Below are 144179 nucleotides of genomic sequence, written 5' to 3' on the forward strand. Positions count from 1 at the left end.
CCCAGTAATGTTTGATTATTTAGTACCCATCTCACTTCCAGTAAAAGGAGCTGGTGAAACCCAGTAATGTTTGCTTATTTAATACCCGTCTCACTTCCTGTAAAAACAGCTGTGGAATCCCAGTAATGTTTGATTATTTAATACCCATCTCACTTCCAGTAAAAGGAGCAGTAGAATCCCAGTAATGTTTGATTATTTAGTACCCATCTCACTTCCAGTAAAAGCAGCAGGAGAAACCCAGTAATGTTTGATTATTTAATACCCATCTCACTTCCAGTAAAATGAGTTGGTTAAACACAGTAATGTTTGATTATTTGATACCCATCTCACTTCCAGTGAAATGAGCAGGTGAATCCCAGCAATGTTTGTTTATTTAATACCCGTCTCACTTTCAGTAAAAGGAGCAGTAGAATCCCAGTAATGTTTGATTATTTAGTACCCATCTCACTTCCAGTAAAAGGAGCTGGTGAAACCCAGTAATGTTTGCTTATTTAATACCCGTCTCACTTCCTGTAAAAACAGCTGTGGAATCCCAGTAATGTTTGATTATTTAATACCCATCTCACTTCCAGTAAAAGGAGCAGTAGAATCCCAGTAATGTTTGATTATTTAATACCCATCTCACTTCCAGTAAAAGGAGTTGGTTAAACACAGTAATGTTTGATTATTTGATACCCATCTCACTTCCAGTGAAATGAGCAGGTGAATCCCAGCAATGTTTGTTTATTTAATACCCGTCTCACTTTCAGTAAAAGGAGCAGTAGAATCCCAGTAATGTTTGATTATTTAATACCCATCTCACTTCCAGTAAAAAGTGCAGGTGAATCCCAGTAATGTTTGATTATTTAATCCCCAATTCGCTCTCAGTAAAATTTGTAGGAGAAACCCCGTAATGTTTGATTATTTAATACCCATCTCACTTCCTGTAAAAGGAGCAGTTGAATCCCAGTAATATTAGATTATTTAAACCGATCTCAATTCCAGTAAAAGGAGCAGTCGAATCCCAGTAATGTTTGATTATTTAATACCCATCTCACTTCCAGTAAAAGGAGCAGGTGAATCCAAACAATATTTGATGATTTAATACCCACCTCACTTCCATTAAAAAGGATCAAGAGAAACCCAGTAATGTTTCATTATTTAATACCAATCTCACTTCCAGTAGAATGAGCAGTAGTATCCCAGCCATGTTTAATTATTTAATACCCATCTCTCTTCAAGTAAATGCAGCAATAGAAACGCTGCAATGTTTTATTATTTATTACGCATATCACTTCCAGTAAAAGGAGCAGGTGAATCCAGGTAAGGTTTGATTATTTAATACCCATCTCACCTCCAGTAAAATGAGTAGTAGAATCCCAGCAATGTTTGATTATTAAATACCCATCACACTTCCAGTGAAAGGAGCAGGAGATTCCCAGCAATGTTTGATTATTTAATACCCGTCTCACTTCCAGTAAAAGCAGCTTTCGAATCCCAGTGATGTTTGATTATTTAATACCAATCTCACTTCCAGTAACAGGAGTGGTAGAATCCCAGTAATGTTTGATTATTTAATACCCATCTCACTTCCAGTAAGAGGAGCAGTAGAATCCCAGTAATGTTTGATTATTTAATACCCATCTCACTTCCAGTAAAAAGTGCAGGTGAATCCCAGTAATGTTTGATTATTTAATACCCAACTCACTTCCAGTAAAAAGTGCAGGTGAATCCCAGTAATGTTTGATTATATAATAACCATCTCACTTCCAGTAAAAGGAGCTGTTCAATCCCAGCAATGTTTGATTAATTTGTTGTATTTAATACCCACCTCACTTCTAAAAAAGGAACTGTAGAAACGCAGCATTGTTTGATTATTTTATCGTGTTTAATATCCATCTCACTTCCAGTAAAAGGAGACATAGAATCCCAGCTTTATTTTAATATTTTATATCCATTCAACTTCCAGTAAAAGATGTAGAAAACCAGCAATATTTGATTATTTTATTATGTTTAATACTCATCTCACTTCCAGTAAAAGGATCAGTAGAAATCCAGCAATGTTTGATTCCTCGATCATATTTAATACACATCTCACTTCAGTAAAAGGGACAGTCGAAACGCCGCAGTGTTTAATTATTTTATGATATTCAGCTCCCGCCTCACTTCCAGTAAAAAGAGCAGTGGATAGAAAGCTGTGTTTTATTATTTTATTACATGTATTACATGTAATACCCATATCGCTTCCAGTAAAAGAGCAATAGAAACCCAGCGTTATTTTATTATTTAATATTTAATAGATATCTCACTTAAAATGAACTGTAGAATTTCACCAGTGTTTGCTTATTTCATTATATTTATTGCACATCTCGCTTCCAGTGAAAGGATCTGCAGAAAGCCAGCAATGTGCGATTATTTTATGATATTTAATACTCAACTCACTTCCATTAAAAGAAGCAGTAGAAAACCCAGCCGTGTTTGAATATTTTAAAATATTTAATACACATTTTAGTTTCAGTAAATGGAATTGTAAAAACCCAGCAATGTTTGATTATTTTATTTCATTTAGTCTCCTTCACTGATTCCAGTAATGGAGGAGTATTAAACTCTCATGTTTGATATTTTTTCTCCTGTGTAACATTCAATGTATTACCCTGTAGATGAGCACGAAGCCCTTCAATTGATTGATTTTCAACTTTATTTAATCATCTTGTCATAATATGTTAATAGAGCACTGCGAAACTTGTAGCGTTTGCTTATTATATCGAGTTTAAACCCGGAGTCATACCCAAGTTAAGGGGCAGCATGAATAGTTGTAATGAGTTGTACACAACCTCTCCTCTCAATACATGAGCAGAATTGAACGGACCGTCCTTTTTATTCCTCGGCCGATTTTCTCTTTTCCATTGCCTTCAATAAAAGGGAAAATCCGTGAGGCGAATATTTGTCGGCGAGTTCCATGTCGCCTATTTTACACCATGTCCCAAAGTTAAAATTCGCTGCATGGTGACTTCCTCGGTTTAATGTTGAGCACATGTTTCATTAACTGGAGAACATGTTCTGTCGGACAGAAACAAACTGAATCAGTTGTGATAAATTAATTCCATTATGACAGATCCTTAGTCTTTGGGCCATTTAACGTGTAGACATTGATAGGAGGTGAAATTAGCGAATGTAGCGGAAGTGGGTCCCTTCAGAGGTGGAAAGAGTCAACTACTGTGGTTTAACGTGAAATGGGTCCTCTCGACCAGGATCCAATGCAAGTCCCGATGTAAGAGCGGGGCAGACGTTGGATAGCGAATATGCCCCCGTTTTCTCTCTCTCCAAATGTTTGTCAATTGCATTCAACGGAAATAAAAATCATGAGAGATGTAAAACGAGCTGCCGATTTCCTATTGCCCATTTTAAACCATCGCACAAAGTCAATACTCCGCCCAAATCAGTGAGAATAAGAATGTTATTTTAACTGGGTTTCAGCAAACTGAATACAAACGAGCAATACCCCAGTAGTGGGGAGTTGGATTTGGTAAACATACGGCCCAATGCTTCAGGGAAGCCAGAAGAGTGGACGCACAGCTTGACTCGGTAATTCTCAGAGACTCCGCCAGCGGGCACGCAGAGGGAGTCAGGTCCGCCTTTGGGAGAGCGCCACAATATCATCAAGTTCAATATTACCTGGGATTTTGAACGACCCAAGTTCATCGACCAGAGATCGTGTTTAAAATGATTCCAAATTGTTCTAAGGGAGCGGAGTTGGTCAACAACATTAGGTTAAAGGGCAAATGTAACATCTTTAGTTAAATGATCATACAAAGTAAACACATACCTGAGATCAGAAGAAATATAACCCTGAAAAATCATGATGCTAAGCACAACAACCAATTATTTAGAAGTGAAATAGAGAGAAAGAATGGGTGTAATTGGTCTCGGGCAGTAGCCCAACACGGGCGATATCGAATCGGGGGCCTGTTTTGCACTCCGCCCGATTTTCTTTACCATTGATGTCAACCGAAAAGTAAATGGAATAGGGTGTAAAGTGGATCCCCGATTCTCACCGCCCGTTTTGCAGTGTAAATTGGGCGACCGATTCCCATCACCTGGTTTGAGAATCGAGCAGGGTGTAAAATGGGCCATCGATTTCAAGCGCCCATTTTTCCCGATTCGTATCGCCCATTTTGCCCAATTCGCATCACTCGGGTTGCGGTATAAATGGGCCGCCGATTCGCATCCCCTGATTTGCCCGATTGTCCAAGATCAATTTCACCTCCAACAATTCTGGAAAGAGAAATCTAAAGTAATTTCAAAAAATGGTAAATTGGTGCTCACAGATATTCACAGGAACATGGGATGAAGCAGAGCAGAACAACAAAACCTAACACTGTGAACTGAGTCAAGAACTTTAACATGAAGAGGGCAGAGAAGACGCTACTACATCAAAATAATTGGTGATTAAAAAACAGACGATTCACTAAATGCTGACGTCCAAAACACCATAGTACTTTTTCAGTAACATAAATATAATTTATCAAGGAACAAGGACGTCTCGGAGCGGCTACAGAACATTTTGGAGGGGGAGGGCGAACAGCCAGCTGTCGTGGTGCACATAGGCACCAACGATATAGGTAAAAAAGGGGATGAGGTCCTAAAAGCAGAATATAGGGAGTTAGGAGGTAAATTAAAAAATAGGACCTCAAAGGTAGTAATCTCAGGATTGCTGCCAGTGCCACGTGCTAGTCAGAGTAGAAATAGGAGGATATTTCAAATGAATACGTGGCTAGAGGAATGGTGCAAGGGGGAGGGATTCAAATTCCTGGGACACTGGAAACGGTTCTGGGGGAGGTGGGACCAGTACAAACCGGACGGTCTGCACCTGGGCAGGGCCGGGACCGCTGTCCTAGGAGGAGTGTTTGCTAGTGCTGTTGGGGAGGGTTTAAACTAAAGTGGCAGGGGGTTGGGAACCTGAGCAGGGAGAGAGAGGAAAGCGTAACAGGAAGGGACAGAAGGTATGGAGTAATCGGTAAAGTGTTAAAAAAGGAAAAAGCAGGAACTCAGCGTCACAAAACAGATTTGAAAGTTCTTTATCTGAATGCACGCAGCATTCGTAACAAAATGGACGAGTTAACGGCACAAATAACTACGTATGGGTATGATCTTGTGGCCATGACAGACACATGGCTGCAGGGTGACAACGACTGGGAATTAAATATGCCAGGGTATTTAACAATCAGGAAGGACAGGGAGGAAGGAAGGGGAGGTGGGGTGGCTATGTTAATAAAGGAAGGAATCACTGTAATACAGAGAAATGATATTGGGACAAAGCATCAAGATAATGAAACAGTTTGGGTGGAGATAAGGAATAATAAGGGGAAAAAAACATTAGTGGGCGTAGTATATAGGCCTCCTAATAGTTGCAACTCTGCTGGAAGAAGTATTAATCAGGAAATAGTCGGGGCATGTAATAAGGGAACAGCTATAATTATGGGGGATTTTAATTATCATATTAACTGGACAAATCAAATTGGGCAGAGCAGCCTTGAGGACGAGTTCATTGAGTGCATCAGGGATGGATTTCTTGAGCAGTATGTAACTGATCCTACGAGGGGGCAGGCAACCTTGGACCTGGTCCTGTGTAATGAGTCAGGATTAATTAATAATGTCCTAGTTAAGGATCCCCTTGGAACGAGCGACCACAACATGGTTGAATTCCATATCCAATTAGAGGGTGAGAAGGTTGATTCTCAAACAAGCGGACTGAGCTTGAATAAAGGAGACTATGATGGTATGAGAGCGGAATTGGTTAAAGTGGACTGGGAAAATAGATTAAAGGGTAAGACGGTACATGAGCAGTGGTGTTCATTTAGGTAGTTATTTTACAACTTTCAAAATAAATATATTCCACTGCCATCCGTGGCTAAGTAAAAAATCAAGGACAGTATCCGACTAAAAACAAGGACATATAAGGTAGCCAAACTTAGTGGGAGGATAGAAGATTGGGAATTCTTCAAAAGACAGCAAAAAGTAACTAAAGGATTGATTAAGAAAGGGAAGTTAGATTATGAAAAGAAATTAGCAAAAAATATAAAAACAGATAGCAAGAGTTTCTACAGTTATATAAAAAGAAAAAGGGTGGCTAAGGCAAACATAGGTCCCTTAGAGGATGAGACCGGGAAATTAATGGTGGGAAACATGGAGATGGCAAAAATGCTGAACAAATATTTTGTTTCAGTCTTTACAGTAGAGGACACTAAGAATATCCCAACACTGGACAAACAGGGGACTCTACGGGGGGAGGAGCTAAATACGATTAAAATCACTCAGGAGATGGTACTCAGTAAAATAATGGGACTCAAAGCGGATAAATCCCCTGGACCTGATGGCTTCCATCCTAGGGTCTTGAGGGAAGTGGCAGTAGGGATTGTGGATGCTTTGGTGATAGTTTTCCAAAATTCCCTGGACTCAGGAGAGGTCCCGGCAGATTAGAAAACTGCTAATGTAACACCGTTATTTAAAAAGGGTCGTAGGCAGAAGGCTGGAAATTATAGGCCAGTTAGCTTAACATCTGTGGTGGGTAAAATTTTGGAGTCTATTATTAAGGAGACAGTAACGGAACATTTAGATAAGCATAATTTAATAGGACAAAGTCAGCATGGCTTTATGAAGGGGAAGTCATGTCTGACAAATTTGCTTGAGTTCTTTGAGGATATAACGTACAGGGTGGATAAAGGGGAACCAGTGGACATAGTGTATTTAGACTTCCAGAAGGCATTCGACAAGGTGCCACATAAAAGATTATTACTTCAGATAAAAAATCACGGGATTGGGGTAACATTCTGGCATGGGTGGAGGATTGGTTATCGAACAGGAAGCAGAGAGTTGGGATAAATGGTTCATTTTAGGACTGGCAACCAGTAACCAGTGGTGTTCCACAGGGGTCGGTGCTGGGTCCCCAACTCTTTACAATCTATATTAACGATTTGGAGGAGGGGACCGAGTGCAACATATCAAAATTTGCAGATGATACAAAGATGGGAGGGAAAGTAGAGAGTGAGGAGGACATAAAAAACATGCAGGGGATATAGACAAGCTGGCTGAGTGGGCGGAGATTTGGCAGATGCAATATAATGTTGGAAAGTGTGAGGTTATGCACTTTGGCAGGAAAAATCTGAGAGCAGGTTATTTTCTTAATGGCGAGAGACTGGAAAGTACTGCCGTACAAAGGGATCTGGGGGTCCTAGTGCAAGAAAATCAAAAAGTTGGTATGCAGGTGCAGCAGGTGATCAAGAAAGCCAACGGAATGTTGGCTTTTATTGCTAGGGGGATAGAATATAAAAACAGGGAGGTATTGCTGAAATATATAGGGTATTGGTGAGACCGCACCTGGAATACTGCATACAGTTTTGGTGTCCATACTTAAGAAAATACATACTTGCTCTCGAGGCAGTACAAAGAAGGTTCACTCGGTTAATCCCGGGGATGAGGGGGCGGACATATGATGAGAGGTTGAGTAGATTGGGACTCTACTCATTGGAGTTCAGAAGAATGAGAGGCGATCTTATTGAAACATATAAGATTGTTTAGGTGCTTGATCGGGTGGATGCAGTAAGGATGTTCCCAAAGATGGGTGAAACTAGAACTAGGGGGCATAATCTTAGAATAAGGGGCTGCTCTTTCAAAACTGAGATGAGGAGAAACTTCTTCACTCAGAGGGTGGTAGGTCTGTGGAATTTGCTGCCCCAGGAAGCTGTGGAAGCTACATCATTAGATAAATTTAAAACAGAAATAGACAGTTTTCTAGAAGTAAAGGGAATTAGGGGTTATGGGGAGCGGGCAGGAAATTGGACATGAAGCTGAGTTCGGATCGGTCAATGCCCTGTGGGTGGCGGAGAGGGCCCAGGGGCTGTGTGGCCGGGTCGTGCTCCTACTTCTTGTGTTCTTTATATTTGTGGTTGGGATTAGATCAGCCATGATCTTATTGAATGGCGGAGCAGGCTCGAGGGGCCGATTGGCCTACTCCTGCTCCAATTTCTTATGTTCTTATGTTCTTATAATTACAATTAACCATTTCATCAAAAATAACTAAGCTTCTGGAAAAGCGAATGAACAAAAATAAAAGTGCACGGGATTGAAGGTGACCCTGTAACATGGGTTGGTAATTGGTTTGTGGGAGGAAAGACACAGGGAGTACGGATAAACAGAATAACTCTGATTGGCAGGATGTGACAAGGGGTATTCAACACGGGTCTGTACTGGGGCCTGAGCTTTTCACCATATTTAGTACTGACTTGGATGAAGGAACAGGGAATTGTATGACCTAGTTTGCAGATTACACTAAGTTAGGAGGCACAGTAAGTTGTGTAGATGGAATAAGACATTTACAACGGGGCACAAACCGATCAAGTGAATGGGCGAGTCTGTGGCAGGTGGAGTTCAATGTGAGCTGGTGGGAGGGCATTTACTTCAGATCCAAGAACGGCAGATCAGAATATTGCCTTAATGCTGAGAGATTAAGAGCTGGGGAGTGGCAAGTGGGTTTGGGAGCCCAGGCACACACATCACGAAAAGTTAGTGCACAGTTACAAAAAGAAATCAAAAAGGCCAGTGAAATGTCAATCTTTATATCAAGGAGGCTGGAATAGAAAGTTGTGCTTCATTGTACAGAGTCTTCGTCAGACCCCAAGATTAGATTTGTCCTGCTTTTTGTGGACGGGACAACCCTGAACAATATTCCACATTGTCAGCTAGCTGACAGTATTGTAGCTGTACTGGAAGTGTTTGACCAGAGGCGCGGCGAGTTCTGGAGCACAAGTCTTCAGCACGGCACTGGGGTTTTGACGGGGCCCATAGCCTTTGCTGTATCCAGTTCTCTCAGCCGTTTCTTGATATCACGTGGAGTGATTCGAATTGGCTCAAAACTGACTTCTGTGATGGCGGAGATATCGGGAGGAGACCGAGATGGATCATCCACTCTGCGCTTCTGGCTGAAGACATAAACCGTAACCCTTGACTTTTGTACTCACGTGCTGGACTCCGCCATCAGTGAGGATGGGGACGTTTACAACGTCTCCTCCTCCCGTTAGTTGTTCAATTGCCCACCCCATTCACGACTGGATGTGGCAGGACTGCAGAGCTTTGATCTGATCCATTAGATGTGGACGCGCTTAGATCTGTCCACAGCATGTTGCTTCCGCTGTTTAGCATGCATGTAGTCATGTGTTGTAGCTTCACCAGATTGGTACCTCGTTTTTAGGTACGCCTGGCGCTGCTCCTGGCATGCTCTTCTACACTCCTCATTGAACCAGGGTTGATCTCCTGGCTTGTTGGTAATGGTAGAGTGAGGAAAATGCCGGGCCATGAGGTTACAGATTGTGCTGGAATACAATTCTGCTGCTGCTGATGGCCCACAGCGCCTCATGGATGCTCAGTTTTGAGCTACTCGATCTGTTCTGAATCTGTCCCATTTTGCACGGTTGTGGTGCCACACAACACGTTGGATGGTTTCCTCAGTGCCAAGACGGGACTTCATCTCCACGAGGACTGTGCGGTGGTCACTCCTACCAATACTGTCATGGACAGATGCATTTGCGACAGGTAGATTGGTGAGGACGAGGTCAAGTAAGTTTTTCCCTCGTGTTGGTTCGCTCACCACCTGCCGCAGGCCCAGTCTAGCAGCTATGCCCTTCAGCACTGCGGTCAGTGGTGGTGCTACCGAGCCACTCTTGGTGATGGACATTGAAGACCCCCACCCAGCGTACATTTTGTGCCCTTGCTACCCTCAGTGCTTCCTCCAAGTGGTGCTCAAACATGGAGGAGGACTGATTCATCAGCTGAGGGAGGACGGTAGGTGGTAATCAGCAGGAGGTTTCCTTGCCCATGTATGACCTGATGCCATGAGATTTCATGGCGTCCAGAGTCAATGTTGAGGACCCACACGGCCACTCCCTCCTGACTGTATATCACTGTACCGCCACCTCTGGTGGGTCTGTCCTGCCGGTGGGACAGGACATACCCAGGGATGGTGACGGAATAGTCTGGGACGTTGGCTGAAAAGTATGATTCTTTGAGTATGGCTATGTCCAGGCTGTTGCTTGACCAGTCTGTGGGACACCTCTCCCAATTTTGGCACATTCCCCAAATGTTGGTAAGGAGGACCTTGCACGGTCGACTGGGCTTGGTTTGCCGTTGCCGTCTCCGATGCCGGTTGGTCCGTCCGGTTTTATTCTTGTTATGACTTTTCGCAGCGAGATTTTACAACTGAGTGGCTTGTTCGGCCATTTCAGAGGGCATTTTCTTTCCCCGTGGCAGAGGGCAATTAAGATTCAACCACATTGCTGTGGGTCTGGAGTCACATGTAGGCCAGATCAGGTCAGGACGGTAGGTTTTCTTCCCGAAAGGACATTAGTGAACCAGATGGGTTTTTACGACAATCCAGTAGTTTCATGGCCATCATTACTGATACTAGTATTCTAATTCCAGATTTTTATTTAATTAATTGAATTTAAATTCGCCAGCTATCGTGGCGGGATTTGAATTCATGACTCTGGATTTTAGTCCAGGCCTACTGGATTACGAGTCCAGTAACATTACCACTATGCTACCGTACCCTGAGACAGGATGCCCCAGCTCTTCGCCTTTAAAGGGACAAGGAAAGCACAGATTGGCTGAGTGGCACTGTTTATGACATTACAGTAGTGGCTAGAAACCCTGCTCAGTATTGTCTGTGAGTGCTAGATTGCTTGGTGTAAATGTAGTTTTATTCTGTACCTAACCCGTGCTGTACCTGCGCTGGGAGTGTTTGATGGAAATTTGCAGAGGGAGCTTTTCTCTATATCTAACGCTTGCTGTACCTGACTGGAGAGTGTTTCAAGCAGATACTAGGTGCTCAGAATGCCAAATTCTCCGACGCTGACATCCATCACCTCGACGAGAACATTTAACCCGAAGATATAATCATAGAATCATGGAATCATGACAGCACAGAAAGAGGCCCGTCGGCCCATCGAGCCTGTGCTGGCTCTTTGTAAGAGCAATCCTGTTAGTCCCAGTCCCCCGTCATTTCCCTGTAGCTTCCGTAGTTAAGAGAAAACCATCAGTTTCTCCGCTGACACAGATCTGGAAGGACAGTGAGTGTCCCTTACATTTTTGTACAGTGTGCTCGATATTTTATCCCTGGAGCTGAGTCTTCTGGTGAAGATTTGAAATTGATTCCCTCCAGTTACTGACTCACCGACCAATGGGAATAGTTTTTCTTGATTTACCTGATCAATTTTTGAACACCACGAACCCTTCTTTGTTCTAATGAAAAGAGCCCCAGTTTCTCCAGTCTCTCCTCATAATTAAAGTCTCTGGTATCATCTCCGTCAATCTCTTCTCTGCCCTCTCCATGGCCTTGACATCTTTCCGAGTGTAAGATGCCCAAAACTTTACAACATATTCTAACTGCAGATTAACCACTGATTTGTACAGTTTTACATGACCTCCGTCCTTTTGTACTCTATACCAATATTTGTGAAACCTCGGGTTCCATTTGTTTTTTCAAACACTTTATCAACTTGCCCTCCCACTTTTAAAGATTTGTGTATCTGAACCCCTTGTAGATTTTAGAGATATTAACATAACATGTTTAAAACACATTGACATAAATCTGATCTAATGTGTATTATGGGAAAGAGAAATTTAAGTCTGAGTTAGAAAATCAAACAAGCGTTTCACAACAGACAGGTCGCCATGGCAACATTGATCAGACATTCCATTCCACAGAATCGGTTAGTTGGAAACTCTAATCAGATAAGGCGAAACAACAGGAGTTTGTCTTTTATTAACCACGCAAAAACTTAAACCAGAGTGAGCAAAATAATTGACTGGATTATAACGTGTGATGTTTCTACCTACAATTGTAAAAGTATAAGAAATAACATAATTAACAGTAGTCACGGTATTTTAGGGACAATGAGAAAATCACTGAACAAAAGTAATCTCTGGGAACCAAGGAATGTGTCCTTGTAAATCACAGATTAGAGAAGCTCCAGCTGTCATTTCCTCGCTTCCTGCCTAAACCCAGCAGAGAAGGCAAAGAAAAGTCAGGTGACAGAGATGGATCACTACAGGGTATCAAAGTGAGGGGATGCTGATGGAAGGGGGCAGAGGGGACTGGAGACACCAGAGAGCAAGCTCAGGTCATCCGAGGTTCCGTCCAATGGGCTGACCTCGTTTAAGTTACTGTGGATACCAGGGTCTTGCATGTTTACTCTGATTGATGGATCAATATAAGATACTTTAGAAGACAGAGAATCTGCTCATCTTGTATCTCTTAATAAAGTATTAAAGTTGCTAACGCTGGACTCTCGAATCTGCTAATTAATAAGACAAGGCTTTAGTTAGAATCTTACACCCCGCTAGTATTCTGCTCCTGTACTCCTTTTAAACTTTTATCATTTCGTCCCGATTTTTTTTTTTAAATCACAAAATGTATCACCTCATATTGCCCTGCTTTAAATTTCATCTGACACCCACCTGCCCCATTTACTAACCTATGTATATCACACTAAAGTCACTTACCGTCCTTTTCACAGTTTGCACTGGTTCCTTTTTTGGCATCAACTGATGATTTTTATCTTGTGCCCCATATACCCAAACCCAGATCATTTCTTTATATTGAGAAGAGCAATGGTCCCAACACTGACCCTGGGGGAATACGATTGTTTACATTCCTCCAATCTGGAGAACATCCATTCACCACGACTGTCTGTTTTTTGCCCTTTAACCAACTACCTATCCGCGCTGTCCCACTCCCTTTAATTAATTCAGCCTTAATGTTATCAACAAGGCTCCTGTACGGCACCTTATCAAACACCTTTTCACAATCCATCTACGCAACATCCGCTTCATTTCCATTGTCATGGTGTCCTCAATTAATCCATTTTACCAACAAATGTTGAAACGTTTGATCCGCTTCACAGGGTTTCATCTGTTTAAAGCCACAATATCAAGGTCCGATTTTCTCCTGGTGTTTAAGATAAATTAAGTTTTAAAAATGATGCAGAGTTTCAGACAATTCAGGTCATCTTGGCTCAGATCCGCCCACTCCGTGCCGTAAGTCCCTCTCCTCACACACTCCGACTGGTTGGAGGACCAGCCGCCCGCTCGGTCCTCCAGTCCATCTCCGCTCTTCCTATTGGTTCGGAACTCTACTTAGTCACCAGGGCGGGTCAATGGTGACAGTGACGTCCTGAGTAACAGTTGGGCAATAAACATTAATTGAACCCGTCAGTTGCAACATTTAATAAAACGAAGTTAATGGTCACGGGAAAAAAATCATATGTGCTGTTCACCAAAGTAGCGGGTCGCGGCTGCACTGAGTGTTTGTTGCGGTTTTAATAGCACCAAGCGTTGGGGTTTCAGTTTATTTTATGACCCTTGCTCCAAACGCGTTCTCCCTGATTCTAATCTCTTTGCTTTCAGTCCGGAGATTAAGCGCATCGATGGCGGCTGCAGCCCCCAGCAAGCAGCGCGGAATAGAATGTCACCTATCTGAATCAGAGGAGTCCAGTGCGCAGGCGCAATAGAGGTTCTTTGTTTGGCTTTGTGTTCTGAGCATGAGCGGTCGTGGAGGCTGCGGGAGTCGAAGCGGTCGGTGCAGGTAAGAGGATCGGAGGGAACAGGTTAATAAAACCATGGGGTGAGCGGGCCCCAGGCCAGAATATAAAGCAGTGAACTTTATCCCCCCAACGCGACTCAACCCGACGGATTCCGGTTTCTCCCCTTTCGCTTTGGTCCAACTCTCAACCAAAGGCTCGTGGCCCCGCGCATGCGCCAAACTCCGGGACAGCCTGGAGGTGCTCGGAATTCTCAGGGAGCGTCTGTAAATGAAGTACGAATAGTGATGCGTCAGGTCGTGGCTTTAAATGAACGTTAATTCGTGACTGGACAGGGTGCGTCTGAAAAGGGAAGTGAAATGGTGACTGGTCAGTAAGTGTCTATGAAGAGAAGTGAAATGGTGACAGGTCAGAGCATCGGTAAATGAAGGAGAAATTGTGATGGTTCAGGGAGATCCCTTCACCAGAGTTGGGTGATATTGCAGATGGACAGCTCACATGGAGGGAGAGGGTGTTGGGACATGGGGAGAGAGACAGAGAGAAATCATATTGATGGAGAGAGATAATTGAATATGAGAGTAAACTCGCAAGAAATATAAAAAAAAACAGATTGTAAGAGCTTCCCACGGGAAGTAAAAATGAAGAGATTAGCGAAAGTAAACGTGTGTCCCTTACAGGCTGAGACAGGAGACGTTGTAATGGTGAATAAGGAAATTGCAGAGAAGTTAAACAAATGTTTTTTTTTTAATCTGTCTTCACAGTGGAAGACACAATAACAGAAATAGTGGGGAACCAAGGAAAAAATCCTCTACGTCTCTACTCTATCGAATCCTATTATCAGTTTAAACACCTCAATCAGATCACTCCTCAACTTTCTAAACTCAAGGGAAGACAACTCAGGTTCATGCAACCTGTCTCCGTAATTTAACTCTTTCAGCCCCGGTTTATTTTAGTCAATTTTCACGGTTCCCCTTCTCAGGCCAATCCACCCTTCCTGAAGAGTGGTTCCCAAAACTGAACACCGTTCTCCAGATGGGGTCTGATCAAGGCTCCAAACAACTGAAGCATCACTTCCACCCCTCTGTGTTCCAGCCCCCTCGAGATAAAGCCAACATTCCATTCGCCATCTCGATTCCGTGTTATACCTGTTTAGTAGTTTTTAATGAATTGTGTCCTTGAACTTAAATTATATATTTGGCAATTGTTTGCCTGTTTAAAATAATTGGCAAAATTAGGAGATTCTCTATCAATGGGGCACAAGCATAACATTAGGGCAAGGACATTCAGAAGTAAAATCTCGAAGCATTTTTTCACCAAAAGTTTCGTGGAAATCAGGAATTCTCTTCCCAAAATGGAGTGGAGGCTGGGTGAATAGATATTTTCAAAAACGATACATCATTTTGATGAGCTCAATGTCTGAATATTATTGATCAAAATGGCTATATTGAGTTGAGTTACAGATCAGCCACGACCAAATGAAATGACGGAACAGGCACGAAGGGCTGAATGGCGACGTCCTTTTCCGGAGTTCCCTCTGCTGGTGAATACTGGACGGTGCAGCAGTTAGTCTGAAAACGCCCCCTGTTGGTGAGCAACTGCATTTAAAATGAAAATCCAAAAACATTGGCCCTGAAATTGTGATCAGATTCTCCTGATCTCCTGCCACACTCCGGATTCCCCAGGGAAACGTGTAGGGCAGTGAAACAACATTGTGGTGCGTCTGGGAACCAGTTGTAGGGGAGTGTACAGTGGTGTTCCCCAGAGGTCAGTGTTGGGACCAGTGCTCTTTTTAATATATATTAATGACTGGACTTGGGAAGAGAGGATTTAAATTCAAAGTTTGCAACTCGGAAATGTAGTAAACTTTGTGCAGGATAGAAACAGACTTCAGGAGGCCATAGACAGGCTGGTGAAAGGGGCAGACACATGGAGGATGAAATTTAACACAGAGAAGTGTGAAGTGATACATTTCAGTAGGAAGAACGAGGAGAGGCAATATAAACTAAATGGTACTATTTTAAAGGGGGAGTGCAGGAACAGAGAGACCTGGGGATCTATGTGCACAAATCTTTGAAGGTGACAGGACAAGTTGAGAAGGCTGTTAATAAATCTAAGGATCCCATATGCTTTTTCAATCTCTGTTTAAAAAAGCATATGGGATCCTTAGATTCATTAACAGAGGCTTACAGTACAAAAGCAAGGACTATTTGTTAACCTTCATAAAACACTGATTCGGCCTCAGCATAATTGTGTTCAATTCTGGGCACCACACTTTAGAAAGACAAGACCTTTGAGAGGGCGCAGAAGGGATTTATTAGGTTTGTACCAGGGATGAGGGACTTCAGTTATGTGGAGAGACTGGAGGAGTTGGGGTTGTTCTCCTTAGAGCAGAGAAGTTTAAGGGGAGATTTGATAGAGGTGTTCAAATTCATGAAAGTTTTTGATGGAGTAAATAGAAACATAGAAACTAGGAGCAGGAGGAGGCCATTGGGCCCTTCGAGCCTGCTCCGCAAATCAATATTATCATGGCTGATCCTTTATCTCAATACCATATTCCCGCTCTCTCCTCATACCCCTTGATGCCTTTTGTGTCTAGAAATCTATCCATCTCCTTCCTAAATATATTCCGTGACTTGGCCTCCTCTGCCTTCTGTGGTAGAGAATTGCACAGGTTCACCATCCTTTGAGTGAAGGAATTTCTCCTCATCTCAGTCCTAAATGTCCTATCCCATAACCTGAGATTGCGACTCCCGAGGTCTCGAGCCCATAGCCAGGGGAAACACCATCCCTGCATCCAGTCCATCTAGCCCTGTCAGAATTGTTTACGTATCAATGAGATCCCCTCTCATTCTTCTAAACTCGAGTGAATACATGCCTAGTCGACCCCATCTCTCCTCATACGACATTCCTGCCATCTCAGGAATCAGTCTGTTGAACCTTCGCTGCAGTCCCTCTATGGCAATTATATCCTTTCTTAAGTAAGGAGACAAAAACTGCACACAATACTCCAGGTGTGGTCTCACCTATGCCATGTATAACCGCAGTATGGCAACGTTGCTCCTGTACTCAAATCCTCTTGTAATGAAGGCCAACATATCATTTGCCTTCCCAACTGCTTGCTGCACCTGCATGTTTGCTTTCAGTGACTGGTGTACAAGAACACACACGTCCCTTTGCAGATCAGCATATCCCAATCTATTACCATTTAAATAATACCCTGCCATTCTGTTTTTCCTTCCGAAGTGGATAACTTCACATTTATCCACGTTGTACTGCATCTGCCATGTATTTGCCAACTGACTCAACTTGTCTAAATCGCCTTGAAACCTCTTTGCATCCTCCTCGCAACTCGTGACCCACGTAGTTTTGTGTCGTCAGCAAACTTGGAAACACAACATTTGGTTCCCTCATACAAATAATTGATATATATTGAGAATAGCTCGTGCCAAGCACGGACCCCAGCGATACCCCACTAGTCACCGCGTGCCACCCCGATAAAGTCCCATTCATTCCTACCCTATGTTTCCTGTCTGTTAACCAATTTTCAATCCATGCCAGTATATTACCTCCAATCCCATGTGTTTTAATTTTGGACACTAACGTCTTACGTCGGACTGTATCAAAGGCCTGCTGAAGATCCAAATGCACCACATCCACTGATCCTCCATAATCTATTCTAACTGTTACATCCTCAGAAAACTCCAGTAGGTTTGTCCAACACGATTTCCCTTTTATAAATCCATGTTTACTTTGTCTAATCTCGTTAATATTTTTAAGTGTCATGTTATCATATCCTTTATAATAGACTCAAGCATTTTCCGAACAAATTTTGTTAGGCTAACCGGTCTGTCATTCCCTGTTTTCTCTCTCCCTCCTTTTTTAAATAGTGGAGTTACATTTGCCACCCTCCAATCTGCAGGAACTGTTCCATAATCTATAGAATTTTGGAAGATGACAACCAATGCATCCATCATTTCCTCTTTAATACTCTGGGATGCAGATTATCAGGCGCTGGGGATTTATCGGCTTTCAGTCTCATTAATTTCTCCAGCACTATTTTTTTTTACTAAAACTAATTTCCTTTAATTCCTCCTTTTCACTGAACCCTTGGCTCCTTAGCATTTCTGGGAAGTTGTTTGTGTCCTCTTCCGTGAAGACAGATTTTGTTTAATTGCTCTGCCATTTCCTTGTTCCCCATTACAAATTCTCTCATTTCTGACTGTAAGGGGCCTACATTTGTCTTCACTAATCTTTTTCTCTTCAGATACTTGTAGGAGCTTTTCCAGTCCGCTTTTATGTTCCTTGCAAGTTTACTCGCGTAATTAATTTTTCCCCTCTTAATCAATCTCTTGGTCATTTGTTGCTGAATTCTAAACTGCTCCCAATGATCAGGCTGGCTACTTTTTCTGGCAACTTTACTTTGCTCCTCTTTGGATCTAATGCTGTCCTTAAATAAGGAGAAACTGTATCCAGTGGCAGAAGGGTCGGTAACCAGAGGACACAGTTTTAAGGTGATGAGCAAAACAACCAGAGAAATATGAGGAAACAGTGGTGTGGAACGAACTGGATCGCTCCTTCATAGGCATGATAGGCCAAATGCCCTCTGTCTGTGCTGTCCATGCCGTGAGACTACGATACTATGTTAATAACTTGAACATCGTAAACAGAATTACACCAATAAAGGCACACATTCCAACAAAAATAGTGAACAAACGTATTTTTTTATTATAATTGAACGCTATTTAAGCTGTACATCACCACTTACATTATGAGACTGCAGCAGTCTCTGCACATCGAGCATAAGGTGAGAAATCATCTGTTGTTTCAGCTTCTGTGGCTCTCGAGGGATCAGTTACAATAAAGGGAGGTAAAACAGACAGACCATTCATTGGACCCCCTGCGGGTTCTAAAACTCATTTACTGATGAGATATGAAAAAGTGAAGCGATCACATAATGAAGTTCCTGTAAACCCACTGTTAATAAACACAGGTTCTCTGTTGCAAAGTCGGTCCATCGATGCAGAACAGCGTATATACAGTATTAACACAAACTGAGCACTGATCAGAAATACATTGTTTCTGTTTTACATTTGTCAATTAAACAGAACACAGATACTTTCAGACAGAATATAGAGAAAAGCCAAATCCAGTTATTTCAACACAACGTAACATGGTGATCGATTAAAATAAAGTGATGTTTATATCGTGAAGAAAATCACATTCCGCATGTTCACACTGATGCAAAAGTTAATGATTATTCTCTCAGAATTAACACAGAAAGTTTCCCGCCAGTCTGTGACACATCTCAGAACATCACATTCTGGATTTTACGTTGACTTTTACCTGGAAGGCAAACAAACGATATGATAGAGAGAGAGAGAGAGAGCGGGCAAGCAATTCCCCCCAGCACACCCTAGAATCAAATATAGCCTTTCTTCATCACTAAATATTCAGAATATTCTCTCTGATAGTTTCTGTATAATTAACTGTAATAACTATATCCCCACTATCACACAATAGAATAACATGTGGTTAGTATAAAGGGAAATTGTATTTAATTATAAAGCTGCAGCAGGTTCTCTTTTATAGTTTATGAATCATAAATTGTAGAAAACACACTCCCCACAATCAGACAATATAATTAAATACAGCCAGTATTAAAGGGGATTTATATTTAAACAATAAAGACACAGAATGTTCTCTCTGATACTTCCCATCACTCACCATTGTACGACAGTAGATATCACCCGGGTCTCAACGCTTAACCAACATTGGGATATCAGGGAGACAAACAACAGCAGCCGTTGGTTAACACTTGTATCATTATATCGTAGTAGATACAGCACAGATTGAGGCCATTTGGCCCATCCTGCCTGTCCCGGCTCTTTGGAAGAAGTCCTACTACCCCGGCTCTTTCCGCATAGCCCTGTAAATGTTTTCCCTTCCACTATTTATCCAATTCCCTTTTGAAAGTTACTATTGAATCTGCTTCCACCACCCTTTCAGGCAGTGCATTCCAGAACATAACAACTCGCTGCGTTAAAATATGTTTCCTCATTTCGCCTCTGGTTCTTTTGCCAATCACCTTAATTCTGCATCCTTTTTTTACCGACCATTCTGCCACAGTTTCTCCTCATTTACAACATCAAAACCGTTCATGATTTTGAACACCTCTAACAAATCTGCATTTAACCTTCTCTGCTCTAAGGAGAACAATCCCAGCTTCTCCAGTCTCTCCACATAACTGAAGTCCCTCATTCCTGGTAGCATTCAGGTAATTCTCTTTTGTACCCGCTCAAAGGCCTTGATATCATTCCTAAATGGTGGGGCCCAGAATTGAACACAATACACCAGCTGCGGCCTATTTAGGGTTTAAAAAGGTTTACCATAAGTTCTTTGCTTTTATACACCATACCTCTATTGATAAAGCCCTGGATCCTGTATGCGTTTTTTTAACGGCCTTTTCAACTTGTCAACGGCCCGGAAACTGGCTGGAGGAAGGGGAGGCGGTCATGTTGTTGGGCGAGTTGGTGTGGGGCCTCCTGTCAAGTTGCCAGGAAGTAAGCTGCCTGTCCCATCCCGTTGGACATGAGTGTCCAAACCACAGCTCGTGGACACACGTCAACCCTCACCAAGCGCTGGCAATTGGGCCCTCAAAGCCCAGACAACTCGGTCCTCTTTGCGCTTACATTTCTCATTTGCTTTTTTCCAGCTTGAATTTTGTGGATCTGGAGGTTTGCACAGGGCTGCTCTTGGCACTGTTGGTGGATAAACCCCCAATCAGACACCAGGATGGTTCGGATTCACGGCTTGAGACTGAACGCAGATTAACAGGAACAGGGATTTAAACTTACATGTGGCGCAGGGGGCTCAATGTTAATTAGCTATGTCGCCCTTAAGGACGAAAAGCTTGTAAATTTCTGCTTTAGATACATGAAGTCCATGACTCTGAAGTGACCAGTAAGGGGGATGGAGGATGAATGGGAACAGATGAATATTAGGAACAGGAGGAGACCGTTGAGTCTCTCGAGCCTGTCCCGCCATTCAACTCGATCATTGCCTTTCTATACCTCAACTGCATTTACCCATCTTTGCTCCATATCTCTTCATACCTTTGTCGAACATTTATCCATCAATCTTAGCATTGAAAGCTCCAATTATCCCGCAACATCCACAGCCTTATGAATATAAATAGCACCCGGGACTTGGTACTCCCCCGGCACTGGGATATCAGGGATAGAAACAACTGCAGCCCTTGGTTAATGTGTAATATTCAATATCACTCGGGACTGGACACTCCACCAGCACTGGGATATCAGGGATAGAAACAACTGCAGCCCTTGGTTAATATGTGTAATAATCACTATCACCCGGGACTGGACACTGATTCAGAAATCTGCCGAAACTTCTCCTGGATTCTTCTCCTTCACTTTAAGACCACGTGAAGAATTGCTGCTCCGGCCCTACCTGAATTTCCTGATTGATTTAGACACAGAAATATTCTACTTATCCGGACCTATAGATATTTGTTATTGTACATTTGGGAAAGTTTACACAGATTACGGTCCTCTTGTACTGGGATTCAGTCTTTGCGATAATGGTTAAGTTTGTTTGCAGACACTAAGCTGTCATGTGTTTTCAGTGAATTAATGATATTACCCAGATATACTTCCCTCTGATATATTGACCTGCTGGATGTTATGCCGCCTATTTTCAAATCACAAGGTGAAAGTTCCAGCAGCATTATATCAATATTTCATGTGCAGACAACAAAACTCGAGCACAGAAATCCCCACAACGCCAGGTGCTTCCCGTCAGTTCAACAGAACAGCAAAACACACAGCGACTGGTGTGAGACACTGCAGACTGAGAGCGGCTTTTCACACACTGGGGTTATGGGAAGTCATCCTCGATTCCAAGTGATCACCTTCTATAAATCACTTTCCTTTTTGTTTACAGGGAACACACCGTGTCTTTCCCTCGTACATTTCATCGATGGTAATAATGTGCAACTTCTGATTCCCAGTAAACGTGTCCGTGGGCTCTGCTTCTCTGTGCGAGTCTCACTGAGGGATCACAACACATTTCCTCTAATCTTTGGCAAGTTGCCATAAAAAGTTAAAAGCTCATTTATAGATTGTGACTGTTAAACTGTTCTGAATGGCACAGTTCAGACACGGTCTGTCCCTGGACAGTGGGTAAATACAACAAAACTGGACGATAAATAATCGGCATCCATGCACAGTGGATAAATGCAACATCACTACAGTCAGTGATAATATGAGTCAGTGATAATAGTCAGAGCAGGGTCAGTTGATAAGAACATAAGAAATAGGAGCAGGAGTAGGCCAATCGGCCCCTCGAGCCTGCTCCGCCATTCAATAAGATCATGGCTGATCTGGTCCTAGCCTCAAATCTAAAATCATGTCCAATTTCTTGCCCGGTCCCCGTAACCCCTAATTCCCTTTTCTTCTACGAAACTGTCTATTTCTGTTTTAAATTTATTTAATGATGTAGCTTCCACAGCTTCCTGGGGCAACAAATTCCACAGACCTACTACCCTCTGAGTGAAGAAGTTTCTCCTCATCTCAGTTTTGAAAGAGCAGCCCCTTATTCTAAGATTATGCCCCCTCGTTCTAGTTTCACCCATCTTTGGGAACATCCTTACCGCATCCACCCGATCAAGCCCCTTCACAATCTTATATGTTTCAATAAGATCGCCTCTCATTCTTCTGAACTCCAATGAGTAGAGTCCCAATCTACTCAACCTCTCCTCATATGTCCGCCCCCTCATCCCCGGGATTAACCGAGTGAACCTTCTTTGTACTGCCTCGAGAGCAAGTATGTCTTTTCTTAAGTATGGACACCAAAACTGTATGCCGTATTCCAGGTGCGGTCTCACTGCAGCAATACCTCCCTGTTTTTATATTCTATCCCCCTAGCAATAAAAGCCAACATTCCGTTGTCCTTCTTGATCACTTGCTGCACCTGCATACTAACCTTTTGATTTTCTTGCACTAGGACCCCCAGATCCCTTTGTACTGTAGTACTTTCCAGTTTCTCGCCATTGAGATAATAACTTGCTCTCTAATTTTTCCTGCCAACGTGCATAACCTCACATTTTCCAACATTGTATTGCATCTGCCAAATCTCCGCCCAGCCTGTCTATATCCCCTTGTAGGTTTTTTATGTCCTCCTGAATCTCTACTTTCCCTCCCATCTTTGTATGATCTGCAAACTTTGATATATTACACTTGGTCCCCTCCTCCAAATCGTTAATATCGATTGTAAAGGGTTGGGGACCCAGCACCGACCAACGTTTCCAATACTAAACTGTTCAATAAACAATGGAGGTCCCTGTACAGTGGGTAAATGCATCATCACTGTAGTCAGTGAAAAGACTCAGAGCAGGTTCAGCTCCAAAACAAAACCCTTCAATAAACAATGGGGTCCACATATCCAACCACATACGCACTGCATCTCCAAGACCGCCTATTTCGATCTCTGAAATCTGGCCGGTCACCGCCCCTGCCTCACCTCATCTGCTGCTGAAACTCTCATCCATGCCTTTGTTACCTCTAGACTTGAAGATTCCAATGCTCTCGTGGCTGGCGTCCCATCCTCCATAATCTATAAACTTTTGCATATCCAAAACTCTGCTGCCTGTATCCTAACTCACACCAAGTCCCGTTCTCCGATGGCCCCTGTGCTCGCGGTCCAACATTGGCTCCCGGTCCGGGAACGCCTCTATTTTAAAATTCTCATACTTGTTTTCAACCTCTCCATGTCCTCGCCTCTCCCTATCTCTCTAACCTTCTCCAGCCCTACAAACCTCAGAGATCTCTGCGCTCCTCCAATTAATGCCTCTTGTTCTTCCCCAATTTTAATCTCTCCACCATTTGCCTTCAGCTGCCGAGGCCCTAAGCTCTGGAATCCCCTCGCTAAACCCTTCCGCCTCTCTACCTATTTCTCCTCCTTTAAGACATTCCTTAAATCCTAACTGTTTGATCAAGCTTTTAGTCACCTGCCCTGATACCTCCTTAACTGGTTAGTGTCAAATTTAGTTTGAAAATCGCTCCTGTGAAGCGTCTTGGGACGTTTTACTACGTTAAAAGCGACGTTAAATGCAAGTTATTGTTGTTGTTGGTCCATGTACAGTGGGTAAATGCAGCATCGCTACAGTCAGTGATAATTACATAAAATTGCATTGAATTACGTAGAATTTAGAGCACAGCTACTGGCCATGGTCCATTTGATCTATGCCAGTGTTTATTCTCCACACGAGACTTCTCCCACGCTTCTTCATCTGATCCTATCAACATATCCTTTTATCCCTTTCTCCCTCATGTACTAATCTAGCTTCCCCTTAAATGCATCAAAGCTATTCGCCTCAACCACGCTATGTGGCAGTGAGCTCCATATTCTCTCCACTCTCTGAGTAAATACGTTTCTCCTGATTTCCTTATTGGATTAATTAGTGACCATCTTTTATTTATGCCTACTAGTTTTGCATTCCAACACAAGTGGAAACATCTGCTCTACGTCTACCCTACGAAACTCCAACATTATTTTGAAGACCTTTATTGTCTCATGCCTCAGCCTTCTCGTTGCAAGAGAAATGAGCCCCATCATGTTCAGTCTTTCCTGATAGATATCAACTCTCAGTTCAGGTGTCGGCCTTATGAATTGTAATTGGACCGTCTTCAGTGCCTCTCTGTCTTATTTATGATATGGAAGCCAGAGCGCTGCACAGTGCACTTTAGGTGTGGTCTAAACAAGGTTCTATATAAGTTTAACATAATTTCTCTGCTGTTCAGTTCGATTCCTCTAGACATGAACCCCATGGCTTTGTTACAATTTGTATGGCCTTGTTAACCTGCGTTTCTAATTTTAATGAATTGTGAATCTGTTCCCCGAGGTCCCTTTGATCCTCTACCCATTTTAGAATCTTATTTTCCAGGGTGTATGTGGCCTCCTTATTTCTCCTGCTAAAATGTACCATCTGCCATAATGAGAGCAGGGTCAGCTCCAATATAAAACTGTACAATAAAAAATAGGGGTCCCAGTAGAGTGGATAAATCCAGTATCACTACAGCTAGTGATAATAGTCAGAGCAGATTCAGCAACAATATAAAACTGTTCAATAAACAGCCATAAATCTGTGCCCTCTGGTTACCGATCCGTCTGCACTGGAAACAGTTTCTCCTTATTTACTCTGTCAAAACCGTTCATGATTTTGAACACCTCTATCAAATCTTCCGTTAACCTTCTCTGCTCTAAGGAGAACAACCCCAGATTCTCCAGTCTCTCCACATAACTGAAGTCCTTCATCCCTGGCACCATTCTCGGCCATCTCTTCTGTAAGGCCTTCACATCCATCCTAAAGTGTGGCACGCAGAATTGAACTGAGGCCTAACCAGTAATTTTAATGGTTCAACGGAACTTCCCTGCTTTTGCTTTGTATGCCTCTGTTAATAAAGCCCTGGATCCCATATGATTTTTTTTAGCAGCCTTCTCAACTTGCCCTGCCACCTTCAAAGACTTCTGTATGTGCAACTCCAGGTCTCTCTGTTCCTGCACCCCCTTTACAATTGTACTGTTTGGTTTATATTGCCACTCCTCATTCTTGCTACCAAAATGTATCACTTCACATTTCTTTGCGTTAAATTTCATCTGCCATCTGCGAATTGACCAGTCCGTCTATGTCTTGCTGAAGTCTGCAACTATCTTACACATTGTTTACTTCATTTCCGAGTTTAGTGTAATCTGCAAACTTTGCAATTATACCCTCTATGCCCAAGTCCAGTTCATTAATATATATCAGAAAGAGCAGTAGTCCTACAAAACCACTACAATATTCGCTCCAGTCTGAAAAACAACCATTCACCACTGCTCTCTGCTTTCTGTCCCTTAGCCGATTTTATATCCACGCTCCCAATGTCCCTTTAAGCCCGTGGGCTTTAATTTTGCTAACCAGTCTATTATGTGTTTTTTATCAAAGGCTTTTTGAAAGTCCATATATTCAACATCAACCGCACTACCCTCATCAATCCTCTCCGTTACATCATCAAAAAACTCAATCAAGTTAGTCAAACATGATTTTCCTTTAACAAATCCGTGCTGACTTTCATTTATTAGCCCAGACTTTTCCAAGTGCTGATTTATTTTGTCCCGGATTATTGTCTCTAAAAGTTTCCCCACCACCGACGTAAGGCTGACTGGCTTATAATTGCCGTTTTAACCCTCTCCCCTTTTTTGAACAGGGGTGTTACATTTACAATCCTCCAGTCCTCTGGCTTCATCCCCATATCGAAGGAGGATTGTAAGATTGTGGCCAGAGCTTCCGCAATTTCCACCCTTACTTCGCTCAGTAATATGGGATGCATCCCATCTGGACCGGGTGTCTTTTCTAAATTGAGTATTGCCAATCTTTTAAGTATCTCCCCTTTATCTATTTTTATCAATTCCAGTATCACCACTACCTCCTCCTTTATTGGTATACTGGCAGCATCCTCTTCCCTGATGAAGACAGATGCAAAGTATTCATTTTGTACCTCAGCCTTGTCCTCGGCCTCCACAAGATCTCCCCTTTTATCCCTAATCGCTCCCATCTTTCCTTTGACTACCCTTTTATTATTCATATGTTTATAACAGACTTATGGGTTCCCTTTTATGTTAGCCACTAATCTATTCTCATACTCTCTCGTTGCTCGTCTTATTCCCTTTTTAGATTTTCCCTGTACTTTCTTTATTCAGCCTATTCTCTACTGTATTATGAAACTTAAATTCATCATAAATCTCCTTTTTCTGTTTCATTTTAACCTCTTTAACTTTCGTCATTCAGGGAGCTCTAGCTTTGGATACCCTTCCTTTCTCCCCCGTAGAGATCTGTCTACTCTGTACCTGAATCAACTCCTCATTGAAGGCCTTCCATTGTTCAATTACGATTTTGCCTAACAATTTTTGATTCCAACCCACCTGCGCAAGATCCCTTTTAAACTCACTGAAATTTACCCTCATTTTCACATTTGATTGTTCCTTGTCCTTTTCCGTAACTTTTCTAAACCTTATGATATTATGATCACTGTTCCCCAAATGCTGCCCCACTGAAACATGCTCCACCTGCCCGACTTCATTCCTCAGAACTAGATCCAGTACTGTTTCCCTCCTGGTTGGGCCAGAAAAACACTGTTCCAGAAAGTTTTCTTGAACACATTTCAGGAATTCTTCTTCCTTTTTGCCCTTTACTCTGTTACTGTCACAGTCCATATTGGGATAATTGAAGTCCCCCATTATCAGAGCTCCTCTATTGTTCCTTAATTCTAACCAGATTCTGTCTTTGACCCCTCAACTACATCATCCCTTGTCAGTGGTATAATAGTTCATTTGCTCGATACTGCAATGCCCCCTGTTTTCTTTCCTTCCCTATCTTTTCTGAATACCTTGTAGCCGGAATATTAAGTTCCCAATCCACCCATTCTTTAAACCATGTCTCCATTATTGCCACTCCATCATAGTTCCACGTGGCGACTTGAGCCTGCAGATCATCAACCTTATTTACCACACAACTTTCATTTAAGCTCATGCACTCCAATCATAGACTGCCTCGCATTTGACACCTTTTTGATCCCGCTTCTTTCTGAACTATTCGTTACTCTAGTGCTATTTGTCCCTCCCAGTCCTCTGTGCACCTTGATTCTCCTCTCTAATGTGTCATCCTAGTGCCCATTTCCCAGCCAAATTAGTGGAAACCATCTCTCACGGCACAAGTTAACCTCCCCGTGAGGACATTGGTCCCAGCTCTGTTTAGGTGCAACCAGTCCATCTTGAACAGATCCCTCCTGCCCCAGAACTGGTCCCAATGCTCCAGGTATATGAAGCCATCCCTCCTGCACCATTCCTCTGGACACGCATTAACCTGTCTTATTCTACTATTCCTGTACTCACGAGCACATGGCACTGAGTGTAATCTAGAGATTACTACCATTGAGGTCCTGCTTTTTAACTTCCGCCCTAGCTCCTGAATCTCTGACTGGTGGACTTCGACCCTTTTCCTTCCTATGTCATTGGTTCCCACATGGACAACAAATTCTGGCTGTTCCCCTTTCCCGCTCAAGATGCTCTGCACCCGTTCAGTGATATCCTTTACCCTGGCACCAATGATGTAACACACCATGCGAGACTTAGTTCGGCGGTTGCAGAAACGCCTGTCTATCCCCTGACAATCGAATCCCCTGCAACAACTGAATTTCTTTTGCCCCCCTGTGCAGCTGTGTCCCCCAAGGTGCCGTGGATTTGTTCCTGACTGTACTCCCCCGAGGTGTCAACACCCTCACAGGTATTCAACACTCAACATTGGTTGTGAGTGCCACACTGCCAGGGGACTCCTGCATTGCCTGCCTGTTACTCTAGTCTGTCTGGTGGACACCCACTCCCTCTCAGCCTGAACTCTCTGTAGCTGCGGGGTGACCACCTCCTGAAACGTGCTATCCACAAAACTCTCTGCTCCCGTATTTACTGTAGTGACGCCAGCCACCCCTCCAGCTCAGAAACCCTGAGCTCGAGTTCGAGCAATTGGCGACACTTCCTGCACATGTGGTTCTCCAGGACAGACAAAATGTTCTGGAGTTCACACATGACATAGGATGTGCATACGACGGGCCCCAGCTGCCGCGCCATTTTGGCTACAGTCTTTTAAACTTTGTTTAGCTTTTAGGCAATTTACTGTTTGTCTGTCAGTAAAACACTAACCACTAAAAAAAAACACCCAATGAACTAAATACTAACTTGCCCTCGGCGCTGCTCCTTGTCTTTTTTAGATTCCTCGTGCAGCTCCCTTTATGCTCGGCTCAGTCTTAGTCTGCAGTGTTTTGGTCCAAATCACTTAGCACCTCCTTCCCAAGTGCACCTAATTCCACACTCACCAAATTCCCACATTTACCAAATTCCCACATTCACCTAATTCCCAGTTGAAAGTCATCACTCTGTTCACATTTCAGTCTATGAGAGTTTCACTCTCTGTCTTTCCCAACCTCTGTGCTAAAGCCTTTTATCATCATAAAATCTCATCATATTCAGTTTTGTCATTCGCTCCTTCATTGTATTGGGTGAATGCCTTTTTCTTTCGATTCAATTTCATCCTCACCTCTTTCTTTACACATGTTATCTCATTTGTTGCTCCAATATTCTTATTGCGTCATAAAAACATAAGAACATAAGAATTAGCAGCAGGAGTAGGACCGACAGCCCCTTGAGCCTCCTCCACCTTTCAATAAGATCATGGCTGATCTTCTACCTCAACTCCATTTTCTCCGAGAGTCTAAAAATCTACCTATCTCTGCCTTGTATATAATTAACGACACAGCATCCAAAGCCCTTTGGGGTACAGAATCCCAAAGGTTGCAACCCTCTGCGTGAAGAAATTCCTCCACATCTGCCTTGAAAGGCAGACCCCGTATCCTGTGACTATGCCCTCTAGTTCTAGACTCTCTAGCCAGGGGAAACAATCTCACTGCATCAAGCCTGTCTAGCCCCCTCATAATCTTACATGTTTCAATGATATCACCTCTCATTCTTCTAACCTCCAGAGAGTATAGGCCCATTCTACTCAAACTCGTGGGACGTATTTCTCCTGAACTCTATTGCTCTCCCCTTTAAATCTTGCCCACTGTTGTTCTACCTCTTTGTCTCTCAATATGTTTCTCCAGTTTACATTCCTTAGATCCATCCTCGTTCCCTCATAATTGACCCCACCCCCACACTTTTATGTCTCTCAATCATTATCTTAAACCTCCTTTTGCTGTGATCACTAACACGGAGATCTTCTCTCACACTTCGTCCTCTTATCTGCTTCAGCTGATTCCCCATTATTGGTCACCAGTGCTTCTCCCCTTGGTCGCGTTCTTACACATTGGGTCAGAAAGGAGTCGAGTACACACTGTAAAAAGGTCACTCCCTCTTCCTGCCAGTTTATTTGGGGGCAGTTGAAATCTCCAATGATTCCGATTCTGTGTTATTTACTCTTGCCATAGATGTGCCGACATATTTCTCTCTCCACTTCCTTGCCACAATTTGGTGGGTTGGAGTATATCACCAATAGTGTGAAAGATTCATTCCTATCCTTCATCTCAATCCTATGGATTGTGTTTTTAACTCTTTGTTAGTTATATCCTCTCCTGCTGCAGCCATTATGTTATTTCTGATTAATTCCTCCATCCAACCGTCCCTTTCTCCTTTTCTCTTATATCTAAATACATTATATCTGCAATGTTTATCGACATGACGAAATCCAGCGTCATTCTTCCGCAGTGAATGAAAGATGCAATCTCAGAGCAGGTGTTCAACATCACACGGATGAGATAACGATCCAGAGGAAGCGAGAAAAAGCATTCATTGGACACCCGCTCTCTAAAGGGTGACACGATTTGTGGTTCGAACCTCTATTGAAAGTAAAGTTATAAACAATGGAAACTGGTCCGAGTATTGAGTGAGGCGAGGTGATTGAAATTGTCGTTGGAGCTTAATTGAACCGATGCAAAAAAAAAACGAGAGAGTAAAGGAGACCTTATCGCTGTACTGAACGGTCACTCACAATCTAACAACAAGAACTAAATGCTCGGAGAACAGACACACGGTGATCTGAGCACCAAAAACAAACAGTCTGAGCTTCAGATAACATTGAGACTAAAGGTCATCTCAATCCCATCAGTTTGCTAAAGATCCCCTGTTCGAGCGGTTGTTCTCTCTACAATGGAAATCAATTCTTTTGAGTATCTCTGTGGGACTTCACTGTGAAATTCTCCACTCTCATCGCTTTGGTTCACTCATAAAGCGTGGATTTGGGATTCTGGAGAATCCACCGAATTGTATAATAAACAGACACAAAAATCCCACTCCAAACTCTTAATATTATAAATAGCCGCACAATTGTTATAAATGTTTCTATGAGCACTTTGAAACTGGCCCCATTTGGGGAGTTTTGGCCATCGAGGGTAGAATGAAAAACTGTAAGCAGATATTTCAGATGAATATTTTCAAACATGATCTAAAGGCCAATGTAGAACAGGGCTGAATAGTTCAAGTCAGTTTCTGTCTGTGTGTTTAACGGCGTGTTTAACATTTGGTTAAATATTTTGCAGTCTGTGGCTGACAGTAAACGCTGTAAACCACAAGCTCTCTCAGTTCGTACACTGATTATAATCAGGATGAAGAAAGGGCAACACAATAGTTTAAAACTGTAAAACAATTATGGTGGTCACACATAAATGAAGAACTTTCTCTGAGTCCAACTAATGAGTTATCCACATATAGTATGATCTTTGTATCAAGGATTAAAGGATGATATCAAGCGATTACATTTAAAGATTGAACAGTTTCATTTTGCTCTGTTGCCAGCAGACAGGTTCCCTCTCATTCCTAAACTGCATTTCTAGCTAGAGAAGAATAATCTCTTTTCACTTACAATGTCCTTTACATTTCAGGTGAGATTTCTATCTGATCCCAGGGCCCCCCTCTAACATTATATTGTCTGTCCATTACATTTCAGGGGAGATATCTGCCTGATCACAGGGCCCCCTTCATCTCTATAGTGTCTGTCCATTACATTTCAGGTGAGATTTCAAACTGATCCCAGGGTCCCCCTCTAACTCTATATTGTCCCTCCATTACACTTCAGGGGAGATTTCTGAACGACCCAGTGCCCTCTCTATTTCTACAGTGTCTGTCCGTTACATTTCAGGGGAGATTTCTGCTTGATCTCAGGGCCCTCGAAATCGAGGCAAATCTATGGCAGATGGAATTCAACATCGGTAAGTGTGAGGTCATCTATTTTGCACCATTTTTCAAATGGTGAAAAGGTAGGAACAATGGAGGCCCAAATAACTTTATTGGCCCCTGTACACAGATCACCAAAAAACAGTTGGCTGATACAAAAATATTCACAACGGCTAATAGAATGTGAGCCTTTATATCCATCTTTATATCCCCTGAACCTGATGGCCTACATCCTAGGGTTCTTAAAGAGGTGGCTGCAGAGGTGTGGATGTATTGGTTATGATCTTCCTAAATTCTCTAGATCCCAGAAAGGTCCCAGATTGGAAAGTTGCAAATGTAACACCGATGTTCATCAAAAGAAGGGAGAGAGAAAACAGGGAACTACAAGCCAGTTAACCTGACATCAGTCGTCGGGAAAATGCTGGAATCCATTATGAAGGAAGTGGTAACAACGCACTTCGAAAATCACATTATGATCAGGCAGATTCAGCATGGTTTATGAAAGAGAAATCGTGTTTAATAAATTTATTAGAGTTCTTTGAGGATGTAACCAGCAGGGTAGATAAAGGGGAACTAGTGCGAAAGTAAACTGTGAGGAGGACACAACGAGTCTGCAAAGGGATATGGACAGGTTAGGTGAGTGGGCAAGAAGTTGGCAGATGGAGTATAATATGGGGAAATGTGAAGTTATTCACTGTGGTTAGAAAATAGACAAACAGAATATTTTTTTAAATAGTGAGAAAATATTAAATGTTGGTGTTCAGAGAGATTTGGATGTCCTCGTACAAGAAACACAAAATGTTAGCATGCTGGTACAGCAAGGAAAAGGAAGGCAAATTGCATGTTGGCCTTTATTGCAAGCGGTTTGGAGTAAAAGAGTAAGGAAGTCTTACTACAATTGTACAGGGCCTTGGTGCGCCCTCACCTGTAGTACTGTGTACAGTTCTCGTCTCCTTATCTAAGGAAGGGTATACTTGCCTTAGAGGCAGTCCATCGAAGGTTCACTAGATTGATTCCTGTGACGAAAGGGTTGCCCAGTGAAGAGAAATTGACTGGAATGGGCCTATACTGTCTGGAGTTGAGAAGAATGAGAGGTGATCTCATTAAATCATACAAGATTCTGAGAGGGCTTAAGAGCGTAGATGCTTAGAGGTTGTTTCCCATGGCAGGAGAGTCCAGAACCATGGTCGGCCATTTAAGACTGAGATGAGGAGGAATCTCTTCACACAGAGGGCTGTGAATCTTTGGAATTCTCTACCCCAGAGCTCTGTGGATGCTGAGTCGTTGATATGTTTAAGGCTGAGATAGATAGATTTTGGACTCAAGGAGAATCAGAAGATATGAGGATTGGGCAGGAAAGTAGATTTGAGGTCGAAGATCAGCCATGATCTTATTGAATGGTGGAGCAAGGTCGAGGGGCCGCATGGCCTACTCCTGCTCCTATTTTTTATTGTCTTATGTTCTAAAGGACTAGAACATTAAAAAGGATGTATTGGCCTTGGAAGAAGTGCAGTGGAGTTTCACCAGATTGATACCAGGGCTCCAAGGGTTAGATTATGATGAGAAATTACATGAACTCGGCTTGCATTCCCTGGAATATAAAAGGTTCAGGTGATTTGATTGTTGGTTTTAGGATTTTGAAAGGAATTGAAAGGGTAGATGGAGAGAATTTTTTTCTACTGATGGGGAATCTAGAACAAGGGGATTTAACCTTATAATCAGAGCCGGGCCATTCAGGAGAGAAGGAAGGTTGGTAGAAATGTGGAACTCTCTCACAAAAAGCAGCAAAAAACATCGCAATTCGTAATTTTAAATCTGAGATCGATAGATTTTCGCTAACAAAGTGTATTAAGGGTTATAGAGTCATAGTATCATTGTTGGTACATCGCAGGAGGAAGCCATTCGGCCCGTCATGCTTTTGCCGTCTCTTTGAAAGAGCTGTCCAACTAGTCCCACTCCCCTCCTCTTTCCCAATAGCCCTGTAATGTTTTCCCTTCAAGTATTTATCCAATTCCTTTTTCAAAGTTACCATTGAATCTGCTTCCTGCGCCCTTTCATGCAGTGCGTTCCAGATCATTACAACTTGCTGCATAAAAACATGCTACTTCAAGGCCGCCTCTGGCTCTTTTGTCGCACACCTTAAATCTGTGTCCTCTGGTTACCGACCCTTCTGCCACTGGAAAGAGTTTCTCCTTATTTACTCTATCAAAACCGTTCATGATTTTGAACGCCTTGATCTAATCTCCTCTTAACCTTCTCTGTTCTAAGGAGAACAACCCAAGCTTCTCCAATCTCTCCACATAACTTAGGTCCCTCATCCCTGGTAGCATTCATGTAAATCTCTTCTGCACCCTCTCTCAGGTCTTGACATCTTAAAGTGTGGTGCTGAGAATTGAACGCAATACTCCAGCTGAGGCCTAACCAATGTTTTATAAAGTCAAGGCAGGTGAATGGAGTTAGGAAACAGATCATCCATGATCTCATTGAATGATGGAACAGACTCGAGGGGCAGAATAGCACACCCCTGTTCCATGTCCTATGTCCTTATGCTATAGTGCCTGTCCGTTACATTTCAGGTGAGATTTCTGTCTGATCCCAGGTCCCCCTCTAATGCAATAGCTTCTGCCCATCACATTTCTGGGGAGATTCCTGCTGATCCCAGTGTTGCCTTTAACTCTATAATTTCTGTCCATTACATTCCAGGTGAGAGTTCTGTCTGAGCCCAGAACTCCGTTCCCGGGGCAGGGACTGAAACTCTGCTCAGTGTGAGAAATATACAGCTGCAGTTCCCGGGGCAGGGACTGGAACTCTGCTCAGTGTGATATATGTATAGCTGCAGTTCCTGGGGCAGGGACTGAAATTCTGCCCATTGTGAGATATGTAGAGCTGCAGTTCTTAGGGCAGCCACTGAGTGAAAGCACCATACTGAGTCCGGTCACTGAGACAAGCTCCAGCTTCAGTTAGTGTGATGGAGGGAGGGAACTCCACGGGGTGAATAACAATCAGGGTATTTGTTCGGAATGGGGAATAATTTCAAAATAACGTGTTACGTAGAATGATCTCAATATGTTAGAATTTAAATCAACTCCTGCAGTAATGTGCGAAGTGGCCTGTTGCTGCTCCGGGCGTGTCCCAATTGGATTATCGGTCCAGTTGTATCCCGGCTGGTGCCGACTATCAGTGGGATGGTGACCAAACGGACTCGGGAATCTCCCGGCTCGGGGTATTCATGGATCTCACATTCTCCTCTCTGTACCGGGAAAGGCAATTTAAAAAGGTCAGTGAAATGATGATCACTGAAATGATTATCAATGAAATGACAATCGGTGCAATGATGATCAGTGAAATGATGATCAGTGAAATGATGATCAATGAAATGATAATCGGTGAAATGATGATCGGTGAAATGATGATCAATGAAATGATGATCAATGAAATGATGATCGGTGAAATGATGATCAATGAAACGATGATCAATGAAATGATGATCGGTGAAATGACGATCGGTGAATTGATGATCAATGAAATGATGATCAATGAAATGATGATCGGTGAAATGATGATCGGTGAAGTGATGATCAATGAAATGATGATCAATGAAATGATGATCGGTGAAATGATGATCGGTGAAACGATGATCAATGAAATGATGATCAGTGAATTTGGTTTGAGTCCAAAAAACTCCTTCCTCGGTTTTACATCAGTTTCCACCACCCATCCTCTGGTTATTCCGATATTTTGCATCATACCAATGCCCGGTCCGTGACTGGTTTCCTTTTCAGACTCACACAGGCGGTGGGTGGAACCTGGGCTCACTGTATCTAGAAACAGGCAGTTTACTTCTCATTGGGGGAATTTACCGGACTGCCATTCACGCTTCACACCTGATTAAAATCTATTGGTTATTTGGAAGGAAACATTGGTTTCTGTACAAACCGTTGTGAACGAATTAACTCCCAGATCAGTTGGGAGGTGCTGGAGGGACCGCTCGGTATCTGCGAACAGTTCGGTTAATGTTCGGGTCCCATCGGTGTAAGCGGCTCCCGGGACGATGCTGCTGCCCTTCCTCACCCTATTTCTGCTACAGGTCCTGAACTGTGAGTTATTGATCATTGAAAGTATTCGGTTATCTGTTGATACGGTGATTATTATTAAAATATCAGCCTCATTAATATAATTATTGATCTTTACTGCAGAACACATTGAGGTGATGTGGAAAGGAAATATTGTTTTCTTGAATTGTAATAGTGTCATGTGGAGTTTAATGAGAAATCGGGGCTTGTTTCTCAATCGCCTTTCACGCGCGGCTCTTGTACAGACGGAGCAGACTGGAGTCGAAATTGTAATCGGACTATTTAAACTGAGCCTGTCAGAAGTCGAGCGCGGTCACACTGTTAGAATAGAGAGTATCGGAGTCTGGGGTGTATGTTAACTCACTGAGTGTAGAACACCAGTCAAAGCTGCACCAACTGCCGACTGATCCACACAGACATTTCTGTCCCCGGTATTTCACAGCAGAAGCGCTGTCTGACCCCCGTGTAATACAGAGAATTGAAATAATCATCTTTTGAAATAGTTTGTTCAGCATTAGATTGTTGGACAAGGTTTATAAATATTGTAAAATTAAATATTAACCTGAGGTAGAACCATTTTTTTTTCAATTGGTATCAATTATTAGTGTAAATATTATTAAGGACAGTTTCCAAAAATGATGTTAATGAAATTTCCTAAATGTCTGTGGGATTTGGTGTGTGAGGATTGTTGATCTGTTTCTGATGATCTTCAAAATGATGACCCTTTTATATTAAATTACGTTTTCTCTTTCATACGTTTTCATGTACAGCATCAAAGAATAAACTTTTCTCAAGCTCCTTCCACATGCTCCGTGCATATTATAAAGTGTTATGTGGTGTTTCATGATAGATCGATACTTGTTTTTCAGTCGCCTTCCACCTGCGTTTCTTGTGCAGACAGACAGACTGGAGTTGAAATTCTAACCGGACTATTTAAACTGAGCCTGTTAGAAGTGTAGCGCGGTCACTGTTAGAATAGAGAGTATCACAGTCTGGGTTGTAAGTTAACTCACTGAGTGTAGAACACCAGTCAAAGCTGCACCTACTGCCGACTGATCCCACACAGACATTTCTGTCCGCGATATTTCTCAGTAGAAGCGCTGTCTGACCATCGTGTGATGCAGAGAATTGAAATAAACATATTTCAAATAGTTTTTTCAAAATTAGAGTTGGACGAGGTCCGTATTATACTGTATAATTAAATATTAACTAGAGATGGAACCAATACTGATTCAATTAGTATTAATTATGAGTCCAATCATTATAAAATTCACTCTCTAAAAAATAATGTTATTAATAGGTCCTAAAAATCCAAGTATATGCTGTGGGAGTATTCTTGTTTAGTTAGCGAGTGTCTTCAAAATTTTAAACCTTTTATATCAAATTAAGATTTTTATTTGAGGCATTTGGTTGTACAGTGTCTTCTTGTAAGTAATGTTTCTTGATCTGTATATTTATTCATCTCCACCAACAAGAAATGCTGGTTTACAAACAGGGAAACGTTCTCGCACTGCTACCAGATAGATTGTGCGTTTACTTTAAGTATTAAGTTAAATCTAATTTCATTTTATAAAACTGATTGGATGCAAAAATACTATATTTGTCGGTGATTTAAAGGGCGTTGCTTGCAAAGCAAAAAACTGAGAAAAAAGTGACATTTATTTTACTCCCTGAATCATTTACACAAATCTTTTGCTAATAACCAATTTATAGGAAAGGTACATATTTTATTCAATATTTATCATTGAATGAGATCGTGTAATGTGAAAATTGAAAAGTATAATTTAAATTGTAGAATTATTGTTCAATGCACACTTTTGTTTGTCTGATTTTATGTTCCATCAACTTCAAATAGAGAACAGTCCTTCATTCTATCGGTGTCAGTGAACACGTTGAGAATATTTTAGATCTGATTAACACCTAGATTAAATTACCAGAGGGCATTTGCGTCAAACTTCGATTTAAAACCGAAATTGAATAAAAATAACGCGGCAGTTTGTTTCATTTTGTCCCCTGCGGCTCTTGCAGAGACAGAGCAGACTGGAGTTGAAATTCTAATCGGACTATTTAAACTGAGCCTGTTAGAAGTAGAGCGCGGTCACTGTTAGAATAGAGAGTATCGGAGTCTGGGGTTTAAGTTAACTCACTGAGTGTAGACCACCAGTCAAAGCTGCACCTACTGCCGACTGATCCCACACAGACAGTTCTGTCCCCGATATTTCTCCGTCGAAGCGCTGTCTGACCTCTGTGTGTTACGAGAATTGAACTGAAATTATTTTAAACAGTTTGTTCAACATTAGAGTGTTGGACAAGGTCTATAATATTGCATAATTATATATGAACTGGAGATGCAACCAATATTATTTCAATTAATATTCATTATAAGTTTAAATATTGTAAAGTACACTCTCCGGAAAATAATAACAATGTTTCTAAATCTCCGGGGCATTTGCTGTGTGAGTATTTTTGTTTAGTTAGCGATTATCTTCAAATTTATAAACTTTTTTACATCAAATCATTCTTTCCATCTGTGAATTTGGATGCACAGTGTCTTGTAATTACTGTTTCTTGATCACCTTCCACATGCCCCATTCTTTTTATGCAGTGTCCTGTCGAGTTTAATGAGACACCAGGGCTTGTTTGTCAATCACCTGCCACACGCTCGATATTTTTGTTAAGTTTGTCGGTCGATGACTTAGTTCAGTTTCTCCCTGTTTCCAGTGTGTGTTGATTATATTTATTAATCTCCATCAGTAAGATCAGCTGGTTTACAGACTGGGAAACGTTCTAGCACTGTTATCAGATGGATTTTGCGTTTACATTAAGTATTTGGGTAAATCTCATTTCATGTTATAAAACTGATTGAATACTAAAATACCGTTTCTGCAGATGATTTAAATAGGGTTCATTGCAAAGCATAAAACAGGGAAAGAAAATGAAATATATTTTACTCCCTGAATCATTTTCACAATCTCATGCTCATGAAAACCAATTTATAAAACGCGTGCATATTTTATTCAAATTTGTCTCTGAATGCGATCGTGTGATGCGAAAATTAAAAATAATTAAATTTGTCCAATTTTTGTTCAATGCACATTTTTGGTTGTCTGATGTTATGTTCCATCTGCTTCAAATAGACAACAATCCTCCATTTCTGTCGGTGTCAGTGAACATATTGAGAATATTTTAGATCTGATTAACACCGAGTTTAAATTGCCGGAGGACATTTGTGTCAAACTTAGATTTTAAACCGAAATTGAATAAAAATACCGCGGCAGTTTGTTTTCATTTGTCCCCTGCGGCTCTTGGACAGACAGAGCAGACTGGAGTTGAAATTATAATCGGACTATTTAAACTGAGCCTGTTAGGAGTAGAGCGCGGTCACTGTTCGAATAGAGAGTATCGGAGTCTGGGGTACAAGTTAACTCACTGAGTGTAGACCACCAGTCAAAGCTGCACCTACTGCCAACTGATCCCACACAGACATTTCTGTCCCCGATATTTCTCAGTGGAAGCGCTATCTGAACCCCGTGTGATACAGAGAATTGAAATAAACATTTTCAAATAATTTCTTCAGCATTAGATTGTTGGACAAGTTTTGTAAATATTGCAAAGTTTAATATGAACTAGAGGTGGACCAATAATGTTTCAATTAATATTATTTGTTGGAATTAATATTACTAAGGACAGTCTTCAAAAATTATGTTACTAAAATTTCCTAAATGTCTGTGGGATTTGCTGTGTGAGGATTGTTGTTCAGTTAGTGATGATCTTCAAAATGATCACCCTTTTATATTAAATTAAGCTTTCTGTTTCATACATTTATATGTATAATATTATATAATTATCTTTTCTCATGCTCCTCCCACATGCTCCATACTTATTATCCAGATTCATTTGGTGTTTAATGATAAATCGGGAATTCTTTCTCAATCGCCTTCAACCTGATGTTCTTGTACAGACAGAGCAGACTGGAGTTGAAATTCTAATCGGACTATTTAAACTTAGCCTGTTAGAAGTAGAGCGCGGTCACTGTTAGAATAGAGAGTATCGGAGTCTGGGGTGCAAGTTAACTCGCTGAGTGTAGAACACCAGTCAAAGCTGCACCTGCTGCTGACAGATCCCACACATACATTTCTGTACCCGATATTTCTCAGTAGATGCGCTGTCTGACCCCCGTGCGATAAAAAGAATTGAACCAAAATATTCTGACTTGTTTGTTCAGCATTCGATTGTGGGACAAGGACCATAAACATTGTATAATTAAATATTAACCAGAGAAGGAACCAGTATTGTTTCAATTAATAATAATTATACTAACGATTAATACTCAGTAGATTCTCCAAAAATGATGTTACTGAAGATCCCAAAACTGTGGTGGATTTGCATTATCAGAATTTTTGTTTAGTTAGTGATATCTACAAATTCTATTGTTCAATTAATAATTATTGGAATTATTATTAAGTGCATTCTCTAAATTACTGAAAATTCCTAAATCTCCGGGAGCTTTGCTGTGTGCGTATTTTTCTTTGGTTGGAGATAATATTCAAAATTATGACCTTTTTAAATTCAATTTCTTTTTCATCTATTTATATGGACAATGTGATGTAGCAATTAATGTTTCTTAAGCTCCTTCCACATGCCCCATACTTTTTATACACTATCATGTAGTGTTTAATGAGATATCGGGACCTGTTTCTCAATCTCCTTCCTTTATGTAACAAATACTAAACTCATTTGTATATTTTTCTTCGACAGATAGCGACCAGTGCAATTTTCCCTGGTCTTGTAAATATTCGCTGCATGTTTGGTTATTTTCTAAGCGTGGTATCGTTTATTCAGGGATTAGTTAAGGTTTATATAGTTATTGTGCTGGAAATTACTGTTTGCGCTATTGAGCACAGAGTCTGGATTGTTTGGTGTGACCTCCCTCCGTCCGGTGTTTTAATAGAGATTTTAAACGGTTCTACTCAGACTGACGCATCTCAAACCAAGGCCTTAACAGTTACTTCGCTGATAGCGGATATCTCTCGGCGATAATCTTACATTTCAAATAAAGTTAAATGTTCAGTAATAATAATACTACGAATAATTGGTGGATCGCGACGTGTTAACGGTCAAGTTCCATTACTGGAACCAGCTACAATTAATGTTTGAACAAAATTTGCTTCGTAAATCCAACAGGAACTCCTTTAATTGTGAAAGTTGTCAAATTGAACCTGGAATATGATACTTTTTAATTATTGCTTAGATTATTGACATGGGAGGAATGTTTTTATAAGCACTCTGTATTGACTGTATTTTATAATCGATAAATCACCCTGCAGTAAATTTCAACGAACTGAAAAAGAGCGCAGCTTTGTGTCTCATTCAGGAAGTTAAATTCCCGAACAAAAATATCCCCAACTTCTGCCTTTTTAGTTCATGTCCTTCGAGTTTCTTTATAATTATATGAATAATTTTATTTTACTGTTTGTTGTGATACAAGAGCAAACCAACTGAAATATAACGTTGACAATTAACTAAACAATTTCGCACCAAGCTCATTGCTCTAAACATCAGGAGGACATTGGAGGGGTTTTGTTCGACCATTGAAATTTGAGGCGTTGTGGAACCGGGAGCCAATGTAGGTCAGTGAGGGCAGGGGTGAAGGGTGAGCGGGACTTGGTGCGAGATGGGATACCAGCAGCAGAGTTTTGGATCAGCTGAAGTTTACAGAGAGTGGAGAATATCAGGCCGATCAGGAGAGCATTGCGATAGTCGATATACTCTCTGTATAGATCAAAGATTTGGACATGGGTTTACAGAGAATTAGATTCAACATTTGTTGAAAAAAGCAAATGAGAGCGGATTGGAAACTGTGAGGAAGGATACAGGAGATATTGGAGGAATCAGCAGGTTAGGAGAGTTGTGTACATGAATGGGAAATAGTACCGTCTGAGAAAAGGTAAAGACTGAACATTTATCCAATGTATCTTAGATCATAGGATCACAGTAGGTACCGCACAGGAGGAGGCCATTCGGCCGATCAACTAATGGACGGATTTGGGAGTCTCGGCTGTCCTCCAATTCTTGCCTCTTGTGCATCCCCTGATTTTAATCACTCCACCATTGGCGGCCGTGTCTTCAGTTACCTGGACCTTAACCTCTGGAATTTCCTCCCTAAACCTCTCCACCTCTCTTTCCTTCTTTATGGCGCTCCTTAAAAGCTACCTTTTTGACCAATCTTTTGGTCTCCTCTCCTAATATCTCCTTATGTCGCTCGGTGTCAGATTTTGTTTGATTACACTCATGTGAAGCGCCTTGGGACATTTTACTGTGTTAAAGGTCCTATATAAATGCCAGTTGTTGTTCTAGATTGTTTTTATTGATTTGGTGTGGGGGCATCATTGCCCGGGGTGGAATTTATTGTCCATCTGTCCGGAGAAGGTGGTGACGGGCGTTCTTCTTGAACCCTCCAGTCCATGTGGTGATTATGTTCTGGGGTAATTTATTGTCCATCTGGCCTGAGAAGGTGGTGACGGGCGTTCTTCTTGAACCCTCCAGTTCCTGTGGTGATGGTGTTCAGTGGTAATTTATTGTCCATCTGTCCTGAGAAGGTGGTGACGGGCGTTTTTCTTGAACCCTCCAGTTCCTGTCGTGATGGTGTTCTGGGGTCATTTGCTGCCCATCCCTAGCTGCCCTGTGAAGGTGGTGCTGGGAATTCTTCTTGAATCACTGTAACATAAGACTTTTCCAACTGGTGATCGTTTTTAAGAGAATAAAGAACAACAACAGCTTGCATTTATATAGCACCTTTAATGTAGTAAAACGTCCCAAGGTGCTTCACATGAGCATTATCAAACAAAATTTCACACCGAGCCAGATAAGGACTTCGTAGGACAGGTGACCAAAAGCTTGTTCAAAGAGATGGGTTTTAAGGAGCATTTTAAAGGAGGAGAAAGATTTAGAGGGATGGGCAGGTTTAGGGAGGTAATTCCAGAGCTTAATGTCCATGAAACTGAAGGCACGTCCTCCAAAGGTGGAGCGATTAAAATCGGGGGTGCGCAAGAGACAAGAGTTGGAGGAGCGCAGAGATCTCTGAGGGTTGAAGGGCTGGAGGAGGATACAGAGATAGGGAGGGGCGAAGCCATGGAGGGATTTGAAAACAAGGATGAGAATTTTAAAACTGAGGCATTCTTTGATCATCAGCTCATGTCGGTCGGCGAGCACAGGGGTGATGAGAGAAGGGGACTTGGTGTGAGTTGGGTGCGGGCAGCAGAGGTTTGGATGAGCTCAATTTTATGGAGGGTGGAAGATGGGAAGCCGATCAGGAGAGCATTGGAATAGTCCAGGCTGGCGGTAACAACGGCATTGACAAGGGTTTTAGTAGCGGATCAGCTGAGGCAGGGGTGGGAATAGTGAAAGATTACTCCCACTAGTCTGTCAATGGGTAAGGAAAGGAGAATTTGCGGGGCACTGACCATTATCAGGGGAGTGTTGGTAAGGACTGCTGAGATACTACAGGAGTGGAGGAAAGTCACGCACAGTCTACATTACTGAACCGTGTACAGAAAGACAACAGTGAGATTATGTTTGAGAAGCTGGCTATTATTCAACAATTCTCGGCAAGCACAGCTGAGGACAGGAATCGGTGTCACACTGTCATAAGAACATAAGAAATAGGAGTAGGAGCCGCTCATACCGCCCCTCGAGCCTTCTCCACCATTCAGTAAGATCATGGCTGATCTACTACCTCAACCCTGGCGAGTTGCTGCAGTGTGTACCATCCACAGGATGCACTGCAGCAACTCGCCAAGGGTTCTTCGACAGCACCTCCCAAACCCGCGACCTCTACCACCTATAAGGACAAGAACAGCAGGCACATGGGAACAACACCACCTGCACGTTCCCCTCCAAGTCACACACCATCCCGACTTGGAAATATATCGCCGTTCCTTCATCGTCGCTGGGTCAAAATCCTGGAACTCCCTACCTAACAGCACTGTGGGAGAACCTTCACCACATGGACTGCAGTGGTTCAAGAAGACTGCTCACCACCACCTTCTCAAGGGCAATTACGGATGGGCATTAAATGCTGGCCTTGCCAGCGACGTCCACATCCCATGAACGAATATAAAAAACTGCACTTACCCGCACCTATCCCTATATCCCTTGATTCCCTTAGTGCCGAAGTATCCATCGATCTCAGTCTTGAATATAATCAATGACTGAGCATTCACAGCCCTCTGGGGTGGAGAATTCCAAAGATTACCAACCCTCAGAGTGAAGATTTTTTCCCTCATCTCGCTCCTAAATGGATGAGCCCTTATCTTGAGACTATAATACATAACCTCGAGAATAGACAGAGACCAGGAAATCTGTGCAACACAATATCATCAGGGAGATGGGAACAGGTCAACACCATGTCGTTAATATATATAACCTGGAGAATAGTAAGAGACCGAGAATTCTGGAGGGCACAATATCATCAGGGGGATTGGGAGCAGGTCAACACAACGTTTATAATATATAACCTAGAGAATAGAAAGAGACCAGGAATTCTGGAGGGTACATTATGATCAGGGGGATTGGGAGCAGGTCATCGCAATGTTTATAATATATAACCTAGAGAATAGTAAGAGACCGGGAATTATGGAGGGCACAATTTCATCAAGGGGATTGGGAGCAGTTCAATATACTGGCTGCATTTTAAAGAGCAGCAAAGCTTAACCAGTAAACTAGAGGCACATTAACAGGACATCATTAATGATGGCACAAATCGGAGAGGGCAGGTTACAAGAGAACCCATAGAGCAGGAAATTAATGAGGAAGAGCTCACACGGAGTTAGGAGGCGAGACCCTGCCTGATCAACTCTTTTTAAAAAATTTTCTTTTGTTTGAGGAAGTGAGGAATTTAATGAGTAAGGCACCGAAATTCATCACACAATAAAATAATCTTTCATGGACTTTGGATCAAAATCCTGGAAATCGTGACTTACCATCACTGTGAAAGGGCCATCACTGTGAGCACTGCAGCGGTTCAAAGAGCGGGCCCATCACCGCCACCTTCTCAGGGCATATATACACGTGTAATAAATGGTCAGAGCACCGTCACCACAAGGAGCGGGCCCATCACCAGAGCATTCTCAGGGTATCTACACACGGGTAATAAATGGTCAGAGCACTGTCAAAAGACTAATGAAATGCTGGCCCTTATATCTAGAGTATTAGAATACAAGGGGGTAGAATTTATTCTACCGCTGTATAAAGCTCTGTTTAGACCACACCTTGATTACTGTGTTCAGTTTTGAGCATTGCACCTTAGGAAGGATATATTGGCCTTGGAGGGAGTGCAGTGTAGATTTACTAGAATGATACCTGGACTCTAATGGTTAAATTACCAGGAGAAATTTCACAAACTTGGGTTGTATTCCCTAGAATTCAGGAGATTAAGGGTGATTTGATCGAAGTTTTCAAGATATTAAGGTGAACTGATAGGGTCGATAGAGAGAAACTATTTCCACTAGTTGGGGATTCTAGGACGAGGGGACATAGCCTATAAATTAGAGCCAAGACTTTCAGGAGTGAAGTTAAGAAACGCTCCCAGACGCAAAGGGAGATAGAAGTTTGGAACTATCTTCCACAAACGGCAGTTGATGCTCGCTCAATTGTTAATTTCAAATCTGAGATTGATATGTTTTTGTTAACCAAAGGTATTAATGAATATGAGGCTAAGGCGGGCATATGGAGTTAGGTCACAGATCAGCCATGATCTCATTGAATGGCGGAACAGGATCGAGGGGCTAAATGGCCTACTCCTGTTCCTACATTTCTGTGCTCCCATGTCAACACAAGGAGCGGGCCCATCACCACAACCTTCTCGGGGCATCTACACACGGGTAATAAATGTTCAGAGCACCGACACCACAAGGAGCGGGCCAACCACCACCACCTTCTCAGGGCATCTACACACGGCTAATAAATGGTCAGAGCACCATCACCACAAGGAGCGGGCCAACCACCACCACCTTCTCAGAACATCTACACACGGCTAATAAATGGTCAGAGCACCATCACCACAAGGAGCGGGCCCATCACCTCCACCTTCTCAGGGCATCTACACACCGGTAATAAATGGGGCAGAACCCGCATTGTGCACATCCTGAGAACAATGAATGATCTCGGTACACATAATGATAAGCGAAATTATTCTCCACGTGTTACACATCGACCAGAGAAATTATTGTACAGTGTTAAATAACGCATAATATTTCTGACCCTATTCCCTCCCGCTATGGTAATTCGAGTTGAAATCGGTGACCAATGAGAGATACACGAGATAATCAAATTGTCCACAAGTGGGTTACTAAAGGCAGATATTTTTTAGCAAATTAAATGGAGGCTTTCGGAGATATCGCTAATTGTACAGATTATATAAGACAATGAAATTGAAGTACATCCAGTGTTTGTGGAGTTCAAGAAGGAATGTAAAAGAGGCGTGTGGTACAGGAGGAGACGGAGCAGAATGGACAGAACATTGGGTGTCAGACACGACACATAGGAGTCGGGTTAATGGGTGTTGTTCAGTTTGAAGATGGGTCTGAAATATTGTTCCACGTTGTCAGTGCTGGGGTTATATATAGGTATGTATGTGAGTGTGTATGTGTATGTGTCTTTGTGTATGAATCTGTGTATGTGTGTATCTTCGTATATTGTCCTTGTGAGTGTATCTGTGTGTGGTTATATATGTGTGTGTCTGTGTGTGCATGTCTCTGTGTCTTTGTGTTTTTGTGTGTGTGCGTGTGTGTACTAATTTTCTGCATAAATTGTTGGCACGTTAAAAATGTTGCAATGTTGTCGCGACTGTATTTGTGGTTTTATAAGGAATGAAGAACAGATGAAATCTCAGACCCCGGTATCATTTCTTACACAAAGTGAGGGGAATATTTACTTACATTTTGTTATATTTGTAACTTTTCTTTCTGATATTTTCATTCATTTCTTGCCCGAGCGAACTCTAATTCTCAGTGTCTCATTTCAGGCAGACCCGGGAACAGTCAGGCTGACCGGTCAGGTAATCGCCCTTTATTTCAGATTCTCTGTTGAGGTGAATAGAATAGATGCATTTAAGGGGAATCTTGATAAGCAGATGAGGGAGGAAGGAATGGAAGGTTATGCTGATAGGGTAAGATGAAGTAGGGGGGAGGAGGCTCGTGTGGAGCTTAAACACTGGCAGAGACACGTTGGGCCGAATGGCCTGTGTCTGTGCTGCAGTTTCAATGTTACTCGATGTAACCAAGCCCATGGCGATCACATGACCATCCAGCCCCGCCTCTTTCTCGATTGGCTCCGGGGGCAAAACGTCTTCCAATCCTGACTGGAGCTGGGCTCTCATTACGCTTGGCCAATCAGTTCTGAGCATAAAGGATAGCTGACCATTGAAGCCGCGCCCTTCTGCTGACCTCTTCAGACTGAAATACATTCTGAGCCCATCACCCATCCATCCCGTGGGAGCCGCTCTGGTGCTGGGAATCTCCCGGTGACTGGGGTTTAATACACTGTAACCGCTTGGTGCTGACAGACTGTGGGACTGGTGAATGGGGACAGTCCGTGCGCTGGGAGAGTGGGAGTTTAGTACAGTATAACCGCTTGATGTTATTTCTGATATTTTGCACACTGTGGGACTGGTGAATGAGGACAGTTCGAGCATTTGGAGACCGGGAGTTTAATAAACTGTAACCGCTTGATGTTATTTCTGATATTTTACAGACTGTGGGACTGGTGAATGGGGGCAGTCCGTGCTCTGGGAGACTGGGGGTTTAATACACTGTAACCGCTTGATACTATTTCTGATATTTTACAGACTGTGGGACTGGTGAATGGGGGCAGTCCGGACTCTGGGAGACTGGGAGTTTAATACACTGTAACCGCTTGATGTTATTTCTGATATTTTACAGACACCGTGAAGCTGAGACTGGTGAATGGTGGCAGTCCGTGCTCTGGCAGAGTGGAGATTCACTACAGAGGACAGTGGGGGACTGTGTGGGACTCTCTCTGGGACCTGCCGGACGCCGCTGTCGTGTGTCGGGAGCTGGGCTGCCGGGCCGCGCTGTCCGCACCGGGAGGGGCTCATTTTGGGGAAGGGTCCGGACCCATTGTGACGTGGAATGTTCGGTGCGGCGGGACCGAGGCCGCTCTGCGGGACTGTGAATCAGTTCAATGGGGTCACATTGACGTCTCACACTCCAGAGATGCCGGCGTCATCTGCTCAGGTAAAAATCTTCCATCTGTCTCTCATCTCCCGCCGGGTCTGACGGTTTCCGGGAAAAGCGAAAGGAAAATAATCCGGGACTGTCAGTACCCGGAAAGTGAGATGATTATTCCAGTATTCTCGGATTATTATTAATGTTGTATTATTCTTATTAGGATCACTGTTTGTGTTATAATATCACTATTATTATTTTTTAATAAACAACCCCCACCGGGAGCAGTAAATACCTGATACTCGGCACATTTCCAAATCAGGCAGAACAAGTTCCCATTGAGATTTGACCCAGAGCCGCGGTGAATGATCCGAACCGCTGGAAATGTCCCAATTTCAATCCAACTCTCCATTCTAAACCCATCAGCCGCTACCGGGCTTGCGCCGTGAGCCCAGCTGTGCCCCTGCGCTCATCGCCTGATATAAGATGTGTGATTTTACTCTTACTATGCCTCTGAAGCTGAGACTGGGAGGGAGGTTTCTCAGCCTCGGGGGAGGCTGTGCATTGGGTCCGCAGTTACTGCGGGCAGCACGGATGGAAACTGCACAGTAAGATCCCTCAGCGTCCTGCATTTCCTATTTTTGATACTTTAATCAATATCGAATAAGCCAACAAAAAAGGCAAAATTTCAGACAAAGGAGTTTAAAAGAGCAGGAAAACAGTTCCAAAGATAAACACACTCCCGCGGATCTACTTGAAAATGAATTGGGAGTTCTCCTGGAATTGTGGCCCTTAGTTTTGGGACGGCCACGATCAAGACAGATTAATTGATAATTTACACCATTTGCTAGTTGTGGGATCTTGCTGAGCGCAAAATAACCGTCCCTGAAAAATACTGATAGAGCCTTGTGAATTGTCTGTGAATGGATTATTAATGGTCTCGACAGACTATTTTAGTATAACTCTCTCCCGACAATTAAGTACACAGGGATGCACAGGACTGGAAAGAACACCATGACGGATCTGGATATCGCATACCTCTCTGTCCATTTTTCTCCAGGTCTTTATCCATCTCTCTCTTGAATTTTTCCGAATCTGATTACTTCATATCTCACGATTCAGTTTGACTCTTCTCACTTATCGATATTCTGAAAGATCCATCAGTGTGAGTGAGTTAAACGCCTAACCTGCCCACAATAATGATACAGATCTTCTCGTTTGTGACAGAAACATTTTAGAATCATAGAATCATAGAAGTTTACAACATGGAAACAGGCCCTTCGGCCCAACATATCCATGTCGCCCAGTTTATAACACTAAGCTAGTCCCAATTGGCTGCACTTGGCCCATATCCCTCTATACCCATCTTACCCATGTGACTGTCCAAATGCTTTTTAAAAGACAAAATAGTACCCCCCTCTACTACTGCCTCTGGCAGCTCGTTCAAGACACTCACCACCCTTTGAGTGAACAAATTATCCCTCTGGACCCTTTTGTATCTCTCCCCTCTCACCTTAAATCTATGGCCCCTCGTTATAGACTCCCCTACCTTTGGGAAAAGATTTTGACTATCTACCTTATCTATGCCGCTCATTATTTTATAGACTTCTATAAGATCAGCCCTAAACCTCCTACTCTCCAGGGAAAAAAGTCTCAGTCTATCCAACCTCTCCCTATAAGTCAAACCATCAAGTCCCGGTAGCATCCTAGTAAATCTTTTCTGCACTCTTTCTAGTTTAATAATATCCTTTCTGTAATAGGGTGACCAAAACTGTACACAGTATTCCAAGTGTGGCCTTACTAATGTCTTGTACAACTTCAACAAGACATCCCAACTTCTGTATTCAATGTTCTGACCAATGAAACAAAGCATGCTGAATGCCTTCTTCACCACCCTATCCACCTGTGACTCCACTTTCAAGGAGCTATGAACCTGTACTCCGAGATCTATTTGTTCTATAACTCTCCCCAACGCCCTACCATTAACGGAGTAGGTCCTGGCCCGATTCGATCTACCAAAATGCATCACCTCACATTTATCTAAATTAAACTCCATCTGCCATTCATCGGCCCACTGGCCCAATTTATCAAGATCCCGTTGCAATCCTAGATAACCTTCTTCACTGTCCACAATGCCACCAATCTTGGTGTCATTTGCAAACTTACTAACCATGCCTCCTAAATTCTCATCCAAATCATTAATATAAATAACAAATAACAGCGGACCCAGCACCGACCCCTGAGGCACACCGCTGGTCACAGGCCTCCAGTTTGAAAAACAACCCTCTACAACCACGCTCTGTCTTCTGTCGTCAATCCAATTTTAGTATTGATTCCCTAAACCTTTGACCGTCTCAATGCCGATTATGCTGTGGCCCTTGGACTAAATTTTACAAGGTCCAGATGACAATTTCAAAATAGATGGGATTCTTTTTAAATAAAAACGTTCACAAGATACACGGCGATAAGATGATAAGATAGAAATTGATAACATGAACACTTCCCCTCAAACTATCTCCACATTTTAATATAAAGCCTTAAAATGCTCTCTGTATAATTCCCAGGAAGTTCCAAGCCCAGACTGGTGAATGGAGACAGTCCCTGTGCGGGGAGATTGGAGATTAACTGGAGTGGAACCTGGAGGACAGTTTGTGGTGACCGGTCCTGGGACTTACAGAATGCCGAAGCCGTTTGTGAAGAGCTGGGCTGTGGCTCTGGGATAGCAGCGCCGCTTGATGCTCACTTTGGAGAAGGGTCAGGACCAGTTATTGGTTCGCCTGGCTGCGGACACAAGCGAGATGTTGGAGTAATCTGTTCAGGTACAAACTCCGATAACTTTGTGTAGGATAATGTAAAACATAATATGTTAACAGCTTGGCAAAGTTAAAGACAATCACGGATAGTTAGTGGAAAGGGCTACAGTGAAGGAGGAAGTGTAGAAATGACAGGGGCACATGGGCGTGATTCGCCAGAAGGCTCCGAACATCTAGTGGGAAGTGGGGAACGATAGCTTAAAATACAGAAGTTACTACTGGTATCTGTGTATTGTGAATTGATTCTGTGTGATGGAGTCTAACATAGTTTAGAATAGGCCAAAGCTAAGTAATTAAGATGTGTCAGTCTAACGCAATTTAAACAAAAAATGGGAGAATTCATTTAAAGGATCCTTGTGAAGAAATGTGACTTAGTTTGAAGACAGCATGACTGGGTTTTAAATTGCGAATATAGTGAGAAAAGGTTGTACGGTAACAGCCTTGCAAGACTGTCTTATCTCCAGTGATAAGAGATGGAGCCATTCACATTCCAGCTGGAGTCACCTACATTCCAGCCAGGATGGAGTGTATGTGGCGCAACGTTGCCATTTAATAGTGCCGTTGGATATGACACACAATAATCACAGGATAATAGTCTTAGAGTTAATAGGTGCAAAGCAAGTGGCATTGCTTAGAAACTAACCATCCAGATGTATAAATATGACTGCACGTTAGAGTAAGTTACACTAAAGACTGCAAACTGCCTGATGAGCAGTAAGTTCGGACCACCCCGATGGATCACAAGTTTGGGTACAAAGACACATTACTAGCATGTACTACTCAGTGTTCTGTCATTAAGTAATAAACAGCTGACAGATGTACCAGGTCTCATATCTATTAATTAAATAAAGAATAAGAAATCGAGACTGAAGTTCTTGTCTCCCACTCTCAACATCCAACATTGTGCAACCAAACTGGTAACAAACAGTGTGGGCGCATCTCGACAGATAGTGACGGATTGGAAACATTCACAGTTTGATAAAAGGGAGAGTTTTAAACAGTATTTAGTATTAAATTTCTTCACCTTTTTGGTGAAAATACAGAATTTTGCATGAATGGCCGTCATAATTCACTGCTCACATTGGCTGACACAACCAATCAGAAGTTAGTTGTTATTTTTCAATTCTATAACGTTGACAGGACATTTCAGATAGGTCAGTGCAATGGGCCCGAGAGACAGAATGTTCCATTTCCTGCCACGTGCAAAGAAAAATGGCTTGATCCGTGAAGTGAGAATTGGGCATTTTCGCAGAGCAGACAACGGTGAGGCATTCACTTCCGCTGCTTCGGCGCGGTCTCACTGTACCTCCCGTTTACTGGGCTTTCAGTGCCCCTCCTGTTTACTGGGCTTTCAGTGCCCCTCCTGTTTGCTGGGCTTTCAGTGCCCCTCCTGTTTACTGGGCTTTCAGTGCCCCTCCCGTTTGCTGGGCTTTCAGTGCCCCTCCCGTTTGCTGGGCTTTCAGTGCCCCTCCTGTTTGCTGGGCTTTCAGTGCCCCTCCTGTTTACTGGGCTTTCAGTGCCCCTCCCGTTTGCTGGGCTTTCAGTGCCCCTCCCGTTTGCTGGGCTTTCAGTGCCCCTCCTGTTTACTGGGCTTTCAGTGCCCCTCCTGTTTACTGGGCTTTCAGTGCCACTCCTGTTTACTGGGCTTTCGGTGCCCCTCCCGTTTACTGGGCTTTCAGTGCCCCTCCTGTTAACTGTGCTTATTTTTTGATCTTTAACATCCATCACACTTACATCAAATGGAGCAGTAGAAACCCGGCAGTGCTTAATTATAAAATGTATTGCCCATCTCACTTCCATTAAATGGAGCAGTAGGAACCCACCAATATTTGTTTATTTTATTTTATTTAATACCCATCTCACTTCCAGCAAATGGAGCAGTAGAATCCCAGCAATATTTTTTCATCCTTTACATCCAACCAACTTCCAGGAAAAGGAGCTGTAGGAAGCCAGCAATCTTTGATTATTTTCATATATTTAATACACATCTCACTTCAAGTGTTGAGTGCTTTTAAATTTTAATTTATTTTTGATAAGGTTAATAAACAATCTAATAAATCACGACATGACAGGGCAGTTCACACCCGTGGAATGCACATCCTGTGTCATGTGGCAATTCCAGGATGCTTCCCGTGTCCTGGACAACCACAGGTGCAGGAAGTGTCATCCTAGAGCTCGAGCTCCGGATTCCGGAACTTGAGCACCAACTGGCGTCATTACACTGTATCCGCGAGGTTGAGAACTACGTGGATAGCACGTTTCAGGAGGTGGTCACCCCGCAGCTTAAGAGAGTGTAGGCAGAGAGAGACTGGGTGAGCGCAAAACAGATGAGTAGGACCAGGCAGGACGTGCAGGAGTCCCCTGAGTGCATCTCACTCTCCCAACGAGTATTCAGTTCTGAATACTTGTGTGGGAGAGAGTTCTTCTGCGGAGTACAGCCGGAGCCAAGTCTACAGCATCATGAATGGCTCAGTTGTACTGGGGTGGGGGGACGGGGAGGAGAAATGTCAGGAGAGCAATAGTGATAGGGGAGCCCATAGTTTGGGAAGCAGACAGGCGTTTCTGCGGCGGCACACGTGATTCCAGAATGATATGTTGCCTCCCTGGTGCCAGGGTCAAGGCTGTCACTGAGTGGCTGCAGAACATTCTGGGGGGAGAGTGTGAACAGCTAGAGGTCGTGGTCCGTATTTGTACCAACGACATCGGGAGAAAGAGGGATGAGGTCGTGCAGGCATATTTTAAGGAGTTAGGAAAGAGATTAAGAATCACGACCTCAAAGGTGGTAATCTCCGGATTACTCCCGGTGCCATGCTAATGTGCATTGAAATAGGAGGATAGAGCAGATGAATGAATGGCTGGAGATGGTGCAGGAGGGAAGTCTTGAGATTCCTGGGACATTGGGACCAGTTCTGGGGACGGTGGGACCTGGACAGACCGGACGGGTTGCACCTGAACGGAGTTGGGACCAATGTCCTCGCCGGGAGGTTCGCTCGTGCTGTGGGAAGGGTTTAAACTAATTTGGCAGGGGGATAGGCACCAGGATTTAGCAATGGAAATGAGAAACAAGGGCCACAAAGGATTAGGGGAGAAAAATAGCACTACAGCAAATAATAGTACAGCATTAGGTGGGATCAGACTAAGAGAGAGTAAAATAAATGCATAAGACTGGTTTGCAGTTCATGTGTGTAAACGCACGAAGCTTGGGAAACAATGTTGGTGAGCTGCAGGCGCAAACAGCCACATGGCAATACGATGTCGTGGCTATAAGAGAGACCTGGCTCAAAAAAGGGCAGGATTGAATACTAAATATTCCTGGATACAAGGGAGGGAAAGAAAGGTGGCAGTTTTGATTAAGGAGAATATTGCAGTGCTGGAGAGAGAGGATGTCCTGGAACAATCAAGGACAGAATCCATTTGGTTCGAAATAAACAAGATGCCATTACACTACTCGGTGTATTCTATAGGCTTGTGGGAAGGATGCATAGGAACAAATTTTCAGTGAAATTATAGAAGTGTAAAAGCGATGGAGTAGTGATAACTGGGGACTTCAACTATCCGAATAAAAATACTCAATTGGAGGAGGGCCAATTTCAATGGGATGAGAACCGATCTGGCCCGTGTAAATTGGAATCAAAGATTAACAAACAAAACTGTAATTGAGCAGTGGGCGGTCTTTCAGGAGGAGATGGTTCTGGTACAGTCGAGGTACATTCCCATCAGGCAGAAATGAAGGGCAACAAAAGTCAGAGCTCCCTGGATGACAAAAGAGATAGTGAGTAAGATGAAACCGAATAAAGGGGCGTATGACAGATGTCAGGTTGATAACACAAGTCAGAACCAGGCAGAATATAGAAAGTTGAGAGGGGAAGTGAAAAAGGAAATAAGAGGGGCAAAGAGTGAGTATGAGAATAGACTGGTGGCCAACATAAAAGGGAATCCAAAAGTCTTCTACACGCACAAAAACAGTAAACAGGTGGTCAGAGCAGGGTTGGAGCCTATTAGGGACCATAAAGGAGATCTACTCGTGGAGGCAGAGGGGAAGGCTGAGGTATTAAATAAGTACTTTGCATCTGTCTTTACCAAGGAAGAAGATGCTGCCACAGTCTCAGTAAAGGAAGGTATAATTGAGATGCTGGTTTGGCTAAAATTGATAAAGAGCAGGTACTTTGAAGACTGGCTGTAATTAAAGTAGATATGTCACCCGGTCTGGATGGAATGCATCCGAGGTTGCTGAGGGAAGTAAGGGTGGAAGTTGCGGAGCTACTGGCCATAATCTTCCAAACATCTGTACATACGGGGGTTGTACCAGAGGACTGGAGAAGTGCAAATGTTACACCCTTCTTCAAAAAAGGGTGTAAGGATAAACCCAGAACCATAGGCCATTCAGTTTAACCTCAGTGGTGGGGGAACATTTAGAAACTATAATCCAGGATAGAAGTAACAGTCACTTGGATGAGGGCGGATTGATTAGGGTAAGCCAGCACGGATTTGTGCAAAGCAATTCGTAGATAATTAAACTGATAGAGGTTTTTGATGAGGTATCAGAGAGGGTAGATGAAGGCAATGCAGTTGATGTGGTGTATATGGACTTTGAAAAAAGCGTTTGATAAAGAGCTGTACTGTAGGCTTATCAGTAAGATTGCGGCCCATGGAATAAAGGGGGCAGTAGCAACATGAATACAGAATTGGCGAAGGAGCAGGAGACAGAGTAGTGGTGAATGGTTGTTTTTCGGATTGGAGGGAGGTGTTCCCCAGGGGTCAGTGCTGGGACGATTGCTTTCCTTGATATATGTTAATGACTTGGTCTTGGGTGTACAGGGCACAATTTCAAAATTTGCAGATGACACAAAACTTGAAAGGGACGTAAACAGTGTGGAGGATAGTGATAGACTTCAAGAGGATATAGACAGGCTGGTGGCATGGGCGGCCACGTGGCAGATACAATTTAACGCATGCTAAGTGATACATTTCGGTAGGAAGAACAATGATAGGCAATATAAACTAGAGGGCACAACTCTAAATGGGTTAGAGGAACAGATAGATCTGAGGGTATATGTGCACAAATCGTTAAAGGTGGAAGGGCAGGTTGAGAAAGTGGTTTAAAAAGCATACGGGACGGTGGGCTTTATACGTAGAGGCAACGAGTACAAAAGTGTGGAAGTCATGATGAACCTTTATAAAACACTGGTTCGGCCACAACTGGAGTACTGTGTCCAGTTCTGGGCACCGCACTTCAGGAAAGATGTGAAGGCCTTGGAAAGGGTGCAGAAGAGATTTAGAGATTTACAAGAATGAATCCAGGAATGAGGGACTTTAGTTATGTGGATAGACTGGAGAAGCTGGGGTTATTCTCATTGGAACAGAGACGGTTGCAAGGAGATTTGATAGGTGTTCAAAATCATGAAGGATCAAGAAAGAGCAGATAGAAAGAAAAGGTTCCCATTGGCAGACGTGTCCTGGACCAGAGGACATAGGTTTAAGGTGATTGGCAAAAGAACCAAAGGTAACATGAGGAAAAACTTTTTACACGGCGAGTGGTTAGGTTTTGGAATTCACTGCACGAGGGAGTGTTGGAGGCAGATTCAATCATGGCCTTCAAAAGGGAACTGGATTAGTACTTGAAAGGAAAAAAAATGCAGGGCGAGCGGAAAGGGTGGGAGTGTGACTAACTGGATTGAGCTTGCATCAAACCGGCGCGGACGTGATGGGCAGAATATCCCCCTTCCTGAATGTGACTTTCAATGATTCTAAAAAAAAGGAGCCGCAGAAACCTAGAGTGTCTTTAATATTTTGTTATATTTAACACCATATGATTTCCAATCAAAGGTAAAGCGGAAACACAGCAATGTTTGTTATTTAATTATATTAAATAGATATCTCATTTACAGTAAAAGGAGCAGGTAAATCCCAGCAATGTTTGATTATTTAATACCTATCTCACTTACAGTAAAAGGAGCAGGTGAATCCCAGCAATGTTTGATTATTTAATACCCATCTCACTTCCAGTAAAAGAAGCAGGTGAATCCAGGTAATATTTGATTATTTAATACCCATATGACTTCCAGCAAAAAGGAGCAGTAGAATACAAGTAATGTTTGATTATTTAATACCCATCTCACCTCCAGTAAAAGGAGCAGTAGAATCCCAGTAATGTTTGATTATTTAAAACCCATCTCACTTCCAGTAAAAGGAGCAGGAGAATCCCAGTGATGTTTGATTATGTAATACACATCACACGCCCAGTAAAAGGACTAGTCGAATCCAAGTAATGTTCGATTATTTAATACGCATCTCACTTCCTGGAAAAGGAGCAGACGAAACCCAGTAACGTTTGATTATTTAATACCCATCTCACTTCCAGTCAAAGGAGCAGGAGAATCCCAGCAATGTTTGATTATATAATACTCATCTCACTTCCAGTAAAAGGAGCAGGAGAATCCCAGCAATGTTTGATTATATAATACTCATCTCACTTCCAGTAAAAGGGGCAGGAGAAACCCAGCAATGTTGGATTATTTAATACCCATCTCACTTCCAGTAAAAGGAGCAGGAGAATCCAAGCAAGGTTTCATGATTTAATTCCCATCTCATTTCCAGTAAAAGGAGCAGTAGAATCCCAGTAATGTTTGATTATTTAATACGCATCTCCCTTCCTGTAAAAGGAGCAGTAGAATCACAGTAATGTTTGATCATTTAATACCAATCTCACTTCCAGCGAAATGAGCAGTCGTAAACATGTAATGTTTGATTATTTAAAACCCATCTCACTTCCAGGAAAATGAGCAGGAGAAACCAAGCAATGTTTGATTTTTCGTACCCATTTCACTTCCTGTAAAAGGAGCTGTGGAAACCCAGTAGTGTTTGATTATTTGTTTGATTCAGAACGGATCTAGCAGGTCAAAATTGGGCATCCATGAGGCGCTGCGGGCCATCCGCAGCAGCAGAATTGTATTCCAGCACAATCTGTAACCTTATGGCCCGGCTTATTCCTCACTCTACCATTACCAACAAGCAAGGGGATCAACCCTGGTTCAATGAGGAGTGTAGAAGAGCATGCCAGGAGCAGCGCCAGGCGTACCTAAAAATGAGGTGCCAACCTGGTGAAGCTACAACTCAGGACGACATGCATGCTAAACAGCTGAAGCAACATGCTATCGACAGAGCTAAGCGATTCCACAACCAACGGATCAGATCAAAGCTCTGCAGTCCTGCCACATCCAGTCATGAATTGTGGTGGACAATTAAACAACGAACGGGAGGAAGAGGCTCTGAAAACATCCCTATTCTCAATGATGGCGGAGTCCAGCACGTGAGTGCAAAAGACAAGGCTGAAGCGTTTGCAAACATCTTCAGCCAGAAGTGCCGAGTGGTTGATCCATCTCGGCCTCCTCCCGATATCCCCACCATCACGGAAGGCAGCCTTCGGCCAATTCGATTCACTCCACGTGATATCAAGAAACGGCTGAGTGCACTGGATACAGCAAAGGCTATGGGCCCCGACAACATCCCAGCTGTAGTGCTGAAGACTTGTGCTCCAGAACTAGCTGCGCCTCTAGCCAAGCTGTTCCAGTACAGCTACAACACTGGCATCTATCCGACAATGTGGAAAATTGCCCAGGTATGTCCTGTCCACAAAAAGCAGGACAAATCCAATCAGGCCAATTACCGCCCCATCAGTCTACTCTCAATCATCAGCAAAGTGATGGAAGGTGTCATCGACAGTGCTATCTAGCGGCACTTACTCACCAATAACCTGCTCACCGATGATAAGTTTGGGTTCCGCCAGGACCACTCGGCTCCAGACCTCATTACAGCCTTGGTCCAAACATGGACAAAAGAGCTGAATTCCAGAGGTGAGGTGAGAGTGACTGCCCTTGACATCAAGGCAGCATTTGACCGAGTGTGGCACCAAGGAGCCCTACTAAAATTGAAGTCCATGGGAATCAGGGGGAAAACTCTCCAGTGGCTGGAGTCATACCTAGCACAAAGGAAGATGGTAGTGGTTGTTGGAAGCCAATCACCTCAGCCCCAGGGCATTGCTGCAGGAGTTCCTCAGGGCAGTGTCCTCGGCCCAACCATCTTCAGCTGGTTCATAAATGACCTTCCCTCCATCATAAGATCAGAAATGGGGATGTTCGCTGATGACTGCACAGTGTTCAGTTCCATTCGCAACCTCTCACATAATGAAGCAGTCCGAGCCCGCATGCCGCAAGACCTGGACAACATCCAGGCTTGGGCTCATAAGTGGCAAATAACATTCGCGCCAGATAAGTGCCAGGCAATGACCATCTCCAACAAGAGAGAGTCTAACCACCTCCCCTTGACATTCAACGGCATTACCATCGCCGAATCCCCCACCATCAACATCCTGGGGGTCACCATTGACCAGAAACTGAACTGGACCAGCCATATAAATACTGTGACTACGAGAGCAGGTCAGAGGCTGGGTATTCTGCGGCGATTGACTCACCTCCTGACTCCCCAAAGCCTTTCCACCATCTACAAGGCACAAGTCAGGATCGTGATGGAATACTCTCCACTTGCCTGGATGAGTGCAGCTCCAACAACGCTCAAGAAGCTCGACACCATCCAAGATAAAGCAGCCCGCTTGATTGGCACCCCATCCACCACCCTAAACATTCACTCCCTTCACCACCGGCGCACTGTGGCTGCAGTATGCACCATCCACAGGATTGACTGCAGCAACTCGCCAAGGCTTCTTCGACAGCACCACCCAACCCGCGACCTCTTCCACCTAGAAGGACAAGAGCAGCAGGCGCATCGCAACAACACCACCTGCACGTTCCCCTCCAAGTCACACACCATCCCGACTTGGAAATATATCGCCGTTCCTTCATTGTCGCTGGGTCAAAATCCTGGAACTCCCTTCCTAACAGCACTGTGGGACAACCGTCACCACACGGACTGCAGCGGTTCAAGAAGGCGGCTCACCACCACCTTCTCGAGGGCAATTAGGGATGGGCAATAAATGCTGGCCTCGCCAGCGACGCCCACATCCCGTGAACGAATTTTTAAAAAAATTCATACCCATCTTACTTTCAGTGAAAGGAGCAGTAGAATCCTAGCAATGTTTGATTATTTAATACGCATCTCACTTAGAGTATAAGTAGCAGGTGATCCACAGCAATGTTTGAAGATTTAATACCCATCTCACTTCCAGTAAATGGAGCACGATAAACCCAGTAATGTTTGATTATTTAATATTCATCTCACTTCCAATAAAATGAGCAGTAGAATGCCAGTATTGTTTGATTATTTAAAACCCAACTCAAATCCTGTAAAAGCAGCAGGAGAAACCCAGTAATGTTTGATTATTTAATACGCATCTGACTTCCAGTGAAAAGAGCCAGTTGAATCGAGGTAATGTTTGATTATTTAATAACCATCTCACTTCCAGTAAAAGGAGCAGGAGAAACCCAGTAATGTTGGATAATTTAATATGCATCTCATTTCCAGTGAAAGAAGCAGGAGAATCCCAGCAATGTTTGATTATTTAATACGCATCTGACTTCCAGTGAAAAGAGCCAATTGAATCGAGGTAATGTTTGATTATTTAATAACCATCTCACTTCCAGTAAAAGGAGCAGGAGAAACCCAGTAATGTTGGATAATTTAATATGCATCTAATTTCCAGTGAAAGAAGCAGGAGAATCCCAGCAATGTTTGATTATTTAATACCCATCTGAATTCCAGTAAAATGAGCACGAGAAACCCAGTAATGATGGACAATTTAATACCCATCTCACTTCCAGTAAATGGAGCAGTATGAAACCAACAATGTATGATTATTTAATTCTCTTCTCACTTCCAGTAACATGAGCAGGTAAATCCCAGTAATGTTTGATTATTTAATACTCATCTCACTTCCAGTAAAAGGAGCAGTAGAATCCCAGTGATGTTTGAATATTAAATATCCATATCACCTCTAGAAAAAGGAGCAGTGGTAAACAAGCAATGTTTGATCATTTAAAAGCCATCTCACTTCCAGTAACAGGATCAGGAGAAACCCAGTAATGTTTGATTATTTAATACCCATCTCACTTCCAGTAAACGGTGATGCAGAGTCCCACCAATGTTTGATTGTTTAATACCCAACTCACTTCCAGTAAATGGAGCAGTTGGAATCGAGCAGTGTTTGATCATTTAATACTTATCTCACTTCCAGTAAAAGGAGCAGATGAAACCCTGTAATGTTTGATTATTTAATACCCATCTCACTTCCACTAAAAAGAGCCAGTTGAATCCAGGTAATGTTTGATTATTTAATACCCATCTCAAATCCAGTAAATTAGCAGGAGGAACCCAGTTATTTTTGATTATTTAATACCCATCTCACTTCCAGTAAAAGTAGCAGGAGAAACCAAGCAATGTTTAATTATTTCATACGCATTTCACTTCCTGTAAAAGGAGCTGATGAAACCCAGTCATGTGTGATTATTTAATACCCATCTCACTTCCAGTGAAAGGAGCAGTAGGATCCCAGCAATGTTTGATTATTTAATACGCATCTCACTTCCAGTAAAAGGACCAGGTGAACCACAGCAATGTTTGATGATTGAATACCTATCTCACTTCCAGTAAAAGGAGCAGTCGTAAACATACAATGTGTGATTCTTTAATACGCATCTCACTTCCAGTAAAAGGAGCAGTAGAAACCCAGTAATGTATGATTATTTAATACCCATCTCACATCCAGTAAAAGGAGCACGAGAAACCAAGCAATGTTTGATTATTTCTTACACATTTCACTTCCTGTAAAAGGAGCTGTGGAAACCCAGTAATGTTTGATTATTTAATACCCATCTCACTTCCAGTGAAAGGAGCAGCAGAATCCAAGCAATGTTTGATTATTTAATGCGCATTTCACTTACAGTAAAAGTAGCAGGTGAACCACAGCAATGTTTGATTATTTAATATTCATCTCACTTCCAGTAAAATGAGCAGTAGAATGCCAGTATTGTTTGATTGTTTAAAACCCATCTCACTTCCAGTAAAAGCAGCAGGAGAAACCCAGTAATGTTGGATTATTTAATACGCACCTCACTTAAAGTAAAAGGAGCAGGAGAAACCAAGCAATGTTTGATGATTTAATACCGATCTCACTTCCAGTAAAAGGAGCAGGAGAATCCCAGCAATGTTTGATTATTTAATACCCATCTCACTTCCAGTAAATGGAGCAGTATGAAACCAACAATGTTTGATTATTTAATACTCATCTCACTTCCAGTAAAATGAGCAGATGGATCCCAGTAATGTTTGATTATTTAATACCCATATCACCTCCAGAAAAAGAGCAGCAGTAAACAAGCAATGTTTGATCATTTAATACCCATCTCACTTCCAGTAGAAGGATCAGGAGAAACCCAGTAATGTTTGATTATTTAATACCCATCTCACTTCCAGTAAACGGAGATGCAGAGTCCCACCAATGTTTGATTGTTTAATTCCCAACTCACCAAGAAAAATGGAGCAGTAGGAACCCAGCAGTGTTTGATCATTTAATACTCATCTCACTTCCAGTAAAAGGAGCAGATGAAACCCAGTAATGTTTGATTATTTATTACCGATCTCACTTCCAGTAAGAGGAGCAGGAGAATCCCAGTAATGTTTAATTATTTAATACCCATCTCACTTCCAGTAAGAGGAGCAGGAGAATCCCAGTAATGTTTGATTATTTAATACCCATCTCACTTCCAGTAAAAAGAGCCAGTTGAATCCAGGTAATGTTTGATTATTTAATACACATCTCACTTCCAGTAAAAAGAGCCAGTTGAATCCAGGTAATGTTTGATTATTTAATACACATCTCACTTCCAGTAAAAAGAGCCAGTTGAATCCAGGTAATGTTTGATTATTTAATACCCATCTCACTTCCAGTAAAAGTAGCAGGAAAAACCAAGCAATGTTTGATTATTTCATACGCATTTCACTTCCTGTAAAAGTAGCTGATGAAACCAAGTATTGTTTGATTATTTAAAACCCATCTCACTTCCAGTAAAAGCAGCAGGAGAAACCCAGTATTTTTTTCATTCGTTCATGGGATTTGGGCGTCGCTGGCCAGGCCAGCATTTATTGCCCATCACTAATTGCCCTTGAGAAGGTGGTGGTGAGTCGCCTTCTAAAACCGCTGCAGTCCGTGTGGTGACGGTTCTCCCACAGTGCTGTTAGGAAGGGAGTTCCAGGATTTTGACCCAGCGACGATGATGGAACGGCGATATATTTCCAAGTCGGGATGGTGTGTGACTTGGAGGGGAACGTGCAGGTGGTGTTGTTCCTATGTGCCTGCTGCTCTTGTCCTTCTAGGTGGTAGAGGTCGCGGGTTTGGCAGGTGCTTTCAAAGAAGGCTTGGTGAGTTGCTGCAGTGCATCCTGTGGATGGTACACACTGCAGCCACAGTGCGCCGGTGGTGAAGGGAGTGGATTTTAAGTGTGGTGGATGGGGTGGCAATCAAGCGGGCTGCTTTATCTTGGATGGTGTCGAGCTTCTTGAGTGTTGTTGGAGCTGGACTCATCCAAGCAAGTGCAGAGTATTCCATAACACTCCTGACTTGTGCCTTGTAGATGGTGGAAAGGCTTTGGGGATTCAGGAGGTGAGTCACTCGCCATAGCATACCCACCTCTGACCTGCTCTTGTAGCCACAGTATTTGTATGGCTCGACCAGTTAACTTTCTGTCAATGGTGACCCCCAGGATGTTGATGGTGGGAGATTCGGCGATGGTAATGCCGTTGAATGTAAAGGGGCGGTGATTAGACTCTCTCTTGTTGGAGATGATCATTGCCTGGCACTTGTCTGGCGCGAATGTTACTTGCCACTTATGAGCCCAAGACTGGATGTTGTCCAGGTCTTGCGGCATGCGGGCTCGGACTGCATCATTATTTTAGGCGTTTCGAATGGAACTGAACACAGTGCAATCATCAGCGAACATCCCCGTTTCTGACATTATGATGGAGGGAAGGTAACTAATGAAGCAGCTGAAGATGGTTGGGCCCAAGACACTGCCATGAGGAACTCCTGCAGCAATGTCCTGGGGCTGAGATGATTGGCATCAAACAATCACTACAATCTTGCTTTGCGCTCGGTATGACTCCAGCCACTGGAGAGTTTTCCCCCTGATTCCCATTGACTTCAATTTTACTTGGGCTCCTTGGTGCCACACTCGGTCAAATGCTGCTTACCTCACCATGTTTGATTATTTAATACCCATCTCACTTCCTGGAAAACGAGCTGATGAAACCCAGTATTGTTTGATTATTTAATATCCATCTCACTTCCAGTAAAAGGAGCAGGAGAAACCCAGTAATGTTTGATTATTGAATACCCATTTCACTTCCAGTGAAAGAAGCAGGAGAAACCCAGTGATGTTTAATTATTTAATACCCATCTCACTTCCTGAAAAAGGAGCAGATGAAACCCAGTATTGTTTGATTATTTAATAACCATCTCACTTCCAATAAAAGGAGCAGTCGAATCCCATTAATGTTTGATTATTTAATAAGCATCTCACTTCCAGTAAAAGGAGCACGACAAACCCAGTCATGTTTGACAATTTAATACCCATCTCACTTCCATTAAAAGGAGCAGATGAAACCCAGCAATGTTTGATTATTTAATACGCATCTCACTTCCAGTAAAAGGAGCAGTATAATCCAGGAAATGTTTGATTATTTAATACCCATCTCACTTCCAGTAAAAGAAGCACGAGGAACCCAGTAATGTTTGACAATTTAATAAACGTCTCACTTCCAGTAAAAGGAGCTGTAGAATCCCAGTAATTTTTGACAATTTAATACCCATCTCACTTCCAGTAAATGGAGCAGGAGAAACCCAGCAATGCTTGATTATTTAATACCCATCTTCCTTCCAGTAAAAATAGTCGTAGACTCCCAGCAATGTTTGAACATTTAATACTCATCTCACTTGCAGTAAAATGAGCAGATGTAACCCAGTAATGTTTGATTATTTAACACCCATCTCACTTCCTGTAAAAGGAGCACTTGAATCCCAGTAATGTTTGGTTATTTAATACCCATCTCACTTCCAGTAAAAGGAGCAGGTGAATCCAAGCAATATTTGATTATTTAATACCCATCTCACTTCCATTAAAAAGATCAAGAGAAACCAGTAATATTTGATTATTTAATACCAATCTCACTTCCAATAGAATGAGCAGTGGTATCCCAGCCATGTTTAATTATTTAATACCCATCTCTCTTCAAGTAAGTGTAGCAATAGAAACGCTGCAATGTTTGATTATTTAAAACGCATATCAGTTCCAGTAAAAGGGGCAGGTGAATCCCAGTAAGGTTTGATTATTTAATACCCATCTCACTTCCAGTAAAAGGAGCAGTAGAATCCCAGTAATGTTTGATTATTTAGTACCCATCTCACTTCCAGTAAAAGGAGCTGGTGAAACCCAGTAATGTTTGCTTATTTAATACCCGTCTCACTTCCTGTAAAAACAGCTGTGGAATCCCAGTAATGTTTGATTATTTAATACCCATCTCACTTCCAGTAAAAGGAGCAGTAGAATCCCAGTAATGTTTGATTATTTAGTACCCATCTCACTTCCAGTAAAAGCAGCAGGAGAAACCCAGTAATGTTTGATTATTTAATACCCATCTCACTTCCAGTAAAAGGAGTTGGTTAAACACAGTAATGTTTGATTATTTGATACCCATCTCACTTCCAGTGAAATGAGCAGGTGAATCCCAGCAATGTTTGTTTATTTAATACCCGTCTCACTTTCAGTAAAAGGAGCAGTAGAATCCCAGTAATGTTTGATTATTTAGTACCCATCTCACTTCCAGTAAAAGGAGCTGGTGAAACCCAGTAATGTTTGCTTATTTAATACCCGTCTCACTTCCTGTAAAAACAGCTGTGGAATCCCAGTAATGTTTGATTATTTAATACCCATCTCACTTCCAGTAAAAGGAGCAGTAGAATCCCAGTAATGTTTGATTATTTAATACCCATCTCACTTCCAGTAAAAGGAGTTGGTTAAACACAGTAATGTTTGATTATTTGATACCCATCTCACTTCCAGTGAAATGAGCAGGTGAATCCCAGCAATGTTTGTTTATTTAATACCCGTCTCACTTTCAGTAAAAGGAGCAGTAGAATCCCAGTAATGTTTGATTATTTAATACCCATCTCACTTCCAGTAAAAAGTGCAGGTGAATCCCAGTAATGTTTGATTATTTAATCCCCAATTCGCTCTCAGTAAAATTTGTAGGAGAAACCCCGTAATGTTTGATTATTTAATACCCATCTCACTTCCTGTAAAAGGAGCAGTTGAATCCCAGTAATATTAGATTATTTAAACCGATCTCAATTCCAGTAAAAGGAGCAGTCGAATCCCAGTAATGTTTGATTATTTAATACCCATCTCACTTCCAGTAAAAGGAGCAGGTGAATCCAAACAATATTTGATGATTTAATACCCACCTCACTTCCATTAAAAAGGATCAAGAGAAACCCAGTAATGTTTCATTATTTAATACCAATCTCACTTCCAGTAGAATGAGCAGTAGTATCCCAGCCATGTTTAATTATTTAATACCCATCTCTCTTCCAGTAAATGCAGCAATAGAAACGCTGCAATGTTTTATTATTTATTACGCATATCACTTCCAGTAAAAGGAGCAGGTGAATCCAGGTAAGGTTTGATTATTTAATACCCATCTCACCTCCAGTAAAATGAGTAGTAGAATCCCAGCAATGTTTGATTATTAAATACCCATCACACTTCCAGTGAAAGGAGCAGGAGATTCCCAGCAATGTTTGATTATTTAATACCCGTCTCACTTCCAGTAAAAGCAGCTTTCGAATCCCAGTGATGTTTGATTATTTAATACCAATCTCACTTCCAGTAACAGGAGTGGTAGAATCCCAGTAATGTTTGATTATTTAATACCCATCTCACTTCCAGTAAGAGGAGCAGTAGAATCCCAGTAATGTTTGATTATTTAATACCCATCTCACTTCCAGTAAAAAGTGCAGGTGAATCCCAGTAATGTTTGATTATTTAATACCCAACTCACTTCCAGTAAAAAGTGCAGGTGAATCCCAGTAATGTTTGATTATATAATAACCATCTCACTTCCAGTAAAAGGAGCTGTTCAATCCCAGCAATGTTTGATTAATTTGTTGTATTTAATACCCACCTCACTTCTAAAAAAGGAACTGTAGAAACGCAGCATTGTTTGATTATTTTATCGTGTTTAATATCCATCTCACTTCCAGTAAAAGGAGACATAGAATCCCAGCTTTATTTTAATATTTTATATCCATTCAACTTCCAGTAAAAGATGTAGAAAACCAGCAATATTTGATTATTTTATTATGTTTAATACTCATCTCACTTCCAGTAAAAGGATCAGTAGAAATCCAGCAATGTTTGATTCCTCGATCATATTTAATACACATCTCACTTCAGTAAAAGGGACAGTCGAAACGCCGCAGTGTTTAATTATTTTATGATATTCAGCTCCCGCCTCACTTCCAGTAAAAAGAGCAGTGGATAGAAAGCTGTGTTTTATTATTTTATTCCATGTATTACATGTAATACCCATATCGCTTCCAGTAAAAGAGCAATAGAAACCCAGCGTTATTTTATTATTTAATATTTAATAGATATCTCACTTAAAATGAACTGTAGAATTTCACCAGTGTTTGCTTATTTCATTATATTTATTGCACATCTCGCTTCCAGTGAAAGGATCTGCAGAAAGCCAGCAATGTGCGATTATTTTATGATATTTAATACTCAACTCACTTCCATTAAAAGAAGCAGTAGAAAACCCAGCCGTGTTTGAATATTTTAAAATATTTAATACACATTTTAGTTTCAGTAAATGGAATTGTAAAAACCCAGCAATGTTTGATTATTTTATTTCATTTAGTCTCCTTCACTGATTCCAGTAATGGAGGAGTATTAAACTCTCATGTTTGATATTTTTTCTCCTGTGTAACATTCAATGTATTACCCTGTAGATGAGCACGAAGCCCTTCAATTGATTGATTTTCAACTTTATTTAATCATCTTGTCATAATATGTTAATAGAGCACTGCGAAACTTGTAGCGTTTGCTTATTATATCGAGTTTAAACCCGGAGTCATACCCAAGTTAAGGGGCAGCATGAATAGTTGTAATGAGTTGTACACAACCTCTCCTCTCAATACATGAGCAGAATTGAACGGACCGTCCTTTTTATTCCTCGGCCGATTTTGTCTTTTCCATTGCCTTCAATAAAAGGGAAAATCCGTGAGGCGAATATTTGTCGGCGAGTTCCATGTCGCCTATTTTACACCATGTCCCAAAGTTAAAATTCCCTGCATGGTGACTTCCTCGGTTTAATTTTGAGCACATGTTTCATTAACTGGAGAACATGTTCTGTCGGACAGAAACAAACTGAATCAGTTGTGATAAATTAATTCCATTATTACAGATCCTTAGTCTTTGGGCCATTTAACGTGTGGACATTGATAGGAGGTGAAATTAGCGAATGTAGCGGAAGTGGGTCCCTTCAGAGGTGGAAAGAGTCAACTACTGTGGTTTAACGTGAAATGGGTCCTCTCGACCAGGATCCAATGCAAGTCCCGATGTAAGAGCGGGGCAGACGTTGGATAGAGAATATGCCCCCGTTTTCTCTCTCTCCAAATGTTTGTCAATTGCATTCAATGGAAATAAAAACATGAGAGATGTAAAACGAGCTGCCGATTTCCTATTGCCCATTTTAAACCATCGCACAAAGTCAATACTCCGCCCAAATCAGTGAGAATATGAATGTTATTTTAACTGGGTTTCAGCAAACTGAATACAAACGAGCAATACCCCAGTAGTGGGGAGTTGGATTTGGTAAACATACGGCCCAATGCTTCAGGGAAGCCAGAAGAGTGGACGCACAGCTTGACTCGGTAATTCTCAGAGACTCCGCCAGCGGGCACGCAGAGGGAGTCAGGTCCGCCTTTGGGAGAGCGCCACAATATCATCAAGTTCAATATTACCTGGATTTTGAACGACCCAAGGTCATCGACCAGAGATCGTGTTTAAAATGATTCCAAATTGTTCTAAGGGAGCGGAGTTGGTCAACAACACTAGGTTAAAGGGCAATTGTAACATCTTTAGTTAAATGATCATACAAAGCAAACACATACCTGAGATCAGAAGAAATATAACCCTAAAAAATCATGATGCTAAGCACAACAACCAATTATTTAGAAGTGAAATAGAGAGAAAGAATGGGTGTAATTGGTCTCGGGCAGTAGCCCAACAGGGGCGATATCGAATCGGGGGCCTGTTTTGCACTCCGCCCGATTTTCTTTACCATTGATGTCAACCGAAAAGTAAATGGAATAGGGTGTAAAGTGGATCCCCGATTCTCACCGCCCGTTTTGCAGTGTAAATTGGGCGACCGATTCCCATCACCTGGTTTGAGAATCGAGCAGGGTGTAAAATTGGCCACCGATTTCCAGCACCCATTTTTCCCGATTCGTATCGCCCATTTTGCCCAATTCGCATCACTCGGGTTGCGGTATAAATGGGCCACCGATTCGCATCCCCTGATTTGCCCGATTGTCCAAGATCAATTTCACCTCCAACAATTCTGGAAAGAGAAATCTAAAGTAATTTCAAAAAATGGTAAATTGGTGCTCACAGATATTCACAGGAACATGGGATGAAGCAGAGCAGAACAACAAAACCTAACACTGTGAACTGAGTCAAGAACTTTAATATGAAGAGGGCAGAGAAGACGCTACTACATCAAAATAATTGGTGATTAAAAAACAGACGATTCACTAAATGCTGACGTCCAAAACACCATAGTACTTTTTCAGTAACATAAATATAATTTATCAAGGATCAAGGACGTCTCGGAGCGGCTACAGAACATTTTGGAGGGGGAGGGCGAACAGCCAGCTGTCGTGGTGCACATAGGCACCAACGATATAGGTAAAAAAGGGGATGAGGTCCTAAAAGCAGAATATAGGGAGTTAGGAGGTAAATTAAAAAATAGGACCTCAAAGGTAGTAATCTCAGGATTGCTGCCAGTGCCACGTGCTAGTCAGAGTAGAAATAGGAGGATATTTCAAATGAATACGTGGCTAGAGGAATGGTGCAAGGGGGAGGGATTCAAATTCCTGGGACACTGGAAACGGTTCTGGGGGAGGTGGGACCAGTACAAACCGGACGGTCTGCACCTGGGCAGGGTCGGGACCGCTGTCCTAGGAGGAGTGTTTGCTCGTGCTGTTGGGGAGGGTTTAAACTAAAGTGGCAGGGGGTTGGGAACCTGAGCAGGGAGAGAGAGGAAAGCGTAACAGGAAGGGACAGAAGGTATGGAGTAATAGGTAAAGTGTTAAAAAAGGAAAAAAGCAGGAACTAAGCGTCACAACACAGATTTGAAAGTTCTTTATCTGAATGCACGCAGCATTCGTAACAAAATGGACGAGTTAACGGCACAAATAACTACGTATGGGTATGATCTTGTGGCCATGACAGACACATGGCTGCAGGGTGACAACGACTGGGAATTAAATATGCCAGGGTATTTAACAATCAGGAAGGACAAGCAGGAAGGAAGGGGAGGTGGGGTGGCTATGTTAATAAAGGAAGGAATCACTGTAATACAGATAAATGATATTGGGACAAAGCATCAAGATAATGAAACAGTTTGGGTGGAGATAAGGAATAATAAGGGGAAAAAAAACATTAGTGGGCGTAGTATATAGGCCTCCTAATAGTTGCAACTCTGCTGGAAGAAGTATTAATCAGGAAATAGTCGGGGCATGTAATAAGGGAACAGCTATAATTATGGGGGATTTTAATTATCATATTAACTGGACAAATCAAATTGGGCAGAGCAGCCTTGAGGACGAGTTCATTGAGTGCATCAGGGATGGATTTCTTGAGCAGTATGTAACTGATCCTACTAGGGGGCAGGCAACCTTGGACCTGGTCCTGTGTAATGAGTCAGGATTAATTAATAATGTCCTAGTTAAGGATCCCCTTGGAACGAGCGACCACAACATGGTTGAATTCCATATCCAATTAGAGGGTGAGAAGGTTGATTCTCAAACAAGCGAACTGAGCTTGAATAAAGGAGACTATGATGGTATGAGAGCGGAATTGGTTAACGTGGACTGGGAAAATAGATTAAAGGGTAAGACGGTACATGAGCAGTGGTGTTCATTTAGGTAGTTATTTTACATCTTTCAAAATAAATATATTCCACTGAGGAAAAAAGGGTGTAAAAGAAATGACAGCCATCCGTGCCTAAGTAAAAAATCAAGGATAGTATCCGACTAAAAACAAGGACATATAAGGTAGCCAAACTTAGTGGGAGGATAGAAGATTGGGAATTCTTCAAAAGACAACAAAAAGTAACTAAAGGATTGATTAAGAAAGGGAAGTTAGATTATGAAAAGAAATTAGCAAAAAATATAAAAACAGATAGCAAGAGTTTCTATAGTTATATGAAAAGAAAAAGGGTGGCTAAGGCAAACGTAGGTCCCTTAGAGGATGAGACCGGGAAATTAATGGTGGGAAACATGGAGATGGCAAAAATGCTGAACAAATATTTTGTTTCAGTCTTTACAGTAGAGGACACTAAGAATATCCCAACACTGGACAAACAGGGGACTCTACGGGGGGAGGAGCTAAATACGATTAAAATCACTCAGGAGATGGTACTCAGTAAAATAATGGGACTCAAAGCGGATAAATCCCCTGGACCTGATGGCTTCCATCCTAGGGGCTTGAGGGAAGTGGCAGTAGGGATTGTGGATGCTTTGGTGATAGTTTTCCAAAATTCCCTGGACTCAGGAGAGGTCCCGGCAGATTAGAAAACTGCTAATGTAACACCGTTATTTAAAAAGGGTCGTAGGCAGAAGGCTGGAAATTATAGGCCAGTTAGCTTAACATCTGTGGTGGGTAACATTTTGGAGTCTATTATTAAGGAGACAGTAACGGAACATTTAGATAAGCATAATTTAATAGGACAAAGTCAGCATGGCTTTATGAAGGGGAAGTCATGTCTGACAAATTTGCTTGAGTTCTTTGAGGATATAACGTACAGGGTGGATAAAGGGGAACCAGTGGACATAGTGTATTTAGACTTCCAGAAGGCATTCGACAAGGTGCCACATAAAAGATTATTACTTAAGATAAAAAATCACGGGATTGGGGTAACATTCTGGCATGGGTGGAGGATTGGTTATCGAACAGGAAGCAGAGAGTTGGGATAAATGGTTCATTTTCGGACTGGCAACCAGTAACCAGTGGTGTTCCACAGGGGTCGGTGCTGGGTCCCCAACTCTTTACAATCTATATTAACGATTTGGAGGAGGGGACCGAGTGCAACATATCAAAATTTGCAGATGATACAAAGATGGGAGGGAAAGTAGAGAGTGAGGAGGACATAAAAAAACATGCAGGGGATATAGACAAGCTGGCTGAGTGGGCGGAGATTTGGCAGATGCAATATAATGTTGGAAAGTGTGAGGTTATGCACTTTGGCAGGAAAAATCAGAGAGCAGGTTATCTTCTTAATGGCGAGAGACTGGAAAGTATGCCGTACAAAGGGATCTGGGGGTCCTAGTGCAAGAAAATCAAAAAATTGGTATGCAGGTGCAGCAGGTGATCAAGAAAGCCAACGGAATGTTGGCTTTTATTGCTAGGGGGATAGAATATAAAAACAAGGAGGTATTGCTGCAGTTATATAGGGTATTGGTGAGACCGCACCTGGAATACTGCATACAGTTTTGGTCTCCATACTTAAGAAAATACATACTTGCTCTCGAGGCAGTACAAAGAAGGTTCACTCGGTTAATCCCGGGGATGAGGGGGCGGACATATGAGGAGAGGTTGAGTAGATTGGGACTCTACTCATTGGAGTTCAGAAGAATGAGAGGCGATCTTATTGAAACATATAAGATTGTGAAGGGGCTTGATCGGGTGGATGCAGTAAGGATGTTCCCAAAGATGGGTGAAACTAGAACTAGGGGGCATAATCTTAGAATAAGGGGCTGCTCTTTCAAAACTGAGATGAGGAGAAACTTCTTCACTCAGAGGGTGGTAGTTCTGTGGAATTTGCTGCCCCAGGAAGCTGTGGAAGCTACATCATTAGATAAATTTAAAACAGAAATAGACAGTTTTCTAGAAGTAATGGGAATTAGGGGTTATGGGGAGCGGGCAGGAAATTGGACATGAAGCTGAGTTCGGATCGGTCAATGCCCTGTGGGTGGCGGAGAGGGCCCAGGGGCTGTGTGGCCGGGTCCTGCTCCTACTTCTTGTGTTCTTTATATTTGTGGTTGGGATCAGATCAGCCATGATCTTATTGAATGGCGGAGCAGGCTCGAGGGGCCGATTGGCCGACTCCTGCTCCAATTTCTTATGTTCTTATGTTCTTATAATTACAATTAACCATTTCATCAAAAATAACTAAGCTTCTGGAAAAGCGAATGAACAAAAATAAAAGTGCACGGGATTGAAGGTGACCCTGTAACATGGGTTGGTAATTGGCTTGTGGGAGGAAAGACACAGGGAGTACGGATAAACAGAATAACTCTGATTGGCAGGATGTGACAAGGGGTATTCAACACGGGTCTGCACTGAGGCCTGAGCTTTTCACCATATTTAGTACTGACTTGGATGAAGGAACAGGGAATTGTATGACCTAGTTTGCAGATTACACTAAGTTAGGAGGCACAGTAAGTTGTATAGATGGAATAAGAAATTTACAACGGGGCAAAAACCGATCAAGTGAATGGGCGAGTCTGTGGCAGGTGGAGTTCAATGTGGGCTGGTGGGAGGGCATTTACTTCGGATCCAAGAACGGCAGATCAGAATATTGCCTTAATGCTGAGAGATTAAGAGCTGGGGAGTGTCAAATGGGTTTGGGAGTCCAGGCACACACATCACGAAAAGTTAGTGCACAGTTACAAAAAGAAATCAAAAAGGCCAGTGAAATGTCAATCTTTATATCAAGGAGGCTGGAATAGAAAGTTGTGCTTCATTGTACAGAGTCTTCGTCAGACCCCATCTGGAGAACTGCGATCAGTCATGGGCACTACACATCAGGAATGATAGATTTTCCTTGAAGAGGGTGCAGCGCAGATTCACCAACAAGGTACTGGGGCTAAAAGGGTTAAATTATGAGGACAGGTTCCAAAAATTTGGTTTGTATTTCTTTGAGCTTAGAATGTTGAGTAGTTATGTAATCGAGGTGTTTAAAATGATAAAATGATTTGATGAGTAGATAGAGTGAAACACTTTCCCCTGATGTGGGAATCCAGAACAAGGGGCACAATCTTAAAGTTGGAGCGAGGGCATCGAGAAGTGAAATCAGGAAGCACGTTTACATACATATAGGGTCGTGGAAATAGTAATAGTAGCAGTAGTAGGTGCCGTAGTAACAATAGGAGGAGTTGTAGTGGTAGTCGCAGTAGCAGTATTAATAGTAGGAACACCAGTCGTACTAATACTAGTGCTAGCATGTGTAATAATGGCAGTATTAATATTAGTAATGGTAGCAGTAGCAGCAGTATTAGTATAATATTAGTACTAGCAGTAGTAGTGGTAGTAGCAATGGTAGTAGCAGTCATGGAAGTACTAATAGTAATGGTAGCTCTAATGGCGATACTAGTAATAACATTTGTTTTTTTTGACCTGTAACCAGATGGAATGTGAATCTAACTTAAAGTATTTTCATGGTAACTATGATCATAGTTATTAATATGTATTTATATGATAATAATTATTATTACTACTATTTATGTCACAGAGAGCTCAGACTGGTATCTGGGAGCAGCCGATGCTCTGGCCGGGTGGAAGTGCTGCACGGAGACCAGTGGGGGACGGTGTGTGATATTTACTTTGGTTTAGAAGACGCCAGTGTGGTCTGTGAGCACCTTCAGTGCGGAGCAGTGATCACAACCCCGGGAGGAGCTCACTTTGGGGAGGGAACCGGCCCAGTGTGGAAGGAGAACTACAAGTGCAGAGGGAACGAGTCCCGATTGTGGGATTGTCCGGTTTCATCCTGGGAACAGTTCAACTGCTCACATGGAAATGACGCCAGTGTCATCTGCTCGGGTGAGTCCTCACAGTCTATTGAACTGAAATACACCAACTGTTCTACTGTCGAGTAGAGTCTCACATCAGTGAATATATTTCTACCATTCACTGATCCACCAGTTTTACTGATGAAGTTCTCATATTTTCATTCAGCAATGGACGTGTCCCCGATGGTTGGTCAGTAGATTGCTTCATTACTAAGCTATATCAGACCAAAGGGTTTCACTCCAGCACATGTTTCATTAAAAAGTGGCTCGTCTTACTGTTTATTCTACCCGTGCGAATCCACCGCATTATTCAGAATCCACTGCGGATGACACAAAATTGGAGGGTATAGTTAATACTGAGGAAGAATACAACAAAATACAAGACATTAACAAACTTGCAGAATGAGTGTTTAAATGTCAAATTAATTTCAATATAGTTAAGTGTGAGGTGGTGCATGTTGGCAGAAGGAATAAGTAGGCCACCGTACTCCTTGGAAAATAACACTCTTTGTGGGGTGGGGGCGCAAAGGGAACTGTGGGTACAGATTGCCAAATCATTAAAAGTAGAAACGCAGGCCAACAAAACCATATAAAGTGCAAACAAAGCGCTGCGTTTCATTTCTAGAGGAATAGAATTCAAAATCAGAGATGTTATGTGAAACTTAATTGTGACCTGGCTTAGACCACACTCATAGTCCTGTGCACAGTTCTTGTCTCCATATTACAAAAAGGCTCTAGAAGCACTGGAGAAAATGCTAAAAAAGATTCACAAGGATGGTATCAGAACTGAGTGGGTACAAGGATCAGGAAAGACTGAACAGGCTGGGGCTCTTTTCCCTGGAGAAGATTGAGAGGTGACCTGATGGAGGACTTTAAAATTATGAAGCGGTTCGATCAGGTCGACGTAAAGAAGTTGTTTCCACTTGCGGGGAGTATAAAACTAGGGGCCATAAAAATCAGATATTCACTAATAAATCCATTATGGAATTCGGGAGAAACGTCGTTACCCAGAGTGTGGTTAGAATGTGGAATTCGCTACCACAAGGAGTGGTTGAGGCGAAAGGCACAGATGCATTTAAGGGGAAGCTAGATAAATAAATGAGGGAGAAAGGAATAGAAGGATATGTTCGTAGGGTGATGTGAAGTAAGGTGAGGGGAAGCTCGTGCGAAGCATAAATATCAGCATAGATCCGGTGGGCCGAATGGCCTGTTTCTATGCTGTTAAATTTTAAGTAACTCTATGTAAATTCCGACAAACATCTCACGGGAACTATTGACATCGAACGCAAATGCTGTTATATTATTTAGACCATTACAAATGTTACCGGCTTAAATATATCAATCATCATAATATTCATTGCAAAGATGGGATGTGCTTTTTCCTGGAAACCCTTGGATTTAATTCGGCAGCAGATAAATGTTTCTAGATGAGTTTTTACCTGGTGTGCACGTTTCAGTATGTGTTATATCGAGAACAATGTAATGTTGAGTGAATGGAACCTCTCGTCCTCTCCTTATGTTTATCACAGCCCGCCATTTCCGATCATGACTTGAATACGTTGGTAAAATCAATAATTAGTTTGCTGGTCCCTTTGTTTGAAAAGATTAATGTCCCTCGATGCGACACTAAAATTGTTTTTCAGCTTTGTTGAAGTTACCGTTGAAATTGTAAAAATGTGACTGGGAGGAACTTTTGCATTTGACCCGGTGAAATTCGTGTCTTTCTGGTCATTGGGGATCTCGGTCAGAAATACACCAGTGACCAAGTGACGGATTGACACAATGCGCCTGTTGTGCTCCAAATCACACAGGGCCATGAATTTTACAGAGTAGTGATCCAGGCAGCGCTGAAACCGCCCGTTTCCCTGTGTCTGGATTGTGTGTCTACTTCCTGTAATATAGTATCACTATCTTCAACCATAGGTCCCAGTGATCACCACCCAATCTCCTCATATGGTGAGGTCCTGATTGTGGCAGCTCTGCCCCCTGACACCGTGATCCACTTTACTAAGGGCCTTTATACTGTCCTCAATGTCAAAGGATCAAATCATGTCACTAACTCGGGACCCGCTCTCTTTAAAAGGGAACCTGAGGGCAATTAATAGCTGTTGTGACCATGTGAACACTCTCTGAACCAGTCCTCTATATATTGGATGAGGCAAAGTGCGAGTGGCCAGGAGTCATTTTCTTACCGAGTTCCTGCCATCGATCGCAGCACTTCAACCACCGCCGGCCTCGACCTGTCGCCCTCTGATATATCTCCGAATCTCCGGATTACCGGCTGGTATGTGCCCGGTATTTCTCTCGAATCTCTTCACCCGAGATCAGGCGACGGGAGAAAGGATGTGCGCACAGCCCGCCTGTCGAACTGGAAGTTTCAGGTTATCCGCTGTTATTAATTTATTCTTCTTCAGATGAAGGTTGGCTGCCGAGACTGACCAATGGGGGAAGCCGCTGTGATGGGCGAGTGGAGATTTACTACAACGGCAGCTGGGGACGAGTGCGGGATAATCACTGGGATTTAAATGATGCCAACGTGGTCTGCAGACAGCTGGGCTGTGGCTGTGCGATATCCGCTTATAACTCTTCAAAGTACGGAGAGGGTGACGGGCCCGTGCGGGTGAATGATGTCCAGTGTGATGGAAACGAGTCGCAGCTCCGGAACTGCAGCTTATTCACATTGAATCAGAGTCTGACTGACAGCGAGGATGTAGGCGTACTCTGTTCAGGTGAGTGGTGACATTTCAGGAGACATAAACCACCGTTATTCGTGATCTGAGAAATAGAGAATGTGGATCCAGTGTTCATTCGTTTCCATGCAAACTGGTTATTTAGCACAGAATGTGAGCCGACGTGGGAGAAAATTAACAAATATTAAGCTAGAATAGGAGAGATTTTCCCGCTAAATGTGTAGCAGACTTTCGACTGCAGCAGGCATCACAAAAGGCATTGTACCACTTGTTTGCAAAATGTTTGAGCGTTTTAAGGATAATGAGAACGGTTAGGGTTAAGGAAAGATTACACAAAGAAAACAGTTTCCATGAGTTTTATTATCCGGTGCAAGGAAATCTCCCCTGGCGTTGATCTCGGTTAGTGGGTGGAACAGTTTTTTCTTCAGCTGCCTTTTCACTAACAGTATGAACGAGGTTGAACCATCACCCCACGGCCAACAAGGATCACCAGCTTTCCAGACACATTGCCTGTTAGGTAACAGCGCCATCCATTGAAGTAACAAAAGCAGATGGGGTCTTTCGAGAGCCACCCATTATTTTCAATAGACTGGTATCTCAGTGGTAATCAGGTAAATAAATCTCAAAAGCGTTCATTTAGATACATCTATTCTGTATTTGTGCTTGATTTACCTTCGTAGATTTCTGGAACACGATAGACGAGACAGGAAAAGAGGAGGATGTAGATTGAGTCGAACTTCACTTCTCTGGTAGTTCGGTGCTGGAGTGAGTTCAGTCAAACTCTCGGCACATGTTTTAATTTAGTCAGTCAGACACCGCAGGATGACAGTGCAGAGAGCCCGGGTGAGTTTCATGGAGTGAGCTTAGTCGGTGGTCATGTATTACTATGATGGGAGGAGGAAGTTACAAGGGGACATAGGCAGAATGAAGGAGTGGGCAAAACAATGGAAGATGACGTTTAATGAAGGGGAGTGGGAGATCATCCGCTTTGAACCCCAAAGACTAATTGTAATATTGTCTAAATGGGAAGAGATCAGCAACTGTGGAGAAGCAAAGAGCTTTAGGTCTCCAGGCACACATATCACTAAAAGCTAGTGCACAGGTACAAGTGGTAGTGAAAAGGCTAATGGAATGTTGATCTTTATTTCAAGGAGGATGAAATACAAAGGGGAGGAAGTGATGCTTCAGTTGCATCGAGCATTGGTTAGACCCCATCTGGAGCAATGTGTTCAGTTTTTTGCACCGCAGTTCAGGAAGGATACATTGGACTTCAGATTTGTGCAGGGCAAATGGTTAAATTATGAGGACAGATTGCATAGATTAGGATTGTCTTGTCTTCCGTATAGATGGTTGAGGGTGATTGTAAATTAAAATAAGGAAATGGCTGAAATGATAAATAATTACTGTAGAGGAAGAGGATAGCATGCCAGACACCCCATATAATCTAATTTTGACTGGATGGGACTTATCATAATTAGTGTAGCAATTTAACAGTAATCATGAAAATAATGGCACCAAAGAGTGACAAATGTCCAGAACCACGTGGTTTCCATCCCAGGATTTTGAAGGAAGTAGCTGAGAAGATTGCAGAAGCCCTAACTATAATCTTCCAAAGTTCTCTCGATTTAGGAATCGTTCCTTTCGATTAGAAAATTGCACATATCACTCCGCTCTTTAAGAAAGGTGAGAGAAGGAAACCAGAGAATTATAGGCCAGTTAGCCTAACATCAGTTGTCCGGAAATTACTGGAATCTAACATAAGGGATAGAGTGAATGAAATCCTTGAAAATTTTCAGCTGATCAGAGAGAGCCAGCATGGATTTGTAAAGCGTAGGTCATGCCTGATGAACCTGATTGAATTTTTTGAAGAGGTGATTAACGGAATCGACAAGGGAATGTCGACTGATGATGTCGACATGGACTTCAAGAAGGCATTCGATACAATCCCCCATAAAAGACTGTTAGCTAAAGTTGAAGCACATGGAATTGAGGGCAAATTATTGACTTGGTTAGGAAATTGACTGAGCAGCAGAAGACAGAGAGCAGAGATAATGGGCACGTACACAAATTGGCAGGATGTGACTATTGGTGTCACACAGGGATCTGTGTTGGGGCCTGAACTATTCACCATTTATTAACGATTTAGATGACGGGATAGAGAGCCACATATACAAGTTTGCCGATGACACGAAGATAGGCAGCATTGTAAGCAGTGTAGATGGAAGCTTAAAATTTCACAGATATTAATAGGTTAAGTGAATGTGCAAAACTGTGGCAAATGGATTACAATGTAGACAAGTGTGAGGCCATCCAAATTGGACCTACAAAAGGATAGATCAGAGTACTTTCTAAATGGTGAGAAGCTTGAAATAATGAAGGTCCAAAGAGTCTTAGGAGACCATGTACATAGATCATTAAAATGTCATGGATAGGTACAGAAAATAATCAAAAAGTCTAATGTAATGCTGGCCTTTATATCTAGAGGACTAGATTACAGGGGGTAGAATTTATGCTACAGCTATACAAAGCCCTGGTTAGACTACAACTGGAGCACGGTGTTCAGTTCTGGGCATCGCACATTAGGAAGGAATAATTGGCCTTGGAGGGAGTGCAGTGTAGATTTACTAGAATGATACCTGGAACCCAACCAAGGGTTAAATTACGAGGAGAGGTTACACAAACTAGGGTTGTACTCCCTGGAATTTAGAAAATTGAGGCGTGATTTGATCGAACTTTTAAAAATATTAAGGTGAACTGATGGGGCAGCTGGAGAGAAACTATTTCTGCTGGTTGGGGAGTCCAGGACTAGGGGACATAGCCTAAAAATTAGAGCCAGGACTTTCAGGAGTGAAGTTAGGAAACATTCTGCATGCAAAAGGTGGTAGAAGTTTACAACTCTCTTCCGCAAACGGCAGTTTATGCCAGCTCAATTTTTAATTTTAAATCTGAGATTGATAGATTTTTGTTAACCAAAAATATTAAGGGGTACGGGGCTAACGCGGGAATATGGAGTTAGGTCACATATCTGCCAGGATCTTACTGAATGGTGGAACAAGCTCGAGGGGCTAAATGGTCTGCTTATGTTCCGATGATCGAGGTATTTCAAATGATAAGAGATTCCATAGGGTTGATAAAGACACTATTTCCTCTGTTGGGCGAATCCAGAACAAGTGGGCATAATCTTAAAATGAGTGCCAAGCCGTTTAGGAGCGAAATCAGGAAAGCTATTTTCACCCAGAGGGTACTACAAACCTGGAAGTCTCTTCCCGCAGACGGCTGTGGATGCTGGGTCACTTGACAATTTCAAGACTGAGATAGATAGACTTTTGTTGGTAAGTGTTCAAGTGATATGGCCCAATGCCGGTATATGGGGTTAAGGTAAAATACAGCCATGATCTAATTGAATGGCAGAACAGGTTCCAGTGGGGGTTGGTGGTGAATGTCCTCCTCGTCTTCCTCCATTCCTCACCCTTCTCTCCAGCACCACTTGCAGTAAGTGACGAATATCTGGAGCAGAGGCGCCTACTGCTGGAGCAGAACCTGGTCACGTCCCACAGTATCAGAGGCTGAGTGGATTCTGGATGCGGTTGACGGGTTGATTCCACAGTTACAGCCTGGATGCATAGAAACGTACAGCACAGAAGGAGGTCATTCCGCCCATCGTGCCTGTGCCAGTTCGTTGGAAGAGCTATCCAATTAGTTCCACTCTCCTCCTACTTCCCCATAGCCCTGCAACGTTATCCATATCAAGTATTTATCCAATTCCCTTACGAACGTTACTATTGAATCTGCTCTCTCCACACTTTCAGGCAGTGAAATGCGGATCATAGCAACTCGCTGCGTTAAAAAAAATCTCCTCATCTCCTCTGATTCTTTTGCCAATTATATTCAATCTGAATCCTGTGGTTGCCGACCTTCCTGCCAATGGAAACAGTTTCTCATTACTTACTCTATCAAAATCCATCCAACACCTCCATTAACTCTCCCTCTTAACCTTCTCTGGTCTGGACTGGTAATTCCAGATGTGAACAGGGGCAGTACAGCTGTAAGTCGTGGTTTTGAGATGTCCCAGAGAGAGTTTCAACAGTTAGTCAATGGTCTGTGATTGTAATATTTTGACTGCTTCCGTGCCACACGCTGGCCAAGTAAGCCGAGGATGGCTGGACAGATTAGCGAGTGGTTAAAGGGCTGGGGTAGGGTGTTCACATTCTTGGGCCATTGGAAGTAACTCTGGAACAAGAAAAAATGATCTACTGAAGATACAGCCTGCAGTTGACCAAATGGCGCAATGCCCTTGTGGTGACGTTAACAGGAACATTTGGAGATGCTAAACTAGTATGTCCACGGTTTGCGGAACGTGTAGGCTTGCGACCAGGGGTAAAACGTGATTAGTAACACAGTTTGAACAGAATTAGAATTGACTGCAATAAATAACAAGAAACATCACGAGAGGAGGAAGGGAAATAAAGGGGTTTCCAGGAAGTGAGAGATGCACAAACTGTATTTAAGTGGACAAGAGTCTGCGAGATTTAGGAGAGAGCTGCATCGAATAGGACAGGAGCAATTGAAGGTTCTGCCCCCAGAGGTGCGGCAGAGGGAGGCGGAGGGACAGGTGGCCAGAATCAGAGGGACAAGGAGTGCAGGGCATGGTGGGCTGGGGGAAGTTGAGAGATGGGGTGTGGAGACACTATGGGGTAAGGGGATTGTAAACTGACGGTGTGGAAGGCGTGATGGGGAAGGTTGTGAGATGGAGTGGGGTGACACCATGAGGAGAAGGGACTGCAAAATCTCGGTGTGGGGTGATGTGGGGCTGGAGATGGTTGAGCGATGGGGTGGGGTGAGGCCTTGTGGGGAAGGGGGGCGGTGGCAGGGCCGGGGATTTTAAACTGACACTTTCGAGAGAAAGTTAAATAAGGAAATTAGAAATGGGAATGTGTCGACCTTCTCAAAAACAAGGTCAGGATAGCGGATTATTTAGGTGCATACATAAGGCATTGGAAAGATATTTGAAGAGTTACAAAAGTTATGAATTATAGCTGGACATGACCAAATCGCTAGAACAAAGAGATACCTTATTTTTGGCAGGATGAGGACCTTTATATTCCTGGTCACCATAGTTAAAATGTGGTGAGGAGTTAAACGAACGATTGTAATTGTTCCCCTACACCTCATTAATATTTACCCCCTTGGGCCCTTCCTAAGTCACTCCATCTCCGAAACATTTATGCATGACTTTATCACCTCATGAATTGACCAACTTGCTGCCCTCCTGTACTCTGCCCTCCAGAAACTCGATATTGTCCAAATCTCGCCTGCACATTCCCTGTCCCACAACAATTCCTCACCTTTCATCATCCCTGTCCCACAACAATTCTGCACCATTCATCATCCCTGTCCCACAACATTTCCGCACCATTCATCATCCCTGTCCCACAACAATTCCTCACCGTTCGTCATCCCTGTCCCACAACAATTCCTCACCGTTCATCATCCCTGTCCCAAAACAATTCCTCACCGTTCATCATCCCTGTCCCGCAACAATTCCTCACCTTTCATCATCCCTGTACCACAACAATTCCTCACCATTCATCATCCCTGTCCCACAACAATTCCTCACTGTTCATCATCCCTGTCCCACCACAATTCCTCACCTTTCATCATCCCCGTCCCACAACAATTCCGCACCATTCATCATCCCTGTCCCACAACAATTCCTCACCGTTCATCATCCCTGTCCCACAACAATTCCTCACTGTTTATCATCCCTGTCCCACAACAATTCCGCACCATTCATCATCCCTGTCCCACAACAATTCCTCACCGTTCATCATCCCTGTCCCACAACAATTCCTCACTTTTCATCATCCCTGTCCCACAGCAATTCCTCACTGTTCATCATCCCTGTCCCGCAACAATTCCGCACCATTCATCATCCCTGTCCCACAACAATTCCTCAATGTTCATCATCCCTGTCCCACAACAATTCCTCACTGTTCATCATCCCTGTCCCGCAACAATTCCGCACCATTCATCATCCCTGTCCCACAACAATTCCTCACTGTTCATCATCCCTGTCCCGCAACAATTCCTCACCTTTCATCATCCCTGTCCCACAACAATTCCTCACCGTTCGTCATCCCTGTCCCACAACAATTCCTCACCGTTCATCATCCCTGTCCCACAACAATTCCTCACCGTTCATCATCCCTGTCCCACAACAATTCCTCACCCCATCATCCCTGTCCCACAACAATTCCTCACCGTTCATCATCCCTGTCCCACAACAATTCCGCACCATTCATCATCCCTGTCCCACAACAATTCCTCACCGTTCATCATCCCTGTCCCACAACAATTCCTCACCCCATCATCCCTGTCCCACAACAATTCCTCACCGTTCATCATCCCTGTCCCACAACAATTCCTCACCGTTCATCATCCCTGTCCCACAACAATTCCTCACCCCATCATCCCTGTCCCACAACAATTCCTCACCGTTCATCATCCCTGTCCCACAACAATTCCGCACCATTCATCATCCCTGTCCCACAACAATTCCTCACCCCATCATCCCTGTCCCACAACAATTCCTCACCTTTCCTCATCCCTATCCCACAACAATTCCTCACCTTTCGTCATACCTGTCCTACAAGAATCCCTCACCGTTCATTATCCCTGTCCCACAACATTTCCTCACCCCCATCATCCCTTTCCCAGAACAATTCCTTTCCACCCATCATACCTGTCCCCGCTGATATACAATTCCTTCCCACCATTATCCCTGTCCCCGAAGATATACATTTCTTTAGCACCCATTATCCCTGTCCCCGCTGATAGTCTTCTACAGGTATGCAAACAGTAAACGGGTAGTTAGAGGAGGGTTGAAGCCGATTAGGGACCATAATGCAGATCTACTCATGGAAACAGAGGAGATGGCCGAGGTACTAAATAAGTACTTTGCCTCTGTCTTTACCAAGAAAGTAGATGCTGCCAGAGGCTCACTAAAGGAAGATATAGTTGAAATACTGGGTGGGCTAAAAATTAATAAAGATGAGCTCTTGGGATGGCTGACTGTACTTAAAGTAGGTAAGTCTCCCGGACTGGATGGGCTGCATCCTAGGTTTGAGAGTGAATTAAGGGTGGAAATTACGGAGGTACTGGCCACAATCTTCCAAACATCGTAGATCCGGGTATTGTGCCAGAGGACCCGATCACTGCAAATGTTACATCCTTGTTCCAAAAAGGGTGTAAGGATAAACCCAGCAACTATCGGTCAGTCAGTTTAAACTCAGTGGTGGGGAAACTTTTAGGAATTATAATCCGGGACAGAAATAACAGTCACTTGTGGAGTGGGGATTGATTAGGGAAAGCCAGCACGGATTTGTTAAAGGCAAATCGTGTTTAACTGACTGGATTGAGGTTTTGTTGATGTTACAGACCGGGTAGATGAAGGCAATGCAGTAGATATGTTGTATATATGGACTTTCAAAAGGCGTTTGATAAAGTGCCACATGGTAGGTTAATCATCAATATTGCGGTCCATGGAATAAAGGGGGCAGCAGCAACATGGGTACAGAATTGGCTCAGTGACAGGAAACAGAGAGTATTGGTGAACGGTTGTTTTTCGCATTGGAGGGAGGTGTACAGTGGTGTTCACCAGGGGTCTGTGCTGGGACCACTGCTTTTCTTGAAATATATTAATGACTTGGACTTGGGTGTATTAGGCACAATTTCAAAATTTGCAGATAACCCAAAACTTGGAAGGGTGGTAAACAGTGAGGAGGATAGTGATGAACCTCGAAAGGATATAAACAGGCTGGTGGCGTGGGCCGACACGTGATAGATGAAATGTAACGCAGAAAAATGCGAAATGATAAATTTCGGTCGGAAGAACGAGGAGAGGCAATATAAACTAGAGGGCACAAATCTAAAAGGGGTACAGGAACAGAGAGATCTGGGGGTTTATGTGCACAAATCGTTGAAGGTGGCAGGACGGCTTCAGAAAGCGGTTAAAAAAGTATATGGGCTCCTGGGCTTTATAAATAGAGGCATGGGGTACAAAAGTATGGAAGTCATGGTGAATCTTTATAAGACACTGGTTCGGCCACAACTGGAGTATTGTGTCCAGTTCTGGGCACCGCACTTTTGGAAAGATGTGAAGGCTTTAGGAAGGGTGCAGAAGAGATTTATAAGTGTGATTCCAGGGATGAGGGACTTTAGTTATGCGGATAGATTGGACAAGCTGGGGTCATTCTTTTTGGAACAGAAATGGTTGCGACGAGATTTGATAGCGGTATTCAAAATCATGAAGGGTCGAGACAGATTAGAGAGTGAGAAACTGTTCCCATTGGCGGAAGGGTCAAGAACAGAGGACATGGATTTAAGGTGATTGGCAAAGGAACCAAAGGTGACATGAGGAAAAACTTTTTTACACAGCGATCTGTAATGCAGTGCCCGAGGGGGTGGTGGAGGCAGTTTCAATCATGGCCTTCAAAAGGGAACTGGATAAGTACTTGAAAAGCAAAACTTTGCAGGGCTACGGGGATAATGCCGGAGCACACTCGATGGGCTGAATAGCCTCCTGTGCTGTAACTTTTCTATGATTCTATATACAATTCCTCACCACCATTATCCCTGTCCCTGCTTATATACAATTCCTCACCACCTTTATCCCTGTCCCTGCTTATATACAATTCCTCACCACCCATTATCCCTGTCCCTGCTGATATACAATTCCTCACCACACATTATCTCTGTCCCTGCTGATATACAATTCCTCACCACCCATTATCCCTGTCCCTGCTGATATACAATTCCTCACCACACATTATCCCTGTCCCTGCTTATATACAATTCCTCACCACCCATTATCCCTGTCCCTGCTGATATACAATTCCTCACCACACATTATCTCTGCCCCCGCTGATATACAATTCCTCACCACCCATTTTCCCTGTCCCTGCTGATATACAATTCCTCACCACACATTATCTCTGCCCCCGCTGATATACAATTGCTTACCACCCATTATCTCTGCCCCCGCTGATATACAATTCCTTACCACCAACGTCCCTGTCCCCGCCGATATACAATTCCTCACCACCCATTATCACTCTCTCCGCTGATATACAATTCCTTACCACCCATTATCCCTGTCCCCGCTGAGCTACACGTCCTCACGGCACATTATCCCAGTCCACAGTGATGTACAATAGGTCCCCACCACACAAAATCCCAGTCCACACTGATGTCGAACAGATCCCCACCACACATAATCCCAGTCCACACTGATCTACAACCGATCCTCTCACACATAATCCCAGTCCACGCTATTCTATAAAAATTCCTCATCGCCCATCATCATTTTCCACACTGATAAGGCATCAGATTTATATTCCAAGCACCCACCTCTAAATGTCAAAGTCCTCATCCCGCCCGATATCTGCAACTTCATCCAATCGTACATCCCGAAGCACTGTGTCCGATGAGACCGAGATCCTTTGCGTTGAAACCATCTTTGCCCCACTGTTAGCAAAACATTCTGCTGACTCGCTACACTCTGGTCTCTCCTGCTAATCTCCAACGACTCTCCGCTTCTCTCTCATTTTAAAAACCTTCTCAAAACCCATGAGTTTGACCCAGATCTTGGTCACACCTCATGTTTTCGGCTCGTACAAAAATTTGTTTGCAGTGTACCAGGGTTTTCAAAAAGGCCTTCAATTGGCAAATTGACATCTCACTGAAGGCTGATCTATCGTATCATTAAGTAATCTTAATGAATACTTTGCGTCTGTCTTCATACAGACGGTGGTGAAGCACATATTGTAGTTAAGGAGGAGGAGTGTGAAATTTGGATGCGATAAACATGGTGAGAGAGGAAGTATTAAGGGGTTTAGCATCTTTGAAAGTAGATAAATCATCAGTCCCAGACGAAATGCATCCCAGTCTGTTAAGAGAAGCAAGGGAGGAAATAGCAGAGGCTCTGACCATCATTTTCCAATCCTTCCTGGCTACAGGCGTGGTGCCGCAGGATTGGAGGACGGCTAACGTTGTACCGTTGTTTGAAAAGAGAGAAAGGGCGAGACCTAGTAATTACAGGCCAATCAGTCTAATCTCAGTGATAAGCAAATTATTGGCATAAATTCTGAGGGACAGTATAAACCATAATTTAGAAAGGCACGGGTTAATCAAGGACAGTCAACGTGGATTTGTTAAGGGAAGGTCGTGTCTGACTAATTTGATTGAATGTTTTGAGGAGCTAACAAGGACGGTCGATGAGAGTAAAGCATTTGCTATAGCGTACATGGATTTTAGCAAGGCTTTTGATAAGGTCCCACATAGCAGACAGGTCAGAAAAGTAAAAGCCCAAGGGATAATGGATCCAGAAGTGAATTGGACCCAGAGTTGGCTCAGTGGCAGGAAGCAAATGGTATTGGTCAACGGGTGTTTTTCTGATTGGAAGACATCTTCCAGTGGGGTTCTGCAGGGCTCAGTGTTAGGCCCCTTGCTTTTTGTGGTATATATTAATGATTTAGATTTAAATGTAGGGGGAATGATTAAGAAATTTACAGATGATACAAAAATTGGCATGTGGTTGATATTGAGGACAGCTGTGGACTAAAGAAAGATATGAATGGACCGGTCAGGTGGGCAGAAAAGTGGCAAATGGAATTCAATCCTGAGAAGTGTGAGGTAATGCAATTAGGGAGGTCAAACAAGGCAATGGAGTAAACAATAAATAGTAGGATACTGAGAGGTGTAGAGGGACAAAGGGAGTTCGAATGCATGTCTTCAGATCCCTGAAGGTAGCAGGACAGGTAGACAAGGTGGTTAAAAGGCAAAAGGGATACTTTTCTTTATTGGCCGTGGTATAAAATATAAGAACATGGAGGTTATACTAGGACTGTATAAAACATTAGTTAGGCCACAGCTTGAGTACTGCGTGCATTTCTGGTCACCACATTACAGGAAAGATGTGATTACACTCGAGAGGGTACAGAGGAGGTTTATTAGGATGTTGCCAGGAGTGGAGAATATTAGCTTTGAGGAAAGATTGGATAGGCTGAGGTTGTTTTCTTTGCAACAGAGGAGGCTGAGGGGTGATTTAATTGAGGTGTATAAATTTATGAGCGGTCGAGATAGAGTGGACAGGAAGGACCTATTTCCCTTAGCAGAGAGGTCAATAACCACGGAGCACAGATTTAAAGCAATTCGTAGGAGAATTAGGGGAAAAAAAATCCAACAGTGCGTGGTGGGGGTCTGGAACTCACTACCTGAAAGGGTTGTAGAGGCAGAAACCCTCATCTCATTTAAAAGGTACTTGGATATGTACTTGTTGTCAGTAACCTAGAAGGCTACGGACCAAGTGTTAGAAAGTGGAATTAGGCTGAGTAGCTCTATTTCGACCGGCACAGATACGGTGGGCCGAATGGCCTCCTTCTGTACCGTAAATTTTCTATGTTTCTATGATGATATAAATGGAGATGATGCAGCATTGGTAGAAAGCTGGTTTTCGGACAGGAAGCAAAGTGCTGGAGTGCGTGGGCATTGCTTGGATTGGAGAATATTTCGAAGGCCTGCATCCCGGGTTCATTAATGCTCCACTTTTATTCCTGATGTATAGATGATTTGCATTTGGAAAAGGGGAGCACAATGCTTAGATTGGCTGACGATAAAACAGTAAGGGATGTGGTTAACAGTGAGAACACTAAAATATTTCAGGCGGACACAAACACTTTGCAGAATGGTCAAATATGTGTCAAATTTAATTTAGTATGGAGCAGTGTCCGGTAATGCATTTGGAAGGAGAACAATGAACAGAAGCATACCTTCAATGCATTGATGTTGGCTGAACAGAGACTTTGCACTTCACAAGAAAAGAGTGTATTTTGTGCTTCTATTAATCCGTGCTCATGGACGGACACTGATATTTTGGCCATGCCCAAGTTCCTGACGTGCTGAAGATTGCTCTCTAAATCCTTGCTGCCGTGTGTGCAGATAAATAAAGAACAAAGTGCCAATGGTGTTATGGATTTTATAAATAATGACACAGACACAGGCATAGACATAAAACTATGATGGGCTTCGCTAGGGTGATGAGGGAAAGAGTATTTATTCTCTTTGGAGAGTTAGTGGTGGTCCTTAAATCAAGATTGTCCCATAAGACTGAGACTAGACGTTAGGAAAAATGTATTCATGCAGGAAACTGTTAGAGGACACATTGCTTTGCCACACGCATTAGTTGCTGAACAGACCATTGCATTTTTGCGAAGAATATGAGTCAGCATTTGAACCAGATGAAAATTCAGGGCTTTGGGAGAGAGAAAGGAAGTGTGATTAGTTTTTGACTTATCTGGCTAGGAGCTGACATATTGGCTCCCTGTGTACTGTAAGTATCTATAGAAGGAACTGGAACAAATCGCAGACCTTTTCTAACCTCAGAAATGTAGTGGGGACTTCCTGACACTGCGGATTGTCTCTGGTTGGTGTACGGAACGGAAGGAGAGGCCAGTTGTTCATTTCTATTGCCGTTCCTTTGTACTCTGGTCCGGCAGGAGTCAGCTGATACTGGAGAGGAGACAAGTGTATTGGTGGAATAAAAGGGAATGCAACTTGTAGAAATGTTGCAGGGACTAATCAAGCCCTTTCAATCCACTACATCTAATACAACCGACTTGATTTGCAACAGAACATAAACAGATTAGACTGGTGGACGGCGGAAGTCCTTGTGCTGGGAGAGTGGAAATTTACTACAATGGTACCTGGGGGTCAGTGTGCGATGATTCCTGGGATCTACTGGACACCGATGTTGTTTGCATGCAACTGGGTTGTGGATATTCAGTAAAGGCGACAGCTCCGGTTTCCTGTGGACAGACCTCGGGGCCAATTTGGTTGGATGAACTGAGATGCACGGGTAACGAATCGGTACTTTGGGAGTGTGATTCATCAGCTTGGGGAGACCATGACTGTATTCATAAAGAAGATGTCAGGATCGTATGTTCAGGTAAGTGAGTCGACACAGCAAGAGGGTATTCATTTTAAAGGAGTAAGGATTGTATATTTAGATAAGGAACTAAAGACAACAGGAGTGTGTTCATATAAAAGTGGTAAAGGATGTACATTTATGGAAGGGACTAAACACTTAGTGTTGGGTTAGCGATTGACTGTCTCCCTATTCTGTGCTATTTACATGGGCGGATGTTGTCGTAGGACGGTAACAATCCGCACTGCTGTAGTCCCAGAAATTTAACCAATAATACGGTTCAGGCTGTGGCAGTCCCAACACCAGCACCGTTTTGTCGGTGTAGTAAATTATTTCTCTTCACTCTACCTTTTGCTCTGGGAGCGGCGTCAGACGATTCCAGTATGAAATCGCTTTTTTGAAGTTTATAGCGGATTTACTGAGAGAAAACACTTTCACTGCGCTGCCGTATAATGTTACCAGAGTGTGGACGCTCGTTTAGGTGTTCAACATAGTGGGCGGGAAGAGAAGCTCCAGCTTGTGTATGAGCGGGGCTCACTGCTGAATGGGCTCGGTGCCCGAGCCAGTGATGAATAGATTATAGGAACATAGGAACAGGAGTAGGCCATTCAGCCCCTCTTGCCTGCTTTACCATTTGATAAGACCATGGCTGATCTGTGATCTAAATCCATATACCCGCCTTTGGCCCATATCCCTTAATACATTTGATTGCCAAAAAAGCTATCCATCTCAGATTTAAATTTAGCAATTGAGCTAGTATCAATTGCCGTTTGCGGAAGAGAGTTCCAAACTTCTACCACCCTTTGTGTGTCGAAATACTTTCCAGTCTAACTCCTGATAGAGACAGTAAAAGACTGGAAATCCTTACAGGTAAGGAGGGGGTATTGTTCAATGAAACTCTCCCCTGCAGTCCAGGACTGAATTTATAAACATTAACAATGAAGCGAATTCCATCAGATGTCAGTGACAGTGTTCAATATCAAAATCCATTCCTCACTTCATCAGATAATGGTGAGAGATTCCAGTATCGATATCCCTTCCTCACTCCAGCAGTTGTCGGTGATAGATTCCAGTATCAATATCCCTTCCTCACTCCATCAGATGATGGTGACAGATTCCAGTATCAATATCCCTTCCTCACTCCATCAGATGATGGTGACAGATTCCAGTATCAATATCCCTTCCTCACTCCATCAGATGTCGGTGACAGATTCCAGTATCAATATCCCTTCCTCACTCCATCAGATGTCGGTGACAGATTCCAGTACCAATATCCCTTCCTCACTCCCTCAGATGTCAGTGACAGATTCCAGTATCAATATCCCTTCCTCACTCCCTCAGATGTCGGTGACAGATTCCAGTATCAATATCCCTTCCTCACTCCCTCAGATGTCGGTGACAGATTCCAGTCTTAATATCCCTTCCTCACTCCATCAGATGATGGTGACAGATTCCAGTATCAATATCCCTTCCTCACTCTATCAGATGTCGGTGACAGATTCCAGTATCAATATCCCTTCCTCATTCCATCAGATGTCGGTGACAGAGTGCTGTATTAACATTCCTTCATCATTGTCAAGTTACTGACACTCACTTCGATTCACAGAGCATAAGGAGATCAGATTAGTGAAAGGAGACCATTCCTGTGAGGGCCGAGTGGAGGTGTTCTATCGAGGATCCTGGGGAACAGTTTGTTACGATGACTGGGATATGAAAGACGGCGAGGTGGTCTGTAAACAGCTGGATTGTGGATCAGTTACCGAGATTCCATTCGAAGCCCATTTTGGAGAAGGCACAGGGCCCATTTGGCTGGATAATGTTGAATGCCGCTCAGACGAGTCTTTCTTGTGGCAATGTTCCTCCACACCATGGGCTCAGCATAACTGTAAGCACAGCGAGGATGCTGGTGTGGTTTGCTCAGGTAACAGTTTGTTTTTACTCAGTGCAAGTACTCAGATATCTTTATTACAGTGCATCATTGGCGCATGTGTCTTGTACTTCAGGAAATCAATCGTTAACGAGGAGCGACAGTTTCCATTCTTGTACTGGGACACCTGACCACACAAGTGACCAATTACCAGGTAGTTTCCTTTTCAAATAATATGGTCTTTACTTGTGATTCCGCTAATGAGTCATAAAATAACTGAACTTCCTGTTGATTTGTTACTTTATTCAGGACAACAATTACGGTTAGTTGGAGGAAGGACTAACTGTTCGGGAAGAGTTGAGATCATGTTCAATAACACATGGGGGACGGTGTGTGACGATTCCTGGGATAGGCGAGAGGCCCGTGTGGTGTGCCGGCAGCTGGATTGCGGCTCCGCCCTTGCGGATTCCGGGGAGCCTGTGTTTGGGAAAGGCGAGGGCCCTGTGTGGCTGAACAGAGTCCAGTGCAAGGGAAGCGAACTCTTCCTGTGGGACTGTCGGTCATCAACATGGGCTCAGCGAGTCTGTGCTCACAAAGTCGCCAGTGTGATGTGTTCTGGTAGGAGCAGGAACATGTTTATTCAGTCAATGGACGCCTTCATTTATTCATTTCCGTGCATCATATGAAGTCTCTTGTTATCTATTTTAAAAGCGAAAGTGTAAAATGATGATTTACTTTTAACTGATATTGAATATTCGACTTTGCCATCTCTCCCTAAAACTGCATAAAAATCTACATGTAATTTTCAGTAGAAGTTAATGTTGTTCTTTAATTTGAGAATATTGATTGATCCGGATCATTAGTCACTCTGTTTTCTGATAAGATGAGACTGTTTGCTGTTTCAAACATTCTATGATTGAACCATAACCCCTTCCCCCTGTTTCCTGCAACAAACCAGTTCTCCAGTTTATTCTCTTCCTACAAACAGCCTCAAATAAAGTGAGGGAATTTCCCCCCTTTCTGGAAGTGTTGTTTCATCGAAGCAGACTTGTCGCTATTCCCACAATAAGTATTAATCGAACTCCTCATTGCCCCTCCTCTGTCACTCCGCCTATCGTTTGTCTCTCTCCCCACAGTCACGGCAGTTCAAGAAGAGATTCATTGTGCCAAGTATTTTCAAACTTTTCGAATTGATAGGGCAAACAATAAATACAAATATATATTAGTATCTTTCATTTATGCTTTATCCCAATTTACATTCATTAAGTTTTGACCACAGTTACTGCCTCTTCAATTGTGAAGTGCAACAAATCAGCTGACTCACAGCCAGTTTGTCTCCTCTTCAATCCTTGTCCTTGTTATAAGAAATTCCTGCTGTGACCCTATCTCAAAGTTCCTCTTTACTGCGATAGTTTTCTGCTCCTTAACTAAAAATCCAGCATTAACTCTCGACCTTAGTTAGATTTGAATCTTGCCAATGGAGAAATCGCTGCTTTGGTCGGATTATTTTCCTCGTGTCTGTTTTAGTTACAGATGTGCTGATCCCGGGGGTAATAATATCCACGCCCGTTGCCGTTTCCATCATCCTGGGAATCCTATTGTTTTTTCTGCTGATTGCACTAATTGTACAACAACAGAGACAGTCGTCAAGAAGAGGTACCTTTAATCGTTGACCCTCGGTGATCAGCAGTTTTCTGTGTGTGTTAAGGGGCTGTAAGTTGCTCGCTATAATGCTCGATCCCAGTTGTGAATCAGTCACCTTCTCACACTTGAAAATTCATTCTCTTTTGGGGGTTTTCAATGGAACAAGACTGGGGTCGTTTATTCGGTCGATTTTATTCTGTTCCTAGGAGATAGCAGTAGGGGGGAGTCCGGAATCTAATGAATTAAATATATTTGTTTTACTCCTAAACAGTGAAAAAGCGCAGCTTCGGTTATACGAGTTCCAGACCGGGTGAACCAATTTATCAAGAAATCGATGACATTACAGCTGGAGGAGGATCGCGTGAGTCCCAGCCCATGACATGTTCTGTCTGTCCAGGTGTCGCTTCCTCCCAATAAAACTCCGCTGCATTGAATGTATTTGGGACCAGTCCCGTGATATTCGGCCCTGTTCACAGGACACCTCCTTTCACGGTGAACATGGTGCTGTCTGATTGTTCAGATTATTAACTGTTGTTAGCTTCATGTTTGATAGGATTTCTATATTTCTCTCTTTCCTGTCTTTTCCCAGTCCTCCTAGTTTCTAATTCTGAAGCTTTTTCTGTGTGTTTTTCCCTATTCTCATTCAGAAGATTGTGTCGATGTACTCTGAGCAGTCACTGTACAGTTTTTCACACTCTCCTTGCCGCAGAGGGCAATGATGCTCCGTGTTGCTCCCACAGGTGGGGTCACTGAGAGCACTGCGGTTTAAGAGCCCAAACAATGAATATGATCACACTTATTGCAAAGGCTCTGAGGTGTGAAGACTGTAAATGTATGTTTGTCTTTGTATTCTTGTATCATACTAACTAATGATGGTATTTGCTGGCGATCTGAACAGTTGACAAGATTTCTGTAGGACAGCGTTTGTGTATTTGAAAGAATTTAACAGCCTTCATTTGCATTAAATGTTCTTCACCGTTCTCTTTTGTTTTGACAGTTTATCGATCTAATAGCGGAGAGATTGATCTGGAATACTATACCAGTACAAGTTTATCTCAAACCGACCAGAACTCGCAGAATCCTGAAGGTATGTAATACCCAGAACTGTGTAATAGTTTGTGACTGTTACAATCCGCATCTAATTACTCAGATCTGCGTAATATTTTGTAAATGTGCCTTTCGTTGTGTAATTACTCAGATCACAGTGTCTTACAACATAGAAGGAGACAATTCGGCCCGTCGTGTCTGTACCGGCTCTTTGAAAGAGCTGTCCTATTGAGTCCCACACCCCAGCTTTTTCCCCATAACCCTGTGAATTAATCCCCTTCAAGTACAGACCGAATTGCCTTTAAAAGTTCCGATGGAATCTGATTCCACCTCCCTTTCAGGTAGTGCGTTCCAGATCTGAGTGAATCAATTTCTCCTCATTTCCCCTCTAGTTCTTTTGCCAATTATTTTAAATCTGTGACCTCTATTTACCGACTCACTTATCAAAGGAAACAGTTTCACCCGACTGGCTCTATCGAACCCCCTCATAATTTTGAATATCTTTTAGTTCTCCCCTTAACCTTTTCTGCTCTAAGGAGAACAATCCCAGCTTCTCCAATCTTTTCACAAATCTGAAGTCCCTCATCCCTGATATCATCCAGGTAATCCTCCTCGATACCCTCACCAAGGCCTTTACATCCTTTCTAAACTGTGGTGCCCAGAATTGTACACAATACCCCAGCTGAGGCCTAACCAGTGATTTGTAAAGGTTTAACATGACTTCCTTGCTTTTTATATGATACCTCTTTTTACAAAGCCAACATTCCCATTCGCTTTCTTACACATTATCAACGTGCTCATTGTATACTCAGGTCTGAGTAATATTTTGTTAGAGTGACATTCGGCTTGTTAATACTTAGATCTGTTTATTATCTTGTAAATGCGACACTCGGTGTGTAATTACTCAGATCTGTGTAATATTTTGTGAATATGGTAATTAAGCACCAGCCACTGCTTGAAACATGGACAAAATGATCCACTCAGGGTGACAAAGAACCCGGAATAATTAAAACCGTTATTCACGCACCCAGATCCCGAAACAGGTGATGGTGATTGTTTTGCCATCAGATTGTAATAATAGCCGTGATGGAATCCAGGAGCTCCACCCGATGGGTTCCCTTGAATAATTGTCAGGACGTGTGCGTCATTAATTTAGGAAAACTCTGTTTAAATGGTCTGGAAACGACTGCCTCGCGCCTCCACCACTGTTCTCCGCTAAAATTAACATTTCCTTTTATAGATCACACCAGAGAGCGCCTCAGTAAACAGGCTTACGATGACATTGATTCTGGCACCTTGAATGACCAGACCCCCAGCGCAAAGGGTCCTGGTAAGTTAACCCCTAGGCTCGGAGGTTGCCGACTCATTACTTTATTTGTAATCACATTTGCACCAGCCCAATGCCAATGATTAATCGCCGTTCGTACAATTGTTTTACAATTTGCGTTGAAAGATCCCATTGGTGACTCATGCCTGTTGCCCTAAAAAGCTCGGAAATTGCTGTTGGTGATTAAACCGACGAACACTTAACCCTATCATACCACACTCAATTACCTGCTATCGTGACAACGAAATAAGTCCAGTTTAAAGAAATAAATCAAACTCAGTGTTAAAATAGCGGAGAAAGCAATTTCAATGTGTTCGCCCATACCCGCAGGAACAATTAACGCCTACGGTTACATGTTGGGTAAAGAGATTTCTCCTGAATTCCCTATTGGATTTACTATCCACTATTTTATATTTATGACCTCCACTTTTGGGCTCTCCCACACGTGGAAATCTTTTCTCTACTTCTACCCTGTCAAAGCCTTTCATAATCTTAAAAACCTCGATCAGTGGGGATATAGCATTGCATGTGTGAGGTCCCGCGTTCAATTCCCAGCATCCCCAAAGGCTTTAACTTGCACGGGCTCGATGGGCCGAATGGCCTCCTGTGTTGTAACCATTCTATATATCACCCCTTTGCCTTCTCTTTTCTAGGACTGAGGATTATTCCATATTGTTGATGGTTCAAAACTGCCCTCCCTGTGGTTTGATGTGTTTAATGACTGAGGATTATTCCATATTGTCGATGGTCTCAAACTGCTTCCTGTAGTTTGATGATTGAGTAAAAAGGGGTTTGTGTTTTTCTCTGAAGTACATTTTAAAACCCTTTCTCTGATTCCCAACAATCGTTTCCTTCCAGCACCAGTTCGGGGGAGTTGTGCCGATGTTGATGGCGCGACCCCGAGCAGCACGGATTGTGACTCCTTGCTGGACAGAAGCTTCCGTCTCACACTCAGAAGGACCGCGGACCACCCCGCCACAGACTGTGAGTTCAAGTCAGTCGAGCGGCCCAGATAGTTACTTCTCAGTAATCGACCGAGGGTCCATTAGTCTGTTTATTGACGGATCACTGACCAGAAATATTTTATTATTAAAAAAGTTGGGGAGGAAAATGCAAATTATCTTTCTGGCTTTCGACATGCAGCAATCTCAGTCTCTGTATTCCCTCCCTCTCTCTCTCTCTTTCTCTCTCTCCCTCTATCTGTCTCTTGCTCTGTATCTCTGTCTGACTCTCTCTGTCTATTTATCCAGTTATATATATGTCGCTCTCTATCGTCTCTCTCTATCATCACCTCTATCTCTCTATCCTCGTCTCTCTCAAACTTACTCTTCATCTCTCTACTTCCCCATTTCTCTTTCTCTTCATCTTTCTCTATCTCTTGCTCTATCTCTCTATTTCTCTAATTTGACAGAAGGATTTTCCAAACAAATCAAAATAATAATATAGTCTCAAATCTTACACTGAGACAATGGAACAAAAGGCACTGCTCCTGGGGTTTATGGGACAAAATTCGGTCAGAGGGACTTCAACAGCTGCATATTGTTGCCAAGAAGATTGGCTGAGGCCAGATCACCGGACTCGCTTAACAAACAGCGCAATGTTCAGAAGGTTCTTCAGTTGGAAAAAAAAGGGTGGTCGGTGGTCGTGAGGGATCGACAGTAACATTTCACCTCCGGGTTAAAGTTCAGCCCTGAATAGTGGAATGGAAGCGTCCCCTCGTGCGAGTTGGAAGTGAGTTCAGACAATATCAGTCCCAGTTCGAGATTCAACCCAGTGAGCACTGGTCCACAGCAAAATTCAGCTGCAATTAGTACTAAACGGACAAATTTACTGAAGGATGAGTATGGGAATAAGAAAACATAAGACTGGGGCAATGGCAGTGTTCTGTTGAGGTTGCAGTTATGTAAGGTTTTTGAGGCCGGATAAAGGCTCTGACTGTCAACCGTATTACATGTCATGAGTGAGCAGCTGATACCATCACTGATGCACACAATGGTGTCCATGTCCTGCCAACAGAAGCGTCAGTGTCCATTTGTACAGCGCTCTCAGGGATTTTCAAAGGGTGGGGTTTGGAAATGTTGCATGGAATCTGAGAAACACTTGGGGTCCAGACCGAAGGCGTGCTCCCACATGTGGCTTGATGCCTTGGAGTGAGGAGAGTGAGGTCTGTGCATTCAGGTGGTTAAATACAAAGGCCTACCGCCATCTTCTCAGGACAACAAGGGATGGGTAATGAACGCCGGCCTTGCCAGCGTCATCCCACTTCCAGAGAATTAATTAAACATATACTGAATGCAAATGGATGATTTGCGAAAAGTCAACATTGAAAGTGGGGGGAGTGGAGTGGGGTGATTCACAACAGACCACAGTCAGAGACGTGTGTTGGTGTCTGTGGTAGAGCAAGTTGCAGAGGTAGATGGTCCGGACATTGAAGGGATTCATAAATAAGCAGGAGCATTTCCTTTCAAAAGAAATGCGGGAAAGAAACCCGGGCCCGGTCGGCCCCGGCCGCAACCCGGGCACGGTCGGCCCCAGCCGCAACCCGGGCACGGTAGGCCCCAGCCGTACCTGGGCAAGGTCGGCCCCGGCCGCAACCCACATTGATTTGACTTTATTAGTGGACAGTTTTTAACAGTGAGGTGAGAGCTCCTGACCCGTCATCCTCATTTGGAAAGATTTCCTCAGTCTTCTGTCCCATTGCCTCATTATGCCGACAATTTGATTTTCAATTTCTTAAACGTTATCAACTATCTAAAATTGTCTTAAATTAATAAATTGCAAATGTCCCGGAGAATGTGAGACACATCAGATTAAAATAAAGCCTGATCGAAACTGATTGTATTTAGTCCCTTTACAGAGTGGGAATGAGTTAATTAACTTAATTTACCAACATGTTTTCTTTTCTTTCGTGGCAGAATTATGGTTGAAATATTCCAACCGGATGTGAATTTATCACCGGAAGTCCGAAAGTATTCGGCTCGATCATGGACGAATCTCGACTGACTGTCTCCACAGCCGTGGGTGTTTTAGATGTCAGCTCATGTACGTTGCAAAGACAGCTTTATTTTCTGCTAAAATCACTCCATGAAATTTGCCTTCTCAATCTCGTAGAATCTTACAGCGCAGAAGGAGGCCATTCGGCCCATCTTGCCTGTGCCGACACTTTGAAAGAGCTATCCAATTAGTCCCACTCCCCCGCTCTTTCCCCATTGCCCTGCAATTGTATCCTTTTCAAATATACAAAAAGAAAGAAAGACTTCCATTTATATAGCGCCTTTCTCGACCCCCGGACGCCCCTAAGCACTCTCCAACCAATGAAATACTTCTGAATTGTAGTCATTGTTGCAATGTAGGAAACGCGGCAGCCAATATGTGCACAGCAAGATCCCACAAACAGTAATGTGATAATATCAGATTATCTGTTTTCGTGATGTGGATTGAGTGATAAATATTGGCCAGGACACCAGGGATAACTCCCCTGCTCGTCTTCGAAATAGTGCCATGAGATCTTTCACGTCCACCCGAGAAGGCAGATGGGGTGTCGGTTTAACATCTCATAAAAAAGACCGCACCTCTGACAGTACAGCATTCCCTCCGTACTGATCTGGGAGTGTCAGCCTAGATATTGTGCTCAATTCACTGGAGTGGGAATGAACGCACAATCTTCTAACTCAGGCGAGAATGCAACCAACCGAATCACTCCAATACATCCAATTCCCTTTTGAAAGCTACTATTGAATCTGCTTCCACCACCCTTTCAGGCAGAGCGATCCAGACCAGTAACAACTCCCTGTGTAAAAACAAACATGTCTCCTCATCTCCTCTCTGGTTCTGTTGATAATTATCTTAAGTGTGTGCCCTTTGGTTACTGACTCTCCTGCCAGTGGAAACGGTTTATCTGGATTTACTCCCTATCAAACCCCTAACTATTCTGAGGAGCTCTATCAAAATCTCCCCTTAACTTTCTTTGTTCCAAGGAGAACAATCCCAGCTTCCCCAGTCTCTCCACATATCTGAATTCCCTCATCCCTTGTACCATTCCAGGAAATCTCCTCAGCACCCTCTCCAAGGCCTCCACATCCTTCCTAAAACTTGGTGCCAAGAATGAGAACCAATACTCCAGCTGAGGCCTCACCAGTGATTTAGAAAAGTTTACCATAACTTCTTTGATTTTTCCTTTATATCTCTGTTCAATATGGGAAGGGTCCCTTTTATTTTTAACAGGTTTATCACCTTCTTCTCTGTAACCTCCTCCAGCCTTACAACCCCAGACACCCAACTCTCCCCGCCCTCTGACTCGGCCGTCTCCATCTCTCTAACCTCCTCCAGCCTTACAACCCCACACACCCAACTCTCCCCGCCCTCTGACTCGGCCGTCTCCATCTCGCTAACCTCCTCCAGCCTTACAACCCCAGACACCCAACTTTCCCCGCCCTCTGGCTCGGACCTCTTCTAACTCTCCCTCCGTTCTATCTGCCATCAGCGCCTCGGCCTTCAGCCGGCGAGCTCCCAGATTCTAGAATCGCCCCGCTCCACTCCCCCGAGGATCAATTTCCCTCGGCCCGAGTTCTACCCGGCTCTTTGATCAAGCAGCGACTCATGCCTCCTCCTCTCTCTCCTTCACTCTGTCTCGCTTTTATTTCACATTCTGTTTGAGGAGCCTTGTGATTTTTTTCTACCTTAAAGGCGCCATTTAAAAAGCAAGTTATTGTTGTAAAATAAATAGATTTAATGTCTTTCTTCTATAAACAAACATGGGGAATTTGTTTAACTGATGTAATTCTGCGGGAAAAAGTGTATTTTGAATTGAATAGTTTTAGCAGCTGATGAACTTTGTATCGTTTCATGTCGTTGTTTTTACTCAAATCTTGTTAATAAAGAATATTAAAAATATCTGATGTAACAGACTGAGAACTGCGGGGTTTTGCTATCATTAAGGAAAGTTGCTGTCCTCAACTTTGCTTTACTATCGGGATCATCCGTTTTAGTTACATTTTTAATCAGACTAATGCGGCTCCAGCAGAATCACCAACAAACAAATATTCCAGTTTCTCTGAAACCCTCATGGAGCCAAAGAGGGACATCGGTTTCAAAATGAAATATTCCTCAATTGGGATTCTGCTTCTTGGGAAATGTCGACCAGTACCGTCACAGAAAAAAAATGAGCCTGAGTCGAAACCCCATCTCACACAAGTTATTCTTGCGGCCCGGTGTGGGGTTTAAAGAAAACAGTTACAGATAATTCAAAGAGTAAATGGTGTTCAGCAAAATCCAGTGGTCATTAAACATCTGCTCCTACCCTTGATTTCTGTTAAATTTATAACTGGCAGAAAGTCAATGGCCAGACGTAATGTGGGAGTTAGGGTGGGAGATGAGAACCATGTGATAGGGACGAGTGGGATGTCCAGGCGTGATTTGAGTTCTGGATGAGGATCTCGATCAGGGACCAGGATGGGGACTGCATCATAGAGCAATGATATTTATAGAATAATGTCTCCTCCTGCCGGTGTGTCCGACATCATCCAGCAATGATATTTCTAGAATAATGACACCTCCCGCCGGTGTGTACTCCATCATACAGCAGTGATATTTATAGAATAATGTCAACCCCTGCCGATGTGTACTCCATCAAACAGCAGTGATATTTAGAGAATAATGTCACCTTCTGCCGGTGTGTACCTCAACATACAGCAGTGATATTTAAGAATAATGTCAACCCCTGCCGGTGTGTACTCAATCATACAGCAGTGATATTTAAAGAATAATGTCAACCCCTGCCGGTGTGTACTCCATCACACAGCAGTGATATTTATAGAATAATGTCACCTCTTGCCGGTGTGTACTCCTTCGGACAGCAGTGATATTTATGGAATCATAACACCTCCTTCTGAGGTGTACTCCATCATACAGCAGTGACCTTTAAAGATTAATGTCACCTCCCGCTGTTCTGTACTCCATCATACAGCAGTGATATTTATGGAATATTATCACCTCCTCCTGCTGTGCACTACTTCATGCAGCAGTGATATTTATAGAATAATATCACCTCCTGCTGATGTGTACTCCATCATACAGTAATGATATTTATCGAATATTATCACCTACTGCTGGTGTGTACTCCATCATACAGCAATGATATTTATGGAATAATGTCAGCCCCTGCTGGTGTGTACTCCATCATACAGCAGTGATATTCATAGAATAATGTCACCTCCTGCTGTTGTGTACTCCATCATACCGCAGTGATATTTATAGAATAATGTCACCTTTTGCTGGAGTGCACTCCATTATACGGCAGTGATATTTATAGAATGAAGTCACATCCTGCTGGTGTGTACTGCATCATACAGCAGTGATATTTATAGAATAAAGTCACATCCTGCTGGTGTGTACTCCATCATACAGCAATGATATTTATGGAATATTATCACCTCCTCCTGGTGTGCACTACATCATGCAGGATTGATATTTAAAGAATAATATCACCTCCTGCCGGTTTGTACTCCATCACAGAGCAGTAATATTTATAAAATAATGTCACCCCCTTCCGTTGTGTACCACATCATACAGCAGTGATATTTATTGAACAATGTCATCTCCTGCTGGTGTGTACTCCACCATACAGCAGTGATATGTATGGAATAATGTAAGTTCCTGCTGGTGTGTACTCCATCATGCAGCAGTGATATTTATAGAATAATGTCACCTCTTGCTGGAGTGCACTCCATTATACGGCAGTGATATTTATAGAATGAAGTCACATCCTGCTGGTGTGTACTGCATCATACAGCAGTGATATTTATAGAATAAAGTCACATCCTGCTGGTGTGTACTCCATCATACAGCAATGATATTTATGGAATAATGTCACCTCCTGCTGGTGTGTACTGCATCATGCAGCAGTGATATTTATAGAATAATATCACCTCCTGCCGGTTTGTACTCCATCATAGAGCAGTGATATTTATAAAATAATGTCACCCCCTGCCGTTGTGTACTCCAGCATACAGCAGTGATATTTATTGAACAATGTCATCTCCTGCTGGTGTTTACTCCATCATACAGCAGTGATATTTATGGAATAATATCAGCCCCTGCTGGTGTGAACTCCATCATACAGCAGTGAAATTTATAGAATAATGTCACCTCCTGCTGGTGTATACTCCATAATACGGCAGTGATATTGAAAGAAAAATGTCACCTCCTGCTGGGGAGTACTCCATCATACAGCAATGATCTTTAAAGATTAATGTCACCTCCCGCTGTTGTGTACTCCATCATACCGCAATGATATTCATCGAATATTATCAATTCCTCCTGGTGTGCACGACATCATGCAGCAGTGATATTTATTGAATTATGTCACCTCCTGCCGGTGTGTACTCAATCATACAGCAGTGGTATTTATAGAATAATGTCACCTCCCGCTGGTGTGTACTCCATCATACAGCAGTGATATTTATCGAATAATGTCACCTCCTGCTGGTGTGTACTCCATCATACAGCAGTGTTATTTATAGAATAATGTCACACCCGCTGGTGTGTACTCCACCATACAGCAGTGATATTTATAGAATTGTGTCACCTCCTGCCGGTGTGTACTCCACCATACAGCAGTGATATTTATAGAATTGTGTCACCTCCTGCCGGTGTGTACTCCACCATACAGCAGTGATATTTATAGAATTATGTCAACCCCTGCCGGTGTGTACTCCATCATACAGCAGTGATATTTATAGAATAATGTCACATCCCGCTGGTGTGTACTCCATCATACAGCAGGGATATTTAACGAATAATGTCAACCCCTGCTGGTGTGTACTCCATCATACAGCAGTGATATTTATAGAGTAATGTCACCTCCTGCCTTGTTGCACTCCATCATACAGCAGTGGTATTGATAGAATAATGTCACCTCCTGCCGGTGTGTACTCCAACATACAGCAGTGATATTTATAGAATAATGACAACCCCTGCCGATGTGTACTCCATCATACAGCAGTGATATTTAAAGAATAATGTCAACCACTGCCGATGTGTACTCCATCATACAGCAGTGATATTTATATAATAATGTCAAACCCTGCAGGTGTGCACTCCATCATACAGCAGTGATATTCATCGAATAATGTCAACCGCTGCCGGTGTGTTCTCTATCGCACAGCAGTGATATTTATCGAATCATATCACCTCCTGCTGGTGTGTACTCCATCATACAGCAGTGATATTGAAAGAATAGTGTCACCTCCCGCTGGTGTGTACTCCATCATACAGCAGTGATCTTTATACATTAATGTCACCTCCCGCAGTTGTGTACTCCATCATACAGCAGTGATATTTATCGAATACGATCACCTCCTCCTGGTGTGCACGACATCATGCAGAAGTGATATTTATGGAATGATGTCACCTCCTGCTGTTGTGTACTCCATCATAGAGCAGTGATATTTATCGAATACTATCACCTCCTCCTGCTGTGCACTACTTCATGCAGCAGTGATATTTATAGAATAATATCACCTCCTGCTGATATGTACTCCATTATACAGTAATGATATTTTTCGAATATTATTACCTACTGCTGGTGTGTACTCCATCATACAGCAATGATATTTATGGAATAATGTCACCTCCTGCTAGTGTGTACTGCATCATGCAGCAGTGATATTTATAGAATAATATCACCTCCTGCCGGTTTGTACTCCATCATAGAGCAGTGATATTTATAAAATAATGTCACCCCCTGCCGTTGTGTACTCCAGCATACAGCGCTGATATTTATTGAACAATGTCATCTCCTGCTGGTGTTTACTCCATCATACAGCAGTGATATAAATGGAATAATGTCAGCTCCTGCCGGTGTGTACTCCATCATGCAGCAGTGATATTTATAAAATAATGTCACACTCTGCCGGTGTGTACTTCATCATACAGCACTGATATTTGTAGAATAACATCAACCCCTGCTGGTGTGTACTCCATCATACAGCAGTGATATTCATCGAATAATGACACCTCTTCCCGGTGTTTGCTCCATCATACAGCAGTGCTATTAATTGAATAATGTCAACCCCTGAAGGTGTGTACTCCATCATACAGAAGTTATATTTATAGAATAATGTAACCTCCTGCTGGTGTGTGCACCATCGTACAGCAATGATATTGAAAGAATAATATCACCTCCTGCTGGTGTGTACTCCATCATACAGCAGTGATCTTTATACATTAATGTCACCTCCCACAGTTGTGTACTCCATCATACAGCAGTGATATTTATCGAATACGATCACCTCCTCCTGGTGTGCACGTCATCATGCAGAAGTGTTATTTATCGAATAATGTCACATCCTGCTGATGTGTACTCCATCATACAGCAGTGATATTTATAGAATCATGCCACGTCCTACTGGTGTGTACTCCATCATACAGCAGTGATATTTATGGAATAATGTCACCTCCTGCTGGTGTGTACTCCATCATATGGCTGTGATATTTATAGGTTATTGTCACCTCCCGCTATTGTGTACTCCATCATACAGCAGTGTTATTTATCGTATACTATCACCTCCTCCTGGTCTGTACTCCATCACACAGCAGTGATATTTATTGACGAATGTCATCTACTGCTGGTGTGTACTTCATCATGCAGCAATGATATTAATCGAATAATATCACCTCCTTATGGTGTGTACTCCGTCATACAGCAGTGATATTTATGTAATAATGTCAGCCTCTGCTGATGTGTACTCCATCATACAGCATTGATACTTATAGAGTAGTGTCAGCTCCTGCTGGTGTGTACTCCATTCTACGGCAGTGATATTTATAGAATGAAGTCACATCCTGCTGGTGTGTACTCCATCATACAGCAGTGATATTTATTGAATTATGTCACCTCCTGCCGGTGTGTACTCCATCATACAGCAGTGATATTTATAGAATAATGTCACCTCCCGCTGGCGTGTACTCCATCATACAGCAGTGAGATTTATCGAATAATGTCACCTCCCGCTGGTGTGTCCTCCACCATACAGCAGTGAGATATATATAATTATGTCGACCCCTGCCGGTGTGTACTCCACCATACAGCAGTGATATTTATAGAATTATGTCGACCCCTGCCGGTGTGTCCTCCACCATACAACCATGATATTTATAGAATAATGTCACCTCCCGCTGCTGTGCACTCCATCTTACAGCAGTGATATTTATTGAATAATGTCACATCCCGCTGGTGTGTACTCCATCATACAGCAGGGATATTAAACGAATAATGTCAATCCATGCTGGTGTGTACTCCATCATACAGCAGTGATATTGAGAGAGTAATGTCACCTCCTGCCTTGTTGCACTCCATCATTCAGCAGTGGTATTGATAGAATAATGTCACCTCCTGCCGGTGTGTACTCCATCATACAGCAGTGATATTTATAGAATAATGTCAACCCCTGCCGATGTGTACTCCGTCATACAGCAGTGATATTTATATAATAATGTCAAACCCTGCCGGTGTGTACTCCATCATACAGCAGTGATATTTATAAAATAACGTCAACCCTGCTGGTGTGTACTCCATCATACAGCAGTGATATTCATCGAATAATGTCACCTCTTCCCGGTGTTTGCTCCATCATACAGCAGTGCTATTTATTGAATAATGTCAACCCCTGAAGGTGTTTACTCCATCATACAGAAGTTATATTTATAGAATAATATCACCTCCTGCTGGTGTGTACTCCATCATACAGCAGTGATAATTATAGAATAATGTCAACTCCTGCCGGTGTGTTCTCCATCGCACAGCAGTGATATTTATCGAATCATATCACCTCCTGCTCGTGTGTACTCCATCATACAGCAGTGATATTGAAAGAATAATGTCACCTCCTGCTGATGTGTACTCCATCATACAGCAGTGATCTTTATACATTAATATCACCTCCCGCAGTTGTGTACTCCATCAGACAGCAGTGATATTTATCGAACACGATCACCTCCTCCTGGTGTGCACGACATCATGCAGAAGTGATATTTATAGAATAATGTCACATCCTGCTGATGTGGACTCCATCATGCAGCAGTGATATTTATTGAATAATGTCATCTCCTGCTGGTGAGTACTCCATCATGCAGCAATGATATTTATCGAATAATATATTTTCCTGCTGGTGTGTACTCCATCATAAAGCAGTGATATTCATAGGATAATGTTACCTCCGACTGGTGTGTACTCCATCATACAGCAGTCATATTTATTGAACAATGTCATCTCCTGCTGGTGTGTACTCCATCATACAGCAGTGATATGTATGGAATAATGTAAGTCCCTGCTGGTGTGCACTCCATTATACGGCAGTGATATTTATAGAATAAAGTCACATCCTGCTGGTGTGTACTCCATCATACAGCAGTGATATTTATAGAATAATGTCACCTCCTGCTGGTGTGTACTCCAACATACAGCAGTGATATTTATAGAATAAAGTCACATCCTGCTGGTGTGTACTCCATCCTACAGCAGTGATATTCATAGAATAATGTCACCTCCTGCTGGTGTGTACTCCAACATACAGCAGTGATATTTATGGAATAATGTCACCTCCTGCTGTTGTGTACTCCATCAAAGAGCAGTGATATTTATCGAATACTATCACCTCCTCCTGCTGTGCACTACTTCATGCAGCAGTGATATTTATAGAACAATATCACCTCCTGCTGATGTGTACTCCATCATACAGTAATGATATTTATCGAATATTATCACCTGCTGCTGGTGTGTACTCCATCATACAGCAATGATATTTATGGAATAATGTCACCTCCTGCTGGTGTGTACTGCATCATGCAGCAGTGATATTTATAGAATAATATCACCTCCTGCCGGTTTGTACTCCATCATAGAGCAGTGATATTTATAAAATAATGTCACCCCCTGCCGTTGTGTACTCCAGCATATAGCAGTGATATTTATTGAACAATGTCATCTCCTGCTGGTGTGCACTCCATCATACAGCAGTGATATAAATGGAATAATGTCAGCTCCTGCCGGTGTGCACTCGATTATGCAGCAGTGATATTTATAAAATAATGTCACACTCTGCCGGTGTGTACTTCATCATACAGCAGTGATATTTATCGAATAATGTCACCTCCTGCTGGTGTGTACTCCATCATACAGCAGTGATATTTATAGAATTGTGTCACCTCCTGCTGGTGTGTACTCCATCATACAGCAGTGATATTTATCGAATAATGTCACCTCCTGCTGGTGTGTACTCCATCATACAGCAGTGATATTTATAGAATTGTGTCACCTCCTGCTGGTGTGTACTCCATCATACAGCAGTGATATTTATAGAATTGTGTCACCTCCTGCCGGTGTGTACTCCACCATACAGCAGTGATATTTATAGAATTATATCACCTCCTGCCGGTGAGTACTCCATCATACATCAGTGATATTTATAGAATAATGTCACCCCCCGCTGGTGTGTACTCCATCTTACAGCAGTGATATTTATCGAATAATGTCACCTCCTGCTGGTGTGTCGTCCATCACACAGCAGTGATATTTATAGAATAATGTCAACCCCTGCCGGTGTGTACTCCATCATACAGCCATGATATTTATAGAATAATGTCACCTCCCGCTGCTTTGCACTCCATCATACAGCAGTGATATTTATTGAATAATGTCAAAACCCGCTGGTGTTTACTCCATCATACAGCAGTGCTATTTATTGAATAATGTCAACCCCTGAAGGTGTGTACTCCATCATACAGAAGTTATATTTATAGAATAATGTCACCTCCTGCTGGTGTGTGCTCCATCGTACAGCAATGATATTGAAAAAATAATATCACCTCCTGCTGGTGTGTACTCCATCATACAGCAGTGATATTTATAAAATAATGTCACCCTTTGTCGGTGTGTACTCCATCATACAGCAATGATAATTATAGAATAATATCAACCCCTGCCGGTGTGTTCTCCATCGCACAGCAGTGATATTTATCGAATCATATCACCTCCTGCTGGTGTGTCCTCCATCATACAGCAGTGATATTGAAAGAATAATGTCACCTCTTGCTGATGTGTACTCCATCATACAGCAGTGATCTTTATACATTAATGTCACCTCCCGCAGTTGTGTACTCCATCATACAGCAGTGATATTTATCGAATACGATCACCTCCTCCTGGTGTGCACGACATCATGCAGAAGTGATAATTATAGAATAATGTCACATCCTGCTGATGTGTACTCCATCATACAGCAGTGATATTTATTGAATAATGTCATCTCCTGCTGGTGTGTACTCCATCATGCAGCAATCATATTTATCGAATAATTTTATTTCCTGCTGGTGTGTACTCCATCATAAAGCAGTGATATCTATAGCATAATGTTACCTCCTGCTGGTGTGTACTCCATCATACAGCAGTGATATTTATAGAATAATGCCACCTCCTACTGGTGTGTACTCCATCATACAGCAGTGATATTTATGGAATAATGTCACCTCCTGCTGGTGTGTACTCCATCATACCGCTGTGATCTTTATAGGTTATTGTCACCTCCCGCTGTTGTGTGCTCCATCATCCAGCAGTGTTATTTATCGTTTACTATCACCTCCTCCTGGTCTGTACTCCATTATACAGCAGTGATATTTATTGGATAATGTCATCTACTGCTGGTGTGTACTTCATCATGCAGCAATGATATTTATCGAATAATGTCACCTCTTCCCGGTGTTTACTCCATCATACAGCAGTGCTATTTATTGAATACTTATGGTGTGTACTCCGTCATACAGATGTGATATTTATGTAATAATGTCAGCCTCTGCTGATGTGTACTCCATCATACAGCATTGATATTTATGGAGTAGTGTCAGCTCCTGCTGGTGTGTACTCCATTATACGGCAGTGATATTTATAGAATAATGTCACCTCCGGCCGGTGTGTACTCCATCATACAGCAGTGATATTTAAAGAATAATGTCAACCCCTGCCGATGTGTACTCCATCATACTGCGGTGATATTTATAGAATAATGTCAACCCTTGCCGGTGTGTACTCCATCATACAGCAGTGATATTTATGGAATAATGTCACCTCCTGCTGGTGTGTACTCCATCATACCGCAGTGATCTTTATAGGTTATTGTCACCTCCCGCTGTTGTTTACTCCATCATAAAGCAGTGTTATCTATCGTATACTATCACCTCCTCCTGGTCTGTACTCCATCATACAGCAGTGATATTTATTGAATAATGTCATCTACTGCTGGTGTGTACTTCATCATGCAGCAATGATATTTATCGAATGATATCACCTCCTGATGGTGTGTACTCCGTCATACAGCAGTGATATTTATGTAATAATGTCAGCCTCTGCTGATGTGTACTCCATCATACAGCATTGATATTTATAGAGCAGTGTCAGCTCCTGCTGGTGTGTACTCCATTATGCGGCAGTGATATTTATAGAATAATTTCACCTCCTGCTGGTGTGTACTCCAACATACAGCAGTTGAAATTTGCAGAATAATGTCACTTCCCGCTGGTGTGTACTCCATCATACAGCAGTGATATTTATAGAAAGTGTAACCTCCCGCTGGTTTGCACTCCAGCACACAGCAGTGATAATTACAGGATAATGTCACCTCCTACTGGTGTGTACTCCATTATACGGCAGTGATATTTTGAGAATAATGTCAGCTCTTGCTGGTGTGTACTCCATCTTACAGCAGTGATATTTATATAATAATGTCACCTCCTGCAGGTGTGTACACCATCATACAGCAGTGATATATATGGAATAATGTAAGCTCCTGCCGGTGTGTACTCCATCATAAAGCAGGGATATTTAATGAATAATGTCAACCCCTGCTGGTGTGTACTCCATCATACGGCAGTGATACTTATAGAATAATAACAACCCCTGCCGGTGTGTACTCCATCATACAGCCGTGATATTTATATAATAAAGTCAACCCCTGCCGGTGTGTGCTCCATCATGCAGAAGTGATATTTATAAAATAATGTTACACCCTGCCGATGTGTACTCCATCATACTGCACTGATATTTATAGAATAATGTCAACCCCTGCCGGTGTGTACTCCATCATACAGCAGTGATATTTATCGAATAATGTCACCTCTTCCCGGTGTTTACTCCATCATACAGCAGTGATATTTATAGAATAATGTCACACCCTGCCTTTGTTTACTCCATCATAAAGCAGTGATATTTATTGAATAATGTCAACCCCTGAAGCTGTGTACTCCATCATACAGAAGTTATATTGATAGAATAATGTCACCTCCTGCTGGTGTGTTCTCCATCGTACAGCAGTGATATTGAAAGAATAATATCACCTCCTGCTGGTGTGTAGTCCATCATACAGCAGTGATATTTATGGAATAATGTCAACCCCTGCCGGTGTGTGCTCCTTCACACAGCAGTGATATTTATCGAATCATATCACCTCCTGCTGGTGTGTACTCCATCAGGGCATGTGCCAGAGGACCGGAGAACCGATAATGTGGTATCATTATTCAAGAAGGGGAGCAGGGAAAAACCGGGGAACTGCAGGCCAGTGAGCCTAACATCAGTGGTAGGAAAATTATTGGAAAAAATTCTGAAGGACATAATTAGTCTCCACTTGGAGGAGCCAGGATTAATCAGGGATAGTCAACATGGCTTTGTCAAGGGAAGATCATGTCTGACTAATTTGATTGAATTTTTTGAGGGGGTGACTCGGCGTGTGGATGAGGGTAACGCAGTGGATGTGGTATACATGGATTTCAGCAAGGCCTTCGATAAAGTCCCGCACAGGAGACTGGTCAAGAAGGTACGAGCCCATGGAGTCCAGGGTGCCTTGGCACTTTGGATACAAAACTGGCTTAGTGGCAGAAGGCAGAGGGTGATGGTCGAAGGTTGTTTTTGTGACTGGAAGCCTGTGGCCAGTGGGGTACCACAGGGATCTGTGCTGGGGCCCTTGCTGTTTGTGGTCTACATTAACGACTTGGATGTGAATGTAAAAGGTATGATCAGTAAGTTCGATGATGATACAAAAATTGGTAGGGTGGTAAATAGCGAGGAGGATAGCCTCAGTCTGCAGGACGATATAGATGGGTTGGTCAGATGGGCGGAACAGTGGCAAATGGAATTTAAACCGGAAAAGTGCGAGGTGATGCACTTTGGAGGGACTAACAAGGCAAGGGAATACACAATGAATGGGAAGACCCTCGGCAGGACAGAGGGTCAGAGGGATCTTGGTGTGCAATTTCACAGATCCCTGAAGGCGGCGGAACAGGTAGATAAGGTGGTAAAGAAGGCATATGGGATACTTGCCTTTATTCGCCGAGGCATAGAATATAAGAGCAAGGAGGTTATGATGGAGCTGTATAAAACACTGGTTAGGCCACAGCTGGAGTACTGTGTGCAGTTCTGGTCGCCACACTACAGGAAGGATGTGATCGCTTTGGAGAGGGTGCAGAGGAGATTCACCAGGATGTTACCAGGGCTGGAGCGCTTCAGCTATGAAGAGAGACTGGGAAGATTGGGTTTGTTTTCCTTGGAGCAGAGGAGGCTGAGGGCGGACATGATTGAGGTGTCCAAAATTATGAGGGGCATAGATGGCATGGATACTAAGGAGCTTTTTCCCTTCGTTGAGGGTTCTATAACAAGGGCGCATAGATTCAAGGTAAAAGGCAGGAGGTTTAGAGGGGATTTGAGAAAGAACTTTTTCACCCAGAGGGTGGTTGGAGGCTGGAACTCACTGCCTGAGAGGGTTGTGGAGGTAGGAACCCTCACAACATTCAAGAAGCATTTGGATGAGCACTTGAAATGCCATAGCATACAAGGCTACGGATCAAATGCTGCAATATGGGATTAGATTAGACAGGGCTTGATGGCCGGCGCGGACACGATGGGCCGAAGGGCCTCTATCCGTGCTGTATAACTCTATGACTCTATGACTCTATATAGCAGTGATATTGAAGGAACAATGTCACCTCCCGCTGTTGTGTACTCCATCATACAGCAGTGATATTTATCGAATACTATCACCTCCTGATGGTGTGCACAACATCATGCAGCAGTGATATTTATCGAATAATGTCACCTCCTGCTGATGTGTACTCCAGCATGCAGCAATGATATTCATAGAATATTATCACCTCCTGCTGGTGTGTAATCCATCATACAGCAGTTATATTTATTGAATAATGTCATCTCCTGCTGGTGTGCACTCCATCATGCAGCAATGATATTTATCGAATAATATTATTTCCTGCTGGTGTGTACTCCATCAGAAAGCAGTGATATTTTTGAATATTGTTACCTCCTGCTGGTGTGTACTCCATCACACAGCAGTGATATTTATAGAATAATGTCAACCCCTGCCGGTGTGTACTCCATCATACAGCCATGATATTTATAGAATAATGTCACCTCCCGCTGCTTTCCACTCCATCATACAGCAGTGATATTTATTGAATAATGTCACATCCCGCTGGTGTGTACTCCATCATACAGCAGGGATATTTAACGAATAATGTCAACCCCTGCTGGTGTGTACTCCATCATACAGCAGTGATATTTATAGAGTAATGTCACCTCCTGCCTTGTTGTACTCCATCATACAGCAGTGGTATTGATAGAATAATGTCACCTCCTGCCGGTGTGTGCTCCATCATACAGCAGTGATATTTATAGAATAATGTGAACCTCTGCCGATGTGCACTCCATCATACAGCAGTGATAATAATGGAATAATGTCAGCTCCTGCCGGTGTGTACTCCATCATACAGCAGTGATATTTATATAATAATGTCAAACCCTGCCGGTGTGCACTCGATCATGCAGCAGTAATATTTATAAAATAATGTCACACTCTGCCGGTGTGTACTTCATCATACAGCAGTGATATTCATCGAATAATGTCACCTCTTCCCGGTGTTTACTCCATCATACAGCAGTGCTATTTATTGAATAATGTCAACCCCTGAAGGTGTGTACTCCATCATACAGAAGTTATATTTATAGAATAATGTCACCTCCTGCTGGTGTGTGCTCCATCGTACAGCAATGACATTGAAAAAATAATATCACCTCCTGCTGGTGTGTACTCCATCATACAGAAGTTATATTTATAGAATAATATCACCTCCTGCTGGTGTGTACTCCATCATACAGCAGTGATATTTATAGAATAATATCAACCCCTACCGGTGTGTTCTCCATCGCACAGCAGTGATATTTATCGAATCATATCACCTCCTGCTGGTGTGTACTCCATCATACAGCAGTGATATTTATCGAATACGATCACCTCCTCCTGGTGTGCACGACATCATGCAGAAGTGATAATTATAGAATAATGTCACATCCTGCTTATGTGTACTCCATCATACAGCAGTGATATTTATTGAATAATGTCATCTCCTGCTGGTGTGTACTCCATCATGCAGCAATGATATTTATCGAATAATTTTATTTCATGCTGGTGTGCACTCCATCATACAGCAGTGATATTTATAGAATAATGCCACCTGCTACTGGTGTGTACTCCATCATAAAGCAGTGATATTTATGGGATAATGTCACCTCCTGCTGGTGTGTACTCCATCATCCAGCAGTGTTATTTATCGTATACTGTCACCTCTTCCTGATCTGTACTCAATTATACAGCAGTGATATTTATTGGATAATGTCATCTACTGCTGGTGTGTACTTCATTATGCAGCAATGATATTTATCGAATAATGTCAGCTCTTCCCGGTGTTTACTCCATCATACAGCAGTGCTATTTATTGAATACATATGGTGTGTACTCCGTCATACAGATGTGATATTTATGTAATAATGTCAGCCTCTGCCGATGTGTACTCCATCATACTGCGGTGATATTTAGAGAATAATGTCAACCCTTGCCGGTGTGTACTCCATCATACAGCCGTGATATAAATGGAATAATGTCAGATCCTGCCGGTGTGTATTCCATCATGCAGCAGTGATATTTATAAAATAATGTCACACTCTGCCGGTGTGTACTTCATCATACAGCACTGATATTTATAGAATAATGTCACCCCCCGCTGGTGTGTACTCCATCATACACCAGTGATATTTATGGAATAATGTCAACCCCTGCCGGTGTGAACTCCATCATACAGCAGTGATATTTATAGAAAAATGCCACCTCCTACTGGTGTGTACTCCATCATACAGCAGTGATATTTATGGAATAATGTCACTTCCTGCTGGTGTGTACTCCATCATACCGCAGTGATCTTTATAGGTTATTGTCACCTCCCGCTGTTGTGTACTCCATCATAAAGCAGTGTTATCTATCGTATACTATCACCTCCTCCTGGTCTGTACTCCATCATACAGCAGTGATATTTATTGAATAATGTCATCTACTGCTGGTGTGTACTTCATCATGCAGCAATGATATTTATCGAATGATATCACCTCCTGATGGTGTGTACTCCGTCATACAGCAGTGATATTTATGTAATAATGTCAGCCTCTGCTGATGTGTACTCCATCATACAGCATTGATATTTATAGAATAATTTCACCTCCTGCTGGTGTGTACTCCATCATACAGCAATGATATTTATAGAAAGTATAACCTCCCGCCGGTTTGCACTCCAGCACACAGCAGTGATAATTACAGGATAATGTCACCTCCTACTGGTGTGTGCTCCATTATACGGCAGTGATATTTTGAGAATAATGTCAGCTCTTGCTGGTGTGTACTCCATCATACAGCAGTGATATTTATATAATAATGTCACCTCCTGCAGGTGTGTACACCATCATACAGCAGTGATATTTACAGAATAATGTCAACCTCTGCCGGTGTGTACTCCATCATACAGCAGTGATATATATGGAATAATGTAAGCTCCTGCCGGTGTGTACTCCATCATAAAGCAGGGATATTTAATGAATAATGTCAACCCCTGCTGGTGTGTACTCCATCATACGGCAGTGATACTTATAGAATAATAACAACCCCTGCCGGTGTGTACTCCAACATACAGCCGTGATATTTATATAATAAAGTCAACCCCTGCCGGTGTGTGCTCCATCATGCAGAAGTGATATTTATAAAATAATGTTACACCCTGCCGATGTGTACTCCATCATACTGCACTGATATTTATAGAATAATGTCAACCCCTGCCGGTGTGTACTCCATCATACAGCAGTGATATTTATCGAATAATGTCACCTCTTCCCGGTGTTTACTCCATCATACAGCAGTGATATTTATAGAATAATGTCACACCCTGCCTTTGTTTACTCCATCATACAGCAGTGATATTTATTGAATAATGTCAACCCCTGAAGCTGTGTACTCCATCATACAGAAGTTATATTGATAGAATAATGTCACCTCCTGCTGGTGTGTTCTCCATCGTACAGCAGTGATATTGAAAGAATAATATCACCTCCTGCTGGTGTGTAGTCCATCATACAGCAGTGATATTTATAGAATAATGTCAACCCCTGCCGGTGTGTGCTCCTTCACACAGCAGTGATATTTATCGAATCATATCACCTCCTGCTGGTGTGTCCTCCATCAGGGGATGTGCCAGAGGACCGGAGAACCGCTAATGTGGTACCATTATTCAAGAAGGGGAGTAGGGAAAAATCGGGGAACTGCAGGCCAGTGAACCTAACATCAGTGGTAGGAAAATTATTGGAAAAAATTCTGAAGGACATAATTAGTCTCCACTTGGAGAAGCCAGGATTAATCAGGGATAGTCAACATGGCTTTGTCAAGGGAAGATCATGTCTGACTAATTTGATTGAATTTTTTGAGGGGGTGACTCGGCGTGTGGATGAGGGTAACGTAGTGGATGTGGTATACATGGATTTCAGTAAGGCCTTCGATAAAGTCCCGCACAGGAGACTGGTCAAGAAGGTACGAGCCCATGGAGTCCAGGGTGCCTTGGCACTTTGGATACAAAACTGGCTTAGTGGCAGAAGGCAGAGGGTGATGGTCGAAGGTTGTTTTTGTGACTGGAAGCCTGTGGCCAGTGGGGTACCACAGGGATCTGTGCTGGGGCCCTTGCTGTTTGTGGTCTACATTAACGACTTGGATGTGAATGTAAAAGGTATGATCAGTAAGTTCGCTGATGATACAAAAATTGGTAGGGTGGTAAATAGCGAGGAGGATAGCCTCAGTCTGCAGGACGATATAGATGGGTTGGTCAGATGGGCGGAACAGTGGCAAATGGAATTTAAACCGGAAAAGTGCGAGGTGATGCACTTTGGAGGGACTAACAAGGCAAGGGAATACACAATGAATGTGAAGACCCTCGGCAAGACAGAGGGTCAGAGGGATCTTGGTGTGCAAGTTCACAGATCCCTGAAGGCGGCGGAACAGGGAGATAAGGTGGTAAAGAAGGCATATGGGATACTTGCCTTTATTCGCCGAGGCATAGAATATAAGAGCAAGGAGGTTATGATGGAGCTGTATAAAACACTGGTTAGGCCACAGCTGGAGTACTGTGTGCAGTTCTGGTCGCCACACTACAGGAAGGATGTGATCGCTTTGGAGAGGGTGCAGAGGAGATTCACCAGGATGTTACCAGGGCTGGAGCGCTTCAGCTATGAAGAGAGACTGGGAAGATTGGGTTTGTTTTCCTGGGAGCAGAGGAGGCTGAGGGCGGACATGATTGAGGTGTCCAAAATTATGAGGGGCATAGATGGCATGGATACTAAGGAGCTTTTTCCCTTCGTTGAGGGTTCTATAACAAGGGCGCATAGATTCATGGTTAAAGACGGGAGGTTTAGAGAGGATTTGTGAAAGAGCTTTTTCACCCAGAGGGTGGTTGGAGGCTGGAACTCACTGCCTGAGAGGGTTGTGGAGGCAGGAATCCTCACAACATTCAAGAAGCATTTGGATGAGCACTTGAAATGCCATAGCATACAAGGCGACGGATCAAATGCTGCAATATGGGATTAGATTAGACAGGGCTTGACGGCCGGCGCGGACACGATGGGCCGAAGGGCCTCTATCCGTGCTGTATAACTCTATGACTCTATGACTCAATATAGCAGTGATATTGAAGGAACAATGTCACCTCCCGCTGTTGTGTACTCCATCATACAGCAGTTATATTTATCGAATAATGTCATCTGCTGCTGGTGTGCACTCCATCATGCAGCAATGATATTTATCGAATAATATTATTTCCTGCTGGTGTGTACTCCATCATAAAGCAGTGATATTTTTGAATATTGTTACCTCCTGCTGGTGTGTACTCCATCATACAGCAGTGATATTCATGGAATAATATCAGCCCCTGCTGGTGTTTACTCCATCATACAGCCGTGATATGCATTGAATAATGTCACCTCCTGCTGGTGTGTACTCCATCATACAGCAGTAATATTGAAATAATAATGTCACTTCCTGCTCGTGTGTACGCCATCATACAGCAGTGATATTTTTGAATATTGTTACCTCCTGCTGGTGTGTACTCCATCATACAGCAGTGATATTCATGGAATAATATCAGCCCCTGCTGGTGTTTACTCCATCATACAGCCGTGATATGCATTGAATAATGTCACCTCCTGCTGGTGTGTACTCCATCATACAGCAGTAATATTTATAGAATAATGTCACCTCCCGCTGGTGTGTACTCCATCATACTGCAGTGATACTTATAGAATAATGTCACCTCCCGTTGTTGTGTACTCCATCATACAGCAGTGATATTTATAATATAATGTCACCCCCTGCCGGTGTGTACTCCGTTATACACCAGTAATATTTATGGAATATTGTCAACCCCTGACGGTGTGAGCTCCATCATACAGCAGTGATATTTATAGAATAATGTCAACTCCTGCTGATGTTTACTCCATCATACTGCAGTGATCTTTATAGATTAATGTCACCTCCCGCTGTTGTGTACGCCATCATTCAGCAGTGATATTTATCGAATCCTATCACCTCCTCCTGGTCTGTACTCCATCATGCAGCAATGATATTTATCGATTAATGTCACCTCCCGCTGGTGTGTACTCCATCATACAGCAGTGATATTTATAGAACAGTGTCGGCTCCTGCTGGTGTGTACTCCATTATACGGCCGTGATATTTATCGATTAATGTCACCTCCCGCTGGTGTGTACTCCATCATAAAGCAGTGATATTAAAGGAATAATATCAGCCCCTGCTGGTGTGTCCTCCATCATACAGCAGTAATATTTAAATAATAATGTCACCTCCTGCCGGTGTGTACACCGTCATACAGCAGTGATATTTATAGAATAATGTCACCTTCCGCTGGTGTGCACTCCATCATACACCAGTGATATTGATAGAATAATGTCACTTCCTGCTGGTGTGTACTCCATCATACAGCAGTGATATTTAAGGAATAATGTCAGCCCCTGCTGGTGTGTACTCCATTATACAACAGTGATATTTATAGAATAAAGTCACATCCTGCTGGTGTGTACTCCATTATACGGCAGTGATATTTACAGAATAATGTCACCTCGTGCTGGTGTGGTACTCCAACATACAGCAGTGATATTTATAGAATAATGTCAAACCCTGCTGCTGTGTACTCCATCATACACCAGTGATATTGAAAGAATAATGTCACCTCCACCTGGTGTGTACTCCATCATACAGCAGTGATCTTTATAGATTAATGTCAACTTCCGCTGGTGTGTACTCCATCATACAGCAGTGATATTTATAGAAGAATGTCACCTTCTGCTGGTGTGTACTCCATCATGCAGCAGTGATATTGAAATAATAATGTCACTTCCTGCTCGTGTGTACGCCATCATACAGCAGTGATCTTTATCGATTAATGTCACATCCCGCTGTTGTGTACTCCATCATACAGCAGTGATATTTACAGAATAATGTCACCTCCTGCTGGTGTGTACTCCATCATCCAGCAATGATATTGATAGAAGAATGTTACCTTCCGCTGGTGTGTACTCCATCATACAGAAGCGATATTTATTGAATAATGTCACCTCCTGCTGGTGTGTACTCCATCATACAGCAGTGATCTTTATGGAATAATGTCAGCCCCTGCTGGTGTGTACTCCATCATACAGCAGTGATATTCAGAGAATAACTTCACCCCCTGCTGGTGTGTACTCCATTTTACGGCAGTGATATTAAAACAAAAATGTCACCTCTTTCTGTTGTAGTACTCCATCATACAGCAGTGATATTAAGAGAATAATGTCAGCTCCTGTTGTTGCCTGTTCGATCAGACTGCAATGATATTAATGGAATAATGTCAGCCCCTGCTGGTGTGTACTCCATCATACAGGAGTGATATTTATCGAATAATGTCACCTCCTGCTGGTGTTTACTCCATTATACGGCAGTGATATTTATAGAATAACGTGACCTCCTGCTGTTGTGTACTTCAGCATACAGCAGTGATATTTGAAGAATAATGTCACCTCCCGCTGGTGTGTACTCCATCATACAGCAGTGATATTTATGGAATAATGTAACCTCCCGCCGGTTTGAACTCCAACATACAGCAGTGATAATTATAGAATAATGTCACCTCCTGCTGGTGTGTACTCCATCATACAGCAGTGATATTTAAGGAATAATGTCAGCCCCTGCTGGTGTGTACTCCATCATACAGCAGTGATATTTATAGAATAATGTCACTTCCTGCTGGTGTGTACTCCATTATACGGCAGTGATATTTACAGAATAATATCACCTCTTGCTGGTGTGGTACTCCATCATACAGCAGTGATATTTATAGAATAATGTCAACCCATGCCGGTGTGTACTCCATCATACATCAGTGATATTCATAAAACAATGTCAACCCCTGCCGGTGTGTACTCCATCGTACAGCAGTGATATTTATCGAATCATATCACCTCAAGCTGGTGTGTACTCCATGATACAGCAGTGATATTGAAAGAATAATGACACCTCCTGCTGATGTGTACTCCATCATACACCAGTGATCTTTATAGATTAATGTCACCTCCCGCTGTTGTGTACCCCATCATACAGCAGTGATTTTATCGAATACTATCACCTCCTCCTGGTGTGCACTACATCATGCAGCATTGATATTCCTAGAATTATGTCACCTCCTTCTGATGTGTACTCCATCATGCAGCAATGATATTTCTCGAATATTATCACCTCCTGCTGGTGTGTACTCCATCATACACCAGTGATATTTATTGGAAAATGTCATCTCCTGCTGGTGTGTACTCCATCATGCAGCAATGATATTCATCGAATAATATTACATCCTGCTGGTGTGTACTCAAACATACAGCAGTGATATTTACGTAATAATGTCCGCCCCTGCTGGTGTGTTCTCCAACATACAGCAGTGATATTTATAGAATAATGTAACCTCCTGCCGGTGTGTTCTCCATCATACTGCAGTGATGTTTATCGAATAATGTCACCTCCCGCTGGTTGTGTATTCCATCATACAGCAGTGAAATTTATAGAATAGTGTCACCTCCCGCTGGTGTGTACTCCATCATACAGCAGTGATATTTATAGAATAATGTCACCTCCCGCGGGTTTGTACTCAACCACACAGCAGTGATACTTATTGAATAATGTCGCCTCCCTCTGTTGTGTACTCCATCATACAGCAGTGATATTTAAGGAATAATGTCACCTTCCGCTGGTGTGCACTCCATCATACACCAGTGATATTGATAGAATAATGTCACTTCCTGCTGGTGTGTACTCCATCATACAGCAGTGATATTTAAGGAATAATGTCAGCCCCTGCTGGTGTGTACTCCATCATACAACAGCGATATTTATAGAATAAAGTCACATCCTGCTGGTGTGTACTCCATTATACGGCAGTGATATTTACAGAATAATGTCACCTCGTGCTGGTGTGGTACTCCAACCTACAGCAGTGATATTTATAGAATAATGTCAACCCCTGCTGCTGTGTACTCCATCATACACCAGTGATATTGAAAGAATAATGTCACCTCCACCTGGTGTGTACTCCATCATACAGCAGTGATCTTTATAGATTAATGTCACCTTCCGCTGGTGTGTACTCCATCATACAGCAATGATATTTATAGAAGAATGTCACCTTCTGCTGGTGTGTACTCCATCATACAGCAGTGATATTGAAATAATAATGTCACTTCCTGCTCGTGTGTACGCCATCATACAGCAGTGATCTTTATCGATTAATGTCACATCCCGCTGTTGTGTACTCCATCACACAGCAGTGATATTTACAGAATAATGTCACTTCCTGCTGCTGTGTACTCCATCATACAGCAGTGATATTTACAGAATAATGTCACCTCCTGCTGCTGTGTACTCCATCATACAGAAGCGATATTTATTGAATAATGTCACCTCCTGCTGGTGTGTACTCCGTCATACAGCAGTGATATTTATAGAACAATGTCACCTCCCCCTGGTGTGTACTCCATCATACAGCAGTGATATTCAGAGAATAATTTCACCCCCTGCTGGTGTGTACTCCATTATACGGCAGTGATATTAAAACAAAAATGTCACCTCTTTCTGTTGTAGTACTCCATCATACAGCAGTGATATTAATAGAATAATGTCAGCTCCTGTTGTTGCCTGTTCGATCAGACTGCAATGATATTTATGGAATAATGTCAGCCCCTGCTGGTGTGTACTCCATCATGCAGCAGTGATATTTATAGAATAATGTCACCTCCTGCTGTTGTGTACTTCAACATACAGCAGTGATATTTGAAGAATAATGTCACCTCCCGCTGGTGTGTACTCCATCATACAGCAGTGATATTTATAGAATAATGTCACTTCCTGCTGGTGTGTACTCCATTATACGGCAGTGATATTTACAGAATAATATCACCTCTTGCTGGTGTGGTACTCCATCATTCACCAGTGATATTGAAAGAATAATGTCACCTCCTTCTGGTGTGTACTCCATCACACAGCAGTGATATTTATAGAATAATGTCACCTCCCGCTGGTGTTTACTCCATCATACAGCAGTGATATTTATGGAATAATGTAAGCCTCTGCTGGTGTGTACTCCATCATACAGCAGTGATATTTATAGAATAATGTCACCTCCTGCCGGTGTGTACTCCATCATACAGCAGTGACCTTTATAGAATAATTTCACATCCCGCTGGTGTGCACTCCATCATGCAGCAGTGATATTTAAAGAAGAATGTCAGCCCCTGCTGGTTTTTACTCCATCATACAGCATTGATATTAATAGAATAATTTCAACTCCTGCTGGTGTGTACTCCATTATACGGCAGTGATATTTATAGAATAATGTCACCTCTTGCTCTTGTGGTACTCCATCATACCGCAGTGATATTTATAGAATAATGTCAGCCCCTGCTGTTGCTTGTTCCATCAGACAACAGTCATATTTATGGAATAATGTCAGCCGCTGCTGGTGTGTACTCCATCATACAGCAGTGATATTTATAGAATGATGTCATCTCCTTCTGGTGTTTACTCCATTATATGGCAGCGATATTTATAGAATAATGTCACCTCACGCTGGTGTGTACTCCACCATACAGCAGTGATATTTATGGAATAATGTCACCTCCCGCTGGTGTCTACTCCAAAATACAGCAGTGATATTTATGGAATAATGTTACCACATCCTGTTGTATGCTCCATCATACAGCAGTGATATTTATGGAATAATGTCAGCCTCTGCTGGTGTGTGCTCCATCATACCGCAGTGATATTTATGGAATAATGTCAGCCTCTGCTGATGTGTATTCCATCATACAGCTATTATATTTATCGAATAATGTCACCTCCCGCTGGTGTGTACTCCATCATGCAGCAGTGATACTTATTGAATAATGTCGCCTCCTGCTGGTGTGTACTCCATCATGCAGCAATGATATTTATAGAATAAATTCACCTTCCGATGGTGTGCACTCCATCATACAGCAGTGATATTTAAGGAATAATGTCAGCCCCTGCTGGTGTGTACTCCATCATACAGCAGTGATATTTATAGAATAAATTCACCTCCTGCTGGTGTGTACTCCATTATACGGCAGTGATATTCACACAAAAATGTCACCTCTTTCTGTTGTGGCACTCCATCATACAGCAGTGATATTAATAGAATGATGTCAGCCCCTGTTGTTGCCTGTTCTATCAGACTGCAATGATATTTATGGAATAATGTCAGCCCCTGCTGGTGTGTACTCCATCATACAATAGTGATATTTATAGAATAATGTCACCTCCTGCTGGTGGTTGCTCCATTATACGGCAGTGATATTTATAGAATAATGTCACCTCCTGCTGTTGTGTACTCCATCATACAGCAGTGATATTTGAAGAATAATGTCACCTCCCGCTGGTGTGTACTCCATCATACAGCAGTGATATTTATGGAATAATGTCACCTCCCGCCGGTTTGAACTCCACCACACAGCAGTGATAATTATAGAATAATGTCACCTCCTGCTGGTTTGTACTCCATCACACAGCAGTGATATTTATAGAATAATGTCACCTCCTGCTGGTGTGTACTCCATTATACGGCAGTGATATTTATAGAATAAAGTCACCTCTTGCTGGTATGTACTCCATCATACAGCAGTGATATTTATAGAATAATCTCACCTCCTGCTGGTGTGCACACCATCATACAGCAGTGATATTTATCGAATAATGTCACCTCCTCCCGCTGTGTACTCCAGTATACGGCAGTGATATGTATAGAATAATGTTAACTCCTGCCGGTTTGTACTCCATCATACAGCAGCGATATTTATAGAATAATGTGTGCCCCTGCTGATGTGTACTCCATCATACAGCAGTCGTGTTGATATATTAATGACACCTCCTGCAGTTGTGTACTCCGTCATACAGCTGAGGTATTTATCGAATAATGTCACACCCAGGTGTCGTGTACTGCATCATACAGCTGTGAAATTTGTATAATAATATCACCTCGTGCTGGTGTGTGCACCATCATACAGTATTGATGTTGGAGTCATGGAATCATGGAAAGGATAATGCACGGAATGTGGCCATTTGGCCAATCGAGTCCGCACTGGCTCTCTGCAAGACGAATCAACCAAGTCCCTCTCCCGCGCCCTATCCCCGTAGCCATGTAACATTTTTCCTTATAAGTACTTATCCAGTTCCATTTTGAAGGCCATGATTGAATCTGCCTCCATCAACTCCTCGATCAGTGCATTTCAGATCCGAACCACACGCTGTGTAAAAATGTATTTCATCATGTCACCTTTCCTTCTTTTGCCAAACGCAGATCTAGTAGCTCAAAACTGGGCATCCATGAGGCGCTGTGGGTCATCAGCAGCAGCAGAATTTCATTCCAGCACAATCTGTAACCTCATGGCCCGGCATATTCCTCACTCTACCATTACCAACAAGCCAGTGGATCAACCCTGGTTCAATGAGGAGTGTCGAAGAGCTTGCTAGGAGCAGCACCAGGCGTACCTAAATATGAGGTGCCAACCTGGAAGCTACAACTCAGGACTACATCGATTCTGAACAGCGGAAGCAACAAGCTATAGACAGAGCTAAGCGATTCCACAACCAACGGATCAGATCAAAGCTCTGCAGTCCTGACACATCCAGTCGTGAATGGTGGTGGACAATTAAACAACTAACGGGAGGAGGAGGCTCTGTAAAAATCCCCATCCTCAACGATTGCGGAGTCCAGCAGGTGAGTGCAAAAGACAAGGCTGAAGCGTTTTCAAACATCTTCAGCCAGAAGTGCCAAGTGGATGATCCATCTCGGCCTCCTCCCGATATCCCCACCATCACAGAAGCCAGTTTTCAGCCAATTCGATTCACTCCACGTTATACCAAGAAACGGTTGAGTGCACTGGATACAGCAAAGGCTATGAGACCCGAAAATATCCCGGCTGTATTGCTGAAGATTTGTGCTCCAGAACTAGCCGTGCCTCTAGCCAAGCTGTTCCAGTACAGCTACAACACTGGCATCTACCCGACAAAGTGGAAAATTGCCCAGGTATGTCCTGTCCACAAAAAGTAGGAAACATCCAATCCGGCCAATTACCGCCCCATCAGTCCACTCTCAATCATCAGCAAAGTGATGGAAGGTGTTGTAGACAGTGCTATCAAGCGGAACTTTCTCACCAATAATCTGCTCACCGATGCTCAGTTTGGGTTCCATCAGGACCACTCGGCTCCAGACCTCATTACAGCCTTGGTCCAAACATGGACAAAATAGCTGAATTGCAGAGGTGAGGTGAGAGTGATTGCCCTTGACATCAAGGCAGCATTTGACCGAGTGTGGCACCAAGGTGCCCAAGTAAAATTGAAGGCAATGGGAATTAGGGTAACTCTCCAGTGGCTGGAGTCATACCAAGCACAAAGGAAGATGGTAGTGGTTGTTGGAGGCCAACTACCACAAACCCAGGACATTGTTGAAGGAGTTCGTCAGGGCAGTGTCCGAGGTCCAACCATCTTCAGCTGCTTCATCAATGACCTTCCCTTCATCATAAGGTCAGTAATGTGAATGTTCGCTGATGATTGCACTGTGTTCATTTCCATTCGCAACCCCTCAGATAACGAAGCATTCCATGCCCGCATGCAGCAAGACTTGGACAACATCCAGGCTTCTGCAGATAAGTGGCAAGTAACATTCGCACCAGACAAGTGCCAGGCAATGACCATCTCCAACAAGTGATAGTCGAACCATCTCTCCTTGATATTCAACGGCATTACGATTGCCGAATCATTGGAACGTAGGTATATAGGAACAGGAGTCGGCCATTCAGCCACTCATGCCTGCTCCGCCATTTGATAAGATCATCGCCATTCTGTGATCTAACTCCATATACCTGCCTTTGGCCCATATCCCTTCATACCTTTGGTTGCCAAAAAGCTATCTATCACAGATTTAAATTTAGCTATTGAGCTATTATCAATTGCCGTTTGTGGAAGAGAGTTCCAAACATCTACCACCCTTTGTGTGTAGAAATGTTTTCCAATCTCACTCCTGAAAGGTCTAGCTCCCATTTTTAGACTGTGCCCCCTACTCCAACAATCCCCAACCAACGGAAATAGTTTCTCTCTATCCACCCTATCAGTTACCCTTAATATCTCATAAACTTCGATCAGATCACTGCTTAACCTTCGAAACTCGAGAGAATACAACCCCAATTTGTGTAATCTCTCCTCGTAACTTAACCCTTGAAGTCCGGGTATCATTCTAGTAAACCTACGCTGCACTCCCTCCAAGACCAATATGTCCTTCCGAACGTGCGGTTCCCAGAACTGCTCACTGTACTCCAGGTGCAGTCTAATCAAGGTTTTGTACAGCTGCAGGGTAACTTCCGCCCCCTTTTGCTCAAGTCCTCTAGATATAAAGGCCAGTATTCCATTAGCCTTATTGATTATCTTCTGCACCTGTTCATAACACTTCAATGATCTATGTATTTGAACCCCAAAGTCCCTTTGGACATACACTGTTTATAACTTTTTACCGTTTAGAAATTACCCTGTTCTATCCTTTTTTGATCCAAAGTGGATGACCTCACATTTGTCTGCATTGAATTCCATTTGCCACAGTTTTGCCCATTCACCTAATCTATCAATATCGCTTTGTAATTTTATGTTTTCATCTACACTGCTTACAATGCCACCAATTTTTGTGATGTGGAGATGCCGGTGATGGACTGGGGTTGACAATTGTAAACAATTTTACAACACCAAGTTATAGTCCAGCAATTTTATTTTAAATTCACAAGCTTTCGGAGGCTTGTGAATTTAAACTAAAATTGCTGGACTATAACTTGGTGTTGTAAAATTGTTTACAACCAATCTTTGTGTCATCGGAAAACTTAGATATGAGACTTTCTACGCCTTCATCTAAGTCGTTAATAAATATTGTAAATAATTGAGGCCCCAAGACAGATCCCAGCGGGACTCCACTACTCACATCCTGCCAATGTGATTACCTATCCATTATCCCTACTCTCTGTCGTCTTTCTCTCAACCAACTTCCTAACCAAGTGCGTACTTTTCCCTCGATTCCATGGGCTTCTATCTTAGCTAACAGTCTCTTTTGTGGGACCTTATCAAATGCCTTCTGGAAGTCCTTAAAAATAACATCCATTGACATTCCCCTGTCCACTACTTTAATCACCTCTTCAAAAAATTCAATCAGGTTTGTCAGGCATGACCTACCTTTCACAAATCCATGCTGGCTCTCTCTGATTAACTGAAAATTCTCGAGGTGTTCAGTCACCCTATCCTTAATTATAGACTCCAGCAATTTCCCCCTCAACAGATGTTAGGCTAGCTGGTCTATAATTCCCTCGATCCCCTCTCCCTCCTTTCTTAAAATGCGGAGTGGCATGTTCAATTTTCAAATCTAGAGGGACAGTTCCTGAATCTATATATCTTTGAAAGATCATAGTTAGGGCATCTGCAATGTGCTCACCTGCTTCCTTTAAAACCCTGGGATGGAAACCATCTGATCCTGTGGATTTGTCACTCTTTAGTGCTATTATTGTCTTCATTACTGTTACTTTACTTATGTTAATTTTATCGATTCCCTGTCCCCGATTCAATATTAGTTTCCTTGGATTTCCAGCATGCTATCCTCTTTTTCTATTGTAAATACTGATGCAAAGTAATCGTTCAACATGTCCTCCATTTCCCCTTTGTCAATGACAATATCCCCACTTTCAGTTTTCCACTACCAGCAACATCCTAGTGGTCACCATTGACCAGAAACTTAACGGGACCAGCCAAATAAATACTTTGGCTATAAGAGCGGATAAGAGGCTGGGTATTCAGCGGTGAGTGACTCACCTCCTGACTCCGCAAAGCCTTTCCACCATCTACAAGGCACAAGTCAGGAGTGTGATGGAATACTCTCCACTTGCCTGGATGACTGCTGCTCCAACAATTCTCAAGAAGCTCGACTACATACAGGTCAAAGCAGCCCGCTTGATTTGCACCCCATCCACAACCCTAAACATTCACTCCTTCACCACTGATGCACTGTGGCTTCAGTGTGTACCATCCACAGTATACACTGCAGCAACTTGCCAAGCCTTCTTCGACAGCACCTCCCAAACCCCCGATCTCTACCACCTAGAAGGACAAGGGCAGCAGGCACATTGGGAACAACACCACCTGCACGTTCCCCTCCAAGTCACACACCATCCCGACTTGTTAATATATCGCCGTTCCTTCATCATCGCTGGGTCAAAATCATGGAACTCCCTTCCTAACAACAAAGTTGGAGAACCTTCACCACACGGACTGCAGCGTTTCAAGGCGGCGGCTCACCACCACCTTCTCAAGGTCAATGAGAGATGCCAGCGACGCCCACATCCTATGAACGAATTAAAGAAAATATATAAACTCAGCCGCAAGTTCATCTTTAATCGGATGAGCTATTGCTTGTAAATCTTTACGCAATGCTGGTAGTTTGTTCACTAGGACTTCATTAATCATAGTATTAGGAGATGCCGCTCCCAGCCCTACTCCGGTCGCTAGGGTATCTAGAAGGTCACGTTTTACCCTGACTTGGACACTGGACATGAACTGTGAACAATTATTTTACTTCCGCGACACATCAAGCAAAGAAAATGGATAAGAAACGTATACTTTTTTTTCCAATTGATAAACTGCTACAATATAAGATTCAAGTGGAGCATCGGAACAATAGGACCGGCCCTGATCTGGGGCGGGCTCACATTATGCTGTTGTGCCACTTCCCGGTACAGAATTGATTTAGGATCCACATTGGGGCAGGGCAAATGGTTCACCCTTATGGAAAACAACTGCCCCACACAAGCCTGTCAGGACGGTGGGAGCGTTACATGTGACCTCTCAATATTGCCTGTGCGTGTGGGTGAAGTATGTACACAGATGTTCACGGCAATATTCTATTGCTTGTTGAAAAGTTTTACGTGTAAGAGGTTTCATTATCATGCCACCACAGAGTGAGCAAGACACTGAGGATGGTTCCGTTATCATCCTGTCAACTCAGACAACTGATGACACTCCACATGGAGGCCGAGCCCCCTTTTGTGAACGACTTCATAATGGACGTTTTATTGTAACCGATCATAGTGGCCCCTCCGATCATCACTGCACCGCTTAATAGACTGTACCTGCGAGGCAGACTCTTCCTTCATAATGTATCAAGCCTGAATCGTTTATTAATTTACACCGTCAGCACCCTGGCCTAAACATATTATTGTCCCCGCTTTCCATTCATGTAAGCATTTAATTCTGCGACCACAATTGATCCATTGACTCTCCAAACATTTCACCGAGCCATTAGACACAAAGTCTCATTTCGGGTCACATCGGTGAAAGCAATCCCAGAGATACGACATTGATCATTTACTCCTTACACCCAGTTAGCCCCATGTTTAATAGGGCTCGATGGGAGAGAGACAGCAGTTTCAAAGATGAAGTCTTTTTGCGGACCAACAGACACCAACAATATTGTCCCCACCATGAGCAACAATATACCACAGACAAGAGAGTTGGACCACGGTCCTTTTTCTCCCCATCTCCTTGGATCGTGGCTGGATTCACTATCGTAGATTCTTTATCAGCGGTCATCTGTAAGAGAAACAAAGTTTTCATGTCTCACTCCGACATTTTCTCCTTCTCCTGATTGCTGCTAACATTTAAGCCGAGTCAAGCACATACCAGAAACCAAAAACAGACACAGCTGCTTGTGGAAGGCGTCAATTTCTTATCACGGAGAAGACGGACCCAGACATCACCAACCAGTGTCACACAGCTTCTCACAGCTTTCAAGTAAACTTTTCTTTTAAAACTTTGCCAAATGAAAAAGAAAACAATTCCTTTCTACTTTTTCAGTCTTTTTGCCTGCAAAAGAGGCACAAAGGTCCTAATACAACTAAATCCAGATTTATTTTAAAATGGTCTACTCTGTGAAACAATGCTGTTTCCAATCTACAAGATTTCACCCTTTCTTGAACAAGGGTGTAAGATTTGCAATTCTCCAATCTTCTGGCATCATCCCCATATCTAAGGATGTTTGGAAGATTATGGCCATTTCCACCCTTACTTCCCTCAGCAACCTCGGTTGCATCCCATCCGGAGCAGGTGACTTATCTACTTTAAGTACAGCTAGCCTTTCTAGTACCTCCTCTTTATGAATTTTTAGCCAATCCAGTATCTCAACTAGATCTTCCTTTACTGACACTCTGGCAGCATCTTCTTCCTTGGTAAAGACAGATGCAAAGTATTTATTTAATACATCCTCCCACTGTCTCCATGAGTAGATCTCCTTTTTGGTCCCTGATCGGCCGTGCCCCTCCTCTTATTACCCGTTTACTGTCTACATGCCTATCGAAGACTTATGGGTTACCTTTTACGTTTGCCGCCAGTGTATTCTCATATTCTCTTTGGCTCTTTTAATTCATTTTTCACTTCCCATCTGAACTTTCCATATTCAGCCTGGTTTCACCTGTATTATCAACCTGACATCTGTCATACGCACTTTATTTCTGCTTCTTCATACTCTCGATCTCTTTTGTCATCCAGGGAGCTCTGGCTTTAGTTGCCCTACCTTTCTCCCTCGTGGGAATGTACCTAGACTGTACCCAAACCATCTGCTCCTTAAAGGCCGCCCATTGTTCAATTACAGTAATGCCTGCCAATCTTTGATTCCAATTTAGCCGGGCCAGATCTGTTCACATCTCACTGAAATTGGCCCTCCTCCAATTCAGTATTTTTACTTTAGAGTGGGTCCATGTTCTATTCCATTGTTATTCTAAACCTTATGATACCACGATCGCTGTTCTCTAAATATTCCCCCATTGACACTTGCAACACTTGGTACGCCTCATTCCCTAGAACCAAATCCAGGACGACCTCCTTCCTCATTGGACCAGCAACGTACTGGTCAAGAAAGTTATCCTGAACACTTTTCAAAAATTCCTCCTCCTCTTTGCCCCTTATATTATTATTGTTATCCCAGTCTATATTAGGATATTTGAAGTCCCCTGTTATCACTACTCCGTGGCTTTTGCACCTCTCTGTAATTTCCCTGCAAATTTGCTCCTCTATATCCATCCCACTAGTTGGTGGCCTATAGAATACACCCAGTAGTGTAATGGTTCCTCTATTGTTTCTTAAATCTAACCAAATAGATTTTTATCCTTGACCCCTCCAGGGCACCCTTTCTCTCCAGTACTGCAATATTCTCCATAATCAAAACTGCCACCTCCTCCTTTCTCTCCTTCCCTAACTTTCCTGAACACCTGTTAACAAGTAATATTTCATACCAATCCCGACCTTTATTGAGCTCGGTCTCCGTTATCGCCACAACTTCATGTTCCCATGTGGCAAATTGTACCTGCAGCTTTCCCACCTTATTTACCACGCTTCGTGCGTTTACACACATGCACTGTAAACCTATCTTAGACCATCTTGTATTCTCCCTCAGTCTGATCCCACCAAATACCATACTATTTCTTACTCTAGTGATATTTTTCTCTCCGAATCCAGTGTGCTCCTTGTTTCTCCTTTCCATCGGTACCTCCCGGTGCCCATCTCCCTGCCAAATTAGTTTAACCCGCACCCCACCGCGCCTCTCTGTAATTTCCCTGCAAATTTGCTCCTTTATCTAATTCCCATTAGTTGGTTAACTATCGAATACACCCTGTCGTGCAATGACACCTCTATTGTTTCTTAAGTCAAACCAAATAGATTTCTGTCCTTGAACTCTCCAGGACATCCCCCCGCGAGGTCGTTGGTCCCAGCTCAATTGAAGTGCAACCGGTTCGGCCTGTACAGGTCGCACCTCCCCGAGAACTGGTCCCAATGCCCCAGGAATCTAAAGCCCTCCCTCCTGCACTATCTCTCCAGCCACACATTCATCTGCTCTATTCTCCTATTCCATACCCGCTCGGACAGAAACAGAAAGCTTTAAGGTTTGGGAAAGGAAAAGAGGTGTTCTGTGCCTGAGCGCCAACATGTTAATCTGTAAGCTGCCAAAAAAGTGAGGAGAGCGGCCTTGAGGTAATTGTTGCTTATTCCAAAAGCACGCTCGTTCCTTCGAGCCAGAATTGAAACGGCGACCTAAGAACAAATTTGCTTTGATTCTCCTCTATAATCCTCCACTTTACCAGCTGAGCTGTCGAAGGGAAGCTGCGAAAGTCCTTCCCTTTGATGATTGTTCGCCGTGTGCCTGTTGACAAGCCCGAACTCGTAGATTCATGTACACATGATTCAGACTGACTCGGTGTCTGCTCATATCGCAGGGCTCTGGGAGTGTGAGCCAGTGGTGCAATGGGGAACGCATTTGACTGCGGATGAAAAAAATTTGGTTCAACTCTCATGCAGCTTGGTTTTTTGTTTGCAAATTGTGCCTTATTTTATGATTTTCAACACCTTACAAATTGTCCTACTTGGTGGTGCTGCCTGTCTGCATACCTTCTTAGCACAGTGAGCATTGTCATAATCTGAAAATTCTGAATTCAATCTTCAGAGAAGACCTCAGGGTTAAGGAAGCCTTGTTCCATCTCTCACGTCATCTTTCCCTCTTTGCTGCAAAGCAAATTCAAGAACTTTTGCTTACTGCAGCACATCAAAAGATTTGCTGCCCCTTGAGCTCTCTGTACCCAAACACACAGCGAAGTTTAGGAAGTACATGGGCGATGGACTCACTGCCACACTCTTGTTTCTGTATAATTGGACCAAGACAATCGGTGAGTGGAGAATATAATCAACGATCCCACGACTTCTCTCATGCCAAGTGAGCGCTCCACCAGTTGAGCTAATTCCTCGTTTGCTGTTTGTAAATCGCCCTTCGCAGTTCCCGCCTCTCACTCGCCTTCAAGCTGCTCCAAGACCAGCAGAGAAATGTTGCCTTGGGTTGCTGCTCCCTGAATATATTAAATACTTTGCTCCAATCGGCGGTATCGAGCATCAGCAAGTGAGGAACAGCAGAACGGGAAGCCACAGAAATCATGAATGATGCTGAGAAGAGCCCGAGCCTTCGGAAGGAAGACGAGGTCACCGGAAACCAACAGCCGCCCGAGCTCGAGGAGCAGCGTGAACCCTGTCCGACTGATTGATCGAAGACCTTTTTACATGAAATTGAGGGCGATTTGAAGTGTTGCTGCTCAAAGGCACTCCCTGCTGGCGAGCAGATGGAAATAGCCGTGCTCCGGCAGACTCAGAAAGCTTTAAGGTTTGGGAAAGGAAAAGTGGTGTCCTGTGACTCAGTGGCAACATGTTAATCTGTAAGGTGCCTGCAAAGTTCAGAGAGCGACCTTGAGGTAATTGCTGCTTATTCCAAAATCATACTTACGCCTTCGAGTTGGAATTGAACCAGCGACCTCCGGATGACTTTACTTTGGTTTAATTTAGTACAGTCCTCCACTCTACTAATGAGCTGTCGAAGGGATATAAAGGACTGCCTTTGGTGATTGTTCACCGTGCGCCTGTTGACATGTTCAGACTCGTGGAGTCCGGTGCTAATCGAAGGCTTCTTTTGCCTGAAAGCGAGAGCTGAGTGTTTTGAAGTATTGCTGCTCAAAATCACTCCCTGCTGGTGAGCAGAGGCAAAACAGCCTTGTTTGGGCAGACACAGAAAGTTTTCCGGTTTGAGAAATGAAAAGAGGCGTCCTGTGCCTTCATGGCAACATGTTAATCTGTAATTTGAGTGTAAAGTTAAGAGAGCGACCTTGAACTAATTGCTGCTTATTGCAAAATCAAACGTACTCCTTCGAGCAGGAATTGAACAAATGACATAAGGATGACTTCATCGTATTTTCCACGTCAATCTTGTTGCTCTACCAGCTGAGATATCGATCGGAAGTGGCAAAAATGTTTCACTTTGGTGATTGTTCACCTTGCACCTTTGACACACCCGGACTCATGGATCCCAGTGCTCATGACTGAGGCTGACTCGGTACCTGCTCATACCGCAGCGCTGTGGGTGTGTGAGCTGCTCTGTGTTCTCCACAGCCTGGGCCAGTGACACAATGAATAATGGGACTGATTATTGATCTGGAGATTGTGGGTTCAAGTTTACGGAGGGTGTAAAGTGGAAGGCCGGGCCTGGAGAGCATTGGAATAGTCGAGTCTAGAGGTAAACAAAGGCATGGATGAGGGTTTCAGCAGAAGAACTTCATTCTGGCAGTTGGGATTTGTTTCTGATTATGTTAATAACCGCTATAACTGGGCTGAATCTCAATATTCTGGATATATATCAAATAAATCAACTTTGTTTCAAACAGAATGGTTCAATTACTTGATGAATTCAAGATAATTGACTAATTGATGTCCTAATTATCGAGTATTATGCCTTTTCTCCTTTCTCACTGTAAATTATTTCAGATCTCATATCTTCAATTACTCTAATGACCAAGTCCCAGCTCCCCGATCCTTCCCGAGTGTCTCTTCCAGCCTTGGGATCCAGGGAAGGTATCAGTAATGTACCCGGGATCACAAAATACAAAACCCAGTCTGTGAATCACTTTCAGCTATGGGACTTATCGTGTGTCCCACAGCATCTCTCTCACCTTCAATGAGTGAATAGAGCATCAGGCCTCTGAATCTCGGCTTAAAATGTATTTAACAAAATACAAACAAGTAAATACATCACGGCTCAATTATCCAGCACTAAATTCAAAGGAGTAATCTGTTAGCAAACTCTTTGAGTGGACAGAATAAAGAAAAATCCCAACTCTAAGATCCCCTCGAATCCTTTGCAAATACCTTACAAATCTTGGCAGTAATCAACAAGTCAGATTGAATGTTGACCTTTATCTTGAGTGGGGTTGGAATACAGTAGTGATTCTTCAGTTGGAAAGAACTATGGTCAGACCCCACCTCGAGAACTGGGCACCGAACCGAGAGAGAGATAAATCGGCCTTGGGAAAGATACTGTGCAGATTCACCAGAACGATGCCGGGGTTAAAAGGGTTAAATTATGAGGCTAGGTTGCATAAACTTAGTTTTTATTCAAATGAGTTTAGAACATTGAGGTGTGATCTCATCGAGATGTTTAAAATAGTAAAGGGATTTAATAATGTAGATACAGAGAAATGATTTCTTCTGGAGGGGGAATCCAGAACAAAAGGGCGTAAGAAATAGGAGCATGAGTGGGTGATACGGCCCCTCGAGCCTGCTCTACCATTCAGTAAGAACATGGCTGATCTTCTACCTTAACTCCAATTTCCTGCCCGATTCCGTGATTCTCCCAGTGTCCAAAAATCTCTCGATCTCATTCTTGAATATACTCAATGACTGAGCATCCACAGCCCTCTGGGGTAGAGAATTCCAAACATTCACAACCCTCTGAATGAAGATTTTTTTCCTCATCTCAGTCCTAAATGGCCGATCCCTTATCCTGAGACTATGACCCCTAGTTCTAGAATCTCCAGCCAGGGGAAACAGCCCCTCAGCATCCACCCTGTCAAGCCCTCTAAGAATTTTAGACGTTTCAATGAGATCACCTCTCATTCTTCTAAACTCCAGAGTATATAGGGCTATTCTACTCAAACTCTCCTCATACAACAATCCTCTCATTCCCGGAATCAATCTAGTAAACCTTCGTTGCACCCCCTCGATGGGAAGTACATCCTTCCTCAGGTAAGGAGATCAAAACTGTACACAGTACTCCAGGTGTGATCTCACGAAAGCCCTATATAATTGCAGCAAGACTTCCTTACTCTTATACTCCAACCCCCTTGCAATAAAGGCCAACATAGCATTTGCGTTCCTAATTGTTTGCTGTACCTGCATATTAACTTTCTGTGATCCATGTTCAAGGACACTCAAATCCCTCTGATCATCAACATTTCTAAGTCTCTCACCTTTTAAAAAATATTCTACTTTTCTATTCTTCGTACGAAAGTGAATAATGTCACATTTCCCCACATTATACTCCATCTGCCACCTTCTTGATAATCTTAAAATTAGAGCTAGGTCATTTATGAGCAAAATAAGGCTGCAATTTTTCACACAAAGGGTGGTGGAAATCTGAATCTCTCTTCTCCGAAAGGCTGTGGGTCCTGGGGGTAATTGAGATTTTCAATATTGAGATTAATAGGTTAGTGTTGTGTGAGGGTTGAAAGGGATATGGAGCAAAGGCGAGTAAATGCAGTTGTGGTACAGATTAGTCCTGATCCAATTGAATGGGGGAGCAGGCTTGAGGAGTCAAAAGGCCAATTCCAGTCCCTGAGCCCAGTCACTGACACCAATCACTTCCAGTCTGATTTTTTAAAAAACACCACAGTCACTAAAACCAACCTCCCCATGTCTGATATAAACCAACCCCAAAGCCACTGAAAACTATCTCCTCCTGTCTGATATAAACCAACACCACAGCCACTGAAACCAATCTCCTCCACTCTGATATAAACCAACCCCACAGCCACTGAAACCAATCTCCTCCTGTCTGATATAAACCAACATCACAGTCACTGACACCAATCTCCTCCTGTCTGATATAAACCAACTACACAGTCACTGACACCAATCTCCTCCTGTCTGATATAAACCAATCCCACTGTCACTGACACCAATCTCCTCCTGTCTGATATAAACCAACCCCACAGTCACTGACACCAATCACCTCCTGTCTGATATAAACCAACCCCACAGTTACTGACACCAATCTCTTCACCTCTGATAAAACCCAACCCACAGTCACCGATACCAATCTCCCCCTGCTTGATGTAAAACAATCCAAGTCACTGAAACCAATCTTCTCACCTCTGATATAAACCAACCCCAAAGCCACTGAAAACTATCTCCTACTGTCTGATATAAACCAACACCACAGCCACTGAAACCAATCTCCTCCACTCTGATATAAACCAACCCCACAGCCACTGAAACCAATCTCCTCCTGTCTGATATAAACCAACATCACAGTCACTGACACCAATCTCCTCCTGTCTGATATAAACCAACTACACAGTCACTGACACCAATCTCCTCCTGTCTGATATAAACCAATCCCACAGTCACTGACACCAATCTCCTCCTGTCTGATATAAACCAACCCCACAGTCACTGACACCAATCACCTCCTGTCTGATATAAATCAACCCCACAGTTACTGACACCAATCTCTTCACCTCTGATAAAACCCAACCCACAGTCACCGATACCAATCTCCCCCTGCTTGATGTAAAACAATCCAAGTCACTGAAACCAATCTTCTCACCTCTGATATAAACCAACCCCACAGTCAGTGACACCAATCTCCTCCAGTCTGATATAAATCAACCCCACAGTCACTGATACCAATCTCCTCGTGCCTGATATAAATCAACCCCAGTCATTGTCACCAATCTCCTCCTGTCTGATATAAACTAACCCTACAGTCACTGATACCAAACTCCTCCTGTCTGATATAAACCAACCCCACAGTCTCTGTAGCCAATCTCCTCCAGTCTGATATAAACCAACGCCGCAGTCACTGATACCAATCTCCTCCTGTCTGATATAAACCAACACCACAGTCACTGATACCAATCTCCCCCTGCTTGATGTAAAACAATCCAAGTCACTGATACCAATCTCCTCCTGTCTGATATAAACCAACCCCACAGTCACTGACGCCAATCTCCTCCTGTCTGATATAAACCAGCACCACAGTCACTGATACCAATCTCCTCCAGTCTGATTTAAACCAACCCCACAGTCAGAGACACCAATCTCATCCTGTCTGAGAAAACCAAGCCCACAGACACGAATGTTATCCTGTCTGATATGAACGAACTCCATACTGAATGACACAAATCTCACTGAATGGTGGAACAGGCTCGGTGAATGGCCTACTCCTGTTCCTAATGTTCCGATGTCACACTGAAGTTGCTAACATTCCTCTTCACATTTCTTAATGCTCCCTATGTTGATGTTGTCTGAAAATGTTGATCTTATGCCCTTACACCCAAGCCCAGGCCATTTCTCTAAATTGAGAAGAGCAATGCTCCCAACACTGCCCCTGGGGAACACCACAGTCTGAAAAAACATCCATTAACCACTACTCTGCCCTTTATCCAACTTCCCATCCACCCTTTAATAACGTGAGCTTTAATCTTATCAACAATCCTCCTGTCCGGTATCTTATCAAACATTTTTTAACAATCCATCTTCACAACATCCATTGCATTTTATCACTACACTGTCTTATTTCCTCCAATAATCCCTGCTGTATGTCCTGAATTATCCATTTTATCACTACACCGTGTTATTTCCTCCAATAATCCCTGCTGTCTGTCCTGAATTAATCCATTTTATCACTACACTGTGTTATGTCCTCCAATAATCCCTGCTGTCTGTCCTGAATTAATCCATTTTATCACTGCACTGTGTTATTTCCTCCAATAATCCCTGCTGTCTGTCCTGAATTATCCATTTTATCCCGACACTGTGTTGTTTCCTCCAATAATCCCTGCTGTTTGTCCTGAATTATCCATTTTATCCCTACACTGTGTTATTTCCTCCATTAATCCCTCCTGTCTGTCCTGAATTCAAGGTCCAGTTTTCCCCTCGATTTTGACATCAATCAGGTTCAAAAATGATGCAGAGTTTCAGCCAATGAGGGAGATCCGGGCTCAGCCCCGCCCACTCGATGCCGCAAGTCCCGCCCCTCACGCACTCCCATTGGTTGGAGGACCAACCACCCGCTCGGTCCTCCAGTCCCTATCCGCTCTTCCTATTGGTCCGGAGCTCTCGTCAATCATCCGGGCAGTGTGAGCTGAGCATGCGCGGCGGGCGGGGAGTGAGGTGCAGATCGTGTCCGCAACAGGTAAGAGATGGGTGGGGGGAGCGGGTTAATAAACCCCGGGGGAGGGGGCGGGGGCTTCACAAACCCCGAGTGCGGCCCCGGGCCCGAATATCAAACAGTGAACATTCTCCTCTCTCTCTCTAGAAGGAGAGAGAGGCAGAAACATCGAGAGGACAGCAAATGACCCGTTGTATTAAAAACAGATAACATTTGTTCGCTGGTGGGGTAACGTGTCGCGTGACATGAGCCCAAGATCCCGGTTGAGGCCGTCCTCATGGGTGTTCTGTGATTTATAAATGCGAAGGGTTCGAGGATTTCATTTCCACAACATTCACCTGAGGAAGGAGGAAGCCTCCGAAAGCTTGTGAATTTCAAATAAAATTGCTGGACTATAATTTGGTGTTGTAAAATTGTTTACAATTCTCTGCACTCCGGGGACTCCGGTTCAGATCAGACCCGAAACCCAACAAACGGCCCGCGGCCTCCGTGCATGCGCAGTTTCAGCGTCAAACCTCGTGATTCATCGAATCAGGGAGCGTCTGTTAATGAAGGAGAAATGGTGATTGTTCAGGGGGCGTCTGTAAATGAAGGAGAAATGGTGATCGGTCAGGGAGCGTCTGTAAATGAAGGAGAAATGGTATCGGTCAGGGAGGGTCTGTAAATGAAGGAGAAGTGTGATCGGTCAGGCAGCGTCTTTAAATGAAGGAGAATGGTGATCGGTCAGGGGGGGTCTGTAAATGAAGGAGAAATGGTGATCGGTCAGAGAGCGTCTGTAAATGAAGGAGAAATGGTGATCGGTCAGGGAGCGTTTGTAAATGAATGAGAAATGGGGATCGTTCAGGGAGCGTCTGTAAATGAAGGATAAATGGCGATCGGTCAGGGAGCGTCTTTAAATGATGTCGAAATTTTGATCGGTCAGGGAGAGTCTGTAAATGAAGGATAAATGGCGATCGGTCAGGGAGAGTCTGTAAATGAAGGAGAAATGGTGATCTGCCGGGGAGCGTCTGTAAATGAAGGAAAAATGGTGATAACGCAGGGAGCGTCTCTAAATGAAAAACAAACGGTGATCGGTCAGGGAGCGTCTGTAAATGAAGGAGAACTGCTGATCGGTCAGGGAGTGTCTGTAAATGAAGGAGAAATGGTGATCAGCCAGGGAGCATCAGTAAATAAAGGGGAAGTGGTGATCGGCCAGGGAGCGTCTGTAATGAATGAGAAATGGTGATCTCTCAGGGAGCATCTGTAAATGAAGGAGAAATGGTGATCAGTCAGGGAGCATCTGTTAATAAAGGAGAAATGGTGATCGGTCAGGGAAATACTCCAACCCTCTTGCAATAAGTTCCAACATTCCATTTGCTTTCCTGATTGCTCGCTGTACCTGCAAGTTAACTTTCACTGTTTCTTGTACGAGGATACCCAAATCTCTCTGAACACCAATATTTCAGAGTTTCTCACCATTTAAAAAGTATTCTGTTTTTCTATTCTTCCTACCAAAGTGAATAACCTCACATTTCCCCACATAATACTCTATCTGCCACCTTCTTGCCCACTCACTTAACCTGTCCATATCCCTTTGCAGACTCTTTGTGTGCTCCTCACAGCTTACTTCCCACTTAGCTTTGTATCGTCAGCAAACTTGGATACGTTACACTTGGTTCCATCATCTAAGTCATTGATATATATTGTAAGTAGCTGAGGCCCAAGCACTGATCCTTGTGACACCCCACTGGTTACACTTCTAGAGCATTAATATATCTCAAAAAAGAGTCATGGTCCTAATACCAACCCCTGTGGAACATCACTGTATACTTCCTTCCAGTTTGTAAAACAACGGTTCACTACTGATCTCCACGTTCTGTCTCTCTGCCAATTTTATATCCATGCTCCCATGGGCTTCAATTTTACCAACAGGTCCATTTGGTGGTACTTTACCAAACTCCTTTTAAATGTCCGTGTACACAACATCGAGTGCACTACCCTCATCAACCCTCTCCGTTGCTTCATTCAAGAACTCAATCAAATTAGCAAGACATGATTTTACTTTTATGAATCTATATTGGCTCTCATTTATTAACCCACGTTCTTCCAAGTTAGAATTAATTTTGTCCTGGATTCTGGTCTCTAGATGTTTCCCACCACCGACGGTAGGCTGACTGGCCTCTAATTGCCGGGTTTATCCCTCTCCCACATTTATGAACAGGGGTGTGACACTTGCAATCCTCCAGTCCTCAGACACCACTCGCATATCCGAGGAGGATTGGAAGATTGTGGTCAGAGCCTCCGCTATCGACACCCTTACATCCCTCAGTAATCAAGGAGGCATCCCATCTGGACTGAAAGACTTTTTTACTTTGACCACTGCCAATCTTTAATTAACTCCTCTTTATCGTCTCCAATATCAGTACTACCTCCTCCTTTACTGCTACAATGGCAGAATCCTCTTCTCTTGTGAAGACGGATGTAACGTACTCATTTAGTACCTCAGCCATGCCCTCTGCCTCCACAAGAACATCTCCTTTTTTGTCCCTAATCAACCCCACCCTTCCTCTGACTCCCCTTTTACTATTTGTATGTTTATAAAAGACTTTTGGATTCCCTTTTATGTTAACCACCAATCTATTCTCATACTCCCTCTTTTCACCTCTTATTCCCTTTTTTAGATCTCTGTACTTTCTTTATTCAGCCTGGTTCACGACTATATTATGAACCTTATATTCGTCATAAACCTCCTTTTTCTGTTTCATTTTAATCTCTATCTCTTTAGTCATACAGGGAGCTCTAGCTTTGGATGCCCTTCCTTTCTCTCCCGTAGAGATCTGTCCACTCTGTACCCGAACGAACCCCTCCTTCAAGGCCTCCCATTGTTCAATTACTGTTCTGCCTGCCAATTTTTGATTGCAATCCACCTGGACACGATCCCTTTTTAACTCACTGGAATTAGCCATCCTCCAGTTAAGTATTTTCACATTTGTTTGTTCCTTGTACTTTTCCATAACTATTCTAAACCTAATGAGATTATGATCACTGCTGCCCCACTGAAAGATGCTCCAGCTGCCCCACTTCATTCTCCACACTAAGCACACTGCTTTACTGACATTCACTCTCTCACGCACTCTCACATTCACTCTCTCACATTCACTCTCTGAATCATTATCCCACATTCACTCTCTCATACTCTCTCACCTTTTCACTCATTGTTTAGGAACAATGAAATATGGGTTTGGATTTCAGCTCAGGGAGGAGGGAGAGTGTGTGGGAAGGGGGATTTACAGCTTTGGGGAACAAGAGAGGAAAGAATGTTCCATAGCAACATGAATTGTCTGTTCTGAATTTCTATCCTTTATTTACAGTGATGACATTTATAAAATCTTTTTACAGAGTATTAGAAGGGGAGGATTTGCAGGCAGGAAACTCAAACCAAAGATCACGTCAAGATCTGACAGAGTCATTTGATTCATCAGGACCTGAATATCATCGGCCTTTGAATGTGGAAGGAGAAATGTGTGTCTGTTCTGTCTCTGGGAGAAGATTTCAAACAGCAGTGTGAGTGGAAAAGCACCGAGACACACACACCCGAGTGAGAGTGTTCCAGTGCACTGACTGTGGAAAGAGCTTTAACCAGTTGCACAGCCTGAAAACACATCACACCATTCACAGAGGGGAGAAACTGAACACGTGTTCTGTGTGTGGACGAGGCTTCGTGGAAACAGCTTTAAGAGCATAAACAAACTGCTGACACACCAACGCATTCACACTGGGGAGAGGCCGATTACCTGCTCAGCGTATGGGAAGGGATTCACTAATTCATCCCACCTTCTGACGCACTAGAGAGTTCACTCTGGTGAGTGACCTTTTAGATATTCTGACAGTTAGAAGAGATTTAAATGCACAAACGAACTGTTGGAACTTCAACGCACTCACACTAGGGAGTGACCGAACATCTGCTCCGTGTGGAAGAAGAGATTCACTCGGTCATACCACCTTCTGTCACACGAGCGAGTTCACACTGGGCAGAGGCCGTTCACCTGCTCCGTGTGTAGGAAGGGATTCACTCAGTCATTACACCTTCTGTCACACGGGCTGGTTCACACTGGGCAGAGGCCGTTTACCTGCTCCGTGTGTCGGAAGGGATTCATTCGGTCGTCACACCTTCTGTCACACGAGCGAGTTCACACTGGGCAGAGGCCGTTTAAATGTTCTGACTGTGAGAAGAGTTTTAAAAGCAGAAACGAACTGTGGAGACACCAGCGCACTCAAACTGGGGAGAGGCCGTTCTCCTGGTCTGAGTTTAAGAAGAGATTCACTCAGTCATCACACCTTCTGTCACAC

General features: G+C 43.0%; 2 protein-coding genes and 1 long non-coding RNA gene across 3 annotated transcripts in view; all 3 read left to right on the forward strand.

Moving 5' to 3' along the window:
- The first annotated feature begins 34632 nt into the window (after nt 1-34632).
- Nucleotides 34633-92718, forward strand: LOC137312922 (deleted in malignant brain tumors 1 protein-like). Its single transcript, XM_067979295.1, has 10 exons — nt 34633-34744; nt 47356-47670; nt 50166-50420; nt 52566-52707; nt 74217-74524; nt 76908-77222; nt 89872-90186; nt 91772-92086; nt 92169-92246; nt 92342-92718. The coding sequence occupies exons 1-10, from the start codon at nt 34633-34635 to the stop codon at nt 92716-92718; spliced, it is 2532 nt and encodes an 843-aa protein (XP_067835396.1).
- Nucleotides 92719-93952: 1234 nt separating this feature from the next.
- Nucleotides 93953-99102, forward strand: LOC137312852 (uncharacterized). Its single transcript, XR_010960848.1, has 5 exons — nt 93953-94037; nt 94674-94763; nt 95964-96053; nt 96909-97034; nt 98966-99102. It is a non-coding gene; the product is annotated as an uncharacterized lncRNA (long non-coding RNA).
- A 43175-nt stretch (nt 99103-142277) lies between these two features.
- LOC137312923 (gastrula zinc finger protein XlCGF8.2DB-like) overlaps nt 142278-144179 on the forward strand; it is a 1968-nt gene continuing 66 nt past the window's right edge. The window contains exons 1-2 of the mRNA XM_067979296.1: nt 142278-142310; nt 143808-144179. The exon at nt 143808-144179 is cut by the window's right edge and continues 66 nt beyond it. Coding sequence (XP_067835397.1) covers nt 142278-142310; nt 143808-144179 — 405 coding nt within the window. The remainder of the gene's footprint in view (nt 142311-143807) is intronic.

The sequence above is a fragment of the Heptranchias perlo genome, unplaced genomic scaffold, assembly GCF_035084215.1.
Source record: "Heptranchias perlo isolate sHepPer1 unplaced genomic scaffold, sHepPer1.hap1 HAP1_SCAFFOLD_44, whole genome shotgun sequence".
NCBI classification, from domain to species: domain Eukaryota; kingdom Metazoa; phylum Chordata; class Chondrichthyes; order Hexanchiformes; family Hexanchidae; genus Heptranchias; species Heptranchias perlo.

Excerpts from the sequence above, each read along its gene's own strand:
- LOC137312922 (XM_067979295.1), top strand. The coding sequence starts at position 34,633 with ATGATCACTGAAATGATTATCAATGAAATGACAATCGGTGCAATGATG. Across the intron at positions 74,525-76,907 it reads CGCCAGTGTCATCTGCTCGG|ATGAAGGTTGGCTGCCGAGA; the intron begins GTGAGTCCTCAC and ends ATTCTTCTTCAG. Across the intron at positions 90,187-91,771 it reads TGTCAGGATCGTATGTTCAG|AGCATAAGGAGATCAGATTA; the intron begins GTAAGTGAGTCG and ends TTCGATTCACAG.